General features: G+C 36.3%; 1 protein-coding gene across 1 annotated transcript; it reads left to right on the forward strand.

Moving 5' to 3' along the window:
* The first annotated feature begins 17,814 nt into the window (after positions 1-17,814).
* On the forward strand, positions 17,815-98,896 carry FSIP2 (fibrous sheath interacting protein 2). Its single transcript, XM_049887612.1, has 23 exons — positions 17,815-17,913; positions 18,447-18,572; positions 22,450-22,611; positions 23,280-23,369; positions 24,485-24,624; positions 25,989-26,130; positions 26,558-26,668; positions 32,018-32,144; positions 34,472-34,540; positions 38,312-38,421; positions 39,236-39,281; positions 40,593-40,699; positions 45,994-46,057; positions 52,778-52,835; positions 60,814-60,850; positions 63,078-72,084; positions 74,881-84,311; positions 85,907-86,410; positions 88,357-88,457; positions 90,193-90,239; positions 92,290-92,333; positions 95,825-95,894; positions 98,760-98,896. Exons 1-23 carry the CDS (start codon positions 17,815-17,817, stop codon positions 98,894-98,896), a joined length of 20,829 nt encoding a protein of 6,942 aa, XP_049743569.1.
* The last annotated feature ends 45,283 nt before the right edge of the window (positions 98,897-144,179 follow it).

The raw sequence follows: 144,179 nt of genomic DNA on the forward strand, positions 1-144,179 counted from the left end.
TCCATCTCATTAGAAAATGCCATTGATATTTGAATCAGGATTGCATCGTACCTATAGATTGCTTTGGGTAGAATAGAGATTTTCACAATGTTGAGTCTTCCTATCCATGAGCAAGGTATGTTTTCCCACTTATGTAGATCCCTTTCAGTTTCTTGCAGTAGTGTTTTGTAGTTTTCTTTGTATACGTCTTTTACGTCTCTGGTTTGATTTATTCCTAAGCTTTTTTATCTTTTGTGGGGGGGCTATTGTAAATGGTATTGATTTGGTTATTTCCTCTTTGACGTTCTCTTTGTTGGTGTAGAGGAATCCAACTGATTTTTGCATGTTTATCTTGTATCCCGATACTTCCTGAACTTTTCTGTTAGTTCCAGTAGTTTTCTCGTGATTCTTTAGGGTTTTCTGTGTATAAGATCATATCATCTGCAAATACAGATACCTTTACTTCTTCCTTATCAATTTGAATACCTTTATTTCTTTTTCTAGCCTAACTGGTCTGGGTAGGCCCTACAGCATAATGTTGAATAAGAGTGGTGTTAAAGGGCATCCTTGTCTGGTTCCCTTTTTCAAAGGGAATGCTTTCAGATTCTCTCAATTTACGATGATGTTGGCTGTTGGCTTTGTATAAATGCCTTTTATTATGTTAAGGAATTTCCCTTCTATTCCTTTTTTGCTGAGAGTTTTTATCATGAATGGGTGTTGGACTTTGTCAAATGCCTTTTCTGCAACAATTGATAAAATCATGTTGTTCTTGTCTTTTGTTTTATTTATGTGATGGATTACTTTGACTGCTTTGTAATGTTAAACTATGCTTGCATACCTAGCATGAATCCCACTTTGGTCATGGTGAATTATTTCTTTGATATGTTCTTGAATTCTATTGGCTAAAATATTGTTGAGGATTTTTGCATCTAAGTTCATGAGGGATATAGGTCTGTAATTTTCTTTTTTTGTGGTGTCTTTACTTGGTTTTGATATCAGGGTTACGCTGGCTTCATAGAATGAGTTCGGCAGTATTCCATCCTTTTCTATGCTCTGAAATACCTTTAGTAGTAGTGCTGTTAACTCTTCTCTGAAAGTTTGGTAGAATTCTCCGATAAAACCGTCAAGGCCAGGGCTTTTTTTGGTTGGGAGTTTTGTAATTACCTGTTCAATCTCCTCTTTTATTATAAGTTTATGTAGTTGATCTACCTCTTTTGTGTTAGTTTAGGTAGGTACTGTGTTTCTAGAAATATCTCTATTTCCTCTAGGTTTTCAAATTTCTTAGAATACAATTTTTCATAGTATTCTGTTATGATTGTTTAAATTTCAATTGGGTCTGTTGTGGTATCACCCATCTCATTTCTTATTCAGGTTTTTTGCTTCCTCTCCTCCCCACCCCCCCCCAGTTTGGCCAATGTTTTATTGATTTTGTTGATCTTTTCAAAAAACCAGCTTTTGGTCTTGTTAACTCTTTCAATTGTTTTTCTATTGTCTATTTCATTTAATTCTGCCCTAATTTTTATTATTTGCTTTCTTTTGGTGCCTGAAGGTTTCTTTTGTTGCTCTCTATTTGTTCAAGTTGTAGGGATAATTCTTTGATCTTGGCCCTTTCTTCTTTTTAGATGTGTGGATGTATTGCTATAAATTGACCTCTGAGCATTGCTTTTGCTGTGTCCCAATGGTTCTGCTAAGAAGTGTTTTCATTCTCATTGGATTCTATGAATTTCTTTATTCCATCCTCAATTTCTTCTATAACCCAGTAGTTTTTGAGTAAGGTATTGTTCAGTTTCTATGTGTTTGATTTTTTTTTCTTGCTTTTTCTGTTATTGGTTTCTACTTTTACAGCTTTATGGTCAGAAAAGATGCTTCGTAATATTGCAACATGTTGGGTTCTGCCAAGGCTTGCTTTAGGATCTAATTTGTGGTCTATTCTGAAGAATGTTCCATATGCATTGGAAAAGAAAGTATACTTGTCTGCTGTCACGTGGAGTGTTCTGTATATGACTATAAAGTCAAGTTGGTTGATTGTGGCATTTAGATCTTCCATGTCTTTACTAAGCTTCTTTCTGGATGTTCTGTCCTTCACCAAAACTGGTGTGTTGAAGTCTCGTACTATTATTGTGGAGCTGTCTATCTCTTTTTTCAGTGCTGTTAGAATTTATGGATTTTGAGCCCTGCTGTTGGGTGCATAAATATTTATTAGGGTTATATCCTCCTGGTTTATTGACCCTGTAATCATTATATAGTGTCCTTCCTTACCCTTTGTGGTGAATTTTACTTTAAAGTCTATTATGTCAGAAATTAATATTGCCACTCCTACCCTTTTTTGATTGTTATTTGATTGATATTTTTTTTTTCCATATTTTGAGTCTCATTTTGTTTGTGTCTTTAAGTCTAAGGTATGTCTCTTGTAGGCAGCCTATAGACGGGTCTTTTTTTTTTTTTAATCCATTCTGCCACTCTGTCTCTTTGTTGGTGCATTTAGGCCATTTACATTCAGCGTAATTATTGAGTTTAATGCTGTAATTTTGATGTCTTTTTTTGTGTGTTGTTGACAGTTTCTTTGTTCCACTTAATTTTCTGTGCTGAGTAGTTTTTCTTTATACATTGTCTTTTCCTCGTTGTTTCTTTTGTATTTGCTAAGTCATTATGTTTTTCTTGTTTTTTATTTTGATGTGTAGGCCTGTTAGTTCCCTTTGTTGTTACCTTAATATTTATCCCTATTTTTCTATGTTTAAAACAAACTTTTATCTCTACATATCACCTTGACTGCCTCTCCATGTGAAAGATCTGTAACTACATTTTTTAGTCCCTCTTTTTTGTTCTAATGTTGTCAACTTTTATGTAATGATGTCTTTACTTCCCTGTTTTGAGCATTTTAGCTTTGATTTATTTTTGTGATTTCCCTATCTGGGATGATATCTGGTTGCTCTGTCCTGTGTTCTGGTCTTGGTTTGTTATCTGATGTTATTGATTTGCTAACCGGAGGACTCCCTTTAATACTTCTTGCAATTCTGGCTTGGTTTTCGCAAATTCCCTAAACTTCTGTTTATCTGGAAATGTCCTAATTTAACTTAATATTTGAGAGACGGTTGCTGAATATATAATTCTTGGCTGGCAATTTTTTTCCTTCAAGGCTTTGTATACGTCATTCCATTGCCTTCTTGCCTGCATGGTTTCTGCCGAATAGTCCAAGCTTAGTCTTATCGACTGTCCATTGTAGGTGACTTTTCGTTTATCTCTCGCTGCTCTTAAAATTCTCTCTTTATCTTTGGTTTTGGCAAGTTTGATTATAATACATCTTGGGGACTTTCTTTTGGGATCTACCTTGTATGGGGTTTGATGAGCATCTTTGATAGATATCTTCTCATCTTTCACAACATCAGGGAAGTTTTCTGCCAATAAATCTTCAACAACTCTGTGTTTTGTGTTATCCCTCCTATTCAGGTATTCCAGTCACTCATAGGTTATTTCTCTTGACAGAGTTCCATATAATTCTTAAGGTTTCTTCATTTTTTTATTTTTTTCTGATTTTTCCACAAATATGTTGGTATCAAGTGCTTTATCATCATCATAATTCTGCTTTCCATTTCCTCAGTTCTGCTCCTAGGACTTTCTACTGAGTTGTCTAATTCTGAAATTTTATAGTTAATCTTATGAATTTGTTTGCTGTCTCTCTATGGATTCTTGCAGCCTATTAAATTTGTCTCAAGTTTCTTCTATTGGTTTGCCTGTGTGCTACCTGACTTGTTCTGCATTTTGCCTGATCTCCCTGATTCCTGAAGAGTTCTACACATTAATCTTTTGTATTCTATCTCTGGTAGTTCCAGGAAGTTCTCTTTATCTGGAAGATTTCTTGAATCTTTGTTTTGGGAGCTTGCTGAGGCCATTATGGTCTGCCTCTTTATGTGATTTAAGTGTTGTCTCTGAGCCATCAGTAAGTTATTGTATTTATTTATTTAATGTTTGCTTACTATGTCCTAGCTTCTTGTTTCGCTTTGATATGCCGAAATAGGCTGCTTGAGTGAGCTAGTTTGTTATTGGTACCTTTGAAGCTCTAACGTCCCATCACCAGGTGGTTAGTGCTGTTATTAGGTATATGAGCCCAGGAGTCTGTTTACTTTCCTTGTATGGATTCAGCTCAGGTGTCCAGGTAGTCGGTCACCAAGTGTGTGGTACAGGCTATCACCTACAGTCTTAGATGAGCATGGGTGATTGGTGTAGGCACAGGTTTCTGGCTGCAGTAGGGGGTCACACACTGAGTAAGGCAGGGAACTGACAACTGCCCCTGAGTGTCTGTGAGGAATGCATGTCCCTGTTCCCTAGGGTGCCTAGGTGTGTGGGTTTTGCATCTGGACTACAGGCACCCAATGCTATTGGCTGTAAGGACTGGGAGGTACCACTTACCCTTGTATCCCTGTTGAGGGCGGCTAGGTGGCGTGGGAGAGGCCACCAGTCCTCAGGTCCCTGATGTGGATAGGTGAGGACCCTGCTTAACAAACAGGCAGAGTGCTGTCAAAGTTCATGAACCTGCTTCTCCACTATATAGCTGAAAATACTTGAAGTTAAACTTCAGGTATATACCATGTTGTACTGTGTTATGAGAGCCTACACTGCTGAAATGGGCCCAGGCAGGTCTATGCAGGGTGAAAGGCGTTCAAAGTCCACGGACTGCTTATGCCTGTGCCTAGACAAAGGAGCTGTTTCTGCCCTGAGTTCCCAGTTTAGGGGAGCCAGCAGATTATTTTCCCCCCAGTTTGTTAATTTGTTCCTTCTCCAAGGCCGGGATGATGGCTCAGAGCATGCGACAGTTCTACTTCCAGCCCAGGGGTAGCAGATATCACTGATGCTGGCTCAGGACCCAGCGCAGATCAGGGAGGGGTCAATTAAATGGGAGAGGTTTTTTCCAAAGGGGAGTTTTTGGGTCCATGCAGTAGATTAGACACAAGTACTTACCTTTTGCCAAGAGTGCTGCTTTTCACTGATTCTGGATGCATTTGTGAATTCTCTGCTGCTTGGTCTCACCCAATGTGGAAAACGTGTCCCAACACTACTGCTTGCCTCATCATGCTTGTGCCAGCGGATCCAGCCTGAAGAGTGCCACTTCCCACTGGGTCAGGTCTGACAACTCCTCGCTGCTTCTGAGCCATCTCTCCCTCCCACTGCCACCCAGTCCAACTCCTCAACTTTGCCTTTGACGTTCAGGGCTCCCAGATTGTCATATATAACTGATTCACTTGATTTTTCAGGTCTTTGTTGTAATGGGGATCACCAGAAGTGCCTGACTACTGCGCCGTCTTGGCTTTGCCTCAATATTAAAATATTTTAATAAATTCAACTTGCAAATAAATTTTTAAGATGTTTTAATGTTTGTTGTTTTTGTTATTGTTAGTTGGTGTCAAGTCAATTCCAACTCATGGAGACCCCAAGTATGCAGAGTAGTATTGCTTCATAGGATTTTCAAGGCTGTGATCTTTCAGAAGCAGATAGTCAGGCCTGTCTTCTAAGGTGCTCTGGGTATGTTTGAACTGCCAACATTTCAGCTCATAGAGGGGTATATAACAGTTTGCACCACCCAGGGGCTCCATAACCACAATTTGTTGTTGTTGTTGTCAGCTGCTATTGAGTAAGTTTCGACTCATAGCAACCCTATAGGACAGAGTAGAACTGCCCCATGGGATCTGAAAGGAGCAGCTGGTGGGTTTGAACTGCCAATCTTTTGGATAGAGGCTATAGCTCTTAACCACTGCGCCACCCAATTTGAGGTAATTTTCTTATTTAAATATTCTTTTTTTAAAATTTTGACAAGAACATTTCCATGGTGATTATGATTACTTTAGCAAATGTATTTATTAAAAAAAAAAAAAAAAAAAAACTTAAGTCAATGCCAGTTTCAGTCTGAGTAGAACAGATTCAAATTTACATGCTTAGAGAGTATAAAACATACTACTAAACTTTATGATTTGATAAAATATTGACAGAAGACTTGGGTTTGACTTTAAATCTCCCACTAATCTAAGTTGTAATTTTGGAAGATGATCTCATTTTACTAAGCCCCTGTATTCTAATTTGTAAAATAAAAGTATTCAATCAAAAGTCCAGTAACATTTTCTTCTCTAATATTTTAAATTGAATGATTTTCACTTTTTAAAATTTTATTTCTATCATCTTGTGTCACTTTCAAGTTTCAAGCTTTTTAAACTCATATACACACATAACATATATATTTACATAAACAAAATTTATATACTAAATATCTATAATTTTAAAATATTCATAAAGTAATACTTTCTTTTAAGTGTGAGAGACACTTTTCTATTGTTTCATCTTTAAATAAAGATACTGCTCCTGACTCACCAAATTAATTCACAATTTACTGATGTGATTCTTCATTGAAAAACAAAAAATCCCCACTAATCACACCTTTATACAGATCAATAATCTATGTACTTTGTTTAACCTGAGAATAACTATAGATTTTATGAGCATCAGTGTTTGAAAGCTGAACAAGCACAATTAAAATCTTCTGCTATAGTCAAACAAACATGCATCAGTATTATCACCATACATTTAATGATGTCCATATCCACTCAATAAATAAATATGAAAAAGAGAAGAATGGCATGCTATAACACACAGTTTTACTATTCTATATTTTATGCTCTTAACACTATGTAGAAAATAATCACTTACAGGCTAAAAAAATGGGATACTATCTAAAAAAGGGTACTGTCAATTTGGAGGGTCATTGATCGGAGATGCATTTTTTCAAAAAGGTGAGTCTCAGAGATAAACATTGGGAACATCCATTTAAGCAGTGACCAAGAATAAAGATAACTGACTGAAGTACTTATGTACTTGCTGAAGTGGTATTTATCGAATATCTACTATTGAATACTTTCTATTTAATAATAATTACTAGATAGTGTTCAAAGTATTGAAGAAAGCATTGAACAAGACAGATGAAATTCTTCTTTAAAGAGATTTCATTTAATTATGATGACATAGATAAGAAAACCTAAATAAATAAACAAAATAAGTCCAGATAGTAATACATATTGTTGTTATTGTTAGGTGCCATTGAGCCAGTTCCAACTCATAGCAACCCTATGTACAACGGAATGAAATGCTGCCTAATCCCACGCCATCTCACAATCATTTGCTATGTTTGAGTCCATTTTTGCAGCCACTGTGTCAATCCACCTCGTGAAGGGCCTTCCTTTTTTTTCGCTGACCCTCTATTTTACCAAGCATGATGTCCTTCTCCAGGGACTGATAACATGTCTAAAGTACACTAGATGAAGTCTTGCCATTCTTGCTCTACTTCTTCCAAAACAGATTTATTAGTTCTTCTGGCAGTCCATGGTATATTCAGCACTCTTCCCGAACACCATAATTCTAAGGCATCAATTCTTCACTCTTCCTTATTCATTGGCCAGCTTTCTTATGCGTATGAGGTGACTGAAATACCATGGCTTGGGTCAGGCTATCTTAGTCCTCAAAGTGACATTTTGCTTTTTAACATTTTAAAGAGGTCTTTTACAGCACATTTGCCCAATGCAATATGTCATTCAATTTTTTAACTGCCACTTCCATGGGCATTGATAGTAATACACGGTATGATAAAAATAAATAGAAAGAATAATGTTATAAAGAGGAACTCTATGGCTAGAGTTGCCTTTGAATTTAAGTAGTGCCCCAAAGTATGAAAAAGAAGCCAGCCATACTTTATTAGAAAGAATAAGCTCATCTATGCAGCAGTAACAAATAAACTCTAAATTTAAAATAACTTAATAGAAAAAGGTTTATACCTTGCTCATAAGAAGTCCAATGTAGTCCTGGCGTCATTCCTCCATGTCTTTGAATCTTAGAATGAACATACACTTCCTTAGATCCACAGGTAAAAAAGGGAAAAAAAAAAAACAAAAAACCTATTAATAAATAATACCAAAACCAAACCCACTGCCATTGAGTCAATTCTGACTGATAGTGACCCTATAGGACAGAGTAGAACTGCCCCATAGAGTTTCCAAGGAGAACCTGGTCGATTCAAACTGCCAGCCTTTTGGTTAGCAGATGTTGGTCTTAACTACTATGCCACCAGGATACATGAAGCAAATCCATCTATTATAAATACACCAAGCAATCTGGATTAAAAGTTAACCTGTTTATTGCACTGCCCATAAAGGAGAATATTAGCCATTTGCCAGCATGTTTCTTGGCCAGGTGGGGAGTATCAAAGGCTGTATTGGACCATGAGGAATGTTACCCCAGTAACAGTTAGATCAATCTCTGGGAATAATTGGAGATATAAATGAAGAAAGCTAAAAGCAAGCAGCAATCTGCACAGTAAACAAAACTGAAGTGAGAGGTCAAAAAGGATTGGGAAAAGGAGAGATCAGATGAATTGTGATCATGGGTAAAGAACTAATACTCAAATGGTGTATAAGTGAATGTCATAGAATGATGTTTAGAATGTTATCAAACAAAACAGTCTAATTCAATGCTCCTTTATCCTCATCCTTTTATCCTCATCCTGGATGAAATTAATTTACTTTTTATACAGACACTATAAAAAGAAAAAGAGATTTAGTGAATGGGTGATATGAATAAAATAAGGAATGATATTGATTGCTCAAGCCTCTAATTTTCCACTCATGTCCCACAATTGAGCAATATTCACTTGAATTGAAAGTGGTTTACATATAGGGAGGGTTCTTTCACCCAGATGACAAAATGTGGGGTCACCTTTTATTCAATATTTTGTTAATATTTATTTGTGCTATGACCTAAATATTTATATACATATAAATATATTAATTTTATATACATATTCATATAGATGTGAATGAAGTTTCCAACCAATATTTAACTTACAGCCTTTCTTTCTAGATGGGCTGAACCACTTGACAAATCAGAAATCTGTATTCAGTTTCAGCCTTTAACTATAATCTAGTCAGCATTACACCTTAATTACTATAGATTTATGAATCACTTATTTCATTTATTTTTCATTTGTTTAGACTTCATATTGCAATTATTACTGTATATTTCTGGAAAGGAGCCTTAAAATCTTTCAGACTTTACACTTTTTAGAATGATTGTCAGACCCAGCTTGTTTATTTTAATCTATTTCAAGTAATTCTATTATAATCTACTCAGTTCTTTTTCTAACAATCTTGAAGCAAAAAGGGAAGTCTATGAATACTTTCCTTATAAATTTTAAATGAATTACTATTATTGAAATGTAATATTGTGAAAGATTTTCTGATGAAGTTATTAATATGAACGATTGTAAATTGTCAGATTAAATGATCAAACTTGGACAATACAAATATAAGAAGATAAGGGAAGGTAATTTTAATGACAGTTTATTTTTAATAAGAAATGTTCTTTAGGAAAAGAGGTAAAGTAATTGTGAGAATGCTAATCTATCAAATATTAATAAAAAGGGGACAGTATAAAGAAAGAATAAGTCTACCTTAATATCTCCTATTATCACAGAATACATACCAAAGACTTGAAGCACAAACAATTGAATTAATTCTCGAACTTTCAAGATATTAAACAAGTAAATATGAGTAAATAAACATTAAAGATTAATAGTTAGGAAAACGTATGCTGTTGTCGTTAGATGCCATCGAGTCACTTCTGACTCATAGCGACCCTATGCACAACAGAATGAAACACTGCCTGCTCCTGGGCCATCCTTACAATCATTGTTATCCTTGAGCTCACTGTTGCAGCACTATGTCAGTCCACCTCACTGAGGGTCTTCCTCTTTTCCGCTGACCCTGTACTTTGCCAAGCATGACGTCCTTTTCCAGGGATTGATCCCTCCTGACAACATGTCCAAAGTACGTAAGATGCACTCTCGCCATCCTTGCTTCTAAGGTGCATTCTGGTTGTACTTCTTCTAAGACAGATTTGCTCGTTCTGTTGGCAGTCCATGGTATATTCACTATTCTTCACCAACACCACAATTCAAAGGCGTCAATTCTTCTTTGGTCTTCCTTATTCACTGTCCAGCTTTCATGTGCATATGATGCGGATGAAAATACCATGGTTTGGGTCAGGTGCACCTTAGTCTTCAAGGTGACATCTTTGCTCTTCAACACTTTAAAGAAGTCCTTTGCAGCAGATGTACCCAATGCAATGCATCTTTTGAATTCTTGACCGCTGCTTCCATGGCTGTTGATTGTGGATCCAAGTAAAATGAAATCCTTGACAACTTCAATCTTTTCTCCGTTTATCATGATGTTGCTCATTGGTCCAGTTCTGAGGATTTTTGTTTTATGTTGAGGCACAATCCATACCGAAGGCTGTTGTCTTTGATCTTCATTAGTAAGTGCTTCAAGTCCTATTCACTTTTAGCAAGTAAGGTTGTGTCATCTGCATAGCGCAGGCTGTTAATGAGTCTTCCTCCCATCCTGATGCCCTGTTCTTCTTCATATAGTCCAGCTTCTCGGATTATTTGCTCAGCATATAGATTGAATAGGTATGGTGAAAAAATACAACCCTGACGCACATCCTTCCTGTCTTTAAACCAATCAGTATCCCCTTGTTCTGTCTGAACAACTAACTACCTCTTGATCTTTGTAAAATTTCCTCATGAGCACAACTAAGTGTTCTGGAATTTCCATTCTTCGCAATGTTATCCATAATTTGTTATGACCCACACAGTTGAATGCCTTTGCATAGTCAATGAAACACAGGTAAACATACTTCTGGTATTCTCTGCTTTCAGCCAGGATCCATCTGACATCAGCAATGATATCCCTGGTTCCACGTCCTCTACTGAAACCAGCCTGAATTTCTGGCAGTTCCCTGTTGATATACTGCTGCAGCTGTTTTGTAATGACCTTCAGGAAAATTTTGCTCGCGTGTGATATTAATATTGTTCTATAATTTCCACATTTGGTTGGATCACCTTTCTTGAGAATACGCATAAATATGGATCCCTTCCAGTCAGTTGGCCAGGAAGCTGTCTTCCATATTTCTTGGCATAGGCAAGTGAGCATCTCCAGTGCTGCATCTATTTGTTGAAACATCTCAATTGATATTCCATCAATTCCTGGAGCCTTGTCTTTCTCCAATGCCTTCAGAGCAGCTTGGACTTCTTCCTTCAGTACCATTGGTTCCTGATCATCTGCTTCCTCTTGAAGTGGTTGAATATCGACTAATTCTTTTTGGCATAATGACTCTGTGTATTCCTTCCATCTTCTTTTGATGCTTCTTGCGTCGTTTAATATTTTCCCCATAGAATACTTCACTATTGCAACCCAAGGCTTGAATTTTTTCTTCAGTTCTTTCAGCTTGAGAAACGCTAAGCGTGTTCTTCCCTTTTGGTTTTCCATCTCCAGCTCTTTCACATGTCATTATAATACTTTGTCTTCTTGAGAGGCCCTTTGAAATCTTTTGTTCAGTTCTTTTACTTCATCAATTCTTCCTTTTGCTTTAGCTGCTTGATGTTCAAGAGCAAGTTTCAGAATCTCCTCTGACATCCATCTTGGTCTTTTCTTTCTTTCCTGTCTTTTCTTTCTTGCCTGTCTTTTCAATGACTTCTTGCTTTCTTCATGGATGATGTCTTTGATGTCATTCCACAACTCATCTGTTCTTCGGTCACTAGTGTTCAATGCATTAAATCTATTCTTCAGGTGGTCTCTAAATTCTAGTGGGAGATACTCAACGTCATATTTTGGCTCTCGTGGACTTGTTCTGATTTTCTTCAGTTTCAGCTTGAACTTACATATGAGCAATTGATGGTCTGTTCCACAGTCAGCCTCTGGCCTTGTTCTGACCGATGATATTGAGCTTTTCCATCGTCTCTTTCCACAGATGTAGTCAATTGATTTCTGTGTGATACACCTGGTGAGGTTCGGGAGTATAGTCGTCGTTTATGTTGGTGAAAGAAGGTATTTGCAATGAAGAAGTCATTGGTCTTGCAAAATTCTATCATTCGATCTCTGGCATTGTTTCTATCACTAAGGCCATATTTTCCAACTACCGATCCTTCTTCGTTTCCATCTTTCTCATTCCAATCACCAGTAATTATGAGTGCATCTTGATTGCATGTTCGATCAATTTCAGACTGCAGCACCTGATAAAAATCTTCTATATCTTCATCTTTGGCCCTAGTGGTTGGTGCGTAAATTTGAATAATAATTGTATTAACTGGTCTTTTGTGTAGGTGTATGGATATTATCCTATCACTGACAGTATTGTACTTCAGGATAGATCTTGATATGTTCTTTTTGACAATGAATGCAACACCATTCCTCTTCAAGTTGTCATTCCCAGCATAATAGACTATATGATTGTCTGATTCAAAATGGCCAATACCATTCCATTTCAGCTCACTAATGCCTAGGATATTGATGTTTATGTGCCCCATGTCATTTTTGAAAACGTATAGCTAGACTGAATCTATAAAAGACAGCATTAATTGATACAGTGTTTTAAAGAGAATAACTTAAAATTGGACTAAAATGATTAATTTCTATTTTTTAGGCTCAGAGATTAACTCAACTTAATAAAACAGACAAACAACTGGAATCATAAAGATTTTGTTTTTTTCTCAATCTGACATAAGGATCTAGTAAAGCCCAAGCCTTTGACTCTTCTCCTCATAGTAATAAATGCTTGGGTTTACTACCTCTTTCTGGCTGATTAAGAAATAAAACAAAATCTTTAGGATTTCCATTCTTTGTCTATAATATTAACCTGAGTTAATTTCTGAATCTAAAAATACAGGAAGAAATGACAAATTCAAAGGACTTAGCAGTATAGTGATTGTTGTACAAGCTAGGGTATGGAGTTGCAAAAAATAGAAAAAAAAAGTCTTGCTAATTTAGATAAGAAATAATGTATAGACAAGATCTAAGGCATCTCAGAGAATATTTAAGAAGGTTTGATATTCAAATTGAGGAAAATGGGACAGTAGCCAAGGGATATTAGGGAAGCTAGAAGAGGAAATGCAGTATCGAGCTACAGATACAGTTGGATCAAAATATTGTTCCCAACGCTATGAGTAGAAATTAGCTACTGGAGGGTCACAGCCAGAACTCACTCTTCTCCTCTTACAGTCTATCACATTTTCTGATCACCCTATCTTGCTTCAACTTTTCTGAAACATCCAGTAATGAAATCCAGCAATCTTCCATCAGTCCTTCCTTGTCCTCTAGCTGCTTAACAACACTCACCACGCTTAGCCTTGACTACACTACCGGAAGTCCTCTACTGTCTTGGTGTCCAGGTCATTGCACAACTCTAATCATATTCTTATGTCTCTACTGACTCCTCTGCTTCCTTCTCTCTCCTTATACAAGTATTCTCCCATGTACTATTATCAGTTGATTTCACCTCTGCTTCTTTCTTTCATAAACTCTCTCTCTAATTTTCTCTGCCTCTCTTGTCTCCACATTGTCTTCCTCTTCATCCTCATCTACTCCTGCAATCCTGTAACTTTAACTAACAACATCGTGTACACAATTATGCAATGTACTAGAAGTTTGGCGCAGCCTGACTTTATCAGAAACCCAGTTTTGTCACCTTAAAAAAGAGAATAAATACAGTATCCATTTTCTAGGACTATTGTAAGGACTAAATGAGCTACTGAATGCAATATAATTAGAACACTTTGAGGCACAAAATAATTGAATATATATAAATATATATAACATGTTTGTTTTTGATGGCTGAGTTGTTAGAGCTCGTGGAAAGGAAGGAGTTGAAGATTAAGTACAGAGGCAACTTGTTAAAATCAGGTACTACATTCCCCAGAATTTACTGTTTTATGATGCTAGCTTAGAGGTGGCTAAAGAAATTGTTTAAGACTTTTGAAGGCAGAAATGAAGCAGGGTCAATTAATCACATTGTAGTTCTTCATAGTCAGATATAATAAAACACGGACAGAAAAGTGCCTGGTGGGTTACCGCTAGTTCTCACTCTCCTTCTTTTATAGTCTATCAGACTGATGACCCTGCTGATTAACAGTGGCTTAGGCCTATTACAAGATATTGGATATGGACCTACAGAGGTGGTGGCAGCAGAAATGCAACAGCATTTTTGGATTTCTCTAAGAGATCCCTTCATGGTCCTACTTCAGTGGCTAGACATGCTTGGCTTTGAGGTGACCCTGTTGTTTTTGTTGATATGTGCTGTGAGTTGGTTCTGATTCACAGTGACCCTACAAACAACAGAACAAAACACTGCCTAGTCCTGAACCAGAACAAAAGTCCAGTGATTTTCTGTACGTTACAGCTGAAAACATGGTGAGGGAACTATACAAAAAAGCTGGAAAATATATAAGATACACTATGTAGTAATGGTGCAATGGTTAAATGCTTGGCTGCTAACCAAAAGGTCAATGGTATAAACTTGCCAGCCACTCCATGGGAGAAAGACATGGCAGTCTGCTTCCATAAAGATTACAGCCTTGGAAACCCTAGAGGCAGTTCTACTCTATCCTACAGGGTCACTATGAGTCGAAATCGACTCAATGGCAATGGATAGGATATAGTAGTGAAACAATTGGCAAAACTGTCACCTGTGAAAACTTCAGGAAAAAATACATGTGTGTGTGCGTTGTTGTTAGCCATCGAGTTGGTTCTGACTCATAGCAACCTTATGTACAACAGAACAAAACACTATCTGGTCCTACACCACCCTCAAAATTGTTGCTATGCTTGAGCCCATTGTTGCAGCCACTGTATCAGTCCATCTCATTGAGGGTCTTCCTCTTTTTCATAGACCCTCTAATTTACTAAGCCTGATGTCCTTCCCCAGGGACTGATCCCTCCCGATAACATACCCACAGTATGTGAGACATAGTCTCACCATCCTTGCTACTAAGGAGCATTCTGGTTGTAATTCTAAGACAAATTTGTTTGTTCTTTTGGCAGTCCATGGTATATTCAATATTCTTCTCCAACACCATAATTTAAAGGCATCAATTCTTAGTTACCTAATAATGCTGCGGTAACACAAACACCACAAGTTGGGTTTAGAGAACAGAAATTAATTTTCTCACAGTTTGGAGGCTAAAAGTTCAAATCAGTCTCAGCCGTGTCAGTTCCTCCTGTGAGCCTCTCTCCTAGTTTCTGGTGTCTCCCAGTGATCTTTGGTGTTCCTTTTCTTGTAGGTGATCCTCACACATAGTCTGTTTTCCCCTGTGTGTGTGACTCTGTGACTATTCTGGTCTTTTTATAACTCAGAAGTGATTAGGTTTAGTATCTACCCTACACTGCAATGACCTCAACTGATTAACTGAATATATTACATTAGATTGCATTATGGGGAGTGATTACATTATATGACATTGCAGAAGGTAATCTGCTCTATCCAAGGCCAATTGATTTAATTACATGTAACTAACTATTCATGAGAGCAGCTAGACTAGTGGTTTGGCTAAACTGGGTAAAGCTATCCTATATGGTCCAGCATTAGACAAGCCAGTGCAGATTCAAAGAACTGTCCAGCTAACCCAGAGAATTGTGAGAAATAATCAATCATTGTTTAAAACCATTAAATTTTGGGGATAGTTGGTTGGGTAGCAAAGGCAAAAAAATACAGTCTTTGAAAAGACCCCAAAATTCATTAAACCTCAGGCACACACGTCTCTAACATCTCTAAGAATGCAACAAATGCTTTACACATAAATATCCTAATCTTCCTGCTTCTCTCTTCTCCCTTTCCAACTGCTTTCCTTATAAATCAAGTTTTGAGTTCACCTGTTTGATGTGGTTTAATTTTTTGGGGGGAGGGGGTGGCAGGAAGTTTTTCAGGAATTCACTTGCTTTTCTGGCTTAACTATTCCCTCCAGAATCCAGGCTGGTCATTCATCCATCCTTGTCAGCTTTCTATAGCAACGATTACCTACAACTCTGTTCTTTTAAAAATAGATGAGATGAGTGAGGACCTGAAATTTCTTAACACTTCCTCTTAAATGTCTCGCAAATCCATTCTTCCCTCCCATCCCCATCTCTATTACCATTGTCTCATTATTGCAGAACTTAACAGTTTCTTGTGTACACGATTACAGGTGTCTTAGGCTGGGTTCTCTAGTGAATCAAAACCAGGGAAATACACACACACACACGCACACATACATACACTATGGAGAGAGAAAGAGATATTTATCTCAAAGAAATGCCTTATCCAGCTGTAGAGGCTGTCAAGTCCCAAGTCCATGGGTCAGGCATCAGGTTGGAGGTTTCTCCTGACCCACATAGCAGCAGGGGCTGACAAACCCAAGATCCACAAGACAGATGGAAGGCTGTCGGCCCAGGTCCCAAGAACTAAAGGTCAGATGCTGATGAGTCAAATGATGATCCAGAGCAAAACAAAAGCCAGCGAGCTTTACCAGAAAGTTCACAGATATTGGATGCAGGCCACACCTCCAAGGAAACTCCCTTTCAACTGATCGACTACTCATAGCAGATGTCATCATGTCATCATGGAAGTATTACATTATATCAGATCTCATCCTGGAAGTGACTGCATCATTTTATGACTGCCAAACTACATCGTAACTGCCAAACCACTGAGAATCATGGCCCAGACAAGTCGACACACAACCTTCATGATCACATGTCATGAAGTCTCCCAGACTTGTATTAATTTCCTTCAGCCTGCTAACACCTTGATTTCAGCCTAGTGAGACTCATTTTGGACTTCTGACTTCTAAAACTGTCGGGTAATAAATTCGTGTTGTTTTAAGCTACTAAGTTTGTGGCAATTTGTTACAGGGCAACAGGAAACTAATACAGGGATCAAGTCACAGAAGCTGTTACATGCTTTATGTGAATAATTCCTGAGGGCAACTTGAGGTTTAAAATAGGGAAGAGAAATGGTCAGTTTGCCATCAAAAATCAATCTGATAGCAAACTAAAAGATAGATTATTGGGTAAGTGGTGGCACGGAGATGTTATAAGGCTGTGGCAATGGTACGAAGAAGAAAAGATGAGTGGCATAACTGGGAGAGTGGTGTAGAGTTGAATAGGGGGGATAGATAAATTTCATCATGATTTAGGGGTTAACTGATTGAAGGGGTGAGGGGAAAATGATGTATCTAGAAGCATTCCCCAGTTTCTGGCTTAGGTAGTTCATGGTATTGTCACTGAGATGGGATATGCAGGAAGAAGAATGAGGCCTTTGTTTGTGCCCTATTTTGGTGAAGGGAAGTGTGTGTTGAGATTTAAGTACACTGAATTTGAAATGACTGTGGGACATCCATGTGGAAAACTATCAGTAGACTATATCACAAGGCTACCATTTTGAATTTGGGAGTCTGGTGGCGCAATGGTTAAGCACTCAGCTGCTAATCGAAAGGTTGTGGTTGGAACCCACCAGCCGCTCTAAGGGAGAAAAGACCTAGCGATCTGCTCTCCTAAATATTTCAATATAGCCCTAGAATGACCAACACAACCACTCGTGGGTATTTGTCGAATAGAACTATAGTTCCTCAGGGGCCCAGAGGGATTAGGCTGCTACCCACCAACAAAGCTTTAAACATTCTGGTTTAAACGAGGGATGATGGTTTCGGACAGAAATAAAGTTGGAACGGTGACCCTCTTAGACTAGGCCTCCAGGATGGATTTCCCAAACTCAGAGGTGCTCAAGCTCTATTTAATCGAGGGCACCGCGTAGGCGGGGAGCTCGAGCGGCCACCCTTTCTGAGACCCCTACCGTTCGGAATCTGGAACGCGAGAAGGTGGGGCCTTGGGGACGCCGGCACTGGTCAGCCCCGGTCCGGACAGGACTGAGGGACGGGAAGGGGTGCGAGGGAAGGCGAGAGCAGCAGGCGGCGGGAGGTCAGGGGGAGCCGGGCCAGCCATGGAGCTGTACCTCAGCGCCTGCTCCAAGGCTGCCGACGCCGCTGCCACCAAGACGGCCACCAGCAGCCTGGCTACGGACAGCCAGCAGTGCGGAGATGTGAGTGGCCGGCCACTCGGCCTCGTCGTCCTCCGCAAGGCCACAGGGCCTGGTCTGCGAGGCGGGCGGTGAGGGGACTGCTGTAGACGAAGGAACGGCTCTTAACCGTCCGGCTCCGGCGCCCTCGTGTGGCGTCGCGAGTGGCTCGGGCTGCGTCGGCCGCAACTGGTTCCGGCCGGGTGAGGAGGAGAGCTGGTGGTGACCCGCGGAGCCGGAGGTCTTCCGGGGTGTCCGGCAGGGAGGGCGCCTTCAACACTGAGTATATGATTCTTAGGTTTACTTGGAGGTGTCGACCCATTGAAATGGGAGTAGACTGATCAAAACCAAATGAGTAATTCCTAATACCCAGTGCCGCTGAGTCGATTCGGGCTCCTAGCGACCCTATAGGACAGAGTAGAACTACCCAATAGAGATTCCAAGGAGCGCCTAGCGCATCAAACTGCCGACCCTTTGGTTAGCAGCCGTAGCACTTAACCACCACGCCACCAGGGTTTCCAAATAGAAAAGAAAAACTCTCCAATTATATCTCACAGGGTGCACACAGAACCCACTTTCCAGGGGTCGGAGCAGCTCAACTACTGGATCTACCTCTTGGGGTCAAGCTGCCTATGATCCCAGGAAGCAACACTATATTCTATACCACGAGTTTAAGTGAAAAGGTAAACAAAGTTTTAATTGTTTTACACTGATTTTCGTTGCGTACTCTAAATTCAGAGGCTACGTCAGGATAAGTCCATTAATGGAATTTGCATTTAACATTTATAGGAAAAGAAGTAATTAAACTTACACTTAACCTAAGGTTAAGGTGTTTTTTAGGATGCGCATCATGCAATTCTATCTAGTATGGTATGGGCAGAATTATGGACCAGAAAGTATAAATTTTTAGTTCTGTATTTTAATTTATAACTTAAGGAAACAATTTTAAGGTTTCTTTAGAATACAACTTCACATATACCCATTTAGTGAACTTTGACTTACTTAGGAACACCTTTGATTGATAGATGACAAGTTATCAGTGGTGGCTGGCATTTAATTATGATTTCAACCAATAATAACTCTCATTATAGAACACTTGTATATGGATTGGTTTTGAGCCAAATTCTATTTCACACATAAAGTTAAAAAAACAAATTGGAGTTAAAATAAGTTAATTTGGTTATTACCTTAACTTCACTTTCTGCCCCTTCGAGAGGCCTCTAAAATTTGCTCCAGCCTCCCCATCCAGTCTTTTCTCCAACCCAGAGCCTCAGTTTTTCAGGTTGGCGTCTTTTATACTTAACCAGATACACTATATTAAATCTTCGGTGCCTTTGTCTCCTGGTTCCCAAAACCTGGCATAGCCTTTGTTTTTCTCTCCAATCTATGAATTTGAACTGTCCTTTAAGATCCTTTCTGAATTATCACGGACCCAAATTAATTAATCTTTCCTGAGAATTCCCATTGCCCTTAGTTTGTAAGATCTCATTCTACACTTAATCATACTGGGTTGCTGTGTGTACTTTCCTCAAGTCCTTTCATGATTTTAGTCTTCACCCTACTGGTACCCAGCCTACCCAGCCTTTGGCTAAGTAGTCAATGCTGAAGGCAGTTTAGTACATTGAACCACTAGCACAGTAGTTCAAGTGCTAGGCTGCTAACCCAAACGTTGGCAGTGCAAACACACCAGGCACTCCATAGGAAAAAAGATGTGGAAATCTGCTTCTATAAAGATTAACAGCGTTGGAAGCTCTTTGAGGCAGTTTTGCTCTGTCCTGTAGGGTTACTATAAGTCAGGATCAACTTGACGGCAATGGGTTTGGTTTTTTGGTGGGGTTGATTAGTTGCTTTGATCACTATCACAAAAAATTCTACAAGAAAGAATTGAGCGACCCCTTTACCCTTCCACTGTCTATGACGTCATTAGAAATAAGCAGTGTCATCAGATTGGTAGTTAATACTTGTCTCATAAACGTGATATTTTAAAGTGAGTTTTGTGCTGGTACAATATTTCTTTTTGAAAACCAGTCTATTTTATTGTATTAGAATAGAACAAGCTAACTAAAAATATACCAACCTCACACAAATTGAGTCACACCCACACAAACTAGCTTACCTAAAACAAGCTAGAAAGCTATTCCATTACTACTGATATCACTCATCTTTTGTGTATAAACTTGGTCCTGTATTTTCTCTTTCTCAAATATATTATTTGCTGTAATGCCATTTTTTCTTCTCTGTTGAATATTAGTTCATTTATAAACTACTATTGTCAGAGTGCTCTCTACTCTTTATTACATTAATTTCCTCCAAACAAATATATTCATTTAATTATAATAAGGCACCATACTAGTTTCCTGAACACTGACTTTGTGAGATCCTTCTTTCTCTTTCAGAGTGATCTCCTTGATGGTGCAATGCTTTATATCTACCTTCTTAGTTTCTTTTTTTTTTTTTAAGGGAAACCAATTATTTTAATTAACAATAGGGCTATACTGGCCGTGATGGATGAATTTGTTAAAAGGTATTCTCTACTTATAAGTCAATAGCTCAGATCTGATCTTGAGAAACATATGCCTGTCATAGTATAAAGTCAACATCTAAAATAAGTTAACAGCTAAAAGTCAACATCTAAAAGAGACAATCTACTCCTTGACTCATGATTATTGATTGTTTTCCTTTCAGGAAAGATAAGAGTTTTCTATCTGGTCCGGTGATAATTTGTATCACTGAATTAAGTCATTGCTCTATGGGATACCTTTCTCTTCTCTGGAAAGCATTGATAATCAGAGAATCCAGCTTCCTGATTTTGACCCTTAGGGAGGTGTCATGGATTGAATTATGTCCTCCCAAAATATGTGTCAACTGAGTAGGCCATGATTCTCAGTGATTTGGCAGTTATGTAATGAGGTAGTCATTCCTCCATTTTGTGATCTGATGTAATTATCTGTTGTAAATCCTGGCCTCTATGTGTTAATGAGGCAGGATTAGGTTATGTTAATGAGGATTAGGTTAATGAGGCAGGATTAGAGTGGCATGCTACACCCTTACTCAGGTCACAGCCCTGATCTAATGTAACGGAAGTTTCTGTGGGGTGTGGCCTGCATCACCTTTTATCTTACAAGAGATGAAAAGAGAGAAGGGAGCAGAGAGAGACAGGGATGTCAATACCACCAAGAAAGAAGAGCCAACAAAGGGAGAAAGCCTTCCTCTAGAGCTGGTACCCTGAATTTGAACTCTTAGCCTCCTAAACTGTGAGAGAATAAACTTCCATTAGAGCCATCCACTTGTGGTATTTTTATTTTATCAGCACAGATAACTAAGACAGGAGGTATTGCCATATGGTGTTAAACAAGAGGTCAGAAACTTGCCAATGAAACTTCCAAAACTTTTAAATGGAAAAGGAAAGTCAGCATCCTATCTTGCTCACCCATCTGCCCCTTTGCCCACATAAAAAAAACATTTTTCCATCTACCATGCCAAAAAAACCTCAATAACAACCCATTGCCGTCGAGTCGATTCTGACTTAGCAACCCAGAGTAGAACTGCCCCATAGGGTTTCCAAAGAGTGGCTGGTAAATTCAAACTGTGAACCCTTTGATTAGCAGCCGAGCTCCTAACCACTGCGTCTAGCATCTCCATCCAGGAATTGGACTGTAGTCAGGGCTATAGCCAGGCCGAACACAGAGGTCATCCTGTTATTGAAAAATGGACTAGGAACTTACATCACAAAAACTCACTTTGGTAAAGTTTTAATTCACAAATGAGACGAAATAACTCAGCTATTTTCTCTCAAACAAAGAAAATGTAGAAACATGACTATTAGCTGTCTTTTCTTCCTTTTATATGTAAATGGCTATTGCATAAGGTTGTATTTGATCTGTACACATATAAAGAAACCTCAGTACTTACAAATATTTTTTATAGTTTGTTCTTCAATATGTTGAACTGTAAAATATAGATTTTCAGTTTTCTCCTTAGTATAGTACTCATAGATTGTTGGGTTGCTAAGACTTCAGGATACAGTAAGTGTTTAGTCCACAATCATTAACATTTAAATTTTACTTCTGCTATTTGTTGTTAAAGTTGTTTACATCAATCGTAGTGTTAGATTTCCTATTGTTTCTTCAATTTCAGATGATTGATATAAAATATTCATAATTACTACTATCCCTTTATTCTTTGATGCAGTGCCTTGACCTGGGAGAAAGGAGAAGAAAGGGAGAAGCCTAGTATTGATTTTATGCCTTAAAACAAATTATATCCTATTCCCTTCCTTTTTCTCTTTGCCGTTTTTCTCTGGCTCCCAGCAGGGACTGATGAGGATGAGTTGAGAAACGAATTGAATAAGGATGTGTCTTTAGAATAGGGGAAGAAAGGAAGGGAAAGACAGTTAAGTTTGTTCAACCCAAATCTTTATGTTGTTAGCTTTTCCCCACTTCAAACTCTTCTTGCGTGTTTTATTTTCAATGAACATTCTGGTCATTTCAATAAATTCATAGTTAAAAGTCCGTGTTCATTAATTGTGTATTTGTAATATTTTTTAACCTGTTTTTGCAGCTTTTTCGACCTTCTTATGGTTTTAACCTGACTGATCCTTATTGTCGACTTTTGGAAAACCAATATAAAAATCTCCATGATCCACATTTAAGAGCATACTTTAAACGTAAAGATATCCTGAGGAGATTAAAGAAAGGTGGCTACATCACCAGCAACAATAAAGTAGGCTGAATATTACTACTTGTTAATCAGTGAAAACCTTCAAGACTTAATATTACCTTTCTTCTATACTTCACCAGAGGGACCATATCACCTTTTAGTTGGTTATGAGAGGATACTTAAATGGCAATTCCATCACATACTCCAGTATTTGGGTCAAGGAAATTAGGCAACTTTTATTTCTAAATGAAACTACTTCTTCATCTTTTTTCTGTGATAATATCAAAAGATGATTACCGGATAATTTGAGGATTTAAAGATATATAAATAATTTTCCCAGCTAAATCATAGTCCTCTTTCTCTGTCTCTAATGTACACATCAAGATTATGCCCCATACACTTTTTAAAAACTTGAGACAAAATGGAAACCTAGCAAAATAGTCACCTTGATAGAATACATTCTTATTGGGGTTAAGCATCATTATTACATTGGTATTTTATTTTAATACCGAATTGTTCATACTAAATCTCTTATTATGGTATAAGCCATGTTAATAAAGGACTAATATTGGGATAGAAATTTCCTCATGATTGGCAATTGCTTGAAGATTATTAACAAAATGTGTTATTACTTTTGATACCAAATATATTATCAACATGAATGTTTTTCTGTTTTTTCTATGCTTATTAAATATTTGTATTCATATACATTTTTTTTTATTTTGTTTTAGATTGTATGTTCCTTGAGGGAATGGAATAAGTACAGGCAATATCTTACCAGTTTAAAATTAGACTTTGAAAGAAACTATGTAAGAGAACAAGTAAGTTAAATACTTAAATTTGTTTTCTTTATCTAGGGTTTGGAAGAAAGGTTTGTATGTAGGACATTTTCTTATAGCATTCAAGCTTTTAATTATTGAGATAACAAATCAAATAAGATTTTCAAATGAAAATTTAAAGCAAGAATAAATAATATTTAGAGGTTACTATATTGGGCCAATAAGAGAAAAAGGACCAGGCCATCTATTAACATACCAGTGGTAACTGAGAAAATTCAGTAATTAAATTGCTACTCTGATGTGTTCCTACTGTACCTGAGCTGACACCAATAAGAAGAGTCTATTGTGACAGCCAGATTTTAAGCTGGAAGCCAAACAAGCTTGAGTAATAGCAGAGAAAAACTATGAATAGCTATAGTGTCCTACAGGTGTCTCTGAGAACATGTAAACTGTGTGTTTGTGCATTCACACACATGCACCTGTATTCATTCAATTAAAAAAAGTTGGTCTTAAAGGTGAAGTAGAATAATTAGGTACAGAATGGGTAGGTATAGGTAGTGGCTTCCTTTTGATTCGTGACTCAGAGGTGTGGTGGGCGGTGTGTGTGTGCGTGTGTGTGTGTGTGTTGTACATGTGAATTCATGTTTTAGGGTCAAGAGATTTGGATAAACATGAGAAAGGTGTGCAGATGTCTGTGTGTATGAATTTATTTTCTCAGGTCAAGAGTGTTGGGTATAAATAAGAATACTTCCCTATACTTTTAAATATTCTATACTTTCCTCCCCCATTTCCCCTTTCTGTGCCTATAGATTTTTCTCTTCCATTTATCCCACATTTCATTTCAGAATGGGCAGAAAGATAAAATGAAATAGTTAACTTTTATTTTCAGAGAGAGAAATCTTTATTTTGGTCCATTTATCTGAAATGGATTAAAAAATAGGCTTAAAAGCAGTTAAACAGAATTAACTGTTTATAAAGTATATGAATTTTACTGAACCCTTAATATAAAAACAGCATAACAAAAGACAGTTTTACTCCTGGGAAATGTAAAAAAAAAAAAAATGTTCTTATATAAACCTATCTGTACACACACACGCATATATATGTATGTATCTGTGTGTATATATCTATATCCTTTTTTTTTTTTTTTTTTTTAGAAAATGCTTGCAAAAAGAGTAAATAAACTGCAGGAAAACAGCCACATCCCTGAATGTTTTGATGTTACACAGTTCCAGAATTGGTTGTTACAGGAAGGCACCCAATCTATTAAGGACCAAGAACGGTTAATAAGGCACAGGTAAGACTGAAATTAATGTATATTTTATGTACATGTTGTGGGCCAAATAAGTTGGAAGAATTGAAGGCAAGATTTAAAAAAATACTAGACACTATATGATTTCTGTTATATCCCTATATCCCTCAGTGTGGAGAGGAAGCAGGGGAGACCAATAGGTATAGGAATTGGAACCTTGGTGCCAAATCTAGGAAGGGCAATTTTTACCAGAGATGTCAGATTTCTGGGAGCTCAAGAGCTAAGTCAAACTGAAGGAAAAATCAGATCCAAAAATTTTTTCACAGTAGGAGAATGGGAGGTAGGGAAAATGTCTTTAGCGCATGCCTCAAACAATAGCAGTTTTTTGGGGATTCATATTTAAAGGCTGACAGTATTAAGTATGAGGAAGTTAGTTTAAGGTATTTGGTATAACTTTATCTAATGCCAATATAAACTGTGTTGTCTCCAAGAAACTGAGCTCATTCAGCTATTCCACATACATATTCAAAAGTTACCATTCTGTGGTCAAGCCCATTCCCTAGGAAGGAAATGGATGAGTTACAGTACATGTCCCCCCCTTCATCAGAGGGCGCGTGGTAGGTGGTGAAGGATAGGGGTGCTCTATTACCTAACTTTTATATCTCATGGTGTCATTTTATTATAATGGCATAATACATATTTACCTACTAGAGATTCAGACTGTAGATGGGAGATCTGGTCAAGGACTTGTAAATTACAGGGAAACATAGTATCCACCTTTTTCTTAGGAAATTTAAATTTACTGTTTGTTTCCAGATTTGAAGTCATCACTTCAGTTGATTTAAGCCTTCTTTGCAAACTCATATTCTTAAACCTACTGAGTTATGTATACCTATTGTGTAAAACGCTTTTAATCAGTCTGTTTCACATTTTAACATTGTCTTGGCCATAATAACAGATACTTATATAGCACAGAGGAAACTCTGGTAGCATAGTGGTTAAGAGCTATGGCTGCTAACCAAAAAGGTCAGCAGTTCAAATCTACCAGGTGCTCCTTGGAAACCGTATGGGGCAGTTCTCCTCTGTCCTGTAGGTTCACTATGACTCAATGGCAACAGGTTTATATCACAGAGACTGGTCGCCATGAGTTGAATTGACTCAATGGCAACTTTTTTTTTTTTTTTTTTTTTAATAGCAGAAAGATCGGTCTAATGAGTAAAACATGGTGAGTTGTTGGGTCAGCCTGGCTTAAAGGTTCATGAACAGGACTGATATAAAAAACAGTGAAATTTCTGTAGTTCAAGAAATAAAAAGCGAGCAAGGAGGTGGTTTGGGAATGTCAAAGAAGTTGATGCCATCATAAGGGAAACACCCAGTTCATCTTCACTAATATTTGCACTTTTACTTAGATATTTGGATATGATAAGTAAGGAATTAGAACTACTAGAGCGCACAGCAGAAGAGCAACGCCAACTCCAGAGGGATAAAGAAGAAAGGCAACAGCGGGAACACACAAGAAGAAAACTTAGTCTTCGTAGAAAAATCGAGGAGGTCAGAGTTAACGTTTAAAATATTGAGAGAAAAATTGTATATAGTTATTTTACTTGTACATAATTTATGCTTCCCCTCATACCACTTGAAGTCCTTCCAGGTCTAAAGAATTTATCCTCATTGTTTTTAATCTTTTGTCACAGTTATACAAGTTGTTACATGAAATAATGGGGCTAGTACTTCAACCTAGGGATCTGAGCCAATTTCTTCTCTGTAAAGTTTTAAAAGTTAGCCTTAGTATAAAAAAATAATTATGTAGGAGTGCAGTAAGAAAAGCCCATTCTAAACCCAAGTATAACTTTCATTATGTTTGAACTGATTTTTATTAGGCCTTTGACTTGTTCTAGTTTGTTGGTGGTGCACAAACTACAAAAATGTTATTATGAAAGAGAACACACACTGAGTACAGTAATATTGTGCTCTCTAGGAATGGAAGGAAAAAGAGATGTTACTTCTGACAAAGATTGGAGAAGATGTTAAAAGAGAAGCTAGAATTGAGGAGCAACGGCGTAAAAGCAGAGAAGAGAGGGACAGAAAGGTAGGGTGAGCTTTGACTTCTAACTTGAGCTGTTTGAAAAACTTTTGCTATTTTTGATCCTTCAAAGTATACCTTTTGAGATGACTGTGGACCCGTTACCCAAAATGATATGCATTCTATAAACCTTAAGGTTATGAACATGCTATTTTAACCATAAAATACAAAGTACTGGTCTATTTGATTCTACTTTTGACTTCTATCTTCACACTAAATTGTACTTGTAATTCCTATTGAAAAAAATAACTGATTAAGATTTTCTTAGAACCAGAAATTCATTGTGAAAGTTCTAAATCTTACCGTATCAGTTAACTGACTAAATATTTTTACCTCAACTTTTTATAAAAAATATTAAATAATATACAGGTATGCATCACTTAACTCCACAATATGGTCTGTGAAATAGAACTTTATGTGATTTGGACGTTGTGCAAATACCATATTATATACAGGAGCGAGGCATTCAGGATGGTTACTGGCAGGCAGGGGACGGCATCTCCAGTGCTGTGCCCAGGGACTGTGTGAAAACATTGGCTCTGCTGCTGCTGGGCCTGCATGGTCGCTACCTGGCCCCCAACACAGCACAAGCTCAGGCCTGTTCCCTTCCTTCCCTCCTCCTTGCCGGGCTTCCCCAGTCCCCAAATGGGCCACCCCTCCCCCCTACCCCACCCTGTTCCTCTTTCCCACCACCGCCACAGACTGGAGTGCTTAGCGACCACCACTGCAGGAGGAGCTGAGGTCTGGGCCTAGGCGTGGCGCATGGCGCCCTAGCTGAGTGGGACAGCCGCCACGCACGCAGAGCATCCCCCTCTTTGGTTCCATAGGTGTCTGTGTGGTCCCTTGCTGAGGGTCGCTCAGTGGGACAGGCAGCCTCAGTTTGAGGCCAGAACCTTTGCCTCTGCTACCCCAGGCCTGCGCTGAGGTGAGATCCCGAGAGCTAGAGGGAGGCAGGATCTACAGCACTTAGCAAAGTCTGCTACTTGATGTTCTCCAATCAGGATTTCTGAACTCTGTTATAACCTTATGGGACCAAGGGTATATGCCATGGGCTGTTCTCCAACAGACGGTGTTCGGTGAATACCTGTACAGCATTTTATGATTTAGAGTGTAAATTAATATAAAGAAAAAGAAAAGTCATCTGTAAGCCAACTACCACCCTATTCTTTTTGGTGTGCACACATGTACACACACACACACACTTGCATACTGTTTCTATGAATATTCCAATAAATATATACATAAATAATGTTATACATTGTAGTTTCTTTTTTAGACTCCTTTTTCATTTAACAGATATCATCAGTAACTTTCTATGTCAATAAATGCTGATCTAAAATAATAAGTTATCATTTTAGGTAGCTTATTGTTGAACAAACCTATCTGGAAGATTTATGTAGATTATATTAATATATACCACTATGTAACAATTTTCTAAAAATATTGGAAATTAAAGCATGTTTGATTATCTTTTATTCTACTTCTGTTAGTGTATCTTCTAGTATTGTCAGGGACTCCCTGCTTATACGGTAGGCTGCTTATTCCAGCTGACTAATTATTATTTTCTAATGTTTAGATCATCACCACTTTTTCAGTGGCAGTCTTCTCCATGCCTCTTCTTTTTGCAACACTGCTCCTAGATATCTTTGAAGATATCTTTGCTTTCTAAGAGCTACAAAACGCCCCAGGTTCCTCTTGATTTTTGCCTGATGCCAATTATTCTGCAAGGAGTCCTGCTCAATTTTAGTAGAAGCTAGTGCAATGGACCAAAGTATGCTACTAGGAGTGCCCATTAGACATGGCCACTTATTATAGGCAGTGTAATAACCACATACTGCATGAGCCATGTTGATGGCAAAACCATTTGAATCATTGATGTTTCCAGTTAACTTGTTCTAACTTTTTTTTTTTTTAATCTTGTTTTAATCTGAGAGGCTTTCAATCCATTTGTATGTGTTTCTAAATTGTTTTATGTCTTTTCCTTTAAGTTATGGCATAATACATATTTTCACTCCAAATTATGTGCTTAAGTTATAGTTGTCAGAATCTTTGATTTTGATCACATTCCATAACACATTGTTCATAATATTTTATTTATCCTTTCATTCTATTTCAAACTTTTGCCTGATTACACCAATTAGAACCTCCAGTATAATGTTGACTGGAAGCCCTGAGAATGGACATTCTTATCTTATTACTGACCTTAAGGGGAAAGCATTCAGCCTGTCATCATTAAATATAATGTTATCTGTAGGTTTTTCACAGATGCTCTTCATTATGCTGAAGAAATTCTATTCCTAGCATTCAAACAATTTTTATCAGGAATAGATACTGGATATTGTCCTGTGTTTTTTTGTGGGTATATTGAATTTTTTTATATGTGTGTGTGTATACATATATAAAATATTAAAAATCCCATTGCCGTTGAGTCTGTTTCGACTCGTACCAAAACAAACAAACAAACAGACCTGTTGCTTTCGAGTTGATTCCGACTCATAGCAACCCTATAGGACAGAGTAGAACTGCCCCACAGAGTTTCCAAGGAGTGCCTGGTGAATTCGATCTGCTGACTTCTTGGTAGTAGCCGTAGCTCTTAACCACTATGCCACCAGAGTTTTATTTTGACTCATAGCGACCTACATAAATATAAATAAATAGGGTCACTATTTCAACTCATAAAACCAAAACCAAACCTGTTGCCATCGAGTGGATTCCGACTCATAGTGACCCTATAAGACAGAGTAGAACTGCCACATAAAGTTTCCAAGGAGCACCTGGTGGATTAGAACTGCCAACCTTTGGTTAGCAGCCGTAGCAGTTAACCACTACACCACCAGGGCTTCCTTTCAACTCATAACAATCCTATATATTTATATTTATGGTTTATTGTTTTGTTGAATAGTGCCAATTCATTTTTGAATGTTAAATAAATGCTGAATGTGTGGATAAACTCATTTGATCAGATGGTATTAGCCTTTTATCTACTATTGAATTCAATTTGCTAAAATTTTGGTTACAATTTTGCACCTATGCTCATGAGAGCTGTTGTATCGTTTTCTTGTTTGTAATGTCTTTGTCTGGTTTTGGTATCAGGGTAATGCTGACCTCATAAAATAAGTTGGGAAGAATCCTCAGGAAGAATTTTTTAGAATTGATATTTCTTTCTGAAATGTTTTATAGAATTCCTCAGTGAAGCCACTTGGGCCTAGAGTTTTCTTTCAGTGAAGATTTTTTTTAGCTACAGATTCAGTTTCCTTAATAGATACAGGTCTGTTCAGAACATTTATTTATTTTTAAAAGACCTTTGATAGTTTGTGTATTTTAACTGATTTTTCCATTTCATATAAATTGTGGAATGTTTTGACATAAAGTTGATTAAAGTATTTCTTTATTTTCCTGTAGTACTGTCATCTGTCTCAGTATTGCCACTGGTATTTTGTGATTTCTTTTTTCCTGATCATTTTGGCTAGTGCTTTTTTCCCTTTTTTTGTTTACATTTTTATTGTCTTTCTCAAGATTCCAGCTTTTAGTGTTACTGATTTTCTCGGTTGGTTTTTTGTTTTTCTTTTCTTTGATTTCTGCTCTGATCTTTATTACATCTCTTTTTCTTGCTTACTATGGGTTAACTAAAAGCTCTTATTCTTCTAGTGTCTTAGATGGAAGGTCATTAATTTGAGACTTTTCTTTTTTAATATAGGCATTTAGTACTATAAGTTTCTCCATAAACACTGGTTTATCAAGAGCCCATAAATTTTGATATCTTATGTTTTAATTTTTGTTCAACTCAAAATACTTTAAATTTCCTTTGAGTTCTTCTTTGACAAATTGGTTTAAGGACAGAGTAGGACTGCCCCATAGAGTTTCCAGGGAGCACCTGGTGGATTCAAACTGCTGACCTCTTGGTTGGCAGCTGAATGCTTAACCACTGTGCCACCAGGGTTCCTTTAATTGAGGCATTTAGAGCATTTATATTTATTGTGGTTTAATGTGGTTAGTTTTAAGTCTATCACCTTACTATTTGTTTCCTATTTGTCTCATCTTTTTCCTTTGCTTTGGGTTTACTTTTGATGATTCCTTTTTATTTCTTTGTTGGATTATTAGCTATAACTCTTTGTTTTGTAATTTTAGTGGTTGCTTTAGGAATTATAGTATATATCTTTAACTTGCTAGGATCAGTCTTGTGCTATTATACCACTCTGCCTGTAGTATAAGAACCATACAATATTATACTTCATTTCCCCCCTCCTGTCATGTATGCTATTTTTATCACACATTTTACTTATATCTTATAAATCCTGTAATACATTGTTAACTTTATGTAAACAGTTGTTTATATTTTAAGGAGATTTAAATAGTAAGGAAAAAATTTACATGTATTTGGTCATGATTGGTTTATTCTTTTTTGTGGGTTGTATTTTCTTGCTTCTGTACATGGCTGGTATTCTTTGACTGGATGCCAGACAACATAAATTTTCCTTTTTGGGTACTGAATATTTTCATAATCATATAGATATTTTCTGCAGCTTTTTCTTGGATGTAGTTAATTTATTTGGAAACAGTTTCATCATTACAGATCTTGCTTTTTAAGATTTTTTAAAAAGATTTTTAGATAGAGCCGTGTTTAATCTGGAACTAATTATTCTCTACTACTGAGACAAGACCCATTTTAGTATTCTACCCAATGCCCTGTGACTTATGAAATTTTTCCAGTGTGGCTGGCAACAATTGTATGATTTCCAAACCCATGTAGATGAAAAAAAAAATTTTTTTTTTTTAGTAGATGACAAGCATTGTTCTCTTTAAGCCTTTAGGATGGTTCTTTCTGTAACCTTGGAAATTTTTCTACTAATTTCTGATCCATTTTCTGCTGAATACACCATGGGCCCTTCTGAGGATCTCTGAGGATTTTTTCTCTGTGCAATTCTGTCCTATTTGATACATCCATAGATTTACAAAGGGAAGTCACATTTCATGAATTCTATGTTTTCCTATGGTAGACATGGTTGACTTTTGGATAAGTCACTTAGGAATCCTCCAAATAAAGATAATTGAGAAATTGCCTAAACTCACTAGGACAGCCATATATTGAGAGACATTATCTGATCTGAAATTGAACAAATTTCCTGAAAGTGTGCAGTGAGATAAATTACATCTAAGTGTTAGACATTGACCACAAATGGAAATTTATCCCTTACTACCTCCACTCCCAAATTTGTAGTCAGTGTTATCTTACACATCTCAAGACAGGAGTGATTTCCAATATACTGTCATTTTCAATATACTGTCACATTTCAAATATGTTTTGTGTTTCTAAATGGATAGTTGATATTAACCAATATATTTTCTGTATTTTAGAAACAAGCCCTTCTAGAGAAAAAAATGGCTTATCATTTACAAAAAATGCAAGAGATTGGTGATAGAAGAGAAGAGATGGGAAAAAATACATTTGAATACAAAGGACAAGATGGAACATATTTTGAATGTAAGAACATTGAAAGACAATATAGCAAAGTAGAAGATGCTTTTGTGTATTTATATGTTAGTGGCTATTGTAAAACTCTTCTGTGTGCTTAATACTTGCTACCTGCTTTGTGCCAAGCATTGTTCTAGGCATTTCCCCATTACAGCTCAAGCTGAATAGTAGACATATATGTAAATACAGTAACAAACTAAAACAATCTTATAAAGTGGTACAGTAGACTAGCTTGACTATAGTTTCTAACCAAGTTCCCTATACTTAATGTATTTTTTCCACTGAAACTTTAAAAAATTGCATGTAAGATAATTGCTATTATATACCAACATGGTGTTCTGTGTTTTCAATCAGTAAGAATAAACAGAACTGGAAAATGGGAAAGGAAGGAGGTAGAGAAAGAGGGAAAGGAAGGGAAAAAAAAAGAATATTTAAAAGAAGGAACATAGACTTGCCTATGCCCAATTTCTATCAGTTCCTTTTATTTATAATATTATAAAATTGTAGTGGGATTTCCACCCTAGATATTAATGAAATTTTCATGGCCAGAATGTTTGAACTCTCTGTGACTATGTATTATCACGAAAGAACATGATCATCTTCCATGCAGTTATCATCATAATAGTGTGTTTCTCACAGCTGTCCCATCAATCCTGTGTCTAGGCCAGAGCCTATCCTAGGTCACTCTAGTAGATTCTTAGCTAGTCTCCTTTGATCATTATTTCTCCCTACCTCAAATTCACTTTGTACATTGCTGCCTAATTACACTTAAAACTCTGTTCTGTGGTTTCTTCTGCCCAACAAGCTTAAAGATCCCTTTTACCTGTTAAATAAAGCTCACACTACTTCCAGCCTAGCTTTTTAACTTATTTCACACTGCATCCCTGAAGAAGGCAGCTACTATTTCAGGTTGATGTGTACAGACCCTGGAGCTAGAATACTATAGTGCAAGTCCTGCTTTACCATTTATTAGCCACATGACCTTGGGGCAAATTTCTTATCCTCTCTGAGCCACAGTTTCATACCTGAAAACAAAGATAATACTCCTAATGTCTATAAAGACCCCAACAGTCTGTAGCAGATACTAAGCACTCGTTTTATTGTCTGGTCAAATTAGACTACTGGTCATTCTTAAAATAAGGTTTACCTTCCCCACTTCTGTGCCTCTCTTTATGCCATTTCCTCAGCCTAGAATAACCTGCTTACCATCTACATCTATTAAATCCTATAATTCTTTAAGCTGCATCTCTTCCAATTAGTGTTATCAAAAACAAAAACAAACAGTCCACGAAGTTTTTGTTTTTGTTTTTGATAACACTAATTGGAAGAGCTCTCTCCTTTGAACCCATTATAGGACTTTGTACCATTGTTAGTACACTTATTGGATATTTTTCTATGTCATAATCTCCCATAATATTATAAATTCCCCCTTTTATGTTTTACAGAGAAGATAACCCAATATGTATGCTGAATACATGTTTGCTTATGGCGATAATTTAGTTTGTTCAGTTCATTGAGGCAATGACGCAGCAATACCGTGCCTCAGACAAAACAACACTGTAGCAATTACATATGTTGCTCCATTTTCCAGTGTTAACTTTAATATTTGATAGGAAAAAAAATTTCAAGTACACATTTGCTACTTCAGATAAATGTATTTAATTTCTGTTATCAAGGTGAGAAAGAGTAAGGAGATCTATGTCACAAATGAAGTTGAATTATACCACCATAGTAATGTTGTCATTTTTCACCAATTAGATTCCAGACGAGATAGAGAGAGAGGGGGGAAGGAGATATTAGATGAATCAGCTGCAGTGATCAGTGGGGAGACAGATCATTCTCATAGTCTACATCTCTAATGAAAACTCATTGTGTACACATGTAGTGAGGATCCTTTGTCCGCCTTTGCCACAGGAATGACAATGACTTCTATCACAAAAGGGAGATATGTATATGGTTGCTTATGCCTGGCCATAAGGTACATCTAAGAATTGTCATAGTCTCTGTGGGCTGGTGGGGCTCTAGCCCAATCACCATATTGGTATGTATCCCCACAGAGAGGAAATGTCACGTTCCATTTTGCAGATTATAGCTTTTCTCTTTTGTTGGAAGAAAATGTTGTCCCTCCAAGTATGACTTTTAAACTGAGGGGACAATATTTTAAGAGTGCTTTTCCTTTCTCCCATTTCACGTCTCTCCAAAACCTCCTCCCAAACTCATATACAGATAAGCCTATGTATGGCTCACCTGCTCTTAGGTATGGAAAATAGAGTCTATCATAAGTAATTCTGTTATCACAATTGTTAAAGATAAATGTTTTATTAAATTTCTTTAAGCTTCTCCAAAGAAAAAGAAGAGTTATGATGAAGGAAAGTCAGTTCGTCCTGCATATAAAGGAGTAAATGGTAATTGAATATGATAAGAAATACTAAATAGTAATTTGGGGAAAAAAATGAGTTTGACGATGACCTTTTTTCCTTCCAATGTGGATAAATCCTCTGTCCTCTTGTCAAATGACTGATTTAGAGTGATGCTTACCAACAATGATACAGCCTTCACTGCCTTCTGAATTCAACTTTCTAGTTACTTATAAGAGCCCTGATGGCACAATGGTTGAGAGCTCAGCAGCTAACCAAAAGATTGGCAGTTCGAATTCACCAGCCGCCCCTTGGAAACCCTATGGGGCATTTCTACTCTATCCTGTAGGGCTGCTATGAGTGGGAACTGACTCGACAGCACATAACAACAGCAACAGTTACTTATACAGTGTTTTGAACTTGATATTGTACTATCATTTTAGAAAAATTAGGTGAAGGGGATGTTGCTGTTAAACGCAGAGTACATGAAGCCTAACAAACTGTAATTTTTTTTTTTTAATGCTCAATATGATTTTAGAAAACTCTGAAATGGGTTAGAAATTAAATACACTGACTCCAAAGCTACTGTGAAACCTCCTGAAAAGTCACTGCCTTTATTACTTTGTATTTCATAGTCTGTCACTTCATGTACTCATTATCCATTAGAGCTCACCAGGTAGGTCATCAGCTGAAATGACAGCATAAAAATCTTCAAAACAATGCACTATTAATAGTGTAACAATATCTAAAACTGAACAGTGTGAACCTCCTCTCATTATTAAATTTCTAGAGAAAATTGAAGTAAAAAAGTTAAATCTCTTTGTCCTTATCAGTTAAAATCTAAAGAAAATTAAGTCAAAAATTCTCTACTCCCTGGGTATGTAATTTGCTTAGTATCAGTTAAACTGAAACCTGGGGAGAGACAGGGTTGCCTTAGCCTGGGTTGTCTTCTACCTTAGGACCACTGAGATTGAATTGATTCAACCCTAAGCCTCATGGGTCCCATTTCTAAAGTCCAAAGAGATTTTACAGCACACCAAAGGGCTATTCTACAGACATAACTATGACAACACGAGCCCCACATCTACTAAATGTAGACAGTAAAACTGAACTCAGTCTCTAAAGCAGTTATTCCAAGCAGTGATTTTCTAAAAAATTGTGTTAGATGCAGTCCAGACTGTGTTACTGTTGTCACAGAATCTGTGATATGTGAAGAAAGAACGATAGGTGGAAAATCTTGTTTCAGCCTCACCAAACTACCAGTCCATTTGTGACAATTGTCCAGAGACTTGACCTGTATGTTTAGTTAAGCACAGTTGGGAGAAAATCCCATTAAAAGATTAATTCTGAAAAAATGTCGATCCATACCTAAGGAGGATCTATCTTCATCTACTTTTCTCTCTCAGAGAGTTGTATATGAGTCATTGTCTTTATTGTAAATTTTAGAAATGTATAGTGGTGACGTCACGAGTTATCACGTTATTAAAAGTGTTGCAGTTTCCCATTTACCATAATCAAATCTTCTTAGTTTTCATTTCATCTTTGGGCCGTGTATATGAATTCTGTATAGTGTCATAGCCTCTATACTCTTATGGGCAGGGTGCCCCCATGTAACTGACAGCTCTCCAAGCGGAGTCCAGAGCCCTGAATTCCCTATAGCCCCGGCTTCTCATCTTGTTTTTGTATCTATTCACTCCCCCCCAAAAGAAATTCTGAGATACTTATTTTGCTTTTATACAGTAAAATAGATTTTTTGCATGTACAGTTCCATGAATTTTAACACATGTATATGCCCTGGTGGCATAGTGGTTAAGAGCTCGGCTGCTAACCAAAAGGTCAGCAGTTTTGAATCTATCACCTTCTCTTTGGAAACACCATGGGGCAGTTCTACTCTGTTCTGTAGGGTTGTTGTGAGTCCGCATCGACCTGACGGCAACGGGTTAATAGGTTATACATTAAAAATCTCAGAGAAGGATACAGATCAGTTCCAACACCCTAAAAATCTCCCTCATGATATCCCTTTACAGTCATACCCTCCCCCCAACTAATAAATAACCCCTGGTAACCACTGATCTGTCTCCATCATATTTGTCCCTCTTTGGGAGGATGTTATATAGATGGAATCATGCAGTATCTAACCTTTTGAGAACAACTTCTTTCACTCAGCATAAGGCCTTTGAAATTAATCCAGGTTAGTTGCATGCAATTGCAATTATTGTATGACTTAATAATTTGTTCCTTTTTATTATTAAGTAGTATTCCATTGTATGTATATACAGAGTTTGTTTATCCATTCAGCAGTTGAAGAAAATTTAGGTTGTTTGCAGGCTTGTGTGATTATGTATAGACTCACTGGAAGCTTTGTGTCTAGCTTTTTGTGTGAACAAGGGATTGCTGGGTCATGTGGGGTTCTTCATATCCGTTCTACCCTGATTCACATAGGTTTCCATGAGCCTTACTCACATAAAAAAAATAAGTCAGAATTGACTTGATAGCAACTGCTTTTGGTTATGGTAGGTCTATGTTTAAGTTTAGAAGTCACTGCCAAACTCTTTACAAAAAACAGAAAACCAGTTGTATTCAAGTTGATTCTGACTCATGGCAACCCCATGGGTGCATCCTTGCCATTACTTGGTATCGTCAGTGTTTTGTTTTTTTTTTAGCCATTCTACTAGGTGTAGTGATATCTCAGCATGGTTTTAATTTTCATTTCTCTGATGACTAGTGATAGTATCTTTTCATGTGCTCTTTGCCTTTTGTAAATCCTGTTTGGTGAAGTGTCTACTCAAGACTTTTGCCTTTTTAAAAAAAAAAAAAAATTGGATTATTTTCTTACTATTGACATTTGAGAGTTCTTTATGTATTCTAAACATAAGTCCTTTTCAGATGTGTGATTTACAAATTATGTTCTCCAAGTCTGTGATTTATCTTTTCATTTTCTGTTCCATTGATCTATATGTCTCTCCCTTTGCAAAAATCTCACTGTCTTGATTATGTTGTTCTTTGGTGCTCTCGAGTTGATTTCGACCCATAGTGACCCCATGTGACAGAGATTTTACTAGCTTTTTATTAAGTCTGAAAAGTGGGCAATGTAATTCTGCCAACTTTATTTTTTTTCAAGATTGTTTCAGCTATTTTAATTCACTAGACTTTTCATATTAATTTTAAAATCAGCTTGCCCATATCCATAAAAAAGTCATGCTGGGATTTTTGAATGAAATTTCATTACGTCTATAGGTCAGTTTGAGGAGAAAAGACGTCTTTACTGTCTGGGTCTTAGAGTCCATGAACATGATGTCTTTGCATTTATTTCAGTTGTCTTTAGTTTCTTTCATTAGTGTTTTGTAGTTCTTAGCATACAGATCCTGTATTTGTTATGCTACATTTATACCTAAATAAATCATTTTTTGGGGGGGTATACTATTTCATATATATTTTTTTTAATTTTGGTTCCAGTTGCCCATGGCTAGCATATATAGGATTCATTTTTCAATAGTCTCTACTTTATCTCTTTGTATAGATGTTTAGTGGTTTGTTCTAGCATTACACTAGACATGGTTAGCTTTTCAGAATCTACCATGAGTCAGTATTTCACCTTTTTAAGTGGAGTGTAGAAACCTATATGGTTCCTCGCCTCTCCCTTACTGTTGTTTTATGTATTCTGTCGGTATACATTGAACATCCAGTCAGACAGTATAATCAATTTTGCTTTCATTCATCAAACATATTTTTTTAAACCAATAAGGAAACAATAATTTATTATATTTACCTCAATAAAGTTGGTAAAAATTAAGGGATTTCTCTTTCGTTTACTTTTAGGATATGCAGCAAATATTCACCAGTCTCAAAATAATTCAATGCATGCCATCAAAAAATCAGCAACTTCAGTTGTTTGTCAGCCAAATGTACAGGGTAATGGTACAGAAAAGGTATAAAATGATGTTTTAAACTTTTGGATAATGATCATTAAATCATCTGGTTAATTTTTATCTCTATAGACCGTCTCCTTCTCTAGCATGCTACTGAATAGTTGAGGATTTTGGGGTCTGTACATGAGACCTGATCCTTGTTCCTGGCAGAGAAGGTGTTGAGTTAGCTTTTATGCTAAATGCCTTATTTACTTTAGCAGAAATTAATTCAAACAAACATTCAGTAATTATACTGACAATAATAGCTAGTATTTATTGAGCATCTACTATTAGCCAGGCCCTGTACCAAGTCAGATATGAGGAAATTGGATCACACAGGATACAAATATAAGATAATCATTCCCCTTATGACTCATTGTCTAGTGGGCAGACAGACACAGACAAATGGTATTACAATAAAACAGAATGATAAATTTTATTATTTTTTTTCTAAGTAGTGTGCTCAATAGCCATTGGACTGGATTAAATTGGATTTCTCTGAAACAGATTGAATGACTAAGCTTTTAGAACTAAGCACTAAGTGGATTATCATGCCTTTAAATAAATATGAAATACTGGAGCAGGAGCAAGTTTGTACATGGGTACATATTGAGTTCAGCTTTAAACTAGTTAAGTTGGAAATACCTGGGGAAGTTCTCTAGTAGTATGTTGATAATAGGTATTGTCCTTGAGAAAACTTCTGTGAAAGAGGGGCTAGAGAGAGAGAGAGAAAAAAAAAAAAAACTATTCATTTGATTGGTTGATAGAAGGAAAAATCTCTTTCAGAAATGTAATTACTAATGAATGTTTTTCTCTTGAATATTGTACCATATAGAATGATGCAGTGATAACTAAAAAATCAAGTATTTTTGATGATCAAGGTAAGAAAATGAAAAATAGTTATAATTGTTCTGTCATTTGCTAAGTAAATAATTATAGTTTCATCATATATATTTTCGAATTATGTTTTATGTCATTCTAAAAATTGTGGTTATTTTGGAAACTTAAACCAAAACCAAACCCATTGCCGTTGAGTCACTTCTGATTCATAGTGACCTATAGGACAGAATAGAACTGCCCCACAGAGTTTCCAAGGAGTGCCTGGTAGATTCAAACTGCCAGCCTTTTGGTTAGCAGCCGTAGCTCTTAACCACTATGCCACCAGGGTTTCCTGGAAAGTGAAGGATGGTATAAAAATTACTATAATTAGCCCCTATTTTTGAGTGATTGCTGAATGATTTTGCTTTTTGGAATTGCAAAGTACAGAGAAGTTAGTGCCTCTGATGTGACTGTTTATAATGAGAGGTAGAGTAAGCTTCTGACATACTGTGATTCAGAGAACTTTCCCCAGGAAGGTCCCCATAACCCATTGCAATCTTTTGCCTCAGCAATATGTGCTGTTTCCCATCTCTCCTAGAATGGACTAGACGTTACTTAAGTTCCTTCATTCCTGGCTAGCTTCCTGCATGTCCCTAAAAATATTGCCCTGTATATCCTACACATACACACAGAGAGCACTAGATATCTCCATCAGAGTAGCTAATAACCACCTCTCACTGAATACACACAAAACGGAATTCGTCATCTTTCTGACCCTCTTATTTTCACTCAAGCACAAAACCTGACCCATATTTGACTTTTTATCTGTCTTGTATTTTGCATCCAAAACTGGCCACTTTCTGGCTGATCTACCTCCTAGATTTCTCATCTTCCTCTCTTTTGCATTCCCACTGCCCCTGCCCTTGTTTTGTCCATCCTTGACAATTGCAATAAGTTTCCTCCAGTCTCTTCTTTCTCCTTTTTAATAACCCATACATTTTGCCGTTAGTCCCTTTTCAAGTCATCGGTGGTTTCCTATTGTCTGCTGAGTGAAATGTAAGCAGCTAATTATGGCAGTGAGCTGTGGTGAGTGGCAGGAGATTAAGCTGTCATAATAAAATAAATAAGTATCAGACGTTAAGAATTTCAGGTGAACCACTGGAAATCTGTAGGCAATGAACATCAGGAAAGGTCATTTTATTCTTGGAGATGCTGCTATAACTCAAACAAATACCCAATTGTGATAATTCCAGTTCTGTGGCAGCTGACTGAGCAGGGAGAACTTTGAAACAAGCCTATGCATTAGAAATTCATCCTTGTTATAAAAAAATATGTTATTTTCTCATACTTAAAGTTCTCTCTTCTTTTTTTAGGAGCTATAAATGTCTCACCTCAAGCTTCAGCTGTTTCAGCTCAAACTTCACCCACAAGAAATCTTCCCAAACCTGCACAGTTTTTTATGGGTTATCCAAAAGAAGAAGTATACAATAGTTCTTTTGCCCCAGAGGCAGGCAGAATAAATGAGGTACAATCTTATGATTATCATTGGTATGAAACAATCTCATTAAATAAGGGAACATACAAAACCGCTAGTTCCCTGAAATTAATTTTACCATAGTAAAATTTCAATAATCCTTTGGTGCACTGCAGAACATAACCTGCAACATAACCTGCAACCTTCAGAGGAAGCATCAAATTGAGCTATGTGGAATCATTTTTCTACTAGTCCTGACAGATTGTTCAGAGATAGCCATTCTCTCCTCATTCCCTTTTGACCAGTGATCAGTGACCTGTGGTTGGAAAATTACCAGCAAGAGATTCAGGGTGCGGCCTCTGGACATAACATGTATTTTGTGGGTTGCCATCTGGCTATTATGGGAATAAAATCCCCATGCTTGGTTCCATTAGCATCCTGTTAACTGGTTTAGCTGTGTTAAGAAGTTAATGTGGTATAAAAGATATTTCAATAAACCGGAAATTTACTAAATTCTCCCCAAAGAAATTTTCTTGGTTAGAGTAGAAAGTGACATAATTTTCCATGTCTTGTAATGCATAATAGTTGACAGACTAAATTATAGATAATTACTAAATTATAGAATATTTCCCACAATATGCTTCTTTGTAGTGCAATTTCATTATACATAAACATTTGAAAAGTCCATACTGGGTGAGAGCACTGTGCTACTATGTCAGTAGCTACGTTAAGTAAGCTAAGAGTCTGAAAAATAAACCTCTTAACAACTTTGACAATTTAAAGTCCCTATATTGACCAACAGATTTGAAAGGCTATGTCCTTGTCTAAAAAGCTTTCTATATTAAAAAAAAAAAAAGTATCTAAATTTGATTAATAACTTGGTTTAGGTAATGTGTGTGTTATTAACTTTTCCATCCATGTTATGAGCACTTCAAATGGTTGCAAATACCTAATATATTTTGAGAAATACCATGAGCATTTTTATTATAATCATTATTCTCTTTTCCAACATATTGTACAAAACCCATAACTGTCAGAAAATGTACTTCTGATGGCCCGTGCTCAGCATGGGGAAAAAAATGAAGTCTATTCTACTGGATTTATCTCCCTTTATAATTACTTGAGTGGGTTCAGTCCTTAACTAAGTCCAGAGAGCCACATGCCTATGTATGCAGAGATCCGCTCTCTGCTTTCCAGCTCTCCTTAAACTTTTCTTCCATTGTTAGCGTTATTTAAAAAAACACACTTTTTTTTTTGTCCCATTAAGTTGATTAACCTCCTTGCTAATCAACACATTTCACAGATAGCTAATTTTAGGATACCAGTGAATAACTTTTTTGCAAAAAGAGTTAACCTAGCAGGCTTGAAACTACTGTCTTTAGAAGGACCTGCTTGCATGGTTGCCCCTTAGCTGGTGTCCGGGAACACGGCTGGTAAACAGTTCTCTTCACTGATAGAAAATTTTCACTGAGAAGAGTGGTTTACTGTGTGTAGACTATGCAAACAATGTAATTTATGCTGAACACCTGTCAGTTTGTCATACTGTGGGGGCTTGTGTGTTGCTGTGATCCTGAAAGCTATGCCACCAGTATTCAGATACCAGCAGGGTCACCCATGGAGGACAGGTTTCAGCTGAGCTTCCAGACTAAGACAGACTAGGAAGAAGGACCTGGCAGTCTACTTCTGAAAAGCATTCACCAGTGAAAGCCTTATGAATAGCAGCGGAACGTTGTCTGATACACTGCGGGAAGATGAGCCCCCAGGTTGGAAGGCACTCAAAAGATAACTGGGGAAGAGCTGCCTCCTCAAAGTAGGGTTGACCTTAATGACATGGATGGAGTAAAGCTTTTGGGACCTTCATTTGCTGATGTGGCATGACTCAAAATGAGAAGAAACAGCTGCAAACATCCATTAATAATTAGAACCTGGAATGTATGAAGTATGAATCTAGGAAAATTGGAAATTGTCAAAAATGAAATGGAACACATAAATATCGATATCCTAGGCATTAGTGAGCTGAAATGGACTGGTATTGGCCATTTTGAATCAGACAATCATATAGTCTACTATGCTGGGAACGACGACTAGAAGAGGAACGGTGTTGCATTCATCGTCAAAAAGAGCGTTTCAAGATCTATCCTGAAGTACAACGGTGTCAGTGATACGATAATATCCATACGCTTACAACAAAGACCAGTTAATACGACTATTATTCATATTTAAGTACCAACCACTAGGGCCAAAGATGAAGAAATAGAAGATTTTTATCAGCTGCTGCAGTCTGAAATTGGTCGAACATGCAATCAAGATGCATTGATAATTACTGGTGATTGGAATGCGAAAGTTGGAAACAAAGAAGAAGGATCAGTAGTTGGAAAATATGGCCTTGGTGAAGAAACAATGCCAGAGATCGAATGATAGAATTTTGCAAGACCAACGACTTCTTCATTGCAAATACCTTCTTTCACCAACATAAACGGCGACTATGGACCTCGCCAGATGGAACACACAGAAATCAAATTGACTATATCTGTGGAAAGAGATGATGGAAAAGCTCAGTATCATCAGTCAGAACAAGGCCAGGGGCTGGCTGTGGAACAGACCATCAATTGCTTATATGCAAGTTCAAGGTGAAACTGAAGAAAATCAGAGCAAGTCCACAAGAGCCAAAATATGACTTTGAGTATATCCCGCCTGAATTTAGAGACCATATCAAGAATAGATTTGATGCATTGAACGCTAGTGACCGAAGACCAGACGAGGTGCGAAATGACATCAAGGACATCACCCATGAAGAAAGCAAGAGGTCATTGAAAAGACAGGAAAGAAAGAAAAGACCAAGGTGGACGTCAGAGGAGACTCTGAAACTTGCTCTTCAGCTCGAGCAGCTAAAGCAAAAGGAAGAATTCATGAAGTAAAAGAACTGAACAGAAGATTTCAAAGGGCCTCTCGAGAAGACAAAATAAAGTATTATAATGACAAATGCAAAGAGCTGGAGGTGGAAAACCAAAAGGGAAGAACACGCTCGACGTTTCTCAAGCTGAAAGAATTGAAGAAAAAATTCAAGCCTCGAGTTGCAATAGTGAAGGATTCCATGGGGAAAATATTAAATGATGCAGGAAGCATCAAAAGGAGATGGAAGGAATACACAGAGTCATTATACCAAAAAGAATTAGTTGATATTCAGCCATTTCAAGAGGTGGCATAAGATCAGAAATCAATGGTACTGAAGGTAGAAGTCCAAGCTGCTCTGAAGGCATTGGCGAGAAACAAGGATTCAGGAATTGATGGAATATCAATTGAGATGTTTCAACAAACAGATGCAGCGCTGGAGGTGCTCTCTCGTCTATGCCAAGAAATATGGAAGACAGCTTCCTGGCCAACTGACTGGAAGAGATCCATATTTATGCCCATTCCCAAGAAAGGTGATCCAACCAAATGTGGAAATTATAGAACAATATCATTAATATCAGATGCAAGAAAAATTCTGCTGAAGATCATTCAAAAACAGCTGCAGCAGTATATCGATAGGGAACTGCCAGAAATTCAGGCTGGTTTCAGAAGAGGACGTGGAACCAGAAATATCATTGCTGATGTCAGATGGATCCTGGCTGAAAGTATAGAATACCAGAAGGATATTTACCTGTGTTTTATTGATTATGCAAAGGCATTTGAGTGTGTGGATCATAACAAGCTATGGATAACACTGCGAAGAATGGGAATTCCAGAACACTTAATTGTGCTCATGAGGAACCTTTACATAGATCAAGAGGCAGTTGTTCGGACAGAACAAGGGGTACTGATTGGTTTAGTCAGGAAAGGTGTGCGTCAGGGTTGTATTCTTTCACCATACCTATTTAATCTGTATGCTGAACAAATAATACGAGAAGCTGGACTATATGAAGAAGAATGGGGCATCAGGATTGGAGGAAGACTCATTAACAACCTGCGTTATGCAGATGATACAACCTTGTTTGCTGAAAGTGAAGAGGACTTGAAGCACTTACTAATGAAGATCAAAGACCACAGCCTTCAGTATGGATTACACCTCAACATAAAGAAAACAAAAATCCTCACAACTGGACCAATGAAACATCATGGTAAATGGAGAAAAGATTGACGTTGTCAAGGATTTCATTTTACTTGGATCCAAAATCAACAGCCATGGAAGCAGCAGTCGAGAAATCAAAAGACGCATTGCATTGGGCAAATCTTCTGCAAAGGACCTCTTTAAACTGTTGAAGAGCAAAGATGTCACCCTGAAGACTAAGGTGTGCCTGACCCAAGCCATGGTATTTCCAGTCGCATCATATGCATGTGAAAGCTGGACAAGGAATAAGGAGGACCGAAGAAGAGTTGATGCCTTTGAATTATGGTGTTGGCAAAGAATATTGAATATACCATGGACTGCCAAAAGAATGAACAAATCTGTCTTCGAAGAAGTACAACCAGAATGCTCCTTAGAAGCAAGAATGGTGAGACTGCATCTTACATACTTTGGACGTGTTGTCAGGAGGGATCAGTCCCTGGAGAAGGACATCATGCTTGGCAGAGTACAGGGTCAGCGGAAAAGAGGAAGACCCTCAATGAGGTGGATTGACACAGTGGCTGCAACAATGAGCTCAAGCATAACGATTGTAAGGATGGCGCAGGACCAGGCAGTGTTTCATTCTGTTGTGCATAGGGTCGCTATGCATTGGAACCGACTCGACGGCACCTAACAACAACCTAACGACCTGCTTTCCTTCTGGGAGTCTGGAACTTTGGTTGGGCAGAGGGTGCCTACATGACGAGCCTCCAGTGAAAATCTTTAGTACTAAGGAGTTTCTGATAGACTTAACTGGGCAAAAACATTGCACACACGTTACTGCATTTTTTATTGCTGGAGAAAGGAACACCCTCAAATATGTACTCTCACAGGAGGTAGAGAGCATAAAGAAAGCTCTGCATGGATTTCTCCAGATTCATGTTGTATCTTTTCCCCTTGTTGAACCTATCATGTATCCTGTGGCTATAATAAATCTTAGACCTAAGTAGAACTATATGCTGAGTTACATGAGTCCTAAGAAATCACTAGATGATCTTGTGGACCCCTGATACAACCAGGAACTTTTGACTTCTGCAAATAATATATGCTAGATAAACAAAAATGTGTAGATTTTTATAAATTGTCAGTTAAGTTCTTAAAATCTTCTATTAAATGTCTGTATCTTAAATATAAAAATAATAGGCTGAAATTCAAGTTCTAGAAAAAAAATCCTTTGGGGATCTGTTTGTTTTTGTTGTTGCGGATTATACAGAAGGAGATAAATGCTGATTTGAATGAAAAACAAGTCAGGAAATCATGCTGCTTCTGTGAATCAGGTAAACATCGACAACATTTATTGAGTCAGTCGTGCAAACTACTAATTCATTCTTCCAGTTAACATTTATTGAGTTCCTGCTTCATGCGAGGTACGGTGGTGAGTATTCAACATACAAAAAAGAAAAACCATGGTTTCTACTCAGGGCTGTTACATTGTGGTGGGGAGATAGTTATGTAAATAACCATAAGCCATATTTGGGTAATACGATGATAAGAGTCCTTGGATGGCGTAAACAGTTAATGCTTTCAGCTACTAGCTGAAAGGTTGGTCGTTCAAGTCCACCCATAGGCACCTCAGAAGAAAGACCTGACAGTCTACTTCCAAAAAAACCAGCCATTGAAAGTCCTGTGGGGCACAGTTCTACTCTGACACACATGAGGTCGCCATGAGTCAGAATCAAATCGACAGCAAATGGTTTGTTGGTAATGTTAAAATAAGTGCAATATAAGAAAGTATGTGTGCATAGAAGTCAGAGGAAGTCAGGGAAAACAGTACCTAGGTCTACCTAGGATTGTCAGGGAAACATTTACAAGAGATCACACTTCAATTGAGACATAAGGATGAGAAGAAATTTTCTGTTTTTATTTTGGAAAAATTGACATGTTATGAATTTGGGAAATATTTTATTTATAATAATGGAAATATTGATATTGATACAAACTTAAGAAAAGCATAGAACTAATTATGTCATGTATCACATCTATCTATATACATCAAATATATATGCAATGAAATTATATTCAAGGCAAGTTCAAAAAATGCGAAGTCATACAGTGTTGTATAGATGGGAACACTTAATATGTTATGAAAAGTCATACAGTGTCGTATAGATGGGAACACTTAATATGTTACGATATTAAGTGTTCCCATCTATACGACACTGTATGACTTTCCATTTTTTGAACTTGCATTGAATATGATTTCATTGCATATATATTTGATGTATATAGAGAGATGTGATATATGACATAATTAGTTCTATGCTTTTCTTAAGTTTGTATCAGTATTTCCATTATTATAAATAAAATATTTCCCAAATTCATGAATAGATTCCAAATACTAGAGAAACACTTTAATTTTTTTATCTTGAATTTCGTATCAGTTTTAGATTTTTACTAGTATCTCTTGGTTCTTCTTGATATACAATTGCATAAGAGATTTTTTTCGTAATTTTTCCAGTATTTGCATTCATTTTTATATCTTATCTCATTACAATTACTAGAATGTCCAAAATTAAGTGACCATGGTGTTAGCAATGTTAAATTCTGGGTTTTACTTTATATGGTTTTGGTGTTTTGCCATTTACGATAATATTTGCTGTTTTTTGGTAAATATACTACCTTTAAATAGCATCTTTTACTCTCTTACTTAATTTTTTAATTAGGAATGGCTGTAGAATTTTTCCATCACCTATTGATACAATTACATGATTTTTTTTTCTCTGTTAACTTGTAAGGATTATTTGATAGATTCCATTGTATTATATAATCTTCTCATTTCAAAAGTGAATCCTGATTGGATGTAGTGTATTCTTTCTGATTGAAGTAACACATACAATCAGAAAAGTCCACCAAACTTAAATATACAGCTCAATAAATTATCACAAAGCAAGACACCCATGTAACTACCACATTGGTCGAGAAATAGAGCTTGCGATTCCTCAGGAGCCGTCATAATACCCACACCAGTCAATATTTCTGTCACTGCTGCCCAAATGCTATCATTATCTTAACTTCAGATACTATAGTTTAGTTTGTATATATCCATTTGCATGTCTTTGTCTGGATTCATGCTGTCTTATTATAGTCGTGAAATACCACAATTTATGAAAGTCTTTTCAATAAATGTCGATATCAAGTAGAGCAAGTCTTTCTACTTTTCAAGAATGTCTTGGCTATTCTTGGCACTTTGCCTTTCCATATAAGTTTTAGGAAAAGCTTTTCGAACCCCACAGAAAATCTTACTGGGATTTTTTTATTGGAATTGCCTTGACTCTGTAGAGAGCAGTTTCATGAGAATTGACATCTTTGAAGTATTGTCTTCCAATCCAAGGACATGGTATTTAGGTTTTCTTTAATTTCTCTCAGTAGTGTTTATAATTTTATGTGTCTTTTATATTTTTCATTAGATATGTTTTTCAAAATTTTTAATGCTGTTTTAAAGGATATATTTTAAAATTTTATTTTATATTTACCAATGCCGTAATGAAATACAGCTGATTTTTCTATATTGATCAGCAACCTTGTTAAACTCAGTTTTTATTCCTAATAATTAACCTGCAGATTATTTTAGATTCAACCTTTATACCATGTTCTTTTTCTTCGCTTCTTAAATTGGCTAGGACCATCAGTAAGTATTGAGTAAGGCACCTTTTCTGGTTTCTGATCCCAGAGAGAAAACTTTCAAGTTTTCAGTTAAGAGGGATGTCTTCTGAGAGATCTGTTTGTTTGTTTTTTGTTTCATTTTTAGATATCTTCTTAATATATTAGGAAGATTGTCTTAAATTGTTAACTTTCTAAGAGTTTTCATCATGAAGGATATTGAATTTTGTAAAACCATGGTTTGCATCTATTGAGATGATTGTATGATTTTTGTCCTTTATTCTGTTAAAGAATTATATCGACTTTTGAATTTTTTTTTTGAATGTTGCCCCGATCTTGTATTACTGAAAATAATCATTTTGATCACTATGTTTTGTTTTTTCTGTTTTAGTTGGATTCAATTTGCTGATATTTTGTTTCACATTTTTGCATCTATGGTCATGACAGTTATTAGCCTATAATTTTTGGTTTTCCTTTTTTTGTTTTGTTTTTCTTTTGGACATCAATCTTGAACTGTCCTCGTATGTCCATCCTTTATTTTTCTCCAGAAGAGTTTGGGGAATATTAAGGGATTTTTTTTTTTCCTTAAAGATACTGTAGAATTTACTGGTAAATTCGGGCTAGAAGTCTGCTTTGTTAGGTGGCTTTTAGTAAGTGAAATTCTGAAATTTTAAAATATTTACAGAATCATTCAGTTGTCAGTTTTGGTAAATAATATCTGACTAGGAATTGGTCAGTTTTGTCTTAGGTTTTTAAATATCTTGTCATAAAATTATTCATAATATCTCATACATTTTCCTACACTAATAATTTAACTTTTTAATTAAAATGAATGCATACAGAAGATAAACAAATCTTAAGTGTTCAACCCAGTAAATTATTACAGAATACACAAATCTGCGTAACTACTAATATGTTCAAGAAATATAAAATAACCTACACTGTAAAAGCCCCCATTCTTCCTCCTCCAAATCAAAACACCCTCCCTTTTTCTCATTCTTTATTTCTAACACTGTAAATTAATTCTAAAAAAAAAAAAAAATTACTTGTCTAATTAATACTAATTAAATTAGTGTTGCCTATTTTTGAACTTTATATAACTGGAATCAAGAGTATATATTCTTCTGTTTATGGCTTCTTTTGCTCAACGTTATGTTTCTGAGATCCATCACTGTAGTTGTAATCCATTTCATTGTTGTATAGCATTCCATTATATGAACATACAAAAATGTATTTATTCTGCTATGCATGAATTTTGGATTATTTCCAAATCTGAGCTATTATGAGTAATTCTTTGTGAACTTCCCAGTACATTTGTGTCATTTGTGCATGTACATGCACACACACGCAATTGTACACACATTATGAATATATACATATATGTATATACATATATGTAACTGCTACTGGGTCACTGGGTATTTTATTATGGTAAATATATATGTAATAAAACATTTGACATTTCACCAATCTTCACATGTATAGTTTAGTGACATTATGTTTCTCACATTATTCAACTATTGCCCTTATCAATCCCTAAATAATACTGTCACCCCTAGTCAAAGCTCAGTGTCCCTTAAGCATTAAGTGCTCCTTTTACCCTCCCTCTCTCCTGCTCCTGGTAACTGCTAATAAACTTTGGTCTCTATACAGTTGTCTACTCTAAATATTTCGTATAAGTGGGGTCATCTTAACTATATTAACTCTTCCTGTCTTTGATTTCCTTCATCAGAGTTTTGTAGTATCTGTCATTAATTTTGGAGAAAGTCCTCAGCCATTATTATTTCAAATATTTTTTTTCTATTCCTTTCTCTCATTGTTCTCCTGGTATTCCCATTACACATATGTTGTACTTTTGTAATTGTCCCACAAAAAAAAAACAAAAAAACCTTGCATCACTATAGGACATAGTAGAACTGCCCCATAGGGTTTCTAAGGAGCAGCTGGTGGATTTGAACTGCCCATCTTTTGGTTAGCAGCTAAACGCTTAACCACTGCACCACCAGGGACCCAATTGTCCCACAGTTCTTGTCTATTTTTTTCTATTTTTGTAATTCTTTTTTATCTTTGCTTTTCAGTAGTTTCTATTGACATATCTTCAGGTTCACTGATTCTTTCTTCAACTGGGTCCAGTCTCCTGATGAGCTCTTCAAAGGCATTCTTTATTTCTTTTACAATGTTTTTTATTTCTAGCATTTCATTTTGATTCCTTCTTAGAATTTCCATCTCTCTGCTTCATTTACCCATTTATTCTTGTGTGTTCTCCATTTTTTCTGTTAGAGAGCTTATCAAATGAATCATGGTTATTTAAAATTTTAAGTCTAATAATTCCAAAATCTCTGCCATACCTGAATCTGGTTCTAATGCTTGCTCTGTCTCTTCAGAGTCTGTTTTTTGTTTTGTTTTATTTTTGCATTTAATATGCCTCATGATTTTTTTTTTTTTAAATCCAGATGTGCTGTTCCAAGTAAAGGGTACTGAGGTAAATAGGCCTTTAATGTGAGGTTTTATGTATATCTGAATAAGAGTTAGACTATGTTTACTGTTTGCTGTACTGTAGGTGTCAGAGGCTAAAATGTCTTTATTTTTGTCTCCCTGTTATCTTTTGGTTTTCCTAGAGATTTCTTCTTAAAGAAGATCTGAGACTTGTAGCTCTTTCAGATATAATTCCCTGTTGTACAGGAGCCCTTTTGATATGATGGTAAATTATAGGGGGAATAATCATCATTCTTTGATAGGTCTAAGTCTTTTAGTGAGTCTGTATTCCTTTTCAGCTCTTTTTTTCCACCCTCTTAAGTGACATAGGAAAGTTAGAAGGGACTGAAGTTGAGTATGTCCCTTCCCACTTGTAAGTTAGGCTCTGGTAAAATCCAGGTTGGTTAGGCTCTGCTAAAATAATTTACCTTCAGGGCATGCCTTTGTAAAGGAGAACAGAATTATCTGGGCATATTCAAAATGGATACTTTTCCCCTCCCCCTGCTTAGCTGTGTAAGAGTATGCTTTTAATGTTCTATATAGAATTCTGGGCATAAAGATTTTAGGTCATTTAATCCATTGTATAGTTGGAAACCAAAGAAGGATTTTTTTGTTTTATTTTTAAATATTATTGTATTCACACTTTATTTCCCAGATCTGTGCACTCTGAATTTCAGCTCCCACCTCTCCAAAACTGAACACACACAAAAACATATCTACAAACTCAAGAAGATTACACCGGATTTAACTAAGACATTTTGTACTCATCAGTGGTACCTACTGGTTACTCATTTATTGGGAGAAACAAAAGTTACTGATTAAACTTGACTTTGAACTGGCTGAATTTAATAACACTGCTTTCTGTGATCAGAGCAGTCTGTTTTTCTGTCTTTCATCCACTTACATATTTGCATAATTGACATCAAGTATACCTATAGAGAAGTTCTGTATAAAGACTTCCTGTATCATTCCTAGGAGCCCTGGTGGTGCAGTGGTTAAGTTTGGGCTGCTAACCAAAAGATTGGCAGTTGGAATCCACCAGCTGCTCCTTGGAAACCCTGTTGGGCTCTTCTCCTCTGTCCTATAGGGTCACTATGAGTCAGAATTGACTCAATGGCAATGTTGTTTTTTTTGGGGGTGGAGGGGGAGTGTATATCATCCTTATCCAGAGTATTTACTAAAATCTAATTATGGAATCTTGTTAGATTACACACAAAACAAGTTAGGCAATATTTCAATGGGAAGATATTAATGGCAGGCAGATCAGTGAATAAATATTGAGGAAGCATATGAATTAAGTAATGTATTCACCAAATAAATGTTATTGAGTACTTACTGTGTTTTAAGTGCTGAGGATATAGTTATGAATTTATATCCTAGTCAAGAAAACAAGAGAAAACATATAATCACAATACAGCATAATGAATTTTATAATAGAAGCATGTGTAGAGTGCTTTGGGAGTACTGGGAAGAGGTGTTTATTTACTTAGGCAGGTTTCAAGGACGTTTTTGAGAAGAGTTAATACAGGTTGAATAAGATCTAAAAGATGAGAAGGAAGTTAAAGAAGGTACAGGGTGCTTCAGACAGAGGAAATTGCAAAAACAATGGCCCATAGACATGAAAACATGATATATTTAGGGAATTTCATGTTATTCAGTGTCTCTGTACCATAGCATGCATATGGAAGACTGGCCAAGGATGACACTGGAGAGGTACACATGGACATCCAATCTTAGGGTATATTTTATGCCTTGCTGAAGAACTTGGACTTCATTGTGGCAATGATGGGGAGTCCCTGGCATTTTTTGAACAGGGCAGTGACAGCAGAAAGTAAAGGCCAATTAAAAGATGTTAATTGCCATTTTACAAAGAGCTATGGAAGGATGCAAACTAATTATAATTTTCTTTTTCTGGTAAATAGGACCTCAGGTTCATACTACTGCCCAGGGTATTTTTTCTTCTCGTGTTCTCTCCAATACGTAAGTATATAAGAAAATTAGTGCATAGTCGTAAATTGTATTTTGATAATTGCACAATTTACTCACTTCTGTTCTCTCAGTTCTACATGGATTTAGTAGATTTTCAGCACTAACCTTAATTGTAAAGTAGACAGTGTTAATCATTCATGTTTGTCTTAGGCTGGGTTCTCTAGAGAAGTAAAATCAGTGGACCATATAAATATATAGAGAGAGAAAGAGAAATTTATATCAAGGATATGGCCCATGCAGTCATAGAGGCTGGAAATCCTGAGTCTAAGTCACGCTGGAGGCTTCTGACTCATGTGGCCGCAGGGGCTGGTGAACCCAAGATCAGTAGGACAGATAGCAGGTCTCTTGCTTACAGGCTGTGGAGGTTGACGAATCCCAAGACGGGCAGGTAAGCTGCTGGCTCAAGTCCCAAGAACCAGAGGTCAGGTGAACAGGAGCCAGCTTCAAGATCCAAGGTGAGAAAAAGGCCCTAAGCCTTGCCAGAAAGTCCACCTATATTGGATGCAGACTATATCTACAAGGAAACTCCCTTACAACTGATTGGCTGCTCACAGTAGATCCCATCATGGAGGTGATCACATTATATCAGATCTCATCATGGAGGTGATTACATCATTTTACAACTGCCGAACTAAACCATAACTGCCAAACTATTGAGAATCATGGCCCAGTGAAGTTGACATACAACCTTAATGCTCACAGTGTTCTTCTCCCTCCCTCTTCCTGTGTGATTCTATACTCCCCTTGTATTCCAGGCCTTGATTCTACTTGCAAGTTATAACTCCACCATAATCTCTCCTCCTCAGGTCACATCCCAGTATCTGAACTTATCTTTTTGCCTTTCTCCCTTTAAAACATTTACCATTCCACAGGCCTTTTGAGATTATTGGCTTTTTAAGGATAATAAGGTAGCTTCCTACAAAATATTAATGACTTAGTCTGTTATTACTTCCTAAAGGGTATTTTCAGTGCAATCCAAAATCATCAATCTCTAATGATGGAAGTATGCAGGCTTTTGGATATTTTTGGGAAGCCTGGGGACGTTTCATTCTTCAAACCTTGGTGATCACCTATTCTTTTGGTATACCTGTTTTTGCTGAACTTGAAAGAAGGAAGAATGGTCATTATTTTAGACCAAACTCTCATTATTAAAAAAAAAAAACAGAGAAGTTCAGGATAAAACCTCAAGTTGCTCTGAGAATGGTTGCTGCTGTTCAGTGGTAAATGCTAGTCACATATTCAGACCAAGCTCCCTGGAAGAAGGATCTTGACTTTAGGATGTCAGTTTGTCTGACTGCCTGAGGATTTGTGGGATATATTTTTTTTATACATATAGTGTAATAGATGCAGAAGGAAGGAAACTGACTAGTCCAGTTGAAAGCAATTAGAAAAGATGAAAAAATAATGATTATAAAATATACATTTTATTTGTTGAAAATATAAATGCCTGCCTCTTTATAACAAAGATTAGAGGAGGCTCATGAAGTGTTAATTCTTGCTTCATCTTTCTCCACCAAAGGTTATGGAATTACAGAGTCACTTGAATCTTTTCATAGGAAATATTTTGGATACTCTTTTTTCATTAAATATCTTAGCTCACTCTCTGCATGACCTGGAGCCTTCTCCATCACTCGTCCCCCCAAATAGGATACTTGCAGTAGCACCTCGCCTAACACCAGGTCAGAGCACCAACAAACACAGCTAACAGTACTTTCTGGTCTGACTCATGTCTGTCACACCAACATCATAGTCCTCTTGTTCTGATTTAACTCCATGTTTCATAAAACTTTACTGTGGAAACATCACATCTGTTCCACCATCCACCTCCTCTCCCCACATTTTCATCTCTTAGCTCTCTCTTTTTTTTTTTTTTCTGCTTGTACAAAAGATATATATACAGTAAGTTAAATAAAATAGAGTTGGAAATTCAGGATCAAGTGAATAAAGATGAAGCAAATATGATAGCAGTGGGTATGAATGAGTTGCAATAATTAAGCAATGCATTTAGATAATGAGTAAGCTTGTATGATTGGGATGGGAGATGTAAGGAGTAACAGTAAAGAAGGCAGCAAGTCTGCCACCCTGAAGACTATAGTTAGAAACTTATAATTTATTTACTGGGTTAGAGGAGGGATGTGATATGGTCAAATTAGCACACATGATAAATAACCCTGATAACAGTATATATGATAAATTGAAGTCAAGAAACTAGAAGCCAGTCCTGGAAGTCTATTAGTGAATAGTGGCCAGCACAAAGGCTTCATTGTGGGTTAGAGATAAGTGTGTATACAGATCTAAAACACTTCAAATGAAAATTTATTAATCAGACATTTATTGAGAACCTACTATATTCAAAGCATAGTGCTTAGATGCAAGGCAGATACCAGGATGAGGAAAACTATGCCCCTGACCTTAGATGTGTTTAACAATGCATTAGAAGAGATAGGGAAAAATAGATAATATCAGAGGGAGAATTGGGAGGAGGGGAGAATGTCAATCACATTGTTAAGTATGGGCCACTCATAGAACCACCTGGCCATTAGCTTTCAAATTGGGATGCCGGTGTTAAGGTATAGAGGTGTCACTTTTTAAATTCCTTTCTAGCCACAGGAATGAATAAATGAATTAGGTAGTAAAATGAACTATGTGGCATGGAAGTTCAGGAGGTATTGAACATCACCCCAAGACATTAGACCTGAGCTACAAATAGAAGGCCACCACTTAGACTGAGAAATTACATATTTGGAAGTACATACTAGGCATGTAGAACTAATTTATTCTTACTACATTAATTTTCAGTTGGTAGTTGGTCAAGTATTTGAAGATATCGTCCAGACATCTCTCTGACTAAAGATGGGTTATATGAAGGAGGTCAACAGTAGAAAATTTTATTTATACTTTTATGATATGGCAGCTTATAATGAAAAACCGTAGCTTGCTCTTGGAGCTTCTCATCTAATTGGCATTAATGACAGTTGGCTGAACAACCTAAAACATAGATGTTTTGTGTTAGTAATGTCAACATAATTAGAAACATATTAAAGAGAACCTCCTCAGACTAGGGAAAATTGGATGGTTGAGAGTCAACAAGCTATTTATATTGAAATATCATACCACTTCTGGAATTATGGTAGAACTTCCCAGTATAACATCTAGTTCATTTGCATGTTTCTGCTGAATTAACTCCAAGATTTTGTACTACTTCATTGCAAATCCCATACTATATCTGATTATTTTTTTTGTGAAAAATAATTCACATACTATAAAATTCACTTTTTAAAGTGTACAGTTTAATTTTTTTTTTAGCGTTTTTACAAAATTGCGCAACCATTACCACAGTCACTTTTAGAACATTTTTATCACCTCAAAAAGAAATCTTGTACCCCTTAGCTCTAGCCTCTCTTCCCATATCGCTACTCCCAGCCCTAAGCAATCACTCACTAATCTCCTTTCTGTCTCTATAGATTTTCCTATTCTGGATATTTCATATAAATAGAATCATACAACATGTGGACTCTTTTTGGCTGGATTCTTTCACTTAACATATTTTCAGGTTTCATCTATGTTGTAGCATGTATCAGTACCTCATTTCTTTTAATGGCCAAATATTTCTTTGCATGGCTATATCACATCATGTATATTCATTCATCAGTTCATGGACATTTTGGATATTATGAATAATGCTGCTATGTGTAAGTTTTACGTGAGCATATACCTAGAAGTAGAATTGCTGAGTCATGTAGTAACTATGTTTAACTTTATGTGTAACTGTCAGACAGTTTTCCAAAGCAGCTGTACCTCATTTTATATTCCCACCAGCAATACAGATGGGCTCCAATTTCTCCATATCCTTGCCAACACTTGTTATTATCTATCTCTGTTCTTTGTAGATACATTTATTCAAATTCACTGTCTATATTTTAATTGGTTTGTCTTTATATTGTTGAATTTTAAGAGTTGTTTATATTAAATTCTTGGTATTAAATTCTTATCAGATATATGATTTTCAATTTTTTCCCTTTATTGTGGGTTGTCTCTAAATTCCCGATAGTGTCTTTTGAAGCAATTTTTTTTTTTTATAAAGTCCAATTTATCTATTTTTTTCTTTGGTCACTTGTGCTTTAGGTGTCACACTAAGAAGCCATTGCCTAATTCATTTACAGTGGTATATGCATATGCTTTTTCTTCAACAACTTTATAGTTTTAGCTCTTACACTTGGGTCTTTGACCCATTTTAAGTTAATTTTTGTATGTAGTGTGAGATAGGGGTCCAATTTCATTCTTTTTCATGTGGATATACACTTGCGCAACCACCATTTGCTAAAAAGACTATTCTTTCCCCGTTGAGTTATCTTGGCATCCTTGTCAGTAACATATTGCCCATAAATGTGTGGGTTTATATCTGGACTCTAAGTTCTATTCCATTGATCTATATGTCTATCCTTTTTCCAGCCAGTGCCATATAGTCTTGATTACTGTAACTTTGTAGTAAGATTTGAAATCAGGAAATGTTATGTTTTTTGCATCTATATTCATGAGGAATGTTAGGCTGGCCACAGTTTTCTGCATGTCTTTTCTCGAGATGTCTTTTTTTCTGGTTTTGCTATTACAGTAATACTAGACTCATAAGGTGAGTTTGTAAGTGTAGCTTCGTTTTCTATTTTTTGGGAGAGTTCATGAAGGACTTTGTTAAATTTGTTGATTTTTTTTCAAAGAATCAGCTTTTGGCTTACTTGATTTTTCTCCATTGTGTTTCTATTTCATTAATTTCTACTCTAATCTTTATTATTTCCTTCTTCTTGCTTACTTTAGGTTTAATTTTTCTCCTGTTTTTCTAGTGAAAGTTTAGGTTAGTGAGTTGGTATCTTACTTTTATTTCTTTAATGTAAGCATTCACAGCTCTAAATTTCTTTTCATGAACTCTTTTCACTCTGTCCCACAAGTTTTACTATATTATATTTTTTGTTTTCATTCATATTAAGTATTTTCTTATTTCCACTGTTATTTGACCAATTGATTATTTAAGTCCACACATTTGTGAATTAATTTCCACATATTTGTGAATTTCCCAAATTTCTATCTGATATTGAATTTCCAAAATTTCTATTACTGATTTTTGATTGCATTCCATTGTGGTTCAAAAAGTTACTCTGAATGTAAATTAAATTTAGATTTAAATGATATTTAAAATAACTGACTTAAAGTTTTTGTCTGGTAAGCCCAATATCTGGTCTTCCTCACTGTTTCTATTGAAGTTTTTTTCTCTTTGTATGGGCCATACTTTTTTCTTTCTTTGCATGTTTTTAACTGAAAAATTGAACAGTTTAAACAGTATAATGTGGCCATTTTAGAAATCAGATTCTCCCCCTCACAAGGTTTGTTGTTGCTGCTTGTTGTTGTTGCAGTTATTCATTTGTTTACTCATTTTTCTGAAGTAACTCTGTAAGTCTATATCCTTTTTTTGTGGCCACACTCAGTTAACTTAATGGTCAGCTAATGATTGGACAAATAGGTCCTTAAATACCTGGAACTACTAAGTCTTCCTCCCTGGGTAGTGCAAATGTGTAACGTGCTCTGCTGCTAACAAAAGGTTGGAAGTTCAAGTTCACCCAGAGGCACCCCGGAAGAAAGGCTTGTTATGCCCAAAAAATCAGCCATTGAAAACCCTATAGGGGACAGTTTTACTCTGACACATATGGTGTCACCATCAGTCAGAATCAACTCAGGGGCAACTGGTTAAGAATCCTCATAGTCTTTGCTGATGGGCTCTATGTATTTGTTGAGGCATGCTTCAACACTGAGCCAGGCAGTTGACAACTCTGCGTTATTCTTCACTTCCTGCTTATAGGTCTTTCCTGATCGCGTACACGACACTGGGTGTGCACACAGCCCTACACATGTGCATAATTTTCAATATTCCCTGGAATATGTCATAACTTTTCAAAGCCCCTATGCACATCTCATTTCCCAGAATTTCTTTTTAAGCTTTTCGCTTAGCCTGTTGTTTGCCCCAGCTGGTATTTATCACCTTAAGAAAAACAAACAAACCCATTGCCATCAGGTCAATTCTGACCTTTTGGTGTGCAGCTGTAGCACTTTAACCAATATGCCACCAAGGTTACCAAACCTTTAGGCAAACATAAAGTTAAACAATTGCCTCTAAATGTTTTTGACAAATGTCCCGGGAGGAAAGGTTTTTCTTACTGGTGAGCACAGAGTCAGTTCATGTAAAGAAAGCTTTGCAATTGGGATCTTCCAGGGAACTGTCAGACAGGTTAAATAATGACATTTCTGGGAATGATTTTTTAAGGTGTTCCAGTCCTGTTCTGCCCCTTTTGGTGACTTACATGCTTCTGGTATTCACTGTGATTGCTGTATGTTGGTGAGAGGAGATTAGAATAGGGCAAGTTAAAACACCACAAAGCTCAGTGTTCTTACCAAGATTCATCCGTTTTCTTAATTAAACACTCCAGATTTATGCAAGCCTTTGGTTAATTTCTACATTTCTAAAAAAAAAAAATGATTTTGATGAGTTTTGCCAGTTTTACTCATTGCATTTATAGAGGAATGAATTTTCAGAGCTCCTTACTTACTACACCATTTTAGTTGATGTCATTCTTTCTCCGATTATTGCAACAGATTTATAGTAGTCTTCAATGAAGCTTTTCTCATTCATTTGGTTAGTTGCATTCTTAAATCCTTTGTTCTTTGTTTTTACCTAAATTCATGCCTTTGGGCAGAAAGTGTGTTGAGGACAGGTATCATTGAGTATATATATAGGACTCATTGAATTCCATTTTATTCTTATGGCATAAGTAAGAGAATAGAAAAATGAATCTCTGAGAGTTAGATTCAGAATATGTAGAATAAAGAAACTATGAAACCAGATCCTGGAAAAATAAATGAGGCCAAAGGGTAAGGAACATATCACTAATATTAATTTTCAGGTTCCATATTTTTTTTTTTAAAAAAAGGTACTAAACTGAGGAAGAACTATTGCTACCTAGCCCAGTTTCTGAGCTGACACCAGTGAGGTTTTCTTTTTCTGCCAAAAAAAATAAGGATATAATTCTTAGTCTGGCTGTTTCTCAAAATAAAATTTTAAACCTTGGGGAAAAAAATAAATTTGATAAGGTGAATTGTACACCTAGAAAAAATGAAAAAGAAATGCCACTTTTCCTTTAAAAAAGTCAAATGAAGACAAAGGGTCCATGTTTTCAAAAATATATGAAAATAATTTAGAACTGCAATCTTAGGCCTTGTTTTATTAATTATTTTTATATAGTATCACTTCATGATTGAATTGGGTTTTTTTGTTCCAATTCAGAAAGCTGTGTTTTTTATTTTGTTTAGTGTGTGATGATAAATGATCCTAATTAGAACACAGAATATTGTCATATACAGAAAAGAGCAACATCAAAATCGGTATTGAATGGCTAGAAATCCATTATTGTAACCACAGTTATTGAATAATCATCCACATATTCCCTTCCTACTGTAGGATGTGGGGGGTTGGTAGGACTAGGAGATTTAAAGGGCTAAGTAAATGATTGTTAGAAAACTTTGGTCAGATATCTTGCTACTCCACCATGCCTTTTAGCAGACAGAAAGGAATAGCCCACCGACGCCTTCCAACCTCATGTCTTTCCCAAGTGAACCACAAAACAGGCATGGCTAAGGTAGGTTAGAAGTAAAACTATCGGCTAGATATATTGTTTATGTAGCAGCAATAATTCTACACCTGTAAGTAAGAGAGCATGTTTCTGTATACAGGGGCCATTATCTAAGGAGGAAGTGAAATAGGATAGTTAGACAAAAATAAAGTTTATTTTTTCTTTTGAATTTCTGTAGAAAAACTACCAGACAGTGAGAAGAGAAACTGAGTCAATGATCAGGACTTTCAGAAAAAGTTACATAGATCCTTGACCCTAAGTAATAACTAAATGATCAACCTTTCTTGACTTTACAGGCAACAGAACCTTCTACAAAATTGCTTGCACAGAAAAGTATGTATCATAAAATCCACTGATAAAGCAACATATTAATGATAGTTTTCTAATGTATCATAATAGAAAAAAATCTGTGGATCAGATAATGAGTAATTATTTATTATTGAGTCAGTCTCCCTTTTTGCCCTTTTTCCTTGTTTTCTTTTAATTGATTCTTGGTTTTGCTGCAGTCCAAAGTTATCATCAGAAAATAATGTTAGCCCTTCAGGAAGGGGTCCATGGCAATAGAATGGTGGGGGTGGAGGGTAATTAAGGAACCTAGCCATCGCAGGAACAGCATCAGATACCAGAAATCTGTTTGATCATGTGAAGCCATTAAGTGGCATGCCATTGTAGACCTGGCTGGTGAACTCAGCTGCATGTGAGCCAGGAAGGGACCTGATCACCTAAGGTATCTGTTACCTACAAGGTGAGACTTAGAACAGGCCAATAAGAAGATATATTTTATGAGCCCAACACTAGATCTAGACAGACCAGTCAGAAACGAGAAAGGGGTTGAGGGGAGCAGTACATATTCTATTCAGTCTTTCATTTAGACAACTGCTTAATTCATGGAATATGCAGCAAATAAAAAGTCTTTGATTCAGATCCTCAGTTTAATATTAAAAGGGAAATCAATTGAAAAATAAGATTTTATTTACCATTTTACACTTCATAAAAAACTTTAGGAATGTCCCTATTTCATATATCAAGGTTGGAAACTCTTTCACACCTAGCCTAAGAGTAATAATGTTAAGCCTGTTGCTTATTATCTCTGGTAATAAGAAAAATAATATATATTGGATGTCTTTCTTTATCTGTGTTGGAGTGGATTTAGAACAATTTCCTTCTCAATTAAAATTTAGGTTTTATTCTTAGAAATGTTAAATTTAGGATGTGTTTATGTAAAATAAGCATTTACAGCATACGCCGTCATTCCAAAATATGTTTTTCCAACCAATAGCCATTGTCTGTACAATAGGTGAAAAAAAAATTACTAGGAGGTTTGGGAATTCGAGAAAAACTAATCGTCTTTTTACTCCCAAATACTGTGAAATGGGTCAAGAGAGAGGATGCTACTCACAGCAGGGTATTAACTTTTCTTTGAATGTTGGCCTTAAACCTGAACAATTTCAGGCTAACGTAGGCAATATCTTGGGTGTGGACAGCCCATTACAGGAATCCTGTTGTTAACTCTGGTGCCTGCATTCCAGCATCCTAGGCTTTGCTGCCACTTATTTTTGTTTACAGCCTATATGTCTTAAGGACTATAATTTAAAAACAGGTTTCATTTTAATATAGATGAGAATTTTTATAAACCCAAAATAGATTTATAATATATCAGTAGACATATACAGAATTCTGCAGGTGCATCCTGCTTCTACCTTTGGTCTGTTTTAATCTGTGATGGCATCATTTGACCACTAAGGAAACTTGGTCCCCTGACTTTACTTCTGGCTCAAACTGAAGAATACTCAAACTTCTCTACACTTGCTCAGCCCTCCTGGGTCCTAGTTCTAACGTGGCCTTTATTTCCTGTCTAAATTAACTCGTTCTTGAACTTCATGATCTGTCCTCAGCCCTCCTAAGACGGTTTGTACTAACAACATTTTGTTGGATACAAAACCATTCAATATTCAATGCCCATGAAGCATTAGCTTTTATTGTTGCATAATAATTAGCTGCAAACATCTCCATATATACAGACCACAGAAGACCACAGACTCAGCTCTAGAGCAGGCAGTGGGGAGAGCAGGGCTGGTTTATTTTCCACCTTCTCAGCCCAGCTAGACAGATGCCTCTGAAGGCAGTCTCATACTTGTCTGCATCTATTTTGATGAACAGTTTACTAGAAATAACCTGGCATAGCTTTCAAAAAAAAAAAAAATTTTTGCTGGGTCATAAACACCACATTTCTTCTTTAAAAGTACTTGTTTGGTATATGTTTAGACAGCAGTTTGGTGACTTTTTTTTTTTAATTTTACTCCAAAGACATTGATTCCCATCAATAAATGCTAAAAAAAATTAAAATAATTTATGCAAAAAATATTTTTTGCTGAAGTACAGAATAAACGAACTTGAAACTAATCTGAAATTTTAAAGATGTTCTTTTCTGTGTTCTTTTTAAAACCCATAATGGTATTCCAGCTATACATTACTTGATATAAAGAATTAAATGCTAACTTCTGTCCCAGAATAAATTGTTATATGATTTTCTCTTCATCCTTTCTTGCCTCCTTTGCAGATAACTTCTGAAGAACTGAATAGTATAATTCAGAATATAATGACCTGGGTTGTGGCTACAGTGACTAGTATATTATACCCAGCCATCACAAAGTATGAAGAAAGGTTGCGAAATAATACACACCCAGTGTCTGATGACTCTGTCCTCTCTTCAGATAGTTCAAGTTTCTGTAGCACTTGCAGTGAAGAGTTTACATACAGAAGCTACACGTCTGCAACAACTAAAACATTTCAGACAGAACCTTACACACCGGCAACTGACATGTCAATAAGGCAACCAAATATACCTTTAAACCCTCCTTCTGCTCATATGGAAAAAACACTTATTGAAAAAACATATCACAGGAAAAGACAAACTATGACATCTGAACTTAAATTCAATAAATCTAGAAAGATATATGCATACCCTAAGCTCAGAAGCTGTAAATCTGATAGTCACCTTTTGGCATCATCTGAAACAAGCACAAAAATATCTAAGGATGCTACCACTGAAACAGATAGCTTAGAAAGTCCACTATTTTCTGATCAAAAATCAAAAGCCATAAATGAGATGAAGAATTTAAAGAACGTTTTTGTTAATTTTAAATGTCATTTAAAAGGGGAAACTGAATTGATTTTAGAAAACGTTTTTCAAGAAATTATGTCTGATTTAACCCAGGCCATTCCCTCTCTTTCTTCTGTTACTGCCGAAGTTTTTGTTGACCAAAGTGAAACTGACAAAAGAAGCTTGCACTCTAATGTCGATACTTGCTCGGTAGCTGCCGAGATTGTGGACAATATGCTTGAGAAGCTACAGTCTGCAGTTGAGAAAAAATGTGTTGAGATGTTTTCACAAGAAGACCTGTCAGTCCACATTAAACCAGACCCAGCAACCAGTGCAGAGTATTTTACTTCATCAAATGAAAAACCTTTAGAAGCTTCACTGCCTTATACTTTGGAACCCATGTGTGATATTGCAGAGGATATGGTGCATGCCATTTTAGAAAAGCTGAAGACTCTTGCACCTGGTAAGCAAAACGAACATCCTCATCTTGAAGATATAACTAAACATTCTTATCAGCAACATAAGACAGATCCAACACATATGTTTCTTCAAAGAGCTGGCAAAAAGAAATCTAGTACTGAACTTGATAATGCCAATTTAATTGTCAAAGAAGAAATACAAAATTTAGTGTCAACTATTTTTTCCCAGTCCTCTTTGGTTGGTTATATAGAGGAAGCAATCAGTGCTGTACTAGGTTATGTACAAACTGAACTTAATAATGAGAGACTTATAGCATCTGAAGAAACAGTGGTGTTCCTTCAGCTTCTTGATGATATCTTCACTCAGCTCCACCAGGAGCCAGTAGAATCAGGTGTTCAAAAGAATAATCGCTCCAGACCAAGAAATCCGTCCAACACTGAAGAAAAATACAGACTCACTGGCACTAGATTATCTAATGGTCATAGGTCCGGAAAACCATTTTCACCTATTAATGTTCCTGGCATGGTCCTTTATTCTGAAGATGATAATGAAGAAATAGACAAAATTGTGAAAAATGTGCTTGACTCATCTTTCAAAGATGAAAAAGCAAAGTTACAAGAACAGATTCTTGATGATCATCCTTTTACAAAGGCAAGCACTTGTTTTGAATACAAAACAAATACCAAACCACCTACAAAGCCTGCTTCTCAATGCAAAGTTGCATTTTGTGACTGGGGATTAAAGACTGACCTACCATCTTTTAATAATGAGGATCTTTTAAAGGGAAAATCCTGTTTGAATAAAGATATTTTTATTTTCAACCAAGAGCAGAAGCGTCAAATACAAAAGGCTTCAGAAGACATAGTGAAAAGTATTTTAACAGAAGTGCTCAAGGACATATCTTCTTTTCCTTCTCGTCATTTAGAAAGTAAAAATGGCAAAGAAGCTTCAGTTCTTTCCTCAGGAAAACCTCAAGGACTGTCACATCAAGAATGGATGGACCAGATGTTCTCTGTGTCAGAAATTAGTACAGTGGCTCAAGAAATAACAGATGCTGTGTTAAATATACTTTATAAGGTTTCAGGCTACATTACCAGTACCACCAAAGGTTCCATTTCATCGTCAGTTCATCAGACTTCTCTAGACAATTCCGACACTCCCCACATGGCCAAAAAAGCACCAAATAAAAAGCCATTTAAGGTATGGTTTGACAGTGAAAAGAAAATGAAATATTTATCTTCACTCAACATAGATCCTTCAAAGCTTTCCTGGTTAGAATCTGAAAAAGGTGATCCTGAATCTGTAGACGACATTAATGATAAAATTATTAATACAGTTTTTAAAAAACTGAAGTTATTTGTTTGTCCAAAATTGCAAACAGGCTTCAAAACTTCACTTACCCAGCAGTCTTCATTACGATCTCAACTCAGTGCTTATACGACTAAAGTGGTAAACATTGTTCTGCATGCTATACAAAATGAACTGGAACGCAATAAGAAAAACCTAAATCTTAGGGAGAGAGACTCTACCAAAACCTTTACAGGGAAATTAGACTCTTTTGTCACAAATCTCAGTGATGAGGTTATGGGAAGTCCTTTAGTAACTTGTATTTGCAATATATTATCAAGTCAAAATGCTGATCACAGCAGTGTTCCACTCCCTGCAGATAAGCCAAGCCCTGAAACCTCATATAAATCTAATAACGTTGATAAACAAAACATTTTGCCAAGTAGGCAGGATAAAAAATTTATTTTCTCTCATTTTCCTAGTGTGCATGAGGCAGTTCCCCCTAAAATTCACAAATGTTTAGGTACTCCATGTACTCTCCATAGTGTCTTTAGTGGAAAGGATCTCAAAGAAAATGCCAGATTGGAAGTGTTAGATAGCATTGGGGAAACCCTATATGAAATGTTTTGCAAGCTCATAGGAGCCCATGGTCATTCTCACCCAGTGTATAATAAGCAAAACAGAGAGAAGACTAAAGAGACTCAGCAAACAGCCACTGATTTGAAGTCTAATATTCAACTCATTTCCAAGACAATTTTGGAATATATCCTTGCAAAACTATGTAATGTTGACACAGATAGCAGTTTCGTAAGTGCTGGATTTAAAGCTGCCTCAGATTATCTTGATATTGACAGCTTATCATTTGCTTCAGTTCTTGAGGAAATGGCCAAATGCACTGACATAATCTCCAACTTGGTGTCCAGGATGATTCAGGAAGGTAATAAAGAGATATCTAATAACAGGGCAAAAACTACTGCTTCTGTGGCTTCCAAAACAAGGATCACAAGAGAAATGCATCCAAAGAAACTAAAAGCTGTGGCTTCAGATATTCTTAATATGGTTTTTGAGAAACTGGAAGGATTTGCCAATGGAAATTTAGAAACCCTGGGAACTATTAATGATGGAAACAAGCAAAGCAATAAAATGGACTGGAAATGTGAGAGTACCAGTGTTTTCACAGATATACATGAAGAGCTACTACAGTCTGCTTTATACATGCATGCAAAGAAGTTATCAAGTGCCCTTTTGAAGGCTATTCAAACTGAATTAAATATGAACTCATCAGATTTGAGGACAAGTGTAAGAAGTCCACCACCTGAGAAACAAATAATAACAGACGTGGTTGATTTAATTTTAGATGCAGTATCATCAGATATTCTTAATGAAACTGAATCTGAAGAAAGAGGCATTGAAACTTATCGATACAGGCCAACCTATGGGAATCTTCTTCCTGGAGGAGCTGAATCAGATTCATTTCTAGAAGATCCTGCACATACAGAGAAAGAATCTCTTGGAGCAGGAACACCACCAGTAGAAGAAACTAAACCAGATTCTCTTAAACAGTGGGTTCTAGAAAAAACCTTAAACAAAATTGAAGTGGAACTCAAAGAACCACAGAAATCTCCAATCGTGCCCATTATAAAAAATATTTTGAATGAAATTTTTCAAAATGCTTTAGTCAACCAATTAAATCTGCTTCCTTCCCTCCACTCTCATTTAAGTAGCATCCCACACAACGTTGATGAATCAGTTGCTCAAACTTCTATTCAATTCATGGATAAAATGATGGGTCCTTTAGTGTCTGAAGCAGATGTAACCATTGTTGCTGATGATTTTGTCAGAACTGTATTTCATAAGCTTTATTCAGCTGCCATGTCAGAGAAGAATGCAGGTAAAAAGAGGTATAAAACTATCACCTTTTCAGCAAACGTTTCTTTTCATGAACACACAGATGGAGAAAAGTCCTCTGTTACTGTGCTGGACAGAAATCCAAGTACTCTTCACTCTGGGTTCAGTGTTGATAAACAGGCCAAAGTAAATGTAGTTGACGATATTGTACAGACAGTATTAACAAATTTAGAAACTTTTGCTACTTCCAAAGTAAAATCTCTTTTTTGTCCCCAAGTCAGTTTTACAGTCCCGTTGACTTTACCTATTCAGCAAGATGAAAGTGCATTAAGCGAAGTGTTATCAACCAAAGATTCATGTTCTGATGATAAGTTTTTCTCTTGCACAGTGGATCATATTAAGTCAGTAAAAATCAACTCCATGTGTCAACTGCCTTTGTCTAAATTAAATACTTATGCAACAGAAATAGCTAGAAAAATGTTACAGGGAATCAAACTTGAGTTAGATAAAGAAATGAAAAGTCCTTTCTTAGCTCGTAACATTGTAGTTTCTGAAAGGATTGCAAGTCAGGTTGTTAACACAGTGTTAGATATTGTATCTTCTAAAGGCAAATGTGAAAAAATCAATTCTAACAAAGAGATCAATTCAGACCAGCAAGAAGGTATTACCGAAAAGCTGTTCAATAAGACTGAATATCGAAAAGCACTTCAATTCCAAATACAGGATACTGTAGAAAGTATCTTGTGTGACATTTTTGAAAAAACACTAGATCAAAATAATCTCTCACTTGCCATATCTACTCTGAAATGTAATATAGATGGTAAGTATTCAGAAGCAAATTCTGAAATGTTTATTGAGAGTGCAAATAAAGTTATTCCAAAACTTTCAGTTCCTAAATCAGATGTTGTTATGATATCTCATGATATAGTGAATATTGTCCTTCATAATCTCAATTCTGCTGTTATGCTTGGCATAAATGCAAAGGATTCTACTTCTGCAAGATTGCCCCTGACGTTTTGTGATATGTCTCCAAAGGCAGAGTGTCAACAACCTGCTCTTACGGACTCTAAAAATGAAAGAAAAACAGAAAGTTTTCCATTTTCAGGAAATCTGAAATCGTCTTATGCTGCTGACAATCAGGTAGCTGTAGTAGAAAAGGAAGATAGCAAGAAACCTACTCCTGACCCATGTGAAGAAAATGCTAACTTCATTACTAGAACTATTTTCAACAGGTTAGAATCTTTTGCCACAGAGAGAATAGATTGGTTAATTACCCTTGCTTTCCAATCTAAAGAAAAGTCATTTGTTAGCCCAGAATTGGAAAATTGTAAACAACATGACAGAGTCTTTTATGAATCAAGCCAGGTGGAATCGGATATGAACGTCCTGAAAATATCAACTGAAACTGTTTTTAACCAAGAGTTCACAGATTCCACTTTTGCCAGTTACAAAGAAAAATGTGGATCCAAAATTCATGTGTCACAAGCTAGTCTTAAAGAATATGCTGACATCATTGCCAGTGCCATTTTGAAGCTTATTAAAAATGACTTAGATTTAGAAATCCAAAGGATGTGTCCATATTCAAACAGTATTTCGTTACAAGAAAACATTACTGTGAGTGAAATTATCAACAGTATCTTAAAGGTTTTATATGATAAAAGATCTGCAAAGGAAATTAGTTTTTACTCAAAACAGAAGACTAACTTGTTTTCACAACCAACTATATCAAATGAAACCTTGTTGGAAAAAAAAAAGATGGAAAATAACACTGAAGTATCTCTGTTTACAAATTATCCATTAGAAAAAAAACAAATAACATTAGAAAAGGAAAACCAGAGAATGGTTTTGGAAGAAATATTTATGCAAAATGAAGAACCAAGACAGAAAGAAAAAACTGCATTGATCAGTGCCATAGAAGAAATTTTAAATAAGGTGTATCAAAGAGTAATGGAAGTCATAGGCCATTTGTCTCCATTTAATGAAACCCCCAACTTTAATTCTAAAATTAAAACATCAGACATAACACTAAAAAAACCCTTTCAATCACATATTAACAGTGTAGCAACTGACATAGTTGAAAATGTTTTGGAGAAAATGTACTCTGTAGTTGTGAAATGCTTATATGAAAGTAATAAAACGGGAGTAGAAGCAACTGACAACAGTGATGCATTGCCAGTGAAACCATCATGCGTCAGGAGAACTAAACAAGCGGGAAAAGGAAGTGATCCCCCTAGATATGTTATACCACAGGTTTATCCTTATACAAGCAGTCAGAATGTCTCTTTCACGGAAAACACCTTTTTGCAATATTCTCCACTAGAAGTGGGAAAAGATTTAGTCCAAATGGTTCTCGATAAGATCAAAAATCTTGCCTCACTGCATCTAGACAATAGCTCATTCCCTGAAGACATGCAAACTCAAGGATTACACAGTTACAAAGTCAGTCCTAAAGGCAGCCCTAAACCAGCTCTTAAAGCAAGCTTAAAAGCAAGATCAAAAATTACCTCTCTACCTAAATTTAGAACAAAACCACACCTGGGACCTAGTAGTGCTAAGACCAAGAATAAGACAAAGTTATGTCCTGGAGAGAAGACTCCAAGATACAGCCGGTCTAAGACCGCCATTGGGCTGACACACATCCTATCAACAGGAGATGCCAAAAACAAACTGGAAATAAAATTATCTACTTCAGAACTAAAAATGTATTCCAAGGACATAATAAGTAATATCCTAGAAACAATTATGAGAGAATTTGAAAAGGAGAAGCAAAATCGAGCAGTAGTAAATAAAAAGGCTTTACCATCTGATCAAGTTATGGCAGCAAGTGAAATAGTTCATACAGTTTTGCAAGGATTATATGCTACAAGTAACCACAATTTGACTCATCCAATCAAATTTTCACACCTGGATGATCTCAAACTTTCACAAGGGAATATAGGTGCAGGGTCCCTTGCCAAACCACAAGCATGTTTTTTCTTAGAGAATGTTTCTTCACAGCTGGAACAGATTTTTCCTAAAGAAGGTATATTTAAAAAAATGTTTGATAAATGGCAAACAGAATCAAATGACATGGATAATGAAAAATATAATCTATTGATGATAGCTGAGAATGTTTTAACGGAAATTTCAATAAAAGCAAAAGAGTTAGAATATTCTCTTTCACTTTTAAATTTGCCACCTCTTGAAGCTTGTGAAAGCAGGTTTTATAGTCGTTTTAAAGGAGCTTCTACTAGAGCTGAGGATTCCAAAGCACAAATTAATATGTTTGGAAGGGAAATCGTTGAAGTGCTGTTTGAAAAATTACAGGTGTATTTCTTGACCCAGATTTCCACCCCAGATAGTAAAGAAACTTCAGCAAGCAGGAAAGAACACATTAGTGCTAAAACTAAATCTAGTTCTTCAACAAGACACATCCTCGGCAATGTAACAATCTGTAACACCATCCTGAAAGACCAAATTTCTTTGGGCCCTAGCAACCGAATTGTTCAAGAGATTGTTGAAAGAGTTTTGAACATGTTAGAATCATTTGTGGACTTGCAGTTTAAACATGTCTCTAAATATGAATTTTCTGAACTAGTGAAAATGCCTATAGAAAGCTTTTTTCCTGTCCAACAGAGACTCTTAAGCAAGAAGATGTTGCCAAGATTACAACCACTGAAAAAATTTTCTGATGACTCCAACTCAAATACTATTATTTCAAAGGAAAACAGAGAGAATATCTTTGTACAGGTTCATTCATTCCACTCAGAATTACTTACATATGCTGCTAATATTGTCAGTGACATGCTTGGTGTAATTAAGAGCAAGCTAGACAAAGAAATAAGCCAAGCAGAACCAACTTCAGTTAGTGTATCAAAAGAGAACATTGTAGCAAGTGAAATCATTGGAACAATGATAGAACAGTGTACTCATTTCAATAAGTCTTTGATTGAAAACCTTTCAAAGGAAAGTTTGTTCCAAGGAGTTGAAAATGTCTACATTGTTAACCAGGTTGAATTATCAAGTAATATCAAAATGCCCACATCAAAGTTAAGGGAAACTACTTTTGGAAATAACCTACCGCAAGTCAGTGCACCTGGCTTGGTGTTTTATTCAGAGGAAGATATGAAGAAAAAGTACAGAGCTTCATCAAGTTTACCTTCATATGTCAGATATGTAGGAGACACAATTAAAAGCTCAGAGCTAATGGAAAGGCCTCCTTCAGAAACTATACCACCATACTCTAGAAACAAAGTACAAAGCCAAAGCTCAAGGAAACCTAACTATGGCCATTTCGCTCAAGCCATAAAAGGAAATAACTCCCTCCCCGAAGGCAGTATTCTACAGAAACTGTGTGAGAAAGCAAATGAGTCTACAGAAACAGCATTAAAGCAAGCCATGTCTTTCATAGAAATGGGAAAAGGTGAAAATCCGAGAGTGTTTCATTATGAAACCTTGGAACCAGTTGTTGTTGAACCAACCCAAATTCAGACAACTGTTTCCCCACTCAAAATATGTTTAGCTGCAGAAAATATTGTCAGCACTGTCCTGTCAAGCTATGGCTTTCCAAGTCAGCCACACATTAATGAAAGTATGGAAACAATGAAACCATTTTTCATATCACAGCAAAGCCCTTTGTCTGTAATATCTGAGGAAGAAAAGAATGAGGAGAAAAATTTGCTTAGAATGGGGAATAAAAGAATCAGTTGTACAGTGCAAGAAGAATGCAAAAACCTTGAAGCTAGTGGAGATTTTCCTTTATTGCAAAAATGGAAAAAAAGATCCCCAACCATAAAGAAAATAGAGACTCTGAAAGAAGATGAAGTCATAGCTTTTGCTGACCATGAATTTGGTCCAAATGAAATTCATTTGGTAGCAAGACATGTCACCAGGTCTGTGGTCACCCATTTCAAGAACTTCAAAACCAGAGGTAAGCAAGAGATAACCTACTAAAAATAATAATAATAATTTAAGAAAAATAGTTAAAGATTAATTAAATGATTAAAAATCAAAGAGTGAAAAATTTACCTCCTGCCCAAGAAGCTGTATTCACTGTCTTTCTGAAAATATCCTTGGAAATGGACTGACTAGTTAGTTACTTTTTAATTTTATCAGGATGCTTAAAAAATTAAACAAAAAGCTAAATATTTGCATGGTTTGAACTAGAAGGGGTGTTGCTCAGTTTTTTTTGTTTGTATCTGCAGATGAGAGAAAATGGATTTGGACTGGCATGGGGTATGAGTTTCAAAGAGTTGGTTTTTTGGGTTGGTTTTTTTTTTTTTGGTTCTTATGAAAGACTTCATTATAATCATATGTTTGTATAGTTAATTAATTTCAAGTTAGTAATTCAGCTTCTTTTCAAGTTGTAAAATTGAAGTTTTTGCCATTATTATTCACACTTAATAAGAACAGTGGTATTAAACATCTTGTTTGCATCCATTATTCAGGCTTAATTCCTTTTAGGTATAATACTCTAAACCTGTCCTTTCTGATCTGAAGCCCCAAAATAGCCTGCCCCTATTGTGAGGGCAGGAATGTGGTTTAGCAACCATCTTGTTAGGATGAACCATATATAATAATATATGTGTGTCAAAAATTGTTGATTATTGGAAATGTCATAAAATTCAACCTACTAATACTATAGTAGCCCTAAACTAGATAAATAGTTTTATTAACCAATAATTAGTTGCAACATTACCAGTCCAGATACATCACTTGCATCTTAGTCATCTAGTGCTGCTATAACAGAAATACCACAAGTGGATGGCTTTAACAAAGTTTATTCTCTAACAGTCCAGTAAGCTAGAAGTCCAAATTCAGGGTGCCGACTCCAGGGGAAGGCTTTCTCTCTTTGTTGGCTCTGGAGGAAGGTCCTCATCATCTCAGTGCAGGAACCTCAGGTCCAAAGGACGCATTCCACTCCTGGCATTGCTCTCTTTGTGGTATGAGGTCCCCAGCTCTCTGCTTGCTTCCCTTTCCTTTTTATCTCTTAAGAGATAATAAGTGGTGCAGGCCACACCCCAGGAAAACTTCCATTACATTGGATCAGGGATGTGACCTGGCCAAGAGTGTTACATCCCACCCTAATCCTTTTTTACATAAAATTACAATCACAGAATGGAGCACAGTCATACAATACTGGGAATCATGGCCTAACCAAGTTGACACATATTTTGGGGGGACATAATTCAACCCATGACACTTTCCTATCATTTAAATAGGAGAATATATACTGCCAGTCCTACCCACCTACTCAAGAAGATTATTTCCTGTCTTTAGAACTGGTATTCTCTCAATATGGGCATTTGTGCCTCTGCAATTATAAACTTATAGAGTTCTTCCAGGCATAGCCATTTTTTTTAGTCTCATTTTCAGACATTTCCAAGACCTTTCATTACCTCCGCTCTCTTCCACTTGGATTACCCTTTCCTTGCTCCCTTCATCTATACATGGCCAAATGCTATCTGGCCTTCAAAGCCCAGCTTAAAGCTTCCCACCTCCACAAAGTCTTGCCTGATCATATCCTAGCTAGAATTAGTATCTCCCTAAAAGGGTATAAAAAATCGTTTATTAAAATAATGTGTTAATAATATACTAGTTACCTAAATTCACATAACATTTAAAGAAAATGTCATTACTTAAAATATATGAAAACATTTAAGTCCAAATTTAATCCTATGGACCAGTTTCTAAACTGATTTTTTAGTCAGTGCTTAAATTACTCTTAGGCAGGTCACTTCTCTGAGGGCCAATGGACTTACCTGAAAGTGAAGGACTTACGGTTTTTCAATGTTATACTAAATGTACAAATAGAGGTATAAGATGGAAGGGAGGGGAAAGGAAATTAGCTATCTATTAAATCCACTATTCTGGACTCTGGGTAGAATAAAAATGAAGGTCTGGTTTCTCTTCTCCGTAGCATGATTTCATTTGGGATTATAAAATATATAAAACACTTTAAATACAGTTGAAACATTATCTGACTGGAAGCTGTAATATATGATTAAGTTCTGAGAAAATTCTGAGAAGAAAGAGTATGCTGCTCTGGCTGGAACTCCCCAGAAGCTAGCCATCCCAAGTCTGCATATGATTTGCATTAAATACTCTGTTGAACAAAAAAAAGAACAGAGACCTGTGCCTAGCAGGGCTGGCCCTCCATTTTCCTGACAAGGTGTAGACTGGGTGTTAACGTACGATAACCGCTGCAGTCTATCCCTAATCTTTCTGGAGTTGCCACACTTTTATTTTAGTCAAATTTATACTACACCACAACTCTGTTACCTCTTAGACATAATACATTGCATAACATTAAATATTTTGACTAAAGAGTTTTTTTTTAAGTAATTATATGTGGTTTCTATAAATCACTGAAGACATGCAAGGCTATAACACCAAACCTAGAAATCATTTGTCTGCCCCAGGATTTCCACGTTCTTAGAGTCCATTTTTTTTTTTTTTTTTTTTTTTAGAGTCCATAACCATCCATGAAGAACATGTCAGTACTTAGAGATTTAAGTTATTTGGGGCTATATTTTCAACTTCCAAGCTAAAATAAAGATTTCACAAAGTGAGAAATAATATTTGAAGGAAACCCAATTCCTGTCTTTACTAGGTCTTGCCTTTTCTTTAGTGAGATGCTCCCAAGGTAAAATCTGTAGTAAATAGTAACCAATATATTGAACTTTTCATAAAGCATGCTAAAAATGGTAATGTTTTCTTTTTTAAGTTGCCAGTGAAGAGAAGCTGTCTATTGTTTCTACATTGTCAAGAAAAGAATATGAATCAAACCAGCCTCTAAAAAGCATACACAATGATTCTTCACTTAATCAATTTTGTGAACATCTCACTGAGTTGGTCATCTACCAAATGGTTTCAAGGATTTTTGATGGCACCAAAGAAGACAGAGAAAAGGTTAAAGGATTGGAAAGCCAAGATACAGCATTTAACAAGATTATTTCAATTCATTCCCAAGTGTTTGACAGCAGGTCAATTTCTATTGGAGAACTTGCTTTAAGCATTTCTGAAATCATTATTCGAATCCTTTCTAATAGTAACATTATAAAGGCTGACACTGCACAGCAAATGACTTCTACAAGAACAAAATATATTTACTGCCCAGGTGTAGCTGCTGCTGACTTTGATGATCTCTTCCAGGATCTCTTAATAGGAGTGATTCATATACTATCCAAAGAAATAGAAATAAATCGTCACCTTAAAAGCAATGGAAGAAACGAATCATATCCCATGCTTAGAAGTCATAGAGTGCCCACTTGCTACAAAACTAATGCCATGGAAAGACAGACAGATCCCAGAGATTTGGAATTATCTACTCATCAAGTTGATCAGCTCATTCAGAAAAATAAAATAAATTATCTGGCATGTAAGTTAAACAGCCTGATTGGTAGCTTAAAAACTCATGAATCCAAAGAAGTCGTTAATAAAGTTTTTAATATTGTTTTGGATGTATTTTTGCCAGATGAATGCCCAGATGTGTCTATGGATTCTGGTAAAATAGCAAGGACAAACTTCCCATTCTCAAATAATCAGGAAGGTAATAGCACATGTGGAAATAACCTAGGGCTCTCGCCAAAATCAGTTTTTCTTCTTAATGTAGTATGTGAGAAACTTATTAGAATACTTTTGGAAAAATGCACACGCACTGGCTGCCTTGATAATAATGACCCTCTTTCTGATGAGATGTCAGAAGAACATCAACTTTTAAAAATACTTCAAAGTGTAGAAGATGAAGAAGTTGATTATTGCAAGGGAGCGGTAGACTGTCAACCATTTCAAGGAGATTACATGTCAGACCTTTTAGAAAATCTGGCAGAAATAGATCAAGACTTACTGTCATCAGACTCTATACTTACTGATATTTCCCACCGCTTGGTTAAATCACTGATGGAAAAACTATCTCACAGTATACAACATACCTCCAAAAATCTGCCTTTTGCAAACAAGGATTTGAAGCACAGAACAAGAGAAATACAGTCCGGTTTCACAAAAACCAAAAGGCCAGAATTCACAGAATTAGAACAAGATCAAGGCTTTCTAGGATTTATGAGTTATGACAGTAATCCTTTGAGAGGATCCCTGAATAATCCCAGTGTAGTTAGATCCAAAATACAAGCACCATTTGGCAAGCAAATTTCAATAAAATCTTCTGTGTCACCTTTTAAAAGACAGGGAACAAAGGAAATGGATACAACAGTCATCAATAACAATCTGCATCCAGGAGGCATGAATACGGGTGTATATTCAGCCATATTTTTGGAAGAAATAATTTCAGAACTATTTTTTAATCTCTCTACCTCACTGTGGGGTGAAAATGAAAATATCACTGAGGCCCGGCTCAATGAGATGAATACATTATTTGTTAACTCTGTGGTGAATGAGTTTAATAATGCACAGGTCACTGTTTTACGGAATGCTGATGAAAGGCTGTGTTTTCCACCAGTTCATAAAGAAACTGTTAGTAAGATTGTTGACTCAGTTTATAATGATGTCGTGCAGCACTATAAATTGAAAGTGACCTGTGGTAATAGTCTGGCATATGAGAATACCTCAATAGCAGAACAAATAACTAATGGCATATTGCTAGAGATTTTAGACTACCAACTCCCATCTTACTTCCAGGGAGATCTCACAGCTAACTCATATGACCCTCTCAAAGCTGAAATTATACTGCAGAAGCTTCAAAGTAACCTGAGAAAATTTACTTCCCAACCCAGGTTTTCAACAGGCTATAGCACCATGTTACCACACTCATTTTTAGAAGATATTATCAGAAGACTTTTATTTCAGCTCATTCCTCCACCCAGTGAGTCTTCCTCTCTGGGAAAGAAATACTTAATGAGTTCAGATTTTAATGAAATGTCCACCTGTATAATAAATAAGGTTATGTCAGCCATCTCAAAACATAAAATTTGGTTTACTATATATGATAATCAATATCTATACACAGGGAAAAACCTCCAAAAGATGGTAGATTCTGTTTATAGAAATATTTTGCAAATGTCTGACTCTCTTGTTTCAATACAGAAAAGTATAGTAAACCAGAGCCCAGTTATAGCTGACCAAATAGCCAGTTGTATTATCCAAGAGATTGTTGAAAATCATCTTCAGCCCTTTTTGTGTGGAGAGAGTTTACCTCGTCCTAAGACTCCATTAGATGAAATATCTAAAATGGTTAAATATGTTCTCAGCGATGTCACAGAGTCACACAGATCCGAAAAGTCATCATGCTTAGGTTTTAACCCTGACACATTTGTAGGGGAAATTGTTGCCAGACTTTTATCTAAGATCTTCATTCCAAAGTCTAATACTGAAGTTGACCTGGAAAAAATGACTAAAAAAATAATAAACTCAATAAATAACCATTTTTATAAAACAAAAATTTATACTTTATTTGATGACAAACAGCAGCCTCACCCTTTTGGAGATACAGATATAGTAGACAAACTTGTCACCTCAGTTCATAGAAATGTTTTAAAACAGCATGGGCGAGATCTTGAGGTTGATAAAGAATCTAAAGACGGCGATATTTTTGTGGAAAATATTACCAATTTAATTGTAGCAGCTATTTCAGATTACCTTCTTCATCCATTGTTTTCTGGGGATTTGTCAGATTCTTCCCATTCTAGTTTAGTGGCTGAGAATATTGTTCAGGACATCCTTAGTAGCATCAGTAAATCCACCAAGCCAAGCCAGAGTTTATCTCCTTATAACACCTTGCTTCCATATACATTTTTAGAGGATATGATCAGAGTACTATTATCTAGAATCTTTCCTTCCACATCTAGCATGGTTCCAAACAGAGAAACCCCAAAAGATAGATCAGAAGTGAATTTCAATGAAATTGCTTCAAAGCTAATTAGTGATATCAGGTTGAAAATTTCTCAACATGAAATTCGATTTTCAGAAGATGAAGAAACCAAGTCTGTTTACTCAGAGGATGACGTTCAGCATCTTGTTGACTCAGTATTCAAAAATATTTTGCAAAACTCTGGCTCTCAAGCATCAGTTGAGCAAAATATCATGAACAGCAATGATGTTCTTATTGATAGAATAGCAGGTTTTATCATTAAAAATATCTGTGAAAAACATCTTCAGCCATTTGTGGATGGGAAGTCATTAACATCTTCATCATTTACGTATTTTGGTGATGAGAGAAGGCAGTTCTTTTATACCAGTGTTTATTCCTCGCGCTTTTTGGAAGATGTCGTCTCTGGAGTTTTAAGCAAAATATTCCACAGGTTGTTAGGAATTGTGCAGACAAAATCAGTAAGAGATTCAGAAGATGAACTGTTGGAAACAGCTGAAAAACTAATACCTTTGATAACAGAGGAATTCTCAAAAGCCCAAATTAGCATACTAGAAAATGCTGAGAAACAGTTGGGTTTGCCTCCAGTAGAGAGAGATACAGTCATAAAAATTATCGACATAGTGTACAGCAAAGTTTTGCAAGAATATGAAATGGAAATAATTCCCAATAAAGATTTTCTAAATGACACAAATACACTGGCTGCAAGGGTAACTAACATCATCCTTTCTGAAATTTTTTATTTCCAAATTCACCCAGATTTTATAGCAAAACTGCCTGTTACATCACTTTCCAAACTCAGTGCTGATGTTTTAATAAAGAGAGTTAAATATGATATTAGTAAATCAAGACTCCGAAGACAAGCTTCAACATCATATACTACTATGTTATCACATACTCATTTGGAAAAAATAGTCACTCAGCTTATATCTCAGATGAGTCCATTGGCCTCTAGTATAGAAAACCAAGATACTACTCAATCGGACTTAAGTAATACAGTCATGAAACTGATAAATGAAATTATATCAATAATTTCAAAACATGCGATATGTATTACTAGACATGGGAGTGAAAAACAAAGTATGATTTCTGAAAAAGATATTCAGTCTATGGTTGATTCCATTTATGCTGATCTTTTATATTCAAATCTATACCAGTCTCTTACAAAAGATAAAAAAGGCATAAGTAACATACCCATTTCAAAAATAGCAAGTTTTATAATAAAAGAAATCTTTAATCATCATCTTCAGTCATTTTTATCTGGAGACAAAACTCTCCTTTCGCCTTCAGTTGATCAAACTTATAATCAGAAAGCAATAGATTCTAAACAAAGAGAATTGTCTTTCATTGTAAACTCAGTTGTCTTTTTGGAGGAAGTAATTTCTGAGCTTTTATGCAAAATCCTTTATGCATTCTCACATAACGTGTTCGCTGCTGAAAATCCAGATAAAACAAAAGCCAAAATTATTGGCATTGTTAAAACATTAGTAAAATCAATTGTTCTGGAGTTCACCACATCAGAGATTTTACTTGCAGATAATGATGAAAATCTGTGTTTTTCAGAAGAATATAAAGAAATGGTTCAAAATACAGTCAACCTAATTTATGAAAAAATATTAGATGAATATAAATCTCTCATTCAAGTATATAGGGCTATACAATGTGACACTGTTTATTTTGGAAGAAAAATATATCATTTGCTGTTGGGAGAAATTTATGATTATCAGGTACAGTCATTAATTTCAGGAGAATTAGTGTATTCTTCCTTTTCTTCCCCACGAGCAGATAATATCATCAGAAAGGTGCTGGATACCATCATAAGGGATAACCATAACTTGCCATCATGTATTACTGTGTTGCCTCATTCCCTTTTAGAAAATATGATTTACAAGCTTCTAGTGCATGTATTCCCATTAACTGACCCTAAAAATGAGCGAAAAGACAAAGAGGTGCCATCAGATTATGAGTTTGTAGATGCAGCTTCTAAATTGAGTGATGAAATTATAAAAGAAATTTCTGAACATGAGATAAGGCTTGCCACAGCAGAAGAGAATGCAGAGAGTATGCAGTTAGAAGCAATTGAGAATTTGGTTGATTCCGTATGTACCAATATTTTGAAAAAATCTGAATTCCAAGCTGAAGTGCAGAAAGATGCACACAAAAAAGGAGGCTCATTTCTAAGTAAAATAGCTGGCTTAATTATGAAGGAAATCATGAATCATCATCTGCAGCCATTTTTACATGGTGAAGAATCATCTTCTAGTGACTTATCTGATTATGACCATGTTTCTGTAGTTGGTAAACCTGGTAAAGACAAGACACAGCCTTCCATATATTCAGCTACATTTTTGGAAGATGTAATTGTTGACCTTGTGCACAAATTTTATTCTCTTCCAAGTGTTGCAGAAGATTCTAAGAAAGAAGAAATGGCAAAGCCAGACATCGTAAGCTTGGCTATAAAATTTGCAAACTCTCTAATAAGGGAATTTAGGAAAAGTGAAATTAAGGTTCTACCAAATGCTGAAGAAATATTTTCTTTCCCACCAGTTGATAAAGAGACAGTTGATGAAATATCCAATTTTGTATATGATCAGTTCATAGGAAAATACGGGACTAACGATATTCAGAAAGACGATAAAAATAACATTTTTATAGAAATGATTTCTTCTTTAGCCCAGAAGGCAATTTCTACTTTCAAGATTCAACCACTTTTTTCAGGAGACTGGTCTTCCACCTTTTTTTCATTTCTAAATCCAGATAACATCACCCAGAGGGTTCAGCATCTACAAGAAACCTCTACACAGATAAACAGATGCTTAAAAGGGAACCGACTGACTTTACCAGAAGAGTCATATAAACATACTTCTCTAACCTCTGGCCTGAAAAATACAATGTACGCTTTGGAATTAGATGGAGATGGAATAAGTAGAAAGAAAAGTTTCAACAAAGACGAGAAATCAATGAAAAAAGTTGGTATTCATGATCCAGTACTTACTTCTATAACTAGAATTATGAAAAGCGGCATTATTAGCCAGGCATCAGGGTCAACTGCAGGGTCAGCTGCAGGTGTAGCAAATAAAAAGAAAGATGAAAGTAAGATAGAAACTGCAATTCAAAAATATAATAAAAATATATCAAGAGTTACTTTGCCAACTACCAGTATGGAAAGTAAGGATACCCAGGAGCTAGATTTGAGTGTAATACTTAAAAATAATGAAATCGAGAAGAAAAGCATACCAGCTCCAAAAGATGAGGAAGGGCAAGGTGATGAGGTACATACACATTTTTCAGTAGTCAGTGATGTTACAAAATATGAGAAGAGAGCACCAAGATCAGATTTTGAAATAGATGATGAAAAGAGTGACAAAAAGAGAGACAGTTCATTACAAAATGATGGCAAGCCTTTTGAAATATCTTCTTTGATGTCCAATGCAAAAAACAAGGGGACCACCACAGAGAAAACTTTGAAAACTGACATCCAAAGGCCAAGCAGTGATGGGACAAGAGGCTCTCCAGCTCATATAATTACAGATGAGGAACAATACTTGGATCACGAATGTGTTCAAAATGTCATTGAAAATATTTATGACAATATTTTGGAAACATCTTTTCAAGAACCAGCAGATGATTCAAAATTCCAAGGTCCCCTGGGTGATAAAGCATTGCATATAATTCAAGAGGCTGGCAAGGATTCTGTAAAGCTTGCTGCAACAAAGGATTTATCCCCTTCGATTAACAAAAATGTCCCCGCCAAAGAGAAAGAGGAACAGAAAGTTAAAGAGATTAAAAGTGAGCTTGGTAAACCAGACAGTCCTAAGTACTCACCAGAAAATAAACCTGGAATTTTTCCTGCTAAATTTTTAGAAGATATTGTCGCTGAAATGATTAACAAATTGATCTTTTCTTCTCCACCAGAAGCACAAACATGTGATAGTTATCAAAATGTAACTGATGATGAAAATCAAGCTGAACTCTATGACACAGCCATGAAACTGATTGACTCACTGTTAAAGGAGTTTTCAGATGCTCAAATTAAAGTATTTAGGCCAGATAAGGAAAATCAGTTTTTTCCACCTGCAGGTAAAATCTCATCAGTTCCTAAAGTACCTCCCAGGCAAAAAGAACCAACTTCAGATGAAACATCATTAAGCATTAAGATGACAACTGTAGATGAAATACCACCTGGGCATAAAATGACTAAAAAGTCCTCTTCAGATAAGGTACCTTTTCTAGATAAAATGCCAGCACTCGATAAAACATTGGTCAATAAAATTGTTCACTCTTCCATATGCGATATTTTGAAGGATTATAGATCCCAAGACTCAATTTGTAAGAACATAAACACTGACAAGGAAAACTTAGCAAGAAGGCTAACTGGTGCAGTGATAAATGAAATTTTTCAACATCAGCTTAACTTGATATTTGGCAATGAGGTTCCAGCTTCAGCATGTTTGCCACTGCAATCGAAGGATGTTGTTAAAAAGATCCAAAAAGTGGCCCAGACAGCCAACAAAGAATGTCAAACATCATCACCGTATACCATAATGTTGCCTTATAAATTTTTAGAGAATGTCATTTCTTCTCTTTTATCTAAAATTTTCTTTACAGTATCCAACGCCAAAGCAGAAACATCTGAGGATTGGGATTTTCTTCACATGAAGTTAGTTAGTACAGTTATGGCAGAGATCTCCAAAGACAAAGATATGGTTATACAGTATGTAGAATCCTTACATCCTAATGATGATGACATTACTCAATCAGTGGTTCAGTGTATTTATAATAATCTCTTGCCACAGTTTGGGTCTCAAGAGGTTATACAAAACTGTGTAACCAGTGGATGCAGAATCCTTTCAGATGCTATAGTTGACTTAGTGCTACGAGAAGTGGCTGGCAATCAGTTGCAGAACTATTTTTCTGGAGAGCTGACTCCACATCAGTGTGCAGAAGTTGACAGCATTGTTGAAAATATCCTTAAGCAGGTCATCCAAACTACTGATGTTCCCCAGCCTCAACCATCTTGTGCTCATAAACTGCCTTATAACATAGTAGAAGAAATTGCTGTAAAATTTTTATCAAAACTTTTATCTGTGTTTCTAAAAGTGAATAAGGGAAGAACCAAATCTCTCGAAACTGAAATGCAAAAAATAACCTCAAAAATCTTAAGTTCAGTCCAAGATTTTATCTCTAAAAGTCAGATTAAACTTGTACCTCCAGCCAAGGAATCACCCACTGCACCTTTAGCTGATAATGCAGTTATTGACAATGTAGTTAATTCTGTTTATACCAGCATTTTAAAGCACGCTGGCTCACATACTTCTGTATTTAAAGATTTAATGGGTAAGAGTAATGTCCTCTCTGATATAATAGGTTTTTTAATGGTGAAGGAAATTTCCAGTTCAGAATTTCAACCTCAGGTAGAAGAAGAAGTATCAAATTCAGAATTAGTCCTGGAGGCTGTGAAAATTATGGAAAAAGTGGTTAAGATTATTGATGAATTGAAGTCCCAGGAAAAGTCTTTATCTGGAAAGGGTTTTGTGTTAGATGCTGCATTTTTAGAGGAAGTGTTGGCCCTGTTCTTGGCCAAACTAGTAAGGTTACCAAGTCCCTCAATAAGCAAGAAAAAAAACTTATCAAATCCTGAGTTAAATAAAATTGCATCCCAACTGACAAAATCTGTAACAGCTGAAATTTCCAAGAGTAACATGAGTCTTGTAGCTGCTGGAGAACGCTCTATAAATCCAGAAAGTAGAGAGATCGTTTCTCGTGTTGTCGATTCTGTTTATAGTGATGTACTACGACAGTCTGGAACTCCTGAAGACCTTTATTCTGATATAAAAGGTAAAAACAGAGTCTTCCCTAGAAAGGTGGCTAGTGTAATTATTAATCGCATCTCAACTATTTCATTAAATAAAATTAGCTCAAAGCATTTGAATGGTGATCTCTTGGAAGATCTGGACATTGATCGAATTGTTCAAAAAGCACAAGAACATGCTGTTAAAATTGCTCCTGAATTAGATAAAGAGGAGTCAGATCATGATTCAGTTGAAGAGGAATTTCCAGTTAAAATAGTTCCGTACATTGGGAATAAACCAATCAATATAGATCCGGCCATTATTTCAGAACACTTAGCCGTCATTTCTGTAAAAACTCAACCTCTCGAGAAACTTAAGGTGGAGTGTTTAAGGAAAACTGGGCATAGCATAACAGAACTGAGAAAAGCATCAATAAGCGGGAAAAGTTATGCCTCATCTGACACATCTGCTGGAGAAAGGAGAAAGAAAGAAAGACGGATCTCACTGAATAAACTAGGACGACTGGATGTAAAGCCCTTTGAGGTAAGTGCAAGAGACAATGGCAAAAAATGAGTGAATAGTGAGGCATGGTTGTTCTTCAGTGATATCTTTCCTGAAATAGGTCTATTGGAATGTCTTTCTTTTTTTTGGCCCAGCCTGATAGAATTGAGTGTACTGATTCATTCCAGCACAGTCTTATGATTTGCTGGAACTTGCCATATCGGCTTTGTGGTACACTCTTAAGATCTCAGGCTAGTTTTCTTAAGCCAATCAGGTTGAACTGACACTTTTTTTTTTTTTTTTTGAAGAAAGAGAATATAGGTACATATCCATAACAGTAAAACCAAACTGAGTGAGATTGTAATCCTTATTTGAAGGTTCAGAAGAAGCAGACTCTTGTAGTTTCCTCAGTTTTTTATTATGCATATCAAAAGGTGTTTCAAAAGAGCCTCAATGTAATATCAAAATGCTCAGCCTCCACAATAGTTTTAATTTCTGAAACTGAAGTTTCTGCAGTAGTAACTTCTTACTTTTAGCAACATTCATCAACTTACATTAGATTGCAAGCCCTTAGATTAGATATGTTTCTTACTATTTCACTTTCAGTATATTAACCAGTCAGTAGCCATTGAGTCAATTCTGACTCCTGGGTACCCCATGTGTATCAGAGTAGACCTGTACTCAGATACAAACAATAACAAATTCCAAAGCCATATTGAATGATTTTGGGTTTTCTCAGCCACTCTTTGCCTTCACTAGCACAGATAACCAAGCTGATGGTGTTTTCATTCTTTAAAGAGGTTCTTCCTACATTTTGTTTTCCACAGAAGATATTCTTTTAGGGCACAAGTACCTGAAAAGGTGGCTTACAATGTTACAAAGGGATGTTGAGATCAAGGTTATTAACTGAAATTAATTTAGAGGTCCTGTGGCATCATCAAAGGCTACAGAAATGGAAAAATTCCATCATTTAACTATTGTCTTTTCCTTGATCTGTCTTTAAAACTGAAAAATGGAAAGTGACTTTTAATGAGGTAGAAAGAAATGAAAATTTATGTTTTGAAGCTTCTTTGGAAAAATATGTTCAAAGGATCAGGAGTGGAGGGATAGGGAGTGAAGAATCAAAGGCCTTCACAATTTTGGCTACTATTAATCATTTTAAAAATCAAGATTAGGCAGCACCTTGCCTTTTTTCTGGGAAATATCCACATTTGGATTGCTCTACAATTCCCTACATAGGAGCTTAAAAGTATATATTGTCATGTCTACTTTTGTGATAAAACTTTTAAGGTAAATGAAAAAACAACTAATCAAATAATTTCACAATGAAGTATAAAATTTAAGTAAAAGATTTAAGTAAAAGAAAGTTCCTATGTTAAACCTTCCTCTATTTTGGGGGGTAATTTGTAATAAATTAATATGATCTCTGAATATAAAAGAAATGATAGAAACCAACAAATATTTCTGATAGTTTTCATTTGTTTCTTTTAAAAAATATATTGCTAGTATACAGGTAAATGGCATTTGGAGATAATCTTACAAAGTCACAACTAGAAATAATATGGAAACAGCTATAGAAACACAAGAAAGATGATTGAAGCATTTGTTTTTAATATTCATTGTACCTTAAATTCCAGGCTGTTTGCAGAAATTCATTTCAGAATATAAGAAAGCCTGATCTTACCAGGGTGGAGCTTTTAAAAGATGTTAAGAGTAAACAAGATCTTCTCATTCGATTAGTAGCTCATGATATTGCTCAAGAAGATCCAGAAAGTAACATGGAAGACGGACTAATTTCTGATGAAGAGGAAGTCGTTTTAGGAGAGGTTGTTGTACCAGGAGGATTCTTAGGAGAAACATTTGAAAATCAAGTAAAAGAAGCTGTGAAGCCAGTAGACATCAAAGTTGTTTCTCCCAAGCCAACACTAAGCACAAGCAGCCTGAAGAAACTTTTGTCTCTAAGCAAATGTTGTCAGCCCACATCCAGTGCAAATATCGAAAGTATTGAGGCAACCTCAAGTCAGATAACAGAATCTCAGGAGGAACAAGTTAAAAGAGCTGTTGCCAAGCTTGACATGGCCACCTGCTCAACAACTTGGACTGAAACAGATTCTTTTTCGCAGAAAAAGCCACAGCGTATTGTAAGTGAGAAATATGACTGTCAGTTACCAGATATCCATGGAAAGAGTAGAGAACTTTACACATCCTGTCCAAGAATGTACCTTGACTAGGCAGGACTAGACCCTCTCCTCATAAACTTGGTGAAATTTACAATATAAAGGAAATAATTAAGAGAGAAAGCCATGAGCCACAATAGAGGGAAAGCAGTTAATGGAAAGAGACCTAAATTGTTAGAAGCACAAGGAAAATAGAAACCAGCTAAGAGAAATGCAAGCCAATTATTTAAAGCAATAGACTCTAGTACCTTGGCTAGTTAACTATCCATTCATCAATTTTTGTGGCGAAGCCCCACACCTGTAGGGCAAGACCAGAAGGTGACCTGAGCCAAGATTCAGATTTATGACCTTGAATCCTGTCTCTGTCACTTAATAACTATAAAATTTGGGCAAGTTACATAGACTTTTTTCTTGGAAGTTACAGTGAAACCTATGAGAGCCAAAACTAGCCAGAACTGCCTTGTTTTTCCAGGTCTCTCAAGTTTTCTACCTTTGACAGGATACTTACCTCTTTTCTGTGGCTCTCTGTTAAGAATTCTACCTCATAAGTACCCAGGGAGTTTTCCTTCTCTAACAGGTTTCCACCTTACACAGGTTTTGGCTTTTGTAGGTATTTCTATACTTAGCCAACTTGCCGAAACTTAACAAATTAATCAAAATATTTTAAATATCACCCCTTCAATCATCCCATAAATTCCACTGTCATGGTATACAGATATTGTCCTGGTGGTCTGGATCTCAATAACCCTTTGGGTTGATCTTGTCTAGAAATCTGTGTCATAACATGTTTTGGGGGAATACATATAATTTAAGATTTCCTGGTGAGACAGTTTTCTTGATTATCCATTGGAAGTGATACTCTGGCTGACACAATAGCTGAGGTGAACCAGAGAAAGGGAACAGAGATACAATTTAGGTCAGTTCACCAACTGTCTTAGCTGCTATAACAGAAATACCACAAGTGGGTGATTTTAACAAACAGAAATTTATTTTCTCACAGTTTAGGAGGCTAGAAGTCAGAATTCAGAGTGCCAGTTCTAGGGGAAGGCTTTCTCTCTCTGTCAGCTCAGAGGAAGGTCCTTGTCTCTTTGACCTTCTCCTCCTGGGCAGTCTTTATGTGGCTTGGCATCTCAGTTCTCCCATCTCTGCTTCTCTTGCTTGCTTGATGTCTTTTATATCTCAAAAGTGATTGATGCAAGATACACCCTAATCCTGCCTCATTAACATAACAAACAAAACTAATTCACAAATAGGACTATAACCATAGGCAGAGGTTTGGATTTACAACATATATTTTTTGGGGACACAATTCAATCCATAACACCAACTTGCCAGGTTATTTGTCTTAACATATATTTTAATCTATTTGTTGGTAAGTTGTGTGATTTTATGACCAAATGTAATGTGAAGCAAGTTTCTTTGTGCAGCATGGTCAGAAATGCTGGCTTTGTAGATAGCTAAAGAAATGTTCAACTATGACACTGGCAAGTATCAAAGTGGATTATATGAATAATAACCCTAATAATAGTAGCCTCTCTTTTTAATGTTAGTAACGGACATCACAATAAAGTTATTCAAATTTTTGAATTTAGTAAAAAAAAATGAATAATTAAAAAATGTTTGTAAAGAACAGAAACAATATTGTATCCTTCAAACATTGTGATAGGTTTATGTTTAAAACTATTCAAAACCCAATATAATTTAAATCATCTTCACTGAGCCATTTCCAAAAAATTATATCTGGGGGGAGGGGGGACATTTTAATTGGAGTTATAGGGCTCATCCATCTTTTAAGTAATTCTAAAATTTTATCTCACTGCAGTGTAGATGAAAGTGCAGAATATGCCAGTAAGGTGAGAACATACATATCAAACTCTACTTTGTGTAATATGTGATTTACACTTTTCCAGAAAGAAGAAAGGAATCTTATTAATGAGCCGACACATTACTTCATACACAGAATTATGAGTTCATCTTCATACAACCAAGAAGATCTGATTTCCTCTGCCGGGTACATTAAATTAAAGCAATACAAAAAATAGAAATCTGAGAAGAAAGTAGTATTTATTGGGGAAAGTCGGATTCCTGGGAGTCTCTGAGTGGTGCAAACAGTTAACTGCTTGACTACTAACTGAAAGATTGGCTGTTCGAACTCACCAAGAAGCACCTCATAAGAAAGGTCTGGTGACCTTCTTTCAGGAGGTCACAGCCCTGAAACCCTATGGAACACAGTTATACTGTGCAACTCATGGGGTCCCCATGAGTCAGAATCAACTCAGTAGCAGCTCGTTTGATTTTTGTTTTGTTTTGGTAAAAGTGTGAAGAGAGCATATATTCAGTTCCACACTTGCCCTCACTCTGCTTATCCTTCCCTTCTTTGCCTTCTCACTGTAATCACTTCCTAGGCCTTCCCTTCCCACCTGCTCCCCCATTTCTAGTTACCTGACCTCTACTTCCTTATTTTGAGACCTGCTTTCTAATATAGTGGTATCTTGGATCAAGTATTTGTTAATGTGTTTAAAACCCAAACACCCGCTGCCGTCGAGTCGATTCCGACTCATAGTGACCCTACAGGACAGGGTAGAACTGCCTGACAGAGTTTCCAAGGAGCACCTGGCGGATTCGAACTGCTGACCTCTTGGTTAGCAGCCGTAACACTTAACCACTACGCCACCAGAGTTAATGTGTTAGGATGTTTTAATCTGGGAGTCAACAATAGTATTTGCATTATTAACCCAAAAAGAATCCTGCTCATCTCACTTAAGCAGCTAAATCTTCCAGGGTGTATCACTGCCTATAAGAAGAACTGAAAGCAAAAAGGGAGCAATGTAAATTGGAGCATTCAGAGATGAATTCTAAAAAATAATGGAGCTTCTTCTGAACCTTTAAGGATGGACAGGCTATAAATGAGAGGCAGGCAATCCAAGTTGGGATGACTGTAGGAGATGAATTCTAAAAAAATAATGGAGCTTCTTCTGAACCTTTAAGGATGGACAGGATATAAATGAGAGGCAGGCAATCCAACTTGGGATGACTGTAGGAGAAAAGTCTGGATTGTGTGCAGGGGCGGATTAACCAGTAAGCAAGGTATGCACAGGCTTACAGTAAGCAAGGTACACATGGGTTTACTTGTGTTTATTTACTAATCTGTAATGTACAATTTCACATGGGTTTCATCACATCGCACAGGTAAGCGCATGAATACCTCGCTTAGTGGGTAATCCATCCCTGACTGTGTGGCATTTATAGGGGACAGAGAGGCACAAAGTGAGTTATAGCCTTGAAGTCTGGTTAATAGCTAATGCTTGTCTAAACTGTAAAGTTAATAAGAATATTAATAAACTGGAAGATAGCATTTTCTATCATGGGAGAAGCACTGAATATAAGGAGAAAATCAATTTGTTTGTTTATTTTTCCATTCAGTAGTATGGAATTGTTTCTTTCTGACCTGATGCCAGGTAGGATATCTATTCCTGGTCCACCATTGCCTCTTTCCTTCTGCTAGCATACGTAATTAGTATTGCAGGTACCGCTCTATTGTTTGCATCAGTGGAGAAGAGAAAGGGCACAGATCATAGCAAATAAAAGTCAATTTAGCAATCATTTATATTTGATTTGGAAACTCAGAGATATGCTATTCCAGGTTTACTTCTATATGAAAATAACTACAGATTATTCTCTTGCTTAACCAGTAATTATTTATTAAATACATGGAACATAATATGTTCTTTTTCTTTTGTCTTTAGTGAGGCTGAAGATTGTACCACAGATCCGAAAGCTAAAATATTAGAAGGTTGGATTGATTTTTTTCCTTCATTTAGAGTATTTAAAAGGAGACTTTGTTTACTGCTTTGATGAATTTTTTAGATATCAAACCCGAAATTAATACTGTGGTTTATCTACTTTGGAAAAATGATCCAGTGATAGATAACATCAGCCAGTTGTTAAAATGAGCCAAATTGTTTGCCTTGTCTGAATTGCTATTAAGATATCATTAACGATTTTGGTGTATAGCATATAGTGATATGATTTTATAATTTCCATGTTCCTATGAAAAATATTCACAAAATAAGGATGTATTGCAATGATAGCTTATATGTGGGCCAGAACCCATGGTACTATAATTTAGTCATTTCTTGGAGAGGTTATCTTTCTTTTTATCATGACTTAGCCCTACTAAAATGAAGGAAAATGCTTTTAAAGCTATATTTTTATTTGCTCACTTTAAAATCTAGCTAGAATGGACCTCACTTTCTTTTTTATCTCTATTAGTACTGACTCATTATGACATTTGTGAGGACTTTTTAGTTCTTCATTGAAGCCTCAGAGGATCAATGTGATTCTAACAATGACACCACTCACAAGAAGTAGCGTGTCATATTTACCGTAAAGATGTCCTTGCAACTCAAACCATAGGACTACTGTTTGCCTGTTTCAAACATGCAGCCTCTCAAGGGTTACTCAAGAAGCTTACTGCCTCAATTTGTGAGTGGAAATTCTTTTCATTAAAAGATAAACCAAAAAATAGCAGTATATATGCCAAAGTTCCATGACCACATTATAACCAGAAGGACATTATAACCAGAAATAATCACTGGGCTGATTTTTACATTATGGAATCTTAGGCTGTTAGAGCCAGACAGAAACCATTTAGTACAACTTTCCTAATATAGATGAAGAAACTGAAGCTCAGGGTGAGAAAGTGACTTGTCCAAGGTCACTCTGACTCCCCACTCTGGATCCCAAGTCTCCTGACCCTAAATTCGTGTTGCGTTTGTATGTGTGTGTTTCCCAACTTACTTGCAGTGATCATGCTCAGTTCTTATATCCTTCAGTAATACTGTACCTGTACAATTCAGTCATTTATTTATTAATTCATTCAAAATTTACTGTGCATCTACTTTGTGCCTGATACAGTTCTAAGATCTGAGCTGTAAATAAGACTGGGAAAATCCTTACCCTTATGGAATTTACATAGTAACTTGGGGTGGGGAATCTAAGAGTAAGAACATAAACAAGATAATTTCATATATTGATAAGTGCATCCCATCTCACCTAGGATAGTCAATAGATAGTCTCATTTCCATTCTACACGTGAGGAAGCTGAGATTCAGAGAAGTTAGATATAATTTGCCATTGTTCACACGGCCCTGAGTGGAGAAACTAAGACTCAAACCTAGGTTTTATGACTTGCTAGCAGGTTTGCTGCCTCCCTAGCAGTCTTTGTGAAACTTGTCTCACAGTATCATTTCTATCTCCATGGGCTGAATTTCTTTCACTGGCATACTGCCCTCCTCTGGAACTCAGGGAACATTTAGTTCTGTGGCAACTCTACCAGACTCCCTCAGGTTGGTTCTTCAAAGCTATCCTGATTCTCATCAGAAGTAACTATTTAATAAGATCAGCACCTTACTCTCTGACAATCCTTTACCTTGGAAACCTCGTTCCTTTTTTTAAAATTTTAATTAGCTGTCTATAATCAGTGTGAGAGCTGGAGAGACCCTGAGGAATCATCTACAGTGTAACACCTCATTTTACAAGTAGACAGACAGGTTCATAAGAATGGAATGATTTATGTACATGTGTGTAGCCTGCCTGTCCTTCTCCTACATCACACTTCATCTTTTATAATTCTAAGAGCTAAGATATGCCCCAGCACTTTAGGTATCTAACCTATTTCAGCTTTGTTCTCATTGTCTATACACTGAAAAAAATACATGTAACTCCTGTCAAAGAATCCTGTGAATCTTTGGTGAAAAAAAAAAAATTAAGATAAGGTTGGTATCAACATTATGCATGCCTCAGAAAAAAGATCACTTTCTGATGTTTTGTTTTGCCCACAGAAGGTTCTCAGGAACCAGCACTAGAGAATGCAAGCAGTGTTAAGGTAAATATCTTTAAATAGTATCTAATTGGGATATAGTAGGTCCCTGGGTGGTGCAAGCAGTTCATGATCTTCTGCTAACCTAAGGGTTGGCAGTTCGAACCCACCCGTTGGCTCCACGGGAGAAAGGCCTGGTGATCTGCTTCTGTAAAGATTACAGCCAAGAAAACACTATGGAGCAATTCTATTTTGCACAGATGGGGTCACCATGAGTCTAACCAACATGACATCAGTGGGTTTTAATTCGGATACAGTGGGTTCTAATTAATGATGGCCCAGCTGTCAGGGTCAAATCAAGGTCTCTGTGCTGTGATTTGAAGGACATAGGAAATAATGTCCTAGTCACAACTCCCTCACACCCAGATTGCTCCACCTGGCTGAGGTTTGTCCCTTTGTCCCTGGTACCTGAAAATCCCTTAATCAAAATTCTGGCCTTTCATTAAGTACACAGAATAAGCCACTATCCCTCTGTACCACCTAAGTACAGTTCTATTTATTAGCTCTTTTACAGGAGTCTATTGGGAAAACCAAGAGGAAATGAGTCATTAGCACTGCCCAGTGTGGGCAGACCTAAGTGGGGCCTTGTTGGGGGCAGGGAGGTAACAGATACTTCAAAGATAAAGGGACTTGAAGGAAATAGGTGCTGATTCTACTTACTTCTCTATGTTTCTGAGGTCTGCTTTTTCAATGGCAGCTTTCCAAAAGGGGTGCCCACTCTTCAGTGTGAGCCTAGGAAATTTCCTCTTCTCTTAATTCATAGGACATTTCCAGTGGGGGCTGAAACTACATATCCTCTTCTCTGCTTTTTATTATATTATCTCCTTTTTGGTTCAATTTAATCCTGCAGGCAAGTGTACCCTTATACACACACAATCTGTGAATTATCCAGTCACTTCTTAGTATCACAGCGTAGCAAATTTTCAGAACCAATTCTGAAAATCCTACAAGTCATACTTAAGATAACTTTTGCCAAAACTTCCAAAGATGTTGAGTTACTTTTCTGCTTGACATAATCCTCATGTATGAATATAAATATCTACTTGACAACCTCAGGCTTCACTTAGAGACCCAAACTTTCCAAATAAAATCATGTGTCAATAAAGGGGTGATGCTGAATCTCTAGACAGGGGACTTATCGACAGGCCACTCTTTGTGCTATTCTGTATTCCTATCTAATCTGGACTCTTTTGGCTCATTGTCCTTTCTCTCATTCACTACTTTTTCCATTGTAAATCTGTTGTCCAGTCTAGTTTGGGGTAAGTAGAGTAAGCACGCACCACTCAATCTCTCTCATTGACTACAACTGAAAACTCTGGACAACTACTAAAGATTCTGAAAAATAAATAGCAGCAGGAGATTTGGGAGAGAAATAAAAACTAGAGCAACCAAAACCGTCATGAGTTTTCTAGCATTTTTTCCCTCCCAAATCTCTTGGCATAGACACAGGGCAGCTCAAATCCTGGAGTAACAAGGGTAGAAAAAGCTCCAAAAGAAACCATGGCTTTCTGGTCAGAATCAAGACTTAAGTTCCTGTGGGAGGAATCACCACTTTTTCCCCACTGCTCCCTTCCCCCGACCTCTTGGCCTTGCCTGAAGAGAAGTTCCAGTTACAAAACTGCTCTGTAGTGGTAGCGGAGGCTTCTGAGGCACTTAATACTGATCAGAGGAATTTGGAAAAGGGTCTTCATTAGCCTGAAGAGTAGGAAATACAGAAAATCCTGTTATTTTTTTTCTCTGCCTTCTCTTATCACTTTACTCTGGAGGCAGAAGCAGTCATGGGAGGGTAAGACAGCATGCAACAGCACAAGGAGGCAAAGGCCCTAACATTCTAGCCATAGAACCAAGAAAGGGAGCTGCTGAGAGTCAGAGATACTGAAAGATACCACAGAGAAGTGGGATCTTGAGGAAGACAGCCCCTAAATCTGTTTATAAACTGCATGCATGGAATTGACCTGAAGTTACATAGAAAAAAGGCTTTTGAGAACTTAAACTATGGTGTTCATAGTGGTGCCAACACTGAAAAGACCTTGAAAACTAAAGTTACATTGGAACCACAGTCCGTAGAAGGCAGAGTAAGATGTGTAGAATGAATCTGCATGAGTTGATTGCCTACTTAAACAAAAAAAACATTCTTCAGAGGGTTTTAACATGAATGAGAGTTTTGTAGCTTATTTAAAAATGTCCAGGATACAATAAAAAATTACTCAACATACAAAGAACTTTCAAGGGAAAGGACAAGAGACTCCGAGGTAACCAAGATTTTGAAATTTTCAGACAAAAGCTTTAAAGCATCTATGATAATAATGACCCGTTAAGTAAGGGCAAACACTCTTTAAACTAATAGGACAATAGAAGTTCTCAGCAGAACTTAAGTACATCCACTCTTCTCAGACAACATGGTGTCATCTGCTCCCTGCTGATTCTTTTAGATCAAGAAGTCTCAACTCTGAATGTACAGAGAGTCATGTGGGGCATTGTTAAAAAAAAAAAAATATCAATACCTGCACATCCTCAGGGATTCCAATTCAGCTGATGTGGGGATTCATGCTTTTAAAAAAAGTTTCCATAGATGATTCTGTTGTGCAGCCAAAGTTGAGAACCAGTGCTTTAGGTTGTCTCTGCCCCATTGTATTCTTAATGTATCCTGTTTTTCAGTATTGTTATGTGTGGTGTATAGATTATATAAAGAGCAGCACGTATTATTATGAGTTTTTACCTAGTTCTTCATGTGCTGCCTGTTCCCTCCTTCTGCTGAATTAGAATAAGAAATAAGTTCTTATGCATGCCTCATATGTGCTGCTCTTTATGTAATCTATATACAACACATTTATCTCGAGTTGCATGGATTTAGGCCTTATTTCACTGATTTTTCACTTAGTTTTCTAAGTGCCAGGACCATAGAGTAACTACACTGAAGTCCAGCCACCTGCCCCAGGCTATTCTGTGCCTGACTGGGACAGTCACTGTTTCTATATTTAAAGAGGTGATAAAGGTCTACAGAGTAAAGATAATACCTGAGCCTTGCCCTACCAGCTTCACATAGCCATTTTATTGTTCCAGGCCTTACAATTCCTAAGATTTCCATAAAAGGAAATTGAAGTGATGAAGTGAACATGCTTTTTTTTTTTTTTCCCTTATCATTATTTATTCTCTAAAAAAGGATTTGTAGTTTATTTCTTATTCTTATTCAGCAGAAGGAGGGAACAGGCAGATTAAGGGTTGGCATTATTTGTGACTTAAGAGACCTGAGTTTTTGAAGTCATCCTTTAGTGGTACCAAGGCCCACATCCATGACAAGAGCCAATCATAGGCATCATAATTGGCAAAATTGATGAGCCTAAATCTCAGAGAATAGTTCTTTGAGACTACAGAGCACATATCTTACTATGTACAGTGGTGTAATGGCTGTGAGGCATCTCTTGGGGGATTTCTAGATATGCCTAGTGTTTACAGTCTACCAAAGACTAAGTTAATGTTTCACTTTGTCTTGGCAGTTTTTCACTATCTATGAAGGATACCACAGAGTTCTTGGCAGTGACTATCCCTCAAAAGAAGTAATTTCAGGTATAAAATATGCTCTGATTTTAAGAACTAGTATGATAAATTTCTCCATTACATAATGTAAATTTAAAATTTTGATCAGTTACCCTCCTGCAATGAATGACTCCTCCCTTGCAGTATCCACACTTATTATCAATATGAAGTTGAAATAATGTACTTACTATTTACACAGATAGCAATTTGTAGTTTATTGTGTAGTTCTCTTACTTGAACCTCATCACAAAGGGTTAACATATAATGGAGTTAACATTAAGCACAACTATGTACCAGGAGTTCTGCTAAGTGCTTTTCTCAGATCAACCCTATGAGGAAGGAATATCTCCATTTTATTAGGAAGGAAATTGAGAGTTATTACAGAGGAAGATGAGAGTAGTTTATCCAAGGTCACCCCATAGCTGGTAAGCTACAGAATTGGAATTCGAATAGATCTACCTGACTTCAAAACCTAATCTCACTAATCTCACTCCACTTGCCATTTGCCTATAGTTCATATACTCAAATATGTGTATATAATATATAATATAAACAACAGGTATATAATATAAACAAGTTAGTATGTTGAGCAAGGGTTTGTGGCTCACTAAAGATAGCATGTCCCATCTAAAGGAGGGAGCTGCTACTCAACTCCAGTACTTGCCATGCTGGGTTGTTGACAGAGCTTCCAGTTTTTCAAGAGAAGCTAGAGATAGATGTTTCCTGTGATTTTTAAAAATCACACTAAAAAATTACATAAAACTGGTCAATGTGATTTTTAAATCACTTAAAATTAAAGTCCTGATTTTTAAATGTAATCAAAGAATTCAAAGATTTGTGAAACACTTTGTGGACCACACAAATTTGTCTACATCCTCTGCACATACCATTATCCTTCTGCATGTGTTAAAGTGCCATTTTTCAGAAGGAAAAAAAAAAAGAGATAAATAATCTTCTTGAGGTTGCGTAATTAACAAATGGCAAAGCCAGGGCTCAAAACTAGGTCTTCTGACTTTCTTCCTACATTCTTCCTTCCCTCCGTACTGTAGTCCCATCTAGTTGCCATTGCATCCAAGAATGAGGCAGATGTAGTTTTGCTTTGACAGGACTAACTGGAAGCCACAAGTGTTCATTTTCCTCTCTGGGGGGTGAGCTTTTTGTGTGCCTTAGCTGCCTGGCAGTCTTGAGCGATATGCAGGAATCCAATACCGCCTGCACATTTGGAACAGTGTTCTCAGTGTCTACCCAAGGGACCATTTGCATCAAAACCACCCAGAGTACTTGTTAACAATACAGAGTTCTGGACCCTCTGCAGACTGGCTCAGTTAGCGTCTTTGGGTAATAGTGCCCAGAAATCTCCGTTTTTAATAAGCTCCCCATACTTCAAGAGCAGAGCTTAATTTTCCTCCTCCAATAAAAACTTCAGAATATGGTCTTTCATGAGTTACTCAATCCCGTTACTAAATTTTTTTTCTTGTTTTAGACTTTACATCTTTCCCTCATGTAATTTTGCCTTTCCTGTCACAGAATTTGGGCTTTGTCTTTTTATTTCTCAGGTCTTACTTTTTACTTTTTAGTTTCTTGTTATTTAAAAATTACAGCCTTTTAAAAACCTAAACATATTTTTTGGTTTTTATTTATGGTTAAATTTGCTATCTGTTAGCTTTAAGAAGCCCTAGTTTTTTTTTTTTAGTAAGGCAGCGGTTAAGCTCCAGCTGCTAACCAAAAGGTCAGCAGTTTGAACCTACCAGCTGCTTCATGGGAGAAATTGCCAATATGCTTTTGTAAAGATTACAGCCTTGGAAACCCTATGGGGCAGCTCTACTCTGTCCTGTAAGGTCACTATGAGTTGGAATCAACTCAAAGGCAATGGGATGAGTTAGCTTTAGCTAGAGAAGGTTATCTTACTAAAGAAGATAAATCTAGGTAACTGCAAAAGATACTGACAAGAACTTTGTCACGTACTGGAATTAAGAAAATATAAGCTTTTACTTCATATTTTATATCGTATGTTTTCATGTTTTATCACATCATGGTTAAGTGCTACAGCTGCTAACCAAGAGGTTGGCAGTTCGAATCCGCCAGGCGCTCCTTGGAAACTCTATCGGGCATTTCTGCTCTGCCTTATAGGGTCACTATGAGTCAGAATCAACTCAACGGCAGTGGGTTTGGTTTTTGGTTTGGTATCATGAGGTATCTGAAAAGTACATAAATGCTTACTTCTGTCTTTACATATAAAATAATCATTTTGTTAAACTGAATTGCAGTAACCTCTAAGATTCCTGTGCACAGAATAAATGGTGCAAAAATAAGTCCAAATGGAGCCTCTTTTATAATTTAACATAAAAAAAAAAATCCCTTGGGTCAGTCAACTGAAAATTTAGTCAAAACAGGTGAGAAATGATAGCATTTTTAATGCACTTCTGCTTTTACCTCAGCATTCTGAAATACATCTTCGCTACATGGACTTCAGAATTACCTTCCCATGTGAGATTAGCTCATTATGACTTTTCAGGGTTATCTGTTGGAAAAAGAGAGGCAGGCTCTTGCACATCTGCCTAGAGAAGCACCCAAGTGCAGTAAGCATAACAATTCTGTGAGAGTGAGAAAGCCTGGTCCCTAAACCCCAGCTTGGCTACCTTCTACTCATGTGACCTTAGGCAAGATATCTGACCTCACCAAGCTTCAGTGTCTAAAAGTGGAGATAGCATTCTTCTTGTTTCCTCCATAGGAGTGTTTGAAGGATCATATCAAAAGAATCTTTGTGAATATTCTTTAAAATCCACAAATTCTTTTACAAATGTCAATTTCTAAATCATAAATCATTAATGCCCTGGTATGTCTGTCACAAAACATCTAATAAATGTCTATATTCCTATTTTGGTTTGTCCACAGAAATTCCCAAGTCTAGTATTTCCAAACAAGGATCTAAAATGCTGGCGAAGGTATCTTCAGCTCTGTCAAAAGTGTTTTCCCGATCTAACACTGGTGTTTCCCAATCTTCCGCACCACCTCACCAGAAGGAACACTAAAGCTACTATACCCGGTATAAGTAGCTTATCTCCCTTAGAAAATAAAATATTTTTTAAAGCATAACATGGTGTTTATGAGATGATCCTTGCAATACTAAAATAAGAGCTAAGGAATATAAAAGGGTCGGGGTAAGAAAAGGATTTGATAAGTGATTTTGATAAGCATTTTGGTATGAAAGGGAGTAAACACTAGTATTACCTATGTGCCTATGGGGGTTAGAAACTAAAAGTGAACCAATAAACCAGATGGTCCTCAAGTATCCATCAAAAAATAAACCTGGAATATTGACATAAACTGCTAAATTTTTAGAGGATGGCCCGACCAAAATGGTAAGCAGATTGATATTTTCTTCCTCACCAGAAACATGTCTTAAATGTCAGGGTGTCATTGATGAAAACAAAGCTGCATTCTAACATAGCTATGAAACTGATTGATTCACAGTTAAAAGTATATTCAGATGCTCAAAGAAAAGTATTTAGATCAAAGAGAATACATTTTTCCCACTTCTAGATAAAGTGTCATCATCTCTTAAAATATCTTCTAAGCAAAAAATGCAACTACAGATAAAGCACTATCTGGAAGTAAAATAATAACTGTAGATAAAATACCATATCTGTATAAATGGCCCCTTCTCAAATAATGCACCTGTGGACCAAATACTGCAAATCAGTAAATTATTGGTCATAAAATTGTTAAATCCTTTATATAAATATTTTTTCCACAAATATAGATCTCAAGACTCTTTTTGTAAGAGCATAAAAAGTAATTGGGAAAAATTTAACAAGATGATGAACTAGTGCAGTGATAAATTTTTCAACATTACCTATACTTGCTATTTTATGATATGGTTCCAACTCCAACATGCTTGCCTCTGGAATATAAGGATGTTGTTAAAAAGGTCCAAAAGGTACCCCAAACAGCCTGCAAAGAATGTCAGACATCGTTGCCATATACTCTACCACTGACTCATAATTTTTTAGGGAATGTGATATTCTCCTTTATCTGAAGTTTTCTTGACAGTAGCTACGGATAATGCAGAAACATATGATGAAATTTTGTTTTACAAAATTAGATTTCCTTCAATTAAGTTAATGCAATTATGACAGAGCTCCAAAGAGGAACATATTTTTATATAATAGATAGAATCTTTACACACTGATGACTATGAAATTATCCAATTAGTGGATCAGCCATTTTATAAGAATATCTCAGAGATCATACAAAATTGTGTAACCTGTGGTTGCAGGACCTTTTCAGAAGTCATAGTTGAGAAATGGCTGGCAAACCAGTCCAGAACAAGTTTTTGGAATACTAACTCCACATCAATGTGCAGAAGTGGACAGTGTTGTTGAAAATACCATTAAAAATATTATCCAAACCATTGATGTTCCCTAGCCTTAGATATTACATGCTCGTAAACTGCCTTTAACATAACAGAAGATTTTACTGTACAAGTTTCTACCAAAGCTTTTATCTGTGTTTCCACAGTGGATAAAGAAATAAGCAAATCTTGAGCAGCTGGAATGTACTCTGTTTTAAAGCACTCCGATTTACATTCTTCTGTATTGAAAGATTTAATATGTAAGAGCTATGTACTCTCTGACATAGATATTTTAAGGATGAAGGAAATTTCCAATTTTCTCCATTCTGGAGGAAGAAACATTAAGTTTAGGATTAGTTACGGATGCTGTCAAAAGTAAGGAAAAAGTGGTTAAATTATTGATTTAAGTCCCAGGAAACACCTTCATCCAGAACAGGTTCTGTGTTAGATGCCATGTGTTAGATGAAACTTTGGCCTTGCTTATGGCTAAACTAAGGCAAAGATGCTAAAAACTTATCAAAGACTGAATAGAAAAAAAAAAAAAATGCATATTACCTGACAAAAATCTGTGACAGCTGAAATCTCTAGAAGTCACATTAGTTTTCTACCTGTTGGTCCTGAAGAATGCTATTTAAATTGAAGCATTGAAATGATTTCTCAGGTTGTTGATTGTTTATTTTGGTGTACTACAACAAGGATTAGCAAACATTTTAGGTAAAGGGTCAAATACTAAATATTTTAAGCTTATGGGACATATTTTCTCTGTGAAAACAACTTAAATATGCATTTTAGCATGAAAGTAGACACAGAAAATACATAAATGAATGTAGCTATGTTCCAATGAAACATTATTTGTAGACACTGAAATTTGAATTTCATATCATTTTCACATGTCACAAAATATTATTGTTTTGATTTTTTCCAATGATTTAAAAATGTGAAAACCATTCTTAGTTTGCAGGCTGGACAGAAACAGGGAGTGCAGGACAGATTTGGACTCCGGGCTATAGTTTGCTGACCCCTGTGCTGTGACAATGTGGAACCCACAAATAAACTTATTATGATATAAAGGGTGCAGATTATTCTTACCAGATAATGGATTTTATTACTGAAGTTTCAAGTTGTCCATTATTTAAAAAAAAAAAAAAAGGTAGTTTATAAGGTTCCAATGTTGAGCTCTTTAGTAATGTGGTTATTTAATAACTTGTCAAGAGCGTGCTGCTAAAATACATCCTAAGCTAGGAAAAAAAAAAAAAAAAGATTTATTGATTGTAAATTTCTAGTTTAAGATTATTTCTTACTTTGGGAGTAGCTAATCAAAATGGATCCAGACTTTATTTCAGAGTATTTGGTAGTCATTTCGATAAAAATTCAACCTCTTGGGAAACTGGAATTAAACTGTTGGACAGTAACTGGACGTATTATAGTGGAACTGAGAAGAGTGTCTGTAGGATGTGGAAGGAGTTATCAGGCACATCAAGAGCTGGATTTAAAGCATGTGAGGGCCCTACACACTGACAACTTGTGATGCCTCCTTGTCTGCTGACTCAGATTCAAACAGGATATGTCCGTTTATATATATATATATATGGACATATATATATCTGTGTGTGTATATATATATATATAAATGTGTGTGTGTGTGTCTTAGCCATCCATGATGTAACTTCTTTTTAAATGCTACTGTAATATTAGTGATTGAATGCAAAAGTGGCATATTCCATTTTAGTGGAATGAGATGAACTGGGCTATAAAATTTTTAGTGGGTGCAGGGTACTAAGATTTTTACTACATAGTACATTTTCTATAAAAAGAATATTCCACATATTCTACAACAACAAAGAAAATGACCCAGTGAACTTAGTTGTTCCAACAATCAATGTAAAATTTTGTTGATCTCACACAAGGCAAAATTGACTATTGCCAGTTTTGCTTTAAATGGCTCATACTTCAATTTTGATGCTTAAAAGTATTTCATAATAAATGCTATAATTATAAATGAACAAATGAAAAGATGTCATAAAAGAAAATGTAATGATCAGAAAACAAATATTACAACAAATTATTTTATTTTTAGATAGATCTTTCATCTCCAACATGTTATAACTGTAAAAACATTACTTTCTATTCTTTGCTCTTACAAATTCTTCTTCAATGATTTCATCACAGTTAAGCTGTCAAATAATATCCACTTCCAAACACAATAAGGATAATGAATTGAGTCTTTCACGTTATATGCTGAGGGTTTTTGAGTCTCGTTAGGGACAAAAATGAATGTTCTGTTGTGCAGTTTGTGATCATTGAAGTTAGGAATATGTGTAAAGCAATTTCAACATTGGGAAATACGCATTGTATTTTATTATGGAATCATATATGCCTATGTGGTAAAATTTGTATCTTCTGAGTCCATAAATTTAGTTCTCACGTAAGAATGGAATTTTCGCACTTCTTCATAAAGGCTTGTATTTAAGCCTGCACTAATTTCTTGAATGTCTTCATGCATTCTTCATTAGATATATCCACACTGTTTAAGAAGGGCAGTCTATCTGAAAGAAGTTCATACACGTTTGCCCTTTTTTCTTGCAAGATTCAAGGGTGTCAATGATGGCATAGTATGTGGTTACATGAAATTGATGTCTGGCACTCAATGATACTTCTGAAGCACTTCTGTCATTTACTTGTTTCTTTCTAATGCTTCTGTGAAGGTGAACTACTTGATAATCAGTATTTGGCAGTATTTGTTTTGTTGCATTTTCAAAATCTTTTCTTAAATTATTTAAATAACCCTGTTAATTACTGGTAGAGATCTGTGCATAGCTTCAAATTTACTTTTGAATCTTGAAGAGGTTGACTCATCCGACGAAAGTGCTGCAATATATTATTCCACATAACCAACATAAATACATACTGTCGTATTTCCGTGTTGTTGGTGATGTTTTCAGCTTCTCTTCTGGTATCTCCTTTTTGTGTATGGTCTTCAGCATATTTTCTAAGGCATCTAGAATCTGTGTAATTTCAGGATTGCTCTCATGCACTTCCCAACATATATTAGAAAGACATTTTAATAGTCAATCATTGCCTAAATACTGGTGAATAGAGGTGGCAAAAAAAATGTGTAGAATAACTGAACAGTAGAAAAAAAAATCAACTGTCTCCAGACAACAATCTACTGCTCTGTGTTCTATGAGATTAAGTGAATGTGCAGCACTTGCTATGAAAATTGCATATTATGTTCTAAAATTTTCTGTTGCATGCCTTTATAACACCCTGACATATTGCCAGCATTGTCATAGGACTGGCCTCTGCACTTAAAAAATCAATTTTGCAAACTTCACATAAGTAGTGAAGTACTTGATTTCCAATTTCTTCATTGGTATGACTTTTTAGGCTAGTAAATATGATAAATTGCTTGACAGGTTTTCCATCTTAAAGAAATACTTAGCTGATCTGTATGAGAAATACCGGGAGTGGAATCTACATACAAACTGGAATGTTGAGCTATATTTATTTTTCTAATAAGAGTTGATAGAACTTTATCACTTATTAAATTTATTAATTCTTCACATGTTGTTTTAGACATATACATTGGTTTGCCTTTTCTTGTGCTACCATATTCTGAGATGTGACCTGATAAAGATGAATCAAACTGAGCAACAAGTTTAGGTAAACCTAAAAAATTTCCATTTTGGGGGGACTCAAACAATTCATTTCTTTCTCGAAAAGATAGTCCATGTTTGGCGATTGTTAAAATGACAGCAACAACACATTGCAAAATGGCTTTCCAATACTGACGTTCTTCATTAATTTGTGTTTCCAGTTCATGAGTTAAGCCAAAAGCATGACTTCAGTTTAAATATGACAGCATACAATCCCTGCGAATTGAACTGTTTTCATGTTTATCAGTCATATTCAAGTTGCGCCAATCACTAAATCCATCCATGGCAAATTGAGAATTAAATGATTTAGGACTGAATAGTTTGTGAGCAAAACGATATACAGAGCCAACTGATGGAGAATACAGAAGCCACTCCCTCTTATAATTTTCTCCATTAGCACCCTAGAAATATATTCTGGCTATGGAACCTTGTTTGTTTACCATTCAGAAAAATTTGACAAGAATTTTCAAATGGTCCACTGTATTGGTGACAATCACTTGGCCCTCTTTTAATCCAGTCATTTACATCATTAGATGAAAAATTATTCCACAAGCACGATCTATAGTTCTGTTATTTATGGGGTCTGAAGATGTGACAATTTCAGATTCTAAAATAGTTTCTACATTTTTTTTTTTTTTACTACAGCAAGGAATGCATGCAGAATTTGAAACAAATTCTGTTACAATCGTATTACTGTTAGTAATTTCAGCACTAGTGGTACTAATGCAATGATTTGCACTCATTAAACTCAAGTGTTCAATGGAAGGAGTCTCTTCTGATTTCATTTTAAAAAGGAAGTTAATTTTGGAATTATCTTTAGGGATTCACAAACCTTTTTATCTTCTGCAAGCTTTTGATTTTGCAGTCCACTTAGTGGTTGCCATTTCATTTTACCTGGATATAAAAGTATGTTGCTTTTGAAATTTGGTTCTACTATAGCTAATAAGTTTGAGTAATTGAAAATAAATAAAATTTATAAAGTAAAATTTACTTTAGATGTTAACAAAAAAATTTCCATTTGAAAATTAGTAAGTAAAAAAATATTGATCTGGAACATTTAATTTTGTTCTTCAGGTCTGAGATAGTCAAAAGAAATAGTACAAGGCAACTTGAAATAATTTCTTCGTTTGATGTGCAGTGTTTGTTGGCAGGCCCTCCACAGATCTCCACGATTATTTATCATCTTGAAATACTTTAAAAATTGTTTTCACTTTCCATGATTTGATACTGTATCTTCACAGTTCATTTGACTATTGCTGACACCCAATGGGGGTGAAAACACGAAGAACCTGATCACAAAGATCACAAATATAAGGGTGTGCTCCTTCTGAAGACACATTTTGTTCACTTTGCACAGGACCACATATGTCACGAGTCACATGATTATGGTGCTGTTGGTGCATTGTTATGTAGTTGATGAGAGGGAACCAATAGGTCCAAAATGAAAAGGAAAATATGATTGTTATCGTATACAAAATTTATAAAATGGTATCAGTTTCATTTAGTGCCCTATCATTTCCCTTCCTCTGTGGCACTTGCTTTTCCTTGTGTCCTGTCTGCTTGGGTCTTTGCCTTGAACAGCTGGTGCCCCAGTTTTGTTGATACTTAAGCACCTGCTTACCTTGCTTATTGGGTAATCCATCCCTGGGCACATCTGATACCAAAAAGAGAAAGAAAGAAAAATCTATCTCATTGAGTAAGTCTGGATAACTGGATGTAATACCCTTATAAATAAATTCCAAAGGCAGTGATTAAAAGAAGTGAGTGGACAGTGAGAGATGGTGGTTCTTCTGTGATTCCCTTCCTCAAACTGGGCTATGAGAACAGGGCTATTGTAAAACCAAACCTGTTGTTATTAAGTCAATTGAGACTCATAGTGACCTTACAGGACAGAGTAGAACTGCCCCATAGGGTTTCCAAGGAGTGCCTGATGGATTTGAACTGCAGACCTTTTGGTTAGCAGTCATAGTGCTTAACCACTACACCATCAGGGTTTCCTACAGTAAAACAGACAGGCTAAAATTGTACTCCTTGTTTGGCTATTTAGAAGAAAAAAAAAGTGCTTTCTTATAATTCCTGCAGTTCTTTATTATTCATAGCCATTATCATGGCATTGTAGGGGTGCAAAGGGGCCAGTAAGTAGAATATCAGATAAACCAACTTCACTATAGTTCCAAATTCTTGAACTATGTGTTCCACAGTAGTAATGTTCTTATTTTAACATCGATTAGACTTTAAACTCTGGGTTTCCCTCATTTCTTCTTATTTTAGTTTCATTACATAAGCCATTTTCAGTACCCCTATATTTTCACATCCTTATTATGTACCCATTTTTTTTCCTCTTACCCTGTCCTAAAACCAGCTGTCCTAATGCTGTAACTTTATAAACTGTTTTCAATGAACTTACCAGGACAACAGGCTTATATCTAGTTTTGGAAAGCATAGATTTCATGACCAAATACAATGTGTAGTTTTCCCTCTGCAGCATGATCAGAAATGGCACAAAGATATAAAGATATTTTGTCATTTTTTTTTCTTAATTTATATCAAACTCCACTTTGTCTAATACCTGACTTACATTTTTTCCAAAAGAAAGGAAACCTATTACTGAAACAACACATTAATTTGTACACAGAATTGTGAGTTCACCCTCATCTCCAAGAGGATCTAATTTCACCTGATTACATTCAATTAAGGCAATTCAAAAATATTAATCTGATATGTAAATTATGCTAATGGCAAGACAAGGTCCTTGGTAAAACTTTGAAGAAGCCATTCTTCCCTTCTCTGGATACCTATTATGGTCAGTCACTTCCTAGCCCCCCCTCTCTATCTTCTCCCCCATTCCTATTTACCTAATTTCTACTTCCTTTTCTTGGACCTGCTTGTTAATATAGTGATGCCTTATATCAAATTTTTGCTCATGTATTAGATTCTTTAACTGAGAATTAAACTGGGTCAACAATAGTACCTGCACTTTTTTCTGTTTTTTTTTGTTGTTGTTTTTAGTGTTCAGCTTGTAAATCTAAGTTTCCTTAAACTTCTAAGTACAGCTTTGTTCTTGTTGTTAGTCGCCCTTGAGTTGATTCTGACTCATGGTGACCCATGTGTGTGCAGAACTGCCCCATAGGAAGCAGAACACAAGGCCTATCTTCTGAGGTGCTTCTGGGTGGGTTTGAAATCATCAACCTTTTGGCTAGTAGTAGCACAGTTTACAACCTGATATATTCACTTGTGAATATAGTGTTTGGCATTACAATTAAAAGCACTCACATTTACTCATATTCTTTAATGCTCAATTTATTATTTTTGACAATGAGAAATTGTCCTAAAAATTTACCACAGTTAATAAATTTTATTATGTCAATTCCTTAAGACATTTCAAACCACATAAAAAAAGTATTTTTTTTCAAGCATTCGGAACACCTACATCTCAATCCGTCCAAAGGCTTCCTAATGTTTTAAATCTAAAAAATGAAACTTCTAAATTAAAAAAATCAAAGACCCTAAAGTGTTTTATACAAAACATTAAAAAAACAATAGCTACAAAATTTGTCACTATGCCTCAAACATGAAACAAAAGTGTGAATGCTACAGCACCCATTTAAAAATACACCCCTACACACCTATATAGATTATTGTGTCATGCAAAGACAGCTTTAAACTCTGTGACCAGAAGTGCCATTGAAGTGCCTGAAATAATTAAAGGTTACCAGACATACGTTATGGGCCCTGGTGGTGCAGTGGTTAAGCATTTGGCTACTAACCAAAAGGTCTGCAGTTTGGATCTATCAGTTGCTCCTTAAAAATCCTACATGGCAGTCCTAGTTTGTCCTATAGAGTCACTGTGAGTTGGAATTGACTTGACGGCAACGGGTTTGATTTGGTTTTAGACATACTTCAGTGGTCACCATTCTAAGAACCAAACCAATCTAACAGCAATGATCATAGAGGAAACCCAACTGACTTAATATTTACTCAAATGAAGCAGAGTCATCTTTAAAAGGCTGTTTATTCTCTGATACCAAACCAAAAGCCAAACCTGTTGCCTGTTGCCTGTAGGACAGAGTAAAACTGCCCTATAGGGTTTCCAAGGCTGTAAATCTTTATGGAAGCAGACTGCCACATCTTTTTTCCCATGGAGCAGCTGACTGAGACTATTTAAACAAGAATAAAAGATGTTGTCAATTAAGAAGTTTATTTCCCCATGGGCAGAGTGATAGACCATGATAGCCCAAGAGGAATATTAGAACACTTAGAAAAAGACAAAGACTATTTTTTTTTTTTCCTGAATTCCTGAGTGTTATCTGAATAATTTTGCAAAGGTTGAGGGTAGAACTTCTGGCTATGGCTGTGAGTAATTTAATGAATCCTCTTCCCCAAAAACAAATAAAAAACTTAAAACTGGACAAAATTATCAAAACTAACCATATCAACGATTTGAAAATATGCCAAGAGCAAACAAATTGAGAATGGATTATACATGGCAATCTGCTGGAATTTCAGATAAGAACCCATAAAAAACAAACCCATTATGGTCGAGTCAGTTCCAACTCATAGCAACCCTATAGACAGAGATAGTCTTATCTTGCATGAGGTTGTTCCCTCTTTCCCTTCTCACCTCCCCCATCTTAGCTAGAAGGACCATTTTCCCAGGAAATGGTTTAATGCTGGAGACCTGGTGGCACAGTGGTTAAAAGCTCCACTGTTAACCAAAAGGTCGAAAGTTTGAATCCACCAGCTGCTCCTTGGAGACCCTATGGGGGCAGTTCTACTCTGTCCTATAGGGTCACTATAAGTCGGAATCAGCTCCAAGACAAAGAGTTTTTTATTTTGCTTTTTTTTTTTTAATGCCATAACCAGCAGCTTTGCTGCTAGAAAGGACACAATTAATTTGGGACAGAAAGAAAAAGCCCACAGTGATGTTTTCATCAATACTAACAAACTCAGTAGGAAATGAAGGGAAAAACCTGAAGCTCTGCCAACACTAGGTTGCAGCCATGGTTGGTACAACGGATAGACTAGCCAAAAATTTAAAAAAGCAGCTGTAGAAGAGCTAGATAAGGTGTCTATACAGTCAAGAAAATGAACGTAAAAACCCTTAACAAAATACTAGCAACCAAACCAGAAACATAAAAAAAGGATTATATACCATTATCACATGAGATTTATTTCTAGAACACATGTGTGGTTTAACATTTAAAAAAATCAATTAATGTAATACACCATATTAATAGAATAATGGACAGAAATCACAGGATTATCTCATTAAACACAAAAACAAGTATGTGACAAATCCCAACAAATATTCCTGATAAAAACTCTCAACAAACTAAGAAGGTAATTCCTTCTACCTTATAAAGGATGTCTGTAATATGGGTTTGGGTGATAAAATTATAGCTAACATTATACTTAATAATGAGAACTTCTCATAATTTTCTCATTTAAAGTCCATATGTTTTCCTCTCTTCATCCTTATAAAATGTATTCTCATTTGCTGAATATTGATAAATTGATAGAATGATTTTTTTGTATATCATTGTTCAAAGCAGCTAGTAAAAAAACAAGAAGAGATACAATTTTATATTTATTGTAATTTTTATTTGGCATCTTAGAGATGAAATAGTTTGTGAATGCTAATGATGTCACTTCAAGGACATCATGCTTGGTAGAGTTTCAGCAAAAAAGTGGAAGATTCTCAACAAGATGGACTGGCACAGTGACTGCAACTACAGGCTCAAATATAGCAATGATAGTGAAGATGGCCCAGGACCAGGCAGAGTTATGTTCTATTGTACATATGGTTGCTATGAGTTGAACCAGCCCCACTGCACCTAATAACAACAAGTATGTCACATTTGACTCCTGTCTTGGTTTGCTAGTGCTTCTGTAACAGAAACACAGGTTAGTAGTTTAAAGAACAGAAATTTATTTTCTCACAATTTAGGAAGATCAATGGCTCTAGCGGAAGGCTCCCCCTTGTCCTCTTTAGGGAAAGATCTCTCAGTTTCTGTAGCCCTGGCTTTTTTGGATTCCTTGATAATCACTATGTGGCATGTATATTCCCCTCCCTTTGTGCTTGCTTCTTTGTGCCTAATCTGCTCTTTCTGTACCTCAAAAGTGAGTAGGTTTAAGAAACACCCTACACTGAAATGACCTCATTAACATAACAAAGAAAACCCTCTTCCCAAGGAAAATTGCATCCATATGTATAGGGGTTAGGATAATTTGGGGACACAAATCAATCCAAAACAACTTCACAATTCAAAAGCAAGGATACCAATTGTCCCTAATTGAAGGGCCAGTATTTTTAATATGGCTGTCCTTTTATTGGAGCCCTGGTGGCATAGTGATTAAGAGCTTGGCTGTTAACCAAAAGAGTTGGCAGTTAGAACCCACCAGCTGCTCCCTGTAAACCCTATGGGGCAGTTCTACTCTGTCTTATAGGGTTGCTATGAATTGGAATCCACTCAATGGCAACTTTTTTTTTTTTTTTTAGTGCTTTTCTCAAATTGCTAACACAGTAAACCTGTTGCCGTCAACTTGATTTCGACTCATGGTGACCCTACAGAACAGACTAGAACAGCCCCATAGAATTTCCAAGGAGTGGCTGGCGGATTCTAACTGCTGCTGTTTTGGGTTAGCTTTTAACCACTGCACCACCAGGGCTCCTACTCAATACACCCTTTCAACTATAGCCTATAATTGTGTCCTATAAACATCACTATTAAGAGTCCAGCTCCCTGCAGACTCCATCATGTTACTGGGAAAGAGTATTGAAAAGGGTTGGGATAGTTAACTTCAGCCCCCACTACAATATACAAGATATTTGTGGGCTTCTTAAGCTACCCTCAACAAAATCCAAAACATTGAGATAATACAAAGTACCTTCTCTGATCACAATACCATAAAAGTAGAAATTAACAACAGGAAGAGCAAGGAAAAAATTCAATTACATGGAACTTGAATAACACTCTGCTTAAAAACTACTGGCTAATAGAAGATATCAAAGGTGGAATAAAAAAATTCCTAGAATCAAACAAGGATGAAAAGACATCCTGCCAAAACCTGTGAGACACAGCAAAGGCAGTGCTCAGAGGTCAATTTATAGCAATAGGTGCACAGATCAAAACAGAAGGACAAAATCAAAACAGCAGATACACAACTCAAACAAACAGAGAACAGCGAAAGAAGCCCACAGCCACCACAAGAAAGGAAATAACAAAGATCAGAGCAGAAATAAATAGAGAATAGAAAAACACTACAAAGAATCAACAAAACCAAAATTTGGTTCTTTGAAAGGATCAACAAAATCGACCAGCCACTGCCCAAACTAACAAAAGAAAAACAGAAGAGGACACAAATAACCCAAATAAGAGATGAAATGGGGGACATTACAACAGATCCAACAGAATTAAAAAGGATTATAACAGAGTACTATGAAAAACTATATCCCCACAAATTTGAAAACCTAGAGAAAATGAATAAATTTCTAGAAATAAACTACCTATCCAAACTAACACAAAATGATGAAAATCTGAACAGACCCATAACAAGAGAAGAGATTGAAAAGGTAAAAAAACAATAAGAAAAACAAAACAAAACAAAAAAACTCCCAACCAAAAAAAAACCCCTGGCTCAGATGGCTTCACTGGAGAATTCTACCAAACATTCAGGGAAAAGCTTACACCAGTACCACTCAAATTATTTCAGAACATAGAAAAGGAAGTGATACTTCCAAATATATTCTATGAAACCAACATAACCCTCATACCAAAACCAAAGACATCACAAAAAAGAAAATTACAGACCAGTTTCTCTCATGAATATAGATACAAAAATTCTCAACAAAATTTTAGCCAATAGAATTCAGCATCATATAAAAAAATAATACACCATGACCAAGTGAGATTCATACTAGGTATACGAGGATGGTTCAAAGTTAGAAAATCAACCAACGTAATCCACCACATAAATAAAAGAATCACGTGATCATTTCCATCAACTATAGAAAAGGAATTCGACAAAGTCCAACACCCATTCCTCATAAAAATTCTCAATGAAATAGGTATAGAAGGGGAATCCCTCCACATAATAAAGGGTGTCTATACAAGATCAACAGCCAACGTCATTCTTAATGGAGAGAGGCTGAAAACAATCTTCTTGAGAACAAGAACAAGACAAGGATGCCATTTATCATCACTCCTATTTAACATTGTGCTGGAAGTCCTAGCTAGAGCAATAAGGCAAGACAAAGAAAGAAAAGGCATCCAAACCAGTAATGAACAAGTTAAACTCTCCCTATTTGTGAAGATATGATACTATACATAGAAAACCCAAAAAAACTCCACAAGAAAACTACAGGAACTAATAGATTCAGCAGATTAGCAGGATACAAGATAAACATGCAAAAATCAGTTGGATTCCTATACACCAATAAAGAGAATAACGAAAGGAAATCAGGAAAACAATACCATAGCCCCTGAAAAAATAAAATACTGAGTGTTTCAGGAGGTGGGGCCAAGATGGTGCAGTAGTCAGATGCTTCCAGTGATCCCTCTTACAAGAAAGACCCAAAAAAAAACAAGTGAAATGATTATATATATGACAAGCTAGGAGCCCTAAACATCAAAGGCAAAGTTAGGAAGTTGGACTGAACATCAGAGGAAGGGAGAGACAGTCGAGAAGTGGCCAGGTGTTGCCAGACCTCACTGTGCAAGAACCAGTGCCCCTCAGGCACGATCACCTGGAGTGACCACGGCAAGGCTGGCGGTAGCATTTGGGACATGGATTCCTCAGGGAGAGACAGCAAGCCACACAGTCTACTCACACCTCCCGAACCAAAGAACAGGGCTCTTGGCAAAAGCTAAGTACTTGTGTTTATTTTACTGTGCCCCCAGCCCCCAAGCAGGCTTCAAAAGCTGTCAATTTCCCTGGGCCTGAGAGAGGATCTGCTGCATGTCCTGAGCCATTCTCCAGGCCTTGGGGAAGAAATAATTAACAATTTGGGGAAAAGATAATCTACCAGCTCCACTAAGCTGGAGAGATCAGGACGGAAGCGGCTCCTGTCCAGGCACTTTGAATACCTTGTACCACTGCATGGACCTCTGTGTGCCCATTTCAGGCTATTAGGCCCTTGATACTGCAATGGTGTATATGCTTGAGATCTGACTAAAACTGTTTCAGCTGTGTGGTCGAGAGGTGGGTTTTTGATGTTTGACACCACTTTGCCTATTAAACAGGGTCCTCACCTTCCCAGATCAGGGGCCTAAGGACTGGTGGCCCCACCCACATCACCTAGCCACCTGCAATAGGAGTCGAAGGATAGGTGGTGCTTCCCAGTCCTTCCATCAAAAGCATTGGATGCCCATGGTCCAGCTGCAGAACCCACCTGTGTGCTCCAGGGAACAAGGACGTGCTTTCCTCACAAACACTTGGGGGACGATAGCCAGCCCCTGTGCCTTATTCAGACCATGACCCCTGCTGCAACCAGATACCTGTGCCTACACCAATTGCCCCTGCCCCTCTAAGACTGCAGGACAGAACCTGTACCACACACTTGATGACCAACTACCTGGACACTTGATCTGAATCCATACAAGAAAAATGAATGGACTCCTAGGCTCATATACCTGATAACAGCTCTAGCCATCTGGTGACAAGATGTTAAAGCTTCAAAGGTGCAAATAATCAAGCTAGCTCAATCAAGCAGCCTATTTGGGCATATCAAAACAAAACAAACCAAGAAGCTACAATACAGTAAGCAAACAAAATAAATTAATACAATACCTTATAGATGGCTCAGAGACAACAGTCAATAACAAATCACATAAAGAAGCAGACCATGATCACTTCAACAAGCTCTTAAAACAAAATCAAGGAATCTTCTGGATGAAGATGTATTCCTGGAATAACCAGATGTAGAATATAAAAGATTAACTTACAGAACTCTTCAAGAGATCAGGAAGGAGATCAGGCAAAGTGCAGAACAAGACAAGGAACACAGAGATAAAGCAGCTGAAGAAATTAAAAGGTTATTCAAGAACATAATGAAAAATTTAGTAAGTTACAAGAATCCATACAGAGATAGTAATTAGAAATTCAGAAGATTAAAAATAAAATTACAGAAGTAGACAACTCAGTAGAAAGTCAGGGGAACAAAATTCAGGAAATGGAAGGCAGAGTTAGTGAGATTGAAGACAAAACACTTGACACCAATATATTTGAAGAAAAATCAGATGAAAGAATTTTTAAAAAATAAAGAAAACTTAGAATCATGTGGGACTCTATCAAGAGAAATAACCTGGGAGTGATTGAAGTGCCAGAACAGGGAGAGATAACAGAAAATACAGAGAGAATTGTTGAAGGTTTGTTGGCAGATATCGTGAAAGATGAGAAGATATCTACCCAAGATGCTCATCAAACCCCACATAAGGTAGATCTCAAAAGAAAGTCACCAAGACATATAATCAAACTTGGCAAAACCAAAGATAAAGAGAGAAATTTAAGAGTAGCTAGGGATTAATGAAAAGTCATCTACAAAGGAGAGTCAATAAGAATAAGCTTAGGCTACTCGGCAGAAACCATGCAGATAAGAAGGCAATGGGATGACTTACACAAAGCATTGAAAGGAAAAAACTGCCAGCCAAGAATCATATATCCAGCAAAACCCTCCGTCAAATATGAAGGTGAAAGTAGGACATTTCCAGATAGACAGAAGTTTAGGGAATTCATAAAAACCAAACCAAAACTACAAGAAATACTAAGTTCTCTGGTTAAAGAAAATCAATATTGAACATCAACTCAAAACTAGAACACAGGACAGAGCAAACAGATACCAACCCAGATAGGGAAATCACAAAAATAAATCAAGATAAAAAACATTCAAAACAGGGAAACAGCGATCTCATTATGTAAAAGAAGACAACATTAAAAAATAAAGAGGGATTTAAAAATGTAGTCATACAACTTTCACATGGAGAGCAAGTCAAGGCAATATAAAGAAATGAAAGTTTGGTTTGAACTTAGAAAAATATTGGTAAATATTAAGGTAACCACAAATGAGACTAACAATCCTATACATCAAAATAAAATATGAGAAAAGCATAAAGACTCAGCAAAAACAAAATCAACAACAAATAAGAGGAAAAGACAATATATAAACTACTCAGCACAAAAAAAGTAAGTGGAAAAAAGAAACTGTCAACAAAACACAAAAAAAAGATGTCAAAATAACGACACTAAATTCATACTGATCCATAATTACGCTGAATATAAATGTACTAAATGCACCAATGAAGAGACAGAGAGTGGCAGAGTGGAATAAAAAACACAATCCAGCTATATGTTCCCTACAAGAGACACACTTTAGACTTAAAGAGAATGAACTAAAACTCAAAGAATGGAAAAAATATATCAAGCAAACAACAATCAAAAAAGAGCAGGAGTGGCAATATTAATTTCTGACAAAATAGGCTTTAAAGTTAAATCCACCTTAAAGGATAAAGAAGAACTCTATATAACAATTAAAGGGACAATGTACCAGGAGGATGTAATCATATTAAATATTTATGCATCCAGTGACAGGGCTTCAAGATATATAAAACTCTTAACAGAATGGAAAAATGAGATAGACAGCTCCACAATAATAGTAGGAGACTTCAACACACTAGAACATCCAGAAACAAGCTCAGTAAAGACATGGAAGAGTTAAATGCCACAATCAACCAACTTGACCTCATAAACATATACAGAACACTCTACCCAACAGCAGCCAAGTATACTTTCTTTTCCAATGCACATGAAACTTTCTCTAGAATAAAGCACATATTAGGTCATAAAGCAAGCCTTAACAGACTCCGAAACATCAAAATATTACAAAGCATCTTCTCTGACCATAAAGTCATAAAAGTAGAAATCAACAGAAAAAGCAGAGAAAAGAAATCAAACACTCAGAAACTGAACAACACCCTGCTCGAAAAGGGCTGGGTTATAGGAGACATAAAGGATGGAAAAAAGAAATTCATAGAATCCAATGAGAATGAAAACACTTCCTATCAGAACCTTTGGGACACAGAGAAAGCTGTGCTCAGAGGTCAATTTATATCAATAAATGCACACATCCAAAAAGAAGAAAGGGTGAAATCAAAGAATTATCCCTACAACTTGAACAAATACAAAGAGAGCAATAAAAGAAACCCTTAGGCACCAGAAGAAAACAAACAAACAAATTAGAGCAGAATTAAATGAAATAGAGAACAGAAAAACAATCGAAAGAGTTAACAAGACCAAAGGCTGGTTCTTTGAAAAAATTAACAAAATTGATAAACCATTGGCAAAACAGACAAAAAAAAAAAAAAAAAAAGAGGAGAGGAAGCAAATAACCCAAATAAGAAATGAGATGGGCGATATCACAGCAGACCCAACTGAAATTAAAAGAATCACATCAGATTGTTACAAAAAACTGAACTCTAACAAATCTGAAAACCTAGAAGAAATGAATGAATTTCTAGAAACACACTACCTACCTAAACTAACACAAACAGAGGTAGAACCACTAAATAAATGCATAACAAAAGAAGAGATTGAAAAGGTAATCAAAAAACTCCCAAAAAGAACAACAACAACAAAAAGCCCTAGCCTGGACAGCTTCACTGCAGAGTTCTACCGCACTTTCGGAGAAGAGTTAACCCCACTACTACTAAAGGTATTTCAGAGCATAGAAAAGGGTGGAATACTCCCAAAATCATTCTATGAAGCCAACATATCCCTGATACCAAAACCAGGTAAACACACCATAAAAAAAGAAAATTATAGACCTATATCCCTCAGGAACTTAGATGCAAAAATCCTCAACAAAATTCTAGCGAATAGAATTCGACAACATATCAAAAAAATAAGTCACCATGACCAAGTGGGATTCATACCAGGTATGCAGGGATAGTTCAACATTAGAAAAACAATCAATGTAATCTATTATATAAATAAAACAAAAGACAAGAACCACAGGATCTTATCAACTGACGCAGAAAAGGCATTTGACAAAGTCTAACACCCATTCATGATAAAAACTCTCAGCAAAATAGGAATAAAAGGGAAATTTCTCAACCTAATAAAGGGTGCTTATACAAAGCCAATACCCAACATCATCCTAAATGGAGAGAGTCTGAAAGCATTCCCCTTGAGAATGAGAATCAAACAAGGATGCCCTTTATCACCACTCTTACTCAACATTGTGCTGGAGGTCCCAGCCAGAGCAATTAGGCTAGAAAAAGGAATAAAGGGCGTCCAGATTGGTAAGGAAGAAGTAAATGTATCTCTATTTGCAGATGACATGATCTTATACACAGAAAACCCTCAAGAATCCTCAAGAAAACTACTGAAACTAATAGAAGAGTTCAGCAGAGTATCAGGATACAAGATAAACACAAAAATCAGTTGGATTTTTCTACACCAACAAAAAGAACATTGAAGAGGAAATCACCAAATCAATACCATTTACAGTAGCCCCCCCCAAAAAAATACTTAGAAAAAAATATAACCGGAGATATAAAAGACCTATACAAAGAAAACTACAAGACACTACTGCAAGAAACCAAAAGAGACCTACAAAGTGGAAAAACATACCTTGCTCATGGATAGGAAGACTCAACATTGTAATAATGGCTGTTCTACCAAAAGCTATCTATAGATAGAATGCAATTCCAATGACAATTTTTAATGAGATGGGGAAACAAATCACCAAATTCATATGGAAGGGGAAGGGATCCGGATAAGTAAAGCATTACCAAAAAAGAATGAAGTGGAAGGCCTCACACTACCTGATTTAGAACATATTATACCACTACAGCCTGGTACTGGTACAACAGATACAAGACCAATGGAACAGAATTGAGAATCCAGACATAAATCCATCCACATATGAGCAGCTGATATTTGACAAAGGCCCAAAGTCAGTTAAATGGGGAAAAGACAGCCTCTTTAACAAATAGTGTATCATAACTGGATATCCATCTGCAAAAAAAAAAAAAAAAAAAAGAAACAAGACCCATACCTCACACTATGCACAAAAACTAACTCAAAATGGATCAAAGACCTAACTATAAAATCTAAAACAATAAAGATCATGGAAGAAAAAAGAAGGACAACAGTAGGAGCCCTAATACATGGCATAAACAGTATACAAACCAGTACTAACAATGCGCAAACACCAGAAAAGAAACTAGATAACTGGGAGCTCCTAAAAATCAAACACCTATGTTTATCCAAAGACTTCACCAAAAGAGAAAAAAGATTACCTACAGACTGGGAAAAAGTTTTTAGCTATGGCATTTCCAATCAGCACCTGTTCTCTAAAATTTACATGACACTGCAAAAACTCAACAACGAAAAGACAACCCAATTAAAAAATGGGCAAAGTATATGAACAGGCACTTCACTAAAGAAGACATTCAGGTAGCTAAGAGATACATGAGAAAATGTTCACGATCATTAGTCATTAGAGAAATCCAAATCAAAATGACAATGAGAGACCATCTCACTCCAACAAGGAAGGCATTAATCCAAAATAATAAATGTTGGAGAGGTTGTGGAGAGACTAGAACACTTATACACTGCTGGTGGGAATGAAAAATGGTACAACCACTTCGGAAATCGATTTCGCACTTCTTTAAAAAGCTAGTAATAGAACTACCATATGATCCAGCAATCCCACTCTCTGGAATATATCCTAGAGAAATAAGAGCCTTTACAAGAACAGATATATGCACACCCATGTTTATTGCTGCACTGTTTACAATAGCAAAAAGATGGAAGCAACCAAGGTGCCCATCAATGGATGAATGGATAAATAAATTATGGTATATTCACACACTGGTCTGACCGAGACCAGAAGAACTCTGGAGGTCATTGTCCCCAGACATTCTGTTAGCCCAAAACAGGAACCATTCCCAAAGCAAACTCTTCAGACAGAATTGGATTGGACTATAAGATAGAAAATGACACTGGTGAGGAATGAACTTCTTGGATCAAGTAGACACACGAGACCATGTGGGCAGCTCCTGTCTGGAGGGGAGATGAAAAGGCAGAGGGGAACAGAAGATGGCTGAATGGACACGGGGAATACAGGGTAGAGAGAAGGGGTGTGCTGTCTCATTAGGGGGAGAGCAGCTAGGAGTCCGTAGCAAGGTGTATATTTATTTTTGTATGAGACTTAGTTAATTTATAAACTTTCACTTAAAGCACAATAAAAATAAATGAATAAATAAAATAAAATTCTTAGGAATAAATCTAACCAGGGATGTAAAATAACTGTACAAAGAAAACTACAAAACAATACTGCAAGAAACGAAAATATATCTACATAAATGGAAAAACATTCCATGCTAATGGATAGGTAGATTCAACATTGTGAAAATGGCAATTGTACCCAAAGCAATCTACAAATACAATGTAATCAGATCCAAATACCAATGACATTCTTTAAAGAGATAGAAAAACTAATCATTAACTTTATATGCAAAGGGAAGAGGCCCCAGATAAGTAAAGCAATATTGAAGAAGAAGAATAAAGCAGAAGGATTCGCAGTACCTCACCTCAGAACCCAGTATACAACTACAGTAGTCAAAACAGCCTGGTACTGGTACAACATCAGACATATTGACCAATGGAACAGAATTGAGAATCCAGATGAAAATCCATCCACCTACCGCAACCTGATCTTCAACAAGGGCCCAGAGTCCATCAAATGGGGAAAAGACAGTCTTTTTAACAAATGGTGCTGGCAAAACTGGATGTCTATCTGCAAAATAATGAAACAGGACCCATACCTCACACCATACACAAAAACTAATTCAAAATCAATTAAAGACCTAAATATAAAGCCAAAAACAATAAAGAGCATAGAAGAAAAAATAGGATCAACACTAGAGGCCTTGATACATGGCATTAACAGGATACTAACCATAAGTAACAACACACAAACTCCAGAAGATTAGATAACTGGGATTTTCTAAAAATTAAACACTTATGCTCATCAAAAGACTTCATAAAAAAAGTAGAAAGGGAAACTATAGACTGGGAAAAAAACCTTTTGGCTATGACAAATCTAATGAAGGTCTAATCTCTAAAATCTACAGGAAAATCCAATACCTCTGCAACAAAAAGACAAATAATCCAATTAAAAAAATGGGCAAAGATAATGAACAGACACTTCACCAAAGAAGGCATTCAAGTGACTAACAGACACATGAGGAAATGCTTGTGATCACTAGCCATCAGAGAATTGCAAATCAAAACCACAATGAGATACCATCTCACCCCAGCATTACTGTCAAGAATCACAAAAACAGAAAATAACAAATGTTGGAGAGGCTGTAGGGAGATTGGAACTCTTATGCACTGTTGGTGGCAATGCACAATGGTACAACTATTTTGGAAAACAATATGGTGCTTCCTTAGAAAGGTGGGAATAAAAATACCATATGATCCAGGAATCCCACTCCTAAGAATATATCCTAGAGAAATTAGAGCCCTCACACAAACAGATATATGCAGACCCCTGTTCATTGCAGCACTGTTCACAATTGCAAAAAGATGGAAAAAACCTGGATGCCCATCAACAGATGAATGGATAAACAATGGTACATACACACAATGGAGTATTACCCAATGATAAAGAACAATGATGAATCTGTAAAGCATCTCACAACATGAATGAATATGGAGGGCATTATGCTGAGTGAAAAAGTCAATCACAAAAGGACAAATATTGTATGAGACCACTACTATAAAAACTCATGAAAATGTTTACACACAAAAAGAAACAATCTTTAATGGTTATGAGGGAGGGGAGGGGTAGGGATGGAAAAACACTCAATAGACAAAGGAAGGGTAATACTATATATGATACTGGAGAAGTCAGCACAACTTGTACAAGGCAAGGTCACGTAAGCTCCATGTTGTTGTTGTTGTTAGATGCCGTCAAGTTGGTTCCAACTCATAGTGACCCTATGCACAACAGAACAAAACACTGCCCAGTCTTGTGCTATCCTTAGAATCATTATTATACCTGAGCACATTGTTGCAGCCACTGTGTCAATCCACCTCGTTGAGGGTCTTCCTCTTTTCTGCTGACCCTGTACTTTACCAAGCATGATGTCCTTCTCCAGAGACTGATCCCTCCTGAGTAAGCTCCACAGACACATCCAAACCCCCTGAGGGAATGAATTACTGGGCTGGGAGCTGTGGGGACCATGGTCTCGGGGAACATCTAGCTCAATTGGCATAACATAGTTCATAAAAAAAAGTTCTACATTCTACTTTGGTGCACAGCATCTGGGGTCTTAAAATCTTGTGAGTGCCCATCTAAGATACTCCACAGGTCTCACCCAGTTGGGAGCAAGGGAGAATAAAGAAAATCAAAGACACAAGGGAAAGATTAGTCCAAAGGACTAATGGACCACAGCTACTATAGCCTCCACCAGACTGTGTCCAGTACAACTAGATGGTGGCTGGCTACCACCACCAACTGCTCTGACAGGGATCACAGTAGAGGTTCCCAGACAGAGCTTGAGAAAAATGTAGAACAAAATTCTATCTCACACAAAAAAGGACTGGATTTAGGAGCCTGACAGAGACTGGAAAAACCCTGAGAGTATGACCTCCAGACACCCTTTTACCTCAGTAATGAAGTCACTCCTGAGTCCAACCTTCAGCCAAAGATTAGGCAGGCCCATAAAACAAAACTGACTTTTTCACTCAGCATAATGCCCTCCATATTCATTCATGTTATGAGATGCTTTACAGATTCATCATTGTTCTTTATCGTTGGGTAATACTCCATTGTGTGTATGTACCATTGTTTATCCATTCATCTGTTGATGGGCATCCAGGTTTTTTCCATCTTTCTGCAATTGTGAACAGTGCTGCAATGAACAGGGGTCTGCACACCAGCCCAGGGTCAAGGACTAGAAGGCAGGAGGGGACAGGAAAGCTGGTAATAGGGAACCTAAGGTCGAAAAGGGAGAGTGTTGACATGTCATGGGGTTGGTAACCAATGTCACAAAACAATATGTGTACTCCTTAATGAGAAGCTAGTTCTGTAAACTTTCATCTAAAGTACAATAAAAAATAAATAAATAAAATAAAATTTCCTTAGCAATAGTACCCAGACCTAGTGCCGCAATAGTATACCTTCAAAAAAAAGATATCTGTGGACCTCTTGAGAAAAGCATACGGAAAAAAGGGTTTTCCCCATATTCAGTCTCCAGTGAGGCTCTCACTGTTTGCACAGTGGCTGGAAATGCTTTACTGCTGTCTGCCAAAAGTCTTAGAAGCTTCAATAATGTTATTGAAATTTTTATTTATTTTTCAAAGGTAATATGTGTGACTGGAGGATTGAAAAACACAGGTTTAAGGCACAATATTAAGCCCATAACCCCAATCAGAGCTTTGCAAACAGTAGATTTTGAAACACAGCCTTACAAAAAGCTTTCCTAAGTTTCTGAGAAATAAATTTTAATGTCTTAGGCAAATTATGTTTCAACTTAGTGTGAGTTTTTTTTTTTTAAATCAAGGTATACATTACCCAGTAAATGCGAAGATCTTAAGTGTACATTTTAATGAGTTTTGACCAATACTTAAACCAAAATACAGAACATTTGCATCGAGCTAGAAAGTTTCCTCAGGCCCCTTTAAAGTCAGCCCTCCACTTCAATGGCAAACATTGTTTTGATTTCTGTCACCCTGGATTAGTTTTGCCTGTTCTTGAGTTTAACATAAATGGAATCATATAATATGAACTATTTTGAATCTTTTTTCCATTCAACATGTTACATTTGAAATTCGTCTCTTTTCTTTGATATATCAGTATTTTTTTTCCTCTTTTATTGCTGTAGTATTTACTGAATAAATATACCACAAGCTGTTTATCTATCATCCTCTTCATGAACATGTGGTTCTTTCTTATTTTGGGTTATTATGAATGAAGGTGCTATGAACATTTTTGTACAAGTATTTCTTTTTCTGTTGGACATATATTTTCACTTATTTTGAATATATATATAGGAATGCATTTTTTATGATAAGCGCATGTCAATTAAAAATAGTTTTCCAAATTGGTTGTATGAATTTTTCATTCTCACCAGGAAATTTCAATTTGCTACACAGCCTCATTCACTGGATACTTTGCATCCAGTTAAATTTTAGAATTGGTTGGTCAATTTCTTCAACAAAGCACGCTGGAATTGGGCTTGGTATTGCATTGATAAATTTGGGCAGAAGTGATATTTTAACTCCACTGGGTATTCCAATACATGAACATTGCCTGTCTCTCCACTGATTGATGTCTTTTCAGTTTCTCTCAGTACTATCTTGTAGTTTTGGATGTATAGGTATTACACAAGTTTGGTAAAATTTAACCTATTTCATATGTACGGGTATTACAGATGACATTTTATTAAAAATTATATTTTTATATTGCTAGTATATAAAATAGTGTGGAGTTCTGTATACTAATCTTATATCCTGTGTCCATGTGAAATTAATTTATTAATTTTAGAGAATATTTTGTACATTTCTTAAGATTTCCTACAAAACAGTGCTATAATCTGTTTTACTTTTTTCTTTCTAAATGTAAAGCCTTTTAATTTTTTTTTTTCTTACCTCATTACTAGGATCTATAGCACAATTTTGATTGTAAGCACCAGGACCGATCATCCTTGCCTCAGAGACAAGGCATTCAGTATTTCAGCTGCATTCAATATCTCACCATTCGGTATAATTTTAGCTGCATGTTTTTCATAGATGCCTCAAACTGAGAGGTTTTCCTTATTTTCCTATGCTCATAAAATATTCTTTTTTGGGGGGATAGCTTTGTCAAGTTTTATCTTCATAATTAAGCTCTATTCACAAAATGAGTTAAAATGTGTCCCACCATGCCCTACTTTCTGAAAGTTTCTCTAGAATTGGTATTATTTCTTCCTTAAGGGAAATAATTATCTTTAGATCAATATGAGAGTTAACAGCTGTGCAATTTCATTTTCAAAGGTACCTGATGACAGCTGAGGGGCCTATGGCAGGGAAATCTTGTGATCCTTTTATTGAGGGGAAACCTTAAATGTGGGTACTTACATATAGTCCGGGTCAGAGAAATTAATAAATATACTTATGAAGGACTCATTTGATTCTTGGAAGAGTTGACCAGCTCTTTTTACTCCATTGGACATGGAAAGGGTTTATGCTGATGTGACAAATTGCCCCCAATGTGCAAGTGGCTTCCTTAGAGAAGACCTCACGCAACAGTTACATAATCATAAGCACCTAGTTAAAAGTTACACAATCACATGCACTGAGAAAGACCTGAGAGAGAGAATAGAATGGTAATGATTTCTCATCCCAATGCATGAAAACTAAAAATGTTATTTCTGTGATCTGAAAAACTAAGAACTAGATTAAATTGCACACAGAATTTTAGATACATATTCTGATGCCCCTGGATGTCCTGAAAGAGAGCACATCAAATATTTACTGAGCACCTACCATGTCTCAGGCACTGTATCCAATGGGGGTTCAACAACAAGTAAGAAAGCTTACAGGCTTTGGCTTAGTGTAATGCACAACAAGACACATAACTGATAATCCCAATACTATGTAATAAGCAGTATGATTAATATAAGAAAAACATGAAAGGAAGAGAAATGAAAATCATATTTAAATATACTAAAGAATAATTTTTAAATCACTGAATTTTCAGTTCTATTGGAATTACATGAATAAATTCTTAGAAAATGCACATTTAAATACTGTCTTCCGTAATGAAAAAAGATTACTACTAATGTAAATCATAATAATTATTATAATACTATTGTGGAAAAGAATCTGGATTTCCGATATCAAGGCATGTAAAGAAACGTTTATAAATCTATGTGTATGTAAATGAAAGTCTAGAAATAATAAGGGAAATTGAAACAGTTGTGTTAGCTCTGAGTATCATTTGTTTCTTTATTCTTGATAAAATTAATAGTGTTAAATTTCATTTAGAATATAAATGTTCATTCCTTATTTATTATTTTAATACAGATTTTTTTAATGTTAAATATTCATCATTTATATTTCATTGGCACAAATTTTGAGGCATTTTTAACCATATGAATGCTTGCAATTATGGTAAATTTAACAGTGTTAGAAAAATATTTTTTTTAAGAATGCATACTTACAAGCCACATTTCTCTAGGTGCATCAAATTTATTTTGGTAGGTAAATTTTGAAAAATGAATCTCATTTGAAACTTTCTGGTTTCCATGGATGTGCTTAGTTTCTAAGTTGCATAACCCTGAACACGGTAAGTTTCACAATCACATGACACGGGAAAAGTTTAGCAGCTTTCTTTGCACATGTCCAGATTTACAGTCAGGATTCTATAAATTAGTTTTTTTCCTCACTGCAACAAAGTGAAGTCAGGAAGAGAAAACAAACAATAAATTTTAATTCTCTCACACATATTCATTGAATAATCTAGATATGCTTCATCTACTAGTTACATTTAAAACTGGTTTATGAATTGCTAAACATTATATTTCTGTTATATTTTGAATAAATTGGAAGTCCCTATTTAATTATTAATAAAGTTTATTAAGTTTTAAGTGCATTGTTCTAGTATTTACTATAGTACAATAATATAGTTAACTCATTTACACAAAACTAAATTTTCATTGCATTTCACTAAAAGTAGGATTATTAATACTTAAACAATGAAATTTTTACATAAGAAAAAAAGGACAATATCAGTAATTTATATCCTCACTTTAAACTATTTTCCAGGTGAAAATCATTTTTGCAAAATCCTTCTCTAATGAATTCTTAATGAATAAGCAAACACCACACATTCCAAAAAACCTGTGACAAGTTGGAGACTAATCTCGAATGTGACATGTATAAGCAGCATATTCTCACTCAGTTTGATTAACAAATATTACATAATTTAAGCACCGTATTATTTGAGGATAAAACCTGTTATGCAATATTCTTTTTTTCAATCTGATGACTTTTAAAAATATGTATTCATTCTTTCAAAAGACATTACTAAATACTTTCCTTAAATGTGAATATATGATCTAAAAAAACAAACCAAACCAGTTGCTGTTGAGTCCATTCTGATTCATGGAAACCCATGTGTTCCAGAGTAAACTGCACTCCATAGGGTTTTCAATGGCTGTGATCTTTTGGAAGTAGAGCACCAGGCCTTTCTTGTGAGGTGCCTCTGGGTGGATTCAAACAGCCAATTTTTCAGTTAATAGCCAAGCGCTTAACTGTTTACACCACCCAGATTCTGAACATATGATAACTGTTACAAATTTTAAGTGATTTCAAAAAAAGAAGATTCATATGAATGGCAATATTATTCTATTATGACTGGCACTGGAAAAAACAATAATGACATATATAGAAAAAATATCTATATCTATACTGTATGTCAAAAATGCAGCCAAAAGTGGAACTTTTTACAAAAGGTATTTACAAATACCTTTTATACTTTTTTTTTTAATACTACTAGATGTTAAAAATAAGAAAAAGATGATTAGAAAATGTTTTCTGAATCATTTAATTAATGAACGAATACCCCAAGTGTAGAAAAGATGATAGAATGAGATCAAGTGTCAATTGTCTTCCCTCCACTCCTACCTTTAAAACTGGACAAAATAGCCAAAGAAAATTTTGTTTATATAAGACCTAAATATATGCTGAAACTAAATAACAAAAGCAACCACCTAAAATAGCCTTAAATGGATAGAATTAATGAATTTAAAAATGGTTAACTCACAATTCCCATTTCTAAAATAGCATTGCAATGTGGCTTGAAAGAGTGCTAAGAAACGTCAGTGACTGTGTAATTTGGCTAGAGATGAAAGAGGCTGTGAGAGAGAAAGAACCACCCCTTCCCACCCATCACATAGTTTTGGAACACGTAGAGCTATATTTGCAAAGATAAGAAAAAGAAGAAAAGAAAAATCCAAACACAAGGCCAAATGATTTTATTTTGAAAGAGCACTGTCTTGTATTTGGAGGTCAGCCACTATACTATTATTCAGGGGTTAAGACTAGAAAAGAAGAACGTGAAAAATGGGCATGTCTTTATTTAGAGCTACGTTTGTCACTTCCACGGTTCAACAGTAGTCAGATATTTAATGAGCCCAGCAGACATGTTGGGATAATTGACTAGCCACATAGGGAAAAAATTGAATTGATATAACAAAATTTTTACTTAAATTTATTCCATATGGATATTCATATGGAAAAAAGGATATCAACACTTATCTCACATAATATAAAAAATTTACTTGAAATGGATCATAGAACTAAATAAAAAATCTAAAAGCATAAAGTTTCTAGAAGAAAATACAAGAAATTCTTTGCCACCTAGTGTCAGAAAAGATTTCTTTGAAGTAGGCAAAATATTTTAACAACACTTTACAAAACAAAACAAAAAAGACATGGATGGCCAGTAAGTACATAAATGCTCAGCAAATGAATGGGTTAAAAATCACAGTATTTCTACACAGTGTTAGACTACTTAACAACAACAACAAAAAAGAACTACTACCAATACATGCAAAAGCATGGATGAAACTTAAAACTATCTTCTGCAAAAATACGCACAACAGTTCTTAAGGATTTTTGTTGACATGATGGAAATATTCTTTATCTTAATTGTAATAATGATTCCATAGCTCCATTCAGCACTCAGAGCCCTGGTAGCACAGTGGTTAAAAGCTTGGCTGCTAACCAAAATGTCGGCAGTTCAGATCCCCCAGCTGCTCCTTGGAAACCCTATGGGGCAGTTCTCTGTCCTATAGGGTTGCTATGAGTTGTAATTGACTCAACAGCAACAGGTTTGGTTTATTTTATTTTTGGGGGGGAGGGGGGATTGAATGCTCAGACCTCATATAATTTTGTATATTAAATAAATTCAGTTTATTTTACATATACCTCAAAACTATCACTCATCTGTCAGTTTCTTATACTGTGGTGCCTTGCACGTTGCTGTGATTTTAGAAGCTATGCCATAAAGCAAAAAAACCAAACCCGTGGCCGTCAAGTCGATTCTGGCTCATAACCACCCTATTTAAAATACCACCAGGATCATTTATGGTGGACAGGTTTCAGTGGAGCTTCGAGACTAAGACAGACTAGAAAGAAGAATCCGGCAATCTACTTCTAAAAAAAAAAACTGGCCAGTGAAAATATTATGAGTAGGTGAAGAGCATTGTCTGATATAATGCAGGAAGATGAGCCCCTCAGTTTGGAAGGCATTCAATATACCAACTGGAGAAGAGCTGCCTCCTCAAAGTAGAGTTGACCTTAATGACATGAATAGAGTCAAGCTTTCAGGACCTTCATTTACGGATGTGGTGTGACTCAAGAAGAAACAAGTGCAAACACAGGATGTATGAAATATGAATCTAAGAAAATTGGAAGTTGTCAAAAATGAAATGAAACACATAAAAATCAATATCCTAGGCATTAGCGAGCTAAAATAAACTGGTACTGGCCATTTTCAATAGGGCAATCATGTGATCTACTATGCTGGAGATCGAATGATAGAATTTTGCAAGACCAACGACTTCTTCATTGCAAATATCTTTTTTCACGAACATAAACTGTGACTATACACATGGACCTCGCCAGGTGGAACACACAGGAATCAAAGTGACTACATCTGGGGAAAGAGACGATGGAAAAGCTTGATATTATCAGTCAGAACAAGGCCAGGGGCCAACTGCAGAAGAGACCACCAAATGCTCATATTCAAGTTCAAGGTGAAGCTGAAGAAAATTAAAACAAGCCCACGAGAGCCAAAGCACAACTTTGAGTATATCCCGGCTGAATTTAGAGACGATCTCAAGAATAGATTTGATGCATTGAACACTAGTGACTGAAGAACAGATGAGTTATGGGATGGCAACAAGGACATCACACACAAAGAAAGCAAAAAGTCATTAAAAAGACAGGAAAGAAAGAAAAGACTAAATTGAATGTTTACCAATTTTTTTTTTTTTTGGGAACAGTGACTCAACCATTCCAGGAGATAGCATGTGATAAATAACTGATGGAACTGAAGGAAAAAGTCCAAGCTGCACTGAAGGCATTGGCAAAAATCAAGGTTCCAGGAATTGCCAAAATACCAATTGAGATGTTTCAACAAAAGGATGCAACACTGAAAGCACTCATTTATGCCAAGAAATCTGAAAGACAACTACATGGCCAACCAACTGGAAGAGATCGATATTCGTGCCAATTCCAAAGAAAGGTGATCCAATTGAATGCGGAAATTATCAAACAATATCATATGCAAGTAAATTTTTGCTGAAGATCATTGAAAAACGGTTACAACAGTACATCAACAGGGAACTTCCAGAAATTCAAGCCAGATTCAGAAGAGGACGTGGATCAAGGGATGCCATTGCTGATGTCAGGTAGATTTGGGCTGAAAGTTTGGCTGTTTTATTGATGAGGCAAAGGCATTTGACTGTGTGGATCATAACAAATTACGGATAACATTGGGAAGAGTAGGCATCTCAGAACACTTAATTGTGCTAATGAGGAAACTGTACAGAGACCAAGAGGCAGTTGTTTGAACAGAACAAGGGGATACCAAGTATTTTAAAATCAGGAAAGTGTGTGTCAGGGATGCATCCTTTCACCATACTTATTCAATCTGTATGCTGACCAAATAATCCGAGAAGCTGGAATATATGAAGAAGAATGTGGCACTAAGATTGGAAGAAGACTCACTAACAACCTGTGATATGCAAATGACACAACCTTGCTTGCTGAAAGTGAAGAGGACTTGAAGCACTTACTGATGAAGATCAAATACTACAACCTTCAGTATGGATATACCTCAACATAAAGAAAACAAAAATCCTCACAACTGGACCAATAAGCAACATATTGATAAATGAAGAAAATATTGAAATAGTCAAGGATTTCATTTCACTGGGGTCCACAATCAACACCAATGGAAACAGCAGTCAAGAAATCAAATGACATATTGTATTGGGCAAATCCTCTTGAAATGATCTCATTAAAGTGTTAAAAAGCAACAATGTGATTCTGAGGACTAAGGTGTGCTTGACCCAAGCCATGATATTTTCAATAGCCTTATATGCATGCAAAAATTGGACAATGACAAGGAAGATCAAAGAAGAACTGATACATTTGAATAATGGTGTTGGCGAACAATACTGAATATACAAAGAACTACCAGAAGAACAAACAAATGTGTCTTGGAAGAAGTACAGCCAGAATGCTCCTTAGAAGCAAGCATGGCGAGACTTCATCTCACTTATTTGGACATGTTATCAGGAGGGACCAGTCCCTGGAAGAGGATATCTTGCTTGGTAGAGGGTCAGGGGAAAAAGAGGAAGACCCTCAATGAGATTGACTGACACAGTGGCTGCACAATGGGCTCAAGCATAGCAATGATTGTGGGATGGCGCAGGACTGGGCAGTGTTTCATTCTGTTGTGCATAGGGTCGCTGTAAGTTTTCAGCCCTTTTTTCTTCAAATATTCTTTCTGCCCCCTTTTCTCTCTCTTCTCGGAATCCCACGGGTATGTTGGTCTGCTTGAAAGTTGTTCCACTAGTGTCCTAGGCTCTGTTCACTTTTCTTTTCTTTTTTTTAATTTTTATTAAGCTTCAAGTGAACATTTACCATTCCAATCAGTCTGTCACATGTAGGTTTACATACATCTTACTCCCTTCTCCCACTTGCTCTCCCCCTATTGAGTCAACCCTTACAGTCTCTTGTTTCGTGCCAATTTTGCCACCTTCCCTCTCTCTCTATCTTCCCACATTCCCTCCAGTCAAGAGTTGCCTACACACTCTCCCGTGTCCACCTTATTTAATTAGCTCACTCTTCATCAGCATCTCTCTCCCCTCCACTGACCAGTCCTTTTCATGCCTGATGATTTGTCTCCGGGGATGGTTCCTGTCCTGTGCCATCAGAAGTTCTGGGGAGCATTGTCTCTGGGATTCCTCTAGTCGCAATCATACCATTAGGTGTGGTTTTTTAGTGAGAATTTGGGGTCTGTATCCCATTGGTCTCCTGCTCCCTCAGGAGTTGTCTGTTGTGCTCCCTGACAGGACAGACATCGATTGTGGCTGGGCACCAACTAGTTCTTCTGGTCCCAGGATAATGTAGGTCTCTGGTTCATATGGCCCTTTCTGTCTCTTGGGTTCTTAGTTGTCGTGTGACCTTGGTGTTCTTCCTTTGCCTTTGCTCCAGGTGGGTTGAGACCAATTAATGTATTTTAGATGGCCGCTTGTTGGCATTTAGGACCCCAGGTGCCACAATTCAAAATGGGATGCAGAGTGTTTTCATAATAGAATTGTTTTGCCCATTGACTTAGAAGTCCCCTCAAACCAAGTTCCCCAGACCCCAGCCCCTGCTCCGCTGACCTTTGAAGCTTTCATTTTATCCCGGAAACTTCTTTACTTTTAATCCAGTCCAATTAGGCTGACCTTCCTTGTATTGAGTGTTGTCTTTCCCTTCACCCAAAGCAGTTCTTATCTACAGATTGATCAATAAAAAGCCCTCTCCCTCCCTCCCTCCCCCCTTTGTAACCACATAAGTATGTGTTCTTCTCCGTTTTTTCTATTTCTCAAGATCTTATAATAGTGGTCTTATACAATATTTGTCCTTTTGCAACTGACTCATTTCGCTCAGCATAATGCCTTCCAGATTCCTCCATGTTATGAAATGTTTCAGAGATTCGTCACTGTTCTTTATCGATGCGTAGTATTCCATTGTGTGAATATACCACAATTTATTTACCCATTCGTCCGTTGATGGACATCTTGGTTGCTTCCAGCTTTTTGCTATTGTAAACAGAGCTGCAATAAACATGGGTGTGCATATATCTGTTTGTGTGAAGGCTCTTGTATCTTTAGGGTATATTCCGAGGAGTGGGATTTCTGGGTTGTATGGTAGTTCTATTTCTAACTGTTTAAGATAACGCCAGATGGATTTCCATAGTGGTTGTACCATTTTACAATCCCACCAGCAGTGTATGAGAGTTCCAATCTCTCTGCAGCCTCTCCAACATTTATTATTTTGTGTTTTTTGAATTAATGCCAGTCTAGTTGGTGTGAGATGGAATCTCATCGTAGTTTTAATTTGCATTTCTCTAATGGCTAATGATCGAGAGCATTTTCTCATGTATCTGTTGGCTGCCTGAATATCTTCCTTAGTGAAATGTGTGTTCATATCCTTTGCCCACTTCTTGATTGGGTTGTTTGTCTTTTTGTGGTTGAGTTTTGACAGAATCATGTAGATTTTAGAGATCAGGCGCTGGTCTGAGATGTCATAGCTGAATATTCTTTCCCAGTCTGTAGGTGGTCTTTTTACTCTTTTGGTGAAGTCTTTAGATGAGCATAGGTGTTTGATTTTTAGGAGCTCCCAGTTATCTGGTTTCTCTTCATCATTTTTGGTAATGTTTTGTATTCTGTTTATGCCCTGTATTAGGGCTCCTAGGGTAGATCCTATTCTTTCTTCCATGATTTTTATCGTTTTAGTCTTTCTGTTTAGGTCTTTGATCCACTTGGAGTTAGTTTTTGTGCATGGTGTGAGGTATGGGTCCTGTTTCATTCTTTTGCAAATGGATATCCAGTTATGCCAGCACCATTTGTTAAAAAGACTATTATTTCCCCAACTGACTGACACTGGTCCTTTGTCAAATATCAGCTGCTCATATGTGGATGGATTTATATCTGGATTCTCAATTCTGTTCCATTGGTCTATGTGCCTGTTGTTGTACCAGTACCAGGCTGTTTTGACTACTGTAGCTATATAATAGGTTCTGAAATCAGGTAGGGTGAGGCCTCCCACTTTCTTCTTCTTTTTCAGTAATGTTTTGCTTATCCGGGGGTTCTTTCCTTTCCATATGAAATTAGTGATTTGTTTCTCTATCCCCTTAAAGTATGACATTGGTATTTGGATTGGAAGTGCGTTGTATGTATAAATGGCTTTTGGTAGAATAGACATTTTTACTATGTTAAGTCTTCCTATCCATGAGCAGGGCATGTTTTTCCACTTAAGTATGTCCTTTTGAATTTCTTGTAGCAGAGTTTTATAGTTTTCTGTGTATAGGTCTTTTACATCTTTGGTAAGATTTATTCCTAAGTATTTTATCTTCTTGGGGGCTACTGTGAATGGTATTGATTTGGTTATTTCCTCTTCAGTGTTCTTTTTGTTGATGTAGAGGAATCCAAGTGATTTTTGTATGTTTATTTTATATCCTGAGACTCTTCCAAACTCTTCTATTAGTTTCAGTAGTTTTCTGGAGGATTCCTTAGGGTTTTCCATGTATACGATAATGTCATCTGCAAATAGTGATAGCTTTACTTCCTCCTTACGAATCTGGATACCCTTTATTTCTTTGTCTAGCCTAATTGCCCTGGCTAGGACTTCAAGTACAATGTTGAATAAGTGTGGTGATAAAGGGCATCCTTGTCTGGTTCCCGTTCTCAAGGGAAATGCTTTCAGGTTCTCTCCATTTAGAGTGATATTGGCCGTTGGCTTTGCGTATATGCCCTTTATTATGTTGAGGAATTTTCCTTCAATTCCTATTTTGGTTAGAGTTTTTATCATAAATGGGTGTTGAACTTTGTCAAATGCCTTTTCTGCATCTATTGATAAGATCATGTGGTTTTTATCTTTTGTTTTATTTATGTGATGGATTACATTAATGGTTTTTCTGATATTAAACAAGCCTTGCATACCTGGTATAAATCCCACTTGATCAGGGTGTATTATTTTTTTGATGTGTTGTTGGATTCTATTGGCATCTATGTTCATGAGGGATATAGGTCTAAAATTTTCTTTTTTTGTAATGTCTTTACCTGGTTTTGGTATCAGGGAGATGGTAGCTTCATGGAATGAGTTGGGTAGTATTCCGTCTTTTTCTATACTTTGAAATACCTTCAATAGTAATGGTGTTAAGTCTTCTCTGAAGGTTTGGTAGAACTCTGCAGTGAAGCCATCTGGGCCAGGGCTTTTTTTTGTTGGAAGTTTTTTGATTACCGTTTCAATCTCTTTTTTTGTTATGGGTCTATTTAGTTGTTCTACTTCTGAATGTGTTAGTTTAGGTAGGTAGTATTGTTCCAAGAATTTATCCATTTCTTCTAGGTTTTCAAATTTGTTAGAGTACAATTTTATGTAGTAATCTGATATGATTCTTTTGATTTCATTTGGTTCTGTTGTGATGTGGTCCTTCTCGTTTCTTATTCGGATTATTTGTTTCCTTTCCTGTTTTTCTTTAGTCAGTCTAGCCAGTGGTTTATCAATTTTGTTAATTTTTTCAGAGAACCAGCTTTTGGCTTTGTTAATTCTTTCTATTGTTTTTCTGTTCTCTAATTCATTTAGTTCAGCTCTAATTTTTATTATTTGTTTTCTTCTGGTGCCTGATGGGTTCTTTTGTTGCTCATTTTCTATTTGTTCAAGTTGTCGGGACAGTTCTCTGATTTTGGCTCTTTCTTCTTTCTGTATGTGTGCATTTATCGATATAAATTGGCCTCTGAGCACTGCTTTTGCTGTGTACCAGAGGTTTTGATAGGAAGTATTTTCATTCTCGTTGCTTTCTAAGAATTTCCTTATTCCCTCCTTGATGTCTTCTATAACCCAGTCTTTTTTCAGGAGGGTATTGTTCATTTTCCAAGTATTTTATTTCTTTTCCCTAGTTTTTCTGTTATTGATTTCTAGCTTCATTGCCTTGTGGTCTGAGAAGATGCTTTGTAATATTTCGATGTTTTGGATTCTGGAAAGATTTGTTTTATGACCTAATATGTGGTCTATTCTAGAGAATGTTCCATGTGCACTAGAAAAAAAAGTATATTTTGCAGCAGTTGGGTGGAGAGTTCTGTATAAGTCAATGAGGTCAAGTTGGTTGATTGTTGTAAGTAGGTCTTCCGTGTCTCTATTGAGCTTCTTACTGGATGTCCTGTCCTTCTCCGAAAGTGGTGTGTTGAAGTCTCCTACTATAATTGTGGAGGTGTCTATCTCACTTTTCAGTTCTGTTAAAGTTTGTTTTATGTATCTTGCAGCCCTGTCATTGGGTGCATAAATATTTAATATGGTTATATCTTCCTGGTCAATTGTTCCTTTTATCATTACGTAGTGTCCTTCTTTATCCTTTGTGGTGGATTTAAGTCTAAAGTCTATTTTGTCAGAAATTAATATTGCTACTCCTCTTCTTTTTTGCTTATTGTTTGCTTGATATATTTTTTTCCATCCTTTGAGTTTTAGTTTGTTTGTGTCTCTAAGTCTAAGGTGTGTCTCTTGTAGGCAGCATATAGATGGATCGTGTTTTTTTATCCAGTCCGTGACTCTCTGTCTCTTTATTGGTGCATTTAGTCCATTTACATTCAGCGTAATTATAGATAAGTAAGTTTTTAGTGCTGTCATTTTGATGCCTTTTCATGTGTGTTGTTGGCCATTTCATTTTTCCACATGCTTTTTTGTGTTGAGACGTTTTTCTTAGTAGCTTGTGAGATCCTCATTTTCATAATGTTTAACTTTGTGTTTATTGAGTCGTTACGTTTTTCTTGGCTTTTTTCTTGAGTTATGGAATTGATATTCCTTTTTGTGGTTACCTTTTTACTTACCCCTATTTTTCTAAGTAAAAACCTAACTTGTATCCTTCTATATCGCCTTGTATCACTTTCCATCTGGCAGTTCAATGCCTCCTATATTTAGTCCCTCTTTTTGATTATTGTGATCGTTTATCTATTGATTTCCATGATTTCCTGTTGTGTGTATTATTTTGTTTATTTATTTATTTTTTAGAATTAGTCTTAATTTGTTTGTTTTTGTGTTTTCCCTATTTGAGTTGCGTTGATATCAGGACGTTCTGTTTTGTGACCTTGTATTGTACTGGTACCTGATATTGTTGGCCATCCGGCCAAACAATCTCCTTTAGCATTTCTTGAAATCTTGGTTTGGTTTTTGCAAATTCTCTAAACTTGTGTTTATCTGTAAATATCTTAATTTCTCCTTCATATTTCAGAGAGAGTTTTGCTGGACATATGATCCTTGGTTGGCAGTTTTTCTCCTTCAGTGCTCTGTATACGTCGTCCCATTCCCTTCTTGCCTGCATGGTTTCTGCTGAGTAGTCTGAACTTATTCTTATTGATTCTCCCTTGAAGGAAACCTTTCTTTTCTCCCTGGCTGCTTTTAAAATTTTCTGTTTGTCTTTGGTTTTGGCAAGTTTGATGATAATATGTCTTGGTGTTTTTCTTTTTGGATCAATCTTAAATGGGGTTTGATGAGCATCTTGGATAGATATCCTTTCGTCTTTCATGATGTCAGGGAAGTTTTGTGTCAGGATTTCTTCAACTATTTTCTCTGTGTTTTCTGTCCCTCCTCCCTGATCTGGGACTCCAATTACTCGCAAGTTTTCCTTCTTGATAGAGTCCGACATGATTCTTAGGGTTTCTTCATTTTTTTTAATTCTTTTATCTGATTTTTTTTTCAGCTATGTTGGTGTTGTTTCCCTGGTCCTCCAGAAGTCCCAGTCTGCATTCTAATTGCTCGAGTCTGCTCTTCTGACTTTCTATTGCATTGTCAAATTCTGTAATTTTATTGTTAATCTTTTGGATTTCTACATGCTGTCTCTCTATGGATTCTTGCAACTTATTAATTTTTCCACTATGTTCTTGAATAATCTTTTTGAGTTCTTCAACAGTTTTATCAGTGTGTTCCTTGGCTTTTTCTGCATTTATCCTAATTTCATTTGTGATATCTTTAAGCATTTTGTAAATTAGTTTTTTATATTCTGTATCTGATAATTCCAGGATTGTATCTTCATTTGGGAAAGATTTTGATTCTTTTGTTTGGGGGGTTGGAGAAGCTGTCATGGTCTGTTTCTTTATGTGGTTTGATATGGACTGCTGTCTCCAAGCCATCACTGGGAAACTAGATTTTCCAGGTAGTCGGCTGGTACGCTGGCTCCTGGTTCTGAAAATGGTCGCTGTCTGCCCGTATTTGTTCGTTTTCCATCTCTAAGTCTGTGCTTGTTGTTCAGAGTTCATAGATTGTTATGTATGTGATCGATTCCCTTGTTTTTCCGAGTCTTTGTTGCAAGAGGGATCCGCGGTAGCGTCCACCTAGTCCGCCATCTTGGCCCCGCCCTCTCACTTTTCTTTTTATTTATTAACTTATTTTTAATTTTTGCTCCTCAGTCTTGATAATTTCACTTGTCCTATCTTCAAGTTCATGGAGACCTGGGGGCACACTGGTTAAACATTTGGCTACTGACTGAAATGGTTGGCAGTTTAAACCCACGAGCCACTTCATGGGAGAAATATATTGCAGTCTGCTTCCTTTAAGATTTACAGCCTTGGAAAACCTATGGTGCAGTTCTACTCTGTCTTACAGGGTCACTATGAGCCAGAATTCACTTGATGGCAATGGGTTTTTGGTGCCTTGGAGTTCACTGATTTTCCTTCTGCCAGCTTGAAGCTTGCATTGAACCCCTCCAATGAATTTTTCATTTACATTATTGTACATCTGTTTGGTTCCTTTTTAAAATTTCTATCTCTTTATTCCCCCATGTGTCTGTCAGTTTGTCATACTGTGGGGGCTTGTGCGTTGCTGTGATGCCGGAAGCTATGCCACTGGTATTAAGATACCAGCAGGGCCACCCATGGAGGACAGGTTTCAGCTCAGCTTCCAGACTAAGACAGACTAGGAAGAAGGACCCGGCAGTCTCCTACTGAAAGGCATTAGCCAGTGAAAACTTTATGAATAGCAGTAGAACATTGTCTGATATAGTGCTGGGAGACGAGCCCCCCCAGGTTGGAAGGCACTCAAAAGACAACTGGGGAAGAGCTGCCTCCTCAAAGTAGGGTTGACCTTAATGACATGGATGGAGTCAAGCTTTTAGGACCTTCATTTGGTGATGTGGCATGACTCAAAATGAGAAGAAACAGGTGCAAACATCCATTAATAATCAAAACCTGGAATGTATGAAGTATGAATCTAGGAATTTTGGAAATCATCAAAAATGAAATGGAACAGATAAACATCGATATCCTAGGCATCAGTGAGCTGAAATGGACTGGTATTGGCGATTTTGAATTGGACAATCATATAATCTACTATATTAGGAATGACAACTTGAAGAGGAATGGTGTTGCATTCATCATCAAAAAGAACTTTTCAAGGTCTATCCTGAAGTATGACGCTGTCAGTGATAGGATAATATCCATACACCTACAAGGAAGACCAGTTAATATGACTCTTGTACAAATTTATATACCAACCCCTAAGGCTAAAGATGAAGAAATAGATTTTTATCAGCTGCTGCAGTCTGAAATTGATCGAGCATGCAATCAGAATGCACTGATAATTACTGGTGATTGGAATGCGAAAGTTGGAATCAAAGAAGGACTGGTAGTTTGAAAATACGGCCTCGGTGATAGAAACAATGCTGGAGATCAAATGATAGAATTTTGCAAGACCAATGACTTCTTCATTGCAAATACCTTTTTATACACATGGTCCTCGCCAGATGGAACACACAGGAATTAAACTGACTACATCTGGGAAAAGAGACAATGGAGAAGCTTGATATCATCAGCCAGAACAAGGCCAGGGGCCAACTGTGGACGAGACCACCAAATGCTCATATTCAAGTTCAAGGTGAAGCTGATGAAAATTAAAACAAGCCCGCAAGAGCCAAAGCATGACTTTGAGTATATCCCACCTGAATTTAGAGACCATCTCAAGAATAGATTTGACACATTGAACACTAATGACCAAAGACCAGACGAGTTATGGAATGACAACAAGGACATCATACACGAAGAAAGGGAGACATCACTGAAAAATCACTGAAAAGACAGGTAAAAAAGAAAAGACCAAGATGGATGTCAGAGGAGACTAAAACTTGCTCAGGAATGTGGAGCAGTTAAAGCAAAAGGAAGAAATGATGAAGTAAAACAACTGAACAGAGGATTTCAAAGGGCGGCTTGAGAAGACAAAGTAAAGTATTATGATGACATGTGCAAAAAGCTGGAGATAGAAAACCAAAAGGGAAGAATACACTTGGCGTTTCTCAAGCTGAAAGAACTGAAGAAAAAATTAAAGCCTCAAGTTGCAATAGTGAAGGATTCTATGGGGAAAATATTAAACGACGCAGCAAACTCACTCTGTGCTAGGGCTCTTTTTCATCACTTAGCCACGCTTGTCTGGGGCTATAGGGATCAACCTCAAGTGAAAGCTTAGGGTCTTCTCAGATAATTGGTATGTGTCTTGCTCTGGGCGTGTGCATTGCTTTCTCAATTCTCCCCTACACGCTGTGCTTTTTTTTTTATGGTGAAAATATACACAACAAAATGTACAACCATTCAACAATTTCCATGTGTACAGTTAGTTAACAATGATTACATACTTCACATTTTGTCACCATTCTCCTTATCTTTGCTTATATTTTTTCACCACCATTAACTTAGATTCTCTGCCCCTTAAAGTTCTTGCCTGTGTTTTAGAGTTACTGTTGTTTACTTAATCTCATATAAAAAAAAAAAAAAAATTTTTTTTTTTTTTTTTTTATAGATATTTCATTAAAAGAGTGCAATGCTCCAGGCAAAACTTCATAATTAAATGAGTTAAATTGTTTAGTTTAAAGATAACTTCATGGGATAGATTCAGTCCATGGCTTAAAAGTTGCTTCCAGGCAATCAATTCAGGAGCTCCTCTACACTGTACTTTTGAATGCCTTAATTTCAAAAAGAGACACTTTTCCTCTTCTCTCCTTACAGCCTTTAGGGACCTACTGTTGTCTTATTGGCACTCTTTAACCCCAGGCCTCTACAGGGGGTTGTCAAAGCCTTAGTTGCTAACCTCTGCTCCTCAGTCCTGTGCGAGCTCTGAGATAGGCCAAAGTAGATGACTGCCTTGCTTCAGTCCTTCAGAAAGCCCTCAGGTTAGAACAGACACAGAAAATGATTTGGAAATAGAACATGGTCTTCTGCTTCTAGAGCCAGGGACCAGGCTCTCTCTTGGGGAGTGCCTGCCACCACAGTTTTAACGAAATCATGCTGAACCAGGGAGAGGGTGAGGCAAAGTCAATCAGAAAAAAAAAGAACCTCTATTACCATTTATATGTTGCCTTTTTCTTGATTCAGCATTTACTTTGTTGGTATATCCCTTTGAATGATTTCAAGAATTCTTACACTGTTGATTTTGTCAGTTTCTGAGTTTTTGTTTGTTTTTTGGTGTGTTTGTATGAGGACAGAAGTGCACAGATCATTATGCTGCCATTTTGCTCTGGATTCCTTGCGTGATACTCTTTTATTTGTTGCAAGACATTATGAATTTTATATTGGTGACTGTTGGATTTTGTTCTATTTCTTTAAATAGTGTTGGACTCTGTTTTGGCTGATTAATTGGAATAAGTTTTCTCCATTTTAGGCTTGCTTTTAATCTTTGTTAAGGAATTCCAGGGCAGTCTTTGTAGTTGTTATTAGGTGTCGTTGAGTCGGTTATGACTCATAGTGACCCCATGTACAATAGAGTGAAACACTGCCTGATCCTGCACCATTCTCACAATTGTTGCTATGCTTGAGCTCATTGTTGCAGCCAGCGTGTCAATCTACCTTGTTGAAGGTCTTCCTCTTTTTCGCTGACCATCGAGTTTACCAAGCATGATGTCCTTCTCCAAGGACTGATCCCTCCTGATAACACGTCCAAAGTATGCGAGATGTAGTCTCATCATCCTTGCTTTGAAGGAGCATTCTGGTTGTACTTCTTCCAAGACAGATTTATTCATTGTTTTGGCAGTCCATGGGACATTCAATATTCTTCGTCAACACCACAATTCAAAGGCATCAATTCTTCTTCGGTCTTTCTTATTCATCCTGCAGCTTTCATGTGCATATTAGGTGATAGAAAACACCATGGCTTGGCTCAGGTGCACCTTAGTCTTCAAGGTGACATCTTTGCTTTTCAACACTTTAAAGGGGTCTTTTGCAGCAGATTTGCCCGACGCAATACATCTTTTTAGTTCTTAACTGCTGCTTCCATGGGTGTTGATAGTAGATCTAAGTAAAATGAAACCTTTGACAACTTCAGTCTTTTCTTTGTTTATCATGATGTTGCTTATTGGTCCAGTTGTGAGGATTTTTGTTTTCTTTATGTTGAGGTGCAATCCACACTGAAGGCTGTGGTCTTTGATCTTCATCAGTAAGTGCTTCAAGTCCTTTTCACTTTCAGCAAGCAAGATTGTATCATCTGCATAATGCAGGTTGTTAATGAATCTTCCTCCAATCTTGATGCCCATTCTTCTTCACAGAGTCCAGCTTCTCGGATTATTTGCTCTGCATACAATTGAATAGGTATGTTGAAAGCATACAACCCTGATGCACCCCTTTCCTGACTTTAAACCGTGCAATATCTCCTTCTTCTGTCAGAACAACTGTCTCTTGATCGATGTACAGGTTCCTCATGAGCACAATTAAGTGTTCTGTTCTGGAATTCCCATTCTTTGAAATGTTATCCATAATTTGTTATGATCTACAAAGTTGAATGCCTTTGCATAGTCAATAAAACACAGGTACACATCTTTCTGATAGTCTCTGCTTTCAGTCAGAATCCATCTGACATCAACAATAATATTCCTCATTCCACGTCCTCTTCTGAATCTGGCTTGAATTTCTGGCAGTTCCCTGTCAACATACTGCTGCAGCTACTTTCAAATGATCTTCAACAAAATTTTACTTGTGTGTGATATCAATGGCGTTTGATAATTTCTGCATTCAGTTGGATCACCGTTCTTGGGAATAGTCATAAATATGCCTCTCCTCCAGTCAGTTGGCCATATAGCTGTCTTCCAAATTTCTTGGCATAGATGAGTGTGCTCTTCCAGTTATGCATCTACTTGCTGAAACATCTCAATTGATATTCTGTCAATTCCTGGAGCCTTGTTTTTCACCAATGCCTTCAGTGCAGCTCGGTCTTCTTCTTTCAGTACCTGGTTCTTGATCACATGCTTAACCCTATCCATTGGTTTCTGATCATACACTACTTCCTGAAATGGTTGAATGTCGACCAATTCTTTTTAGTATAGTGACTCTGTATTCCTTCCATCTCCTTTTGATGTTTTTTGTGTCATTTAATATTTTGCCAGTTGAATTCTTCAATATTGCAAATTGAGGCTTGAATTTTTTCTTCAGTTCTTTCAGCTTGAGAAATGCTGAATGTATTCTTCCCTTTGGTTTTCTATCTCCATCTCTTTGCATATGTCATTATAATGCTTTGTTTTCCTGAGCTACCCTTTGAAATCTGTCCAGCTCTTTTACTTCTTCATTTCTTCCTTTTGCTTTAGCTACTCAACATTCAAAAGCAAGTTTCAGAGCCTCTTCTGACATGGTCTTTTCTTTCCTGTTTTTTAATGACCTCTTGCTTTCTTCATGTATGATGTCCTTGATGTCATTCCACAACTCCTCTGATCTTTGGACATTAGTGTTCAATGCATCAAATCTATTCTTTGATGTAGAGAAAATATAGCCCTATCCTAAAGCAATAACTTTCTAAGAATCCTATTCAAAATTTTGCATATTATAAACTCCATTCTAGCTGGACATCACGAACTATTCTTTGTGTGTGAAATCTGGGAATTGTTTGGCGTAGTCATTTTCAGTGGTTCTTTCCCTGACTTATTAGTTTTCTTGCACACATGGACAGATCAGTATTCAGCCATAGAGTCAAGAGGACCTCTGTGCACATCTTCAGAGCACTTGTATATATTCTCCTTTCTTTCACCCTCTCAAACTTTCTCTCCCTCTCCCCCGCTCTCTGTAGATTTCTCTTTCTCTGCTCTCAGGTACTCTGCCTCTCAAAACTCTAATCTCTATTTCTCCAACTCAGTGACATGTCAGGCTTTGTTTGGGTTCTCCTTCTTGCACTGCAGCCAGAAAACTGCAGGTAAGTAATTTGGGGCAATTATAGGACTCACCTCATTTGTTTTCCTTTTCTCAAGAATCATGGACTTGCACTGCATTTTGTTCAGTGTCTGAAAACTATGGTTTTATCTATTTTGCCTGCTTTTTGGTTTTGTTTTTAAGGAGGGAGAGTAAATCCAGTTCCTTACTTAATCATGGATGGAAGTGGAATTTATTTCTTTACTTTTTTTTTTTTTAATTTTTTTTATTGACAAGCCATCAAAGACATTTAGTTGGAACATTTCTACCAGGCTCTAGTTGGCTGGCTGGCCTCTTAAAATGTTTTTAACATTACAGTTTTCCAGTTCAGCTATGGTCAAGAGAGTATTACAAATTCCCCCTGACCTTGAATCCACCAAATTTAAATATACATGAACTTAGAAAACAACTAAGAGGACATGTCCAAAGAAACTAAGGAAAACAAATGTACGTGAATTAATTTTTTTTATTGATTTGACAAATATGATAAAGATAAATTATTTTTTGATAGTCTAAACTGGTTCATCATATCATCAGGATCAATTATATTTTGTGTTTTGAAGTATGTGCCAGGATCTGATGCCACTAAATTTATTTACACAAATTTTACATTTGATTGATCTTTGGTAGATGATCACACGAAAGATTTAAAAATTCACATGCTTCAATATTTTTAAAAGTTTGAAATATGGGTATTTTGTATGTTTTAAGAAACAAAAGTTTCAAATAAAATAATACAACACAATTAGAAGAACTATATATTTTATATAGTTATATAAATAACTATATTTTGGTGTAAGTTATATAATAATTTTCTGAAACTATATATGTCTAACTTGCTGACAGCTGATTTTAAAGACCAAATAACTATTTTATACTCTTATGTATTTCCTCTATGATTTATCTTTGATTGTAACATGAGGAAAAAGAAAGCAGTTGCATTCACCAGCTGTGACAAAGAGTTTCAATAAATGAGGCGAGCAACACGGTAATAAAGCAATTTACTCCTTTACAAATATTACTATCTCTACTTAAAATCAAAGTTGTAGGTAGTAGCAGAGCCTATCAGCTGGTATGGCTAAAGTGAATACTCCCTGGGAAATTAGGTTGCCACTATATCAGCAATATTATACAGACAGGGATATACTCAAATTTCTGTGGAAAATATTTAACAGTTTTCCTTTTGAATTCACTGGCAAGAAACTCATTCTCACTTAGGTCACTGATACCAATTTTGTGACAAAATATAGTCCATTTCTAGTACAACAAATCAATTAACTTCTACTTCCCATTATAGGTAGGCATTCTGTAGTTCTCATTAATAACA

This window comes from Elephas maximus, chromosome 6, assembly GCF_024166365.1.
Source record: "Elephas maximus indicus isolate mEleMax1 chromosome 6, mEleMax1 primary haplotype, whole genome shotgun sequence".
Lineage (NCBI taxonomy): Eukaryota > Metazoa > Chordata > Mammalia > Proboscidea > Elephantidae > Elephas > Elephas maximus.

Excerpts from the sequence above, each read along its gene's own strand:
- FSIP2 (XM_049887612.1), top strand. The coding sequence starts at position 17,815 with ATGGAGCTGTACCTCAGCGCCTGCTCCAAGGCTGCCGACGCCGCTGCC. Across the intron at positions 26,131-26,557 it reads TTCGTAGAAAAATCGAGGAG|GAATGGAAGGAAAAAGAGAT; the intron begins GTCAGAGTTAAC and ends TGTGCTCTCTAG. Across the intron at positions 60,851-63,077 it reads AAAATTGCTTGCACAGAAAA|ATAACTTCTGAAGAACTGAA; the intron begins GTATGTATCATA and ends CCTCCTTTGCAG.